At 45.2% G+C, this 144,179-nt stretch overlaps 1 protein-coding gene and 1 non-coding gene across 4 annotated transcripts; one reads left to right on the top strand and one right to left on the bottom strand.

Annotated features, from left to right (window-relative positions):
• Window positions 1-60,440: 60,440 nt before the first annotated feature.
• On the bottom strand, window positions 60,441-141,009 carry Tgfb2 (transforming growth factor beta 2). 3 transcript variants are annotated; one of them, XM_038349126.2, is made up of 8 exons: window positions 139,492-141,009; window positions 126,292-126,375; window positions 90,615-90,778; window positions 69,716-69,848; window positions 69,495-69,605; window positions 67,479-67,656; window positions 66,497-66,650; window positions 60,441-63,187 (listed from the first exon to the last, which is right to left on the bottom strand). In XM_038349126.2, exons 1-8 carry the CDS (start codon window positions 139,835-139,837, stop codon window positions 63,029-63,031), a joined length of 1,329 nt encoding a protein of 442 aa, XP_038205054.1. In that variant the 5' UTR covers window positions 139,838-141,009; the 3' UTR covers window positions 60,441-63,028. The 3 variants fall into 3 exon arrangements, with proteins under 3 accessions (XP_038205054.1, XP_038205056.1, XP_038205055.1); XM_038349128.2 differs by having other exon boundaries at window positions 67,479-67,541; XM_038349127.2 differs by lacking the exon at window positions 126,292-126,375.
• On the top strand, window positions 114,044-114,178 carry LOC119799591. The gene has a single exon (XR_005282874.1). It is a non-coding gene; the product is annotated as a small nucleolar RNA SNORA70 (small nucleolar RNA).
• Window positions 141,010-144,179: the final 3,170 nt, after the last annotated feature.

Here is a 144,179-nt window from a genome sequence, read left to right as displayed (position 1 = left end):
CCTTTGGCAGCTACATGGCATTTCTCTGACTCTGCCTTCTTTCTTCCTGCATTCAGTTTAGTTTTCCCACCTACCTCTATTCTGCCACGCCATAAACCAAAGCAGCTTCTCTATTAACCAATGGTAATAAAAGCATATTCACAGCATATAGAGGGGAATCCCACAACATATAAGTAATAATTTCTTTCTAGCTGGTTGTATATTCTAGGGTTTACCCCTCTAATTTGTTAGCGTGGTTATTATTAACTGTCATTAACTTTAAATTTTTCTTAAAATTTGTATAATGCCATATCTTTGCTGGTATAGGCCAGATGAATAGAATTTTAGCATTACATCATTTTATAATCTAGACACTTCACAAGCTTCCTATTAAATATGATGGATTAGAGAAGGTGTTTGTCTCCATTTGTTCATCTATAATTATGTGGGGACATCAGGATCTCCCATCTCATTGAGGTTGCTAACTACTATGAGACAGTATGTAGGAAGTGATTTGGACACTGTTTTATCTAGTAAGCTTTCAGCACTGACAGCGGGGATACTGTTAACTGCCGTGTCTCCATCTATGCCTAGTCTTCTTCACTCACCCTGTCTGTCTGTCCCTGAAGCAGTAACTCTATCTCCAGGCAGCCTAGGTTTACTGTTTCAGAGCAGCTTCCTCTGCAGCTACCAGGTGAAACATCATCTCTTTTCTCCCTTTTCTGCAAGTACCACTTTTCACATTGAGGCTTTAAGCGCATGTGGCCCATAGATTTGTGACACTAATGCAGGTGGTTATCAGCAAAGACTATGGGATTCTGCCTCTCTATACACCTCCTAGTCCCTAGAGTACCCAGCAGTTGGAATGGAGAGGACAGAAGCCGAGTCTAAGGACCATAATGATTTCTAGCTCCTAGGGCTGCTTTGGCTCACCCTGGGTCTGAATGTCTCTGAGTAGCCTCTTGAGTTCCCCTGCCTGGCAAAAAAGTGAACCAGAGACTAGCAGGCACATTGCCTTCCCACCTGAGTCGTGATGCCGTACTACACTGGTAAAGCCATCTCCAGTTAGTCACTCAGTTGCCCTGGCAGTCACTTTACAGTCCCCTTTCTGGTCTCCCAATTTTCATCTTCAAATTTCCTTTACAGTTTGTATCACATTTAGACCACTGATGAATTGCATTTCAGAATTACATATTTATTTGTGACCTCCTCTAGTTGGTAGGCAGTGGGCTAGATGTTGGGAATTCTCACTTAAGACACTACCCTAATTTTAAAATGTTCACAGGACTATTGAGAAGAAATACAAGTCAGTAAACAATTAGAGTGTGGTGTAGGGTAATGGGCTGTGGTGACTGTGTGAGGAGGTTGTGGGGGGCACCTGAGAGGTTAAGTGACATAGCCAGGGTCACAGAGTTTCTAAGAGTGGGGAAAGGAGTCTTGACTGGCTTCCAAGACAGTGAAGTTTATGTAGTTAGAAAATAAGATATATTCCAGTTTCTTTGGCTGTGTACTTTATAGTATTATTATCTATATTATTTATTAACGGTGTGGGAAGTCCTTCAGTCTATGTGTTGTTTTTATTGGTTAATGAAAAAAGAAGCTCTCTGGGCCTGTGATAGAGCACAGTAGAGCTAGGTGGGAAAACTGAACTGAATGCTGGGAGAAAGAAGGTGGAGTCAGTGGGATGCCATGTAGCTGCAGGAGAAGACAGGCATGGGAAACTTGTCGGTAGGCCACAATCTAGTGCTGACCCACAGATAAATAGAGATGGATTTATTGAAGATGTAAGAGTTAGCTAGAAATAAGCATAAGCTAATTGGCTAAGAAGTGTTGTAATTAATATAGTTTCTGGGTGATTATTTTGGGTCTGAGTGGCCAGGGAACAAACGAACATGTCTCTGCCAAGAGAATGGTACCCACAGTCTGGGGGGTGGGCATAGATCCACATAAGACCTAAAAAAGCTTTTTTGTTATTGTTGTTTTTTAAAAGAGGGCTTCTAGACCCATAGAAACGGGAGTCAATTGGAGCTTGTTGGGAGCCACATTTTTAAATAGGCTCTGTTTGCTGATGACAGGCAGAGGCATGGCCCCTTTAAGAGGTTTCCTGACTCAACCTTAATGGCAAAAACTGAGTAGCTTCTTTAAGGGAAGGCTTCCTGTTTCATGCTAGAAGCATGAACTCTGGCTCTTTCAGGAGGTACTGTATTTAAGTGGGGTTTGTGAGCAGAGTGCCACAACTTGCTTAATGGCAACATAGACCAGCTGTGTGCCTGGACATGGGACTGTGAGCATGGCTCGCAGAGCTGGCACTGAATAGACCTCTGCCATTTTTGACTGGGCAGAGCCAAAAGGCAAAGCAGCCTTAGTCCTAGCCACACTGCTTAGCATTTGAAGGAGCACTGCTGGACAGAAAAGGATTACAGATACACAGTAGGACAGATTCAGACATAAAAGACCCCTAAATGAGGCATAGTGTGTTCAAAAAATGTATGTAGGCTTGGGAGAAAGAAAAAGAATATAGACAGTTAAAAAAGTAAATGCTTTTAAAAAATAAAACAAAGTCTTTAATAAAGAGACAGAGTACAGACAGTCATAGATCAAAGGAGTTAACAAAATAAACCATGTAAAGATGGAAAATACACAGAGGATCTGGATTATGTATATTATTATGTTTTCTTTTATTTTTTTTACCGTGAATGAGCTAAGTGCAGAGAGAGATTCCATTGTATAGGCTGCTAAACTAAACCAACATATATACTTTAAAGATATCTTGACTTCAAAATTTGGGTCTAATGATATGTTGCTTTTTGCCAGATAAAGCAGAACATGTCAGATGGGGGACAGTGAATAAGGGAATCCCACATTAGTTCTGAATAGGGTATGCTAAGGTTTTCTTTACTAAAAGGAAAACTCACAAATCACAATGAGGAGACAGGAATGGAACCCAATATCTGGGTGTGGCAAGTGGGAAGAGGCCAAGAGATTGGTCCCACTGGCCTTTTGGTACTCAAAGTTATGCCCCACCTGGTCCAGCCTCTCAAAGACCATTGGCTGAAGGAGGTTCCCCATCACATTAATAATGTTATTTGTCCCTTCCAGACACACCCATAGGCTAATAAGATGCAAGTAAATCCTCCCCAATTTAAGTTCTTTCTTTTCAAGTACAACAAGTTGGCAATCAAGATTAGCCATCACATACACAGAGATATATTGTATACATTGTCATTCTAACATATATACATATTCATATATACAAAAGTCATCATGCATACATAAACATGTTGTCATATACACATACAACATATACTCACATATGCACATGTATGCTTACACATACTCAGATAGGTACCACTGTATATAACACAGTTACACACACATACACATATAATCAGCTATGCACATGACAGAGCTTGGGCTAGTCATACAGAGAAATTTCCCATGTTCTTGCTGATGTGAGAGAGTACCTTGCTTCCTCCAACACCATATTTTCAGGGCTCATGCTCTTCTTTTCCCCCAACTCCTCAAAACAGTCCTTGGAGATAGCCATGACTTTTACTATACAATGTATTTAAGCTTCTGCAAATATCAGGGGCTCCAAATGGTTTTTCAGCACACTGGGTGATATTTCTGTGCAGAGGTCTTTAAATGACAAACCTGAAGACCTGTCGATGAGTGTAGTGATGGGAGCAGCAGGCTGCTTCCCGCCCCCCAGCTAGCTTTACCTGAAATAATTACACGGAAACTGTATTCTTTTAAACACTGCCTGGCCCATTAGTTTCAGCCTCTTATTGGCTAATTCTCACATCTTGCTTTAACCCATATTTAGTAATCTATGTAGCACCATGTGGGGTGGCTTACCAGGAGAGATCTTAACCTACATCTGTCTCGGAGAGGAGAGGCATGGCATCTGACCGAGGCGTCTGACTCACTGCCTTCTTCCCAGCATTCTGTTCTGTTTACTCTGCCTACCTCATTTTCTGTCCTATCAAAGGGCCAAGGCAGTTTATTAACCAATGAAAGTAACACATAGACAGATGACCCTCCTCCATCAGATGAGCCTCCTGAAAACATTTTTTATCCAGGACAGTTGTTCATCTAATTCAGAGGTTCTTAGCATGTGGGTCACAACTCCTTAGAAAGCCTCCATCTTCAAAAATATTATTATGATTCATAACAGTAGCCAAATTATAGTTACAGAGTAGGAATGAAAATAATGTTATGTTTGGGGGTCACCATAGCATGAGGACTGGAACTAAAGGGTGGCGGTGTTAAGGAAAGTTTAGAACCACTGCTCTAACGGGTCTTTGATAGGAATCAAAAAGATGTAGGCAAAAGAGAGGCTTTTATTTCAAGATTTTTTTAAAAAGATAAACCAATGTGAAGGACAGGCCCCATGCCCAGCACGAGACAGCCAACACTAGACAAGCTCAACTGCATTTTGGAAGGTTCCTTATCTCATAAAACTTTGGGCATACTTTTGGGGTCTTGATATTATGTTTTGCTTTTGTTTGCTTGTTTTGCTTTTCCTTACAGGTCTCTTGTTTATTTATGATGGTTTCTGGAGTTGTGTTGTTTGTTATGAAATTCCTGTGTGTGTGAACATGTGTGTCTCTGCTTCCACATGTGTGTGAACATGTGTGTCTCTGCTTCTACACATGTGTGAACATGTACATATCTTCTCCTATGTGTGTGAACATGTGTGTCTCTGCTTCTACATGTGTGTGAACATGTGTGTCTCTATTTCTACATGTGTGTGAACGTGTGTGTCTCTGCTTCTACACATGTGTGAACATGTGTGTCTGATGGAGGAGAGTTATCTGTCTATGTTTCTTTCATTGGTTAATTAATAAAGAAAACTGCCTTGGCCCTTTAAGAACAGAAAATTAGGTAGGTGGAGTAGACAGAACAGAATTGTGGGAACAAGGAAGTAGAGTTAGGGAGACACTTCAGGCATTCGCCATAGTGAGTCTCCATGATTCTCCTCTCTGAGATGGACGCAGGTTAAGATCTCTCCTGGTAAGCCACACCTCGTGGTGCTACGCAGATTACTAAATATGGGTTAAAGGAAGATGTGAGAATTAACCAATAAGAGGCTGAAACTATGGGCCAGGCAATATTTAAATGAACACAGTTTCCGTGTAATTATTTCGGGTGTAAAGCTAGCCAGCGGCCGGGTGGCGGGAACAGCCCGCCGCTTCATTCTACATGTGTCCCTGCTTCTAAATGTGTTTCCAGGGCTTTTTCCTTCATAGTTTTCCTTCTAGAAACTAGTTCACTTCATCCTATTCCTATTCTGTCTGTTTTTATTTGATGTTTTATTATTTTATTATTTTTAGATGCCTATTTATATTCTAATGGGAGAGAGTGTATATATATATATATATATATATACCACTTCGGTGGGTGGGGAATTGGGGAAGATCTGGGAGGACTTGGGGAGGGGAAACTCTAATAAGAATATATTGTATGAAAATCTATTTTCAATTTTTAAAAATTTGAAAAAAGAAAAGATTGGATAAAAGATAAAATAAACATCCTATTTTGTGGGCTTCTCCACCAAGTAGCTCTGACTCCCTCTTTTGTTACACCTCATATCTCATACAGCTGGCAAATGATCCCTTACCATCCCCTGCTTGAAGTGGGCCAGCTAAATGCTGAACACTGTGCTCTGTACCCTTCTTCACATTCTAGCTGTTCCCACTTTTTTTTTTCTTTCCCACGGCCAACACAAGGAAAATGAACTTTGGGTCAGGTAGTGTAAGCAACAGACCACAAGATGACTGCCAAATATGTAACCATCCAGTCCACTCCACAGGAAAAACTTCATTAATGTTAACGTCGAATGCAGAATGCTTGTTGGGATGTCCAGATGTCGGAAAGCGCCGTATCCTGAGTAGCTGAGATCGCTCAGTTCTTTCCCATCGTCCTTCCTGATTTTGACTGCAAGTCAAGTTTTGGGGAAATTCTTTCCCATTACTGTCTACTGATCACATCATGAAAGCATTTAAAAATCCGACTGGTTTCCTATACGAAGAAAGGGAAGGCACAACCACAAAGATTTGTATAAATGTCACCGTTTGTTATTGGAAGCTGTGCTCGGCCGGTTGGAGGATTACTGCAGCAAGTCCACTTCCTCCACAGACCATGCACACCCAGACACGCCCACACACTCACACCCTCTTAGGTCTTTAGAAATAAAAATGATTTTCCACCTTTCTCTTTCTTTCTTTCTTTCTTTCTTTCTTTCTTTCTTTCTTTCTTTCTTTCTTTCTTTCTTTCTTTCTTTTTTTACTTCTGTCTGTGGGTTTATGTTCTTGAGTGTTTTCTAGTCCAGAGAAGCACAAAGACAGGAGAACTATCCTCTCCATAGAAGGCTGAAAGGGAAGGCCAGAGTCAGGATGCACCCCACCCCCAGCCAGCCCCCAAATGCAGCAAGTTTAAGCTCCTGTCCCAAACTGTAGCTCACTGAAAAGAAAGAAAAGAGTGAGGCCAAATGCTTAGCTTTAACTCTTTCCTGCCACGAGCTGGCCCAGATGCCCAGGGTTGCATTTTTATGGACTTAGGTCATAAATGGGACACAGCTCACTCTTTAGTCTCTTGTCACTAAAGAGAAGGAATGTGGTGTCCTCACATGGAAAGAATGCCGTGCCCTAAACATTTATTTCTGGCCATGTCTTTCCCAGCCTTGAGATCAAAACTTGAACTAACAGATAAGCCTAGGTCCTGGGCCCTTGCACTAATCCACTCCTTCCCACCCGTGACGGCATGGTGCTTGCCCAGCTAGGCCTTCCTCATGCTTTGCCCCAGCTGGAGCCGGAGCAATCTTTAATTTCTGTCTAGGTACAAAGCCTCCAGGTTTTCTCACACCTACTCATTTCTCTGATACGATTGGGCTTCCTTTACCATCACTCTTTGCTTTGCCTGGGTGTCTAGTAAGACAATTCTGCTGATTAAGTATCTAGCATTCCCACAACACTGCCTCTCAGCCATGGTTGTTTCTGTATAAGGAGTGTGTGTGTATGTGTGTGTGTGTGTGTGTGTGTGTGTTGGCAGATCGCATCAGAGTAGGTGGATCCTGTGCATTTTCTATGCTAGTAGATGCTAAATTAGCATCCTTGGGCAGCATCTCTGTCGGAATTGACCTTTCCCCATGAGATCTGAGCACAAAGGACGGTCACCACATCAAAGCCAACAATTTCTTATCCAATACGCAAATCCTCTGGTGCCTGCAGAGTTCATTCTGTATCGAGGGGACAATAATTTTTATATACAAATAAGAATCTAGATTGGCAGTTTCTCTACATTCTGTTGAGGCACACTGACCTCTTTATCTGCTCAGGCCTGCCACTGGTCCCAGGGTCACACAACAAGAATGCAGTGTATGTATTCAAAACCAGATTTTCCCAAACTTAGAAAACAAAAACACACTGGAATGCTTAATGATAGAAAAGAAAATGTGCCAACATCAAGGGCTGGTGATTCAAAGAAAGGGTTAATACATTCATTTTTAGCCATACGTTAACTGCCCCCAAACTATTTATACAGATGTTGCTTTGTGTCTGTTGGGAAAAGGCAGGTACAGGGCTAGCCTGTATAAAAACACTCTCCAGTTACATATCTTAATGAATGTATGACTTAGGGAAGTTATCAAGCTTTTTAAAACTCCAGTTTCTGAGAAGTGTGGCCCAATGGTGGTACCTTCTTCCTACACCAGAGACTTCGATGAGAACTAAATGAGTTTTAGAAAGACAAAAATCACATGTCTGTCATTTATCAGTTCAAGCTTTTAGAGATACATAGAATCAGATCTGAGCAGATGACAGGAAAACAGAGCCAAGCTGTCTAGAGGAAAGAAGGGAATTAATGGCTGGGAGAGGAAAAAGACAGAGGAGGGAATTGAGGCATGGCGGGATAGGCTCAAAAGGCATCATATATGTTCATGACACTGGCTTTCCACAGTCTTATTTAAAAATCTTTTTTAAAAAAGGGAAAAGCTTGCGGCAAAAATCAATCAATAAATAAATAAATTTTCTTGTTTGAATGAACTATTCATACATAAACCTTAGCTCCATAGCTAGCACAATGGAAAATGTTTACAGATAATTACTTTAATTGATACTACACAGCAAATTCAAGTATAAGGAATCAATGAACTTGCTACATCATTCATTTATGGGATTTTTGAGAATCATTTTGAAAAGGAAAAATTGTCATGCAAAGTAATAAATTATAAGTCTATGAATTTGGGGGTGGGGGCAAAATATATTTGTACCATACCAAGTTTTCGTAAGTTGTATGAGCTATTTACACACATGTGTATATATTCATACACAGAGACATGTAGGTATTGTGTGAGTACAGGCATCTCTGCCTTCTCTCTTGGATCGAATGTCAGTGTTCCACAGATCAGAGGACCTTGTAAAGATACACACCAACATTTTCTCCTTCTTTTAACATCACGAGGGGTGGGGGCAGGGGAGGGGAGAGCACTAATTACCAGCAGATCTGCAAACTGCAATGCTTGGGAGACTAGGATGCTGTACCATATATTTTGTCATTAGTCCCTCTCTGCCTCAGCCTCCAGCTGCCTTCAAGGAGATGTGGCCTCCCAGGGTTACAGAGAGATGCGTGGAATTCAGCTGCCTGAAGGTTCTGGGTATAAGTCATCCCTGATGTTGGCTGAAACTGACTCACCCTGCCTAGCACTTCTTCCTAACTGAGTATCAGTCCTTCAAAGGACTGGATGAGGTCATCTCCTCTCCACTTCCTTCTCTTTTAAAATAGAGAGGCAGGGATCCTTTTCAAGCTCCAGGATCCTGCAATGGTTTTTAAACACAGTTTGTTTCATCTCGTTCTACCCTAACCGAAGCATATCAAATTGTTTTCTAAGTCCCCCACCCAAAAAGGAGGTAGAGGTATGTAAAAGGCAAAAGGGAAAATTATAGAAAATTTGAATATTCTTTTAAAATGCCTTTCCAGCCCTAATTACAACTTGGCTGGTTTGAGTTTCCCTCACCTCTCATTCTCTTTTCAAGATGATTGGCGGTCACTATGAGATAGAGGATATTTCTGAGAATCATTCTGCTACCCTTTCAGGGTCTGGAGGCAGGGTTTTACTCTGTATCCCAGTCTAGCCTTGGACTTGTGTTCTTCCTGCTTTTTCCAACTCCCTGGTACTGGGATTCCAGGAGTGTGTCACCCTGCCTGTCTTTGTTTTTTAAGTATTCTTTTATTTTCTATTTCTTGTTAATGTTTCTATGTGTATATGTGCATGTCAATGTATGGGAATGTGGGTACCTCTGCCATGACACACGTGTGAAGTCAGAAGACCACCTTACATGTTGGTTCTTGCCTTCCACCTTTCTGAGACAGGATCTACTGTTCACTGCAGGATATGCCAGACTAGCTAGCCTGTGAGCTTCTGGGGACGCCCCTGTCTGTCTCCATCTTCCTTTCCTCTCCACAGTAGCTCTGAGATCCCAGGTGTATGCCTTGTCCAGCCTTCCATGGGATCAGAGGTCAGCGGTCAGGTCCTCACCCTTGCACTGCATTTGATTTATCCAGTGAACCATCTCCCCAGCCATGTTTTTAAGTATTCTTAAAAGCCTTGATATAGAAATTTTCACATAAGAAGCAACTTCAGTAGATACATCATCTCTTCAGGTTGGTTCTGCAGGTCATGTCTCAGCACTGGGCATTTTGCTCTGTTTGTGCCCCTTTTGCTTTTCTGCAGGAAATGAGGTAGATGAAGAGGGTGAACTTTAGGTGTAAGCAGAGGCTGCTTGTTTGTTTCCAGCCTCCCAGACCCGAAATAATCACACAGAAACTATATTAATTACAACACTGTTTGGCCAATTGCTTAAGTGTATTTCTAGATAGCGCTTATATCTTAAATTAACCCATTCCTATTATTTCTTATTTTACCATGAGACTCGTGGTTTACCAATAAGGTTCTGGCTGGTGGCCAGCTTCTTTCTCTTTTGGCAGCTACATGGTGTCTCCTTGACTCTGCCTACTCTCTCTCTCTCTCTTTCTCTCTCTCTCTCTATATATATATATATGTGTATATATATATATATATATATATATATATATATATATATATATATATATATATATCTTTTCCAGCCTGGCTATATACTGTTAAGCCATTGGCCAAAAGCAGTTTCTTCAATAACCAATGGCAATAAACCATATTCACAGCATACAGAGGGGAATTCCACATTTTAGGGAAGATTTGTTCCTTATCCTCCCCCATCCAAGATCCACTGGCACTTCAGGAGAGAGTACAAGAAGGGAACAGGAAGCTCAATGTCATAGTGTGCACCTGGAAATCCAGAATTTAGGAGGCAGAAGTTGGAGGATTTCAACGTTTGAGGCCACAATAGGCTACATGGCAAGGACAAAGCCAGTTAGTGATATATTTTTTAAAAAAATCAAGAGAAGGGTGAAGAAGAGGAAGAAGACAGAAGGGAGAGGAAGAGAGGAGAGGAAGAGGAGAGGGAAGGGAAGGGAAGACCAGAAAGGCTGCTCTCTCAACCGCACAATGAGCAAAGTTAATAACATCTAAATAATCAAGGCTCTAGCCTCAGCCTTAAATCCCATCTAGAGCACTTCCTGCTTTTCCTGATTGCCTTCCACTTTGGCTGAATTTCTGATCATACTCACCCATTGACTGATCTGGCTAGTGTGAGTTAAAATAAAAATAATTCAACGCAAATATAAATTTGTTCATCCTTTGCCCAGGATGAATTGCCTTCATTCACTCCATTGAAGAGGCTACAACAGCCTTCTTGAGTTTTGCTTCCCAAGGACAATGGCTCCACAGACTGTAGCAGCTAAAAGCACCCACATCTTGTCATGTCGCCCTCAGAAGCAGTCATCTTCTGGTTTGTTTAAGGGTGGGAAAGGGGCAGAGAAATCAGGAATCTGCTGGGCGTCATTCTAATCAGGGGTCTGAAGTTGGCAGCCAGCACAGACCACTCCCTGTTTCCTGGAGTCTTTTTCTCAGAGTGCAGGACAGGAGGGCAAGGACGGGGAGGGGAGCAGGTGCCTGGCTTCCCAACCCACCGTTCCAGAAGCTCCTCTGTTGTGCTGTATCAGAATGCTGGTAGACTGCAAGTGAGCCCCTGACATTGTACTGGATGAGCTTGGATATGAACCAATGAGTTCTTGACGCCTGCAGCCTGGCTGAGGGCGGCAGCTCTGAGACATTCAGGCACATAAGCTGTGCAGGTTAGTGCACATCTCTGTTGAGAAGTATCTTTCTTTCCTTTAGTCGCCCCCCTCAATTGGAGTCATGCCTCCAAAGGGATGGTGTCATAGAGCAGGGATGTGTAAGTGGGAACTGGTTTACATCAATCAGCTGTGGAACAGACCCCCACTGAATCCTCTAAGGTTACAGGTCACCATGAAATGACTCCGATGTGAGGGAATGGAGAAACTCACAATAAATCTCCTTCCTCTGAAATGAGAGGGAAGGGGCTTGCTCCAGTGTGGAAAAGGATGGAGGGGCATTTTCACAGCGTCTCCCTTCTCTCCTGTCAATGGTGGATTCTGCCAGCAAGGCAGTGGGAGGACTGTCCCTTCCTAAGGCTTACAGGAAGCAGTAGGAGGCCATAGAAACAAGGGGGATGAGCAGCTGGTGTGACAACCAGTGACCCAGCTTAGTTTGGCCCAGTCTCGGGAGGCATGTTATCTAACTTCTTTGGGTCCCACTTTCCTGCAGGACAAGATGGGAAGGTGAGAAAAGTGTCCCCAGGTCTGAGAGAATTGTAGGGTTCCGTGACTCAGGACACGTGGTTGTGAGCATTGGTGTCCTTCGGCAATGTAGCAGCGCCTTCAGAGGAACAGAGGTGGCCAGGCCCTGTAACCTCTGGGGACACAGAGAATGCAATAATACAAGCAGAAATGGGCATGACATAAAGTAAACTAACAGTTTTTAACATGACTGGCGATGTTTCAATAAGATGGTAGCTTAAGAGGGAGAAATGGGAATAACACATACACAAAAGTGAAACTACGTTACACACATCATCAATCATTGTGTGTTGAAGGGAATGACAAAGCACGGATGAGGGACAATGGTGACAAGGTCACTAATACCCCACCCCAGCCTTACAGCCCATGTGACTAGAAGGAGGCTATAAACCAATAGCAAACCTTTCTTCTGTTACTATGGTAACTATGGTAACCTTTCCCTGTTACTACATGGTAAGACACCATGACCAAAAGCAACTCAGAAAAGAGAGGGTATACTTAGGCTTGAAATTCCAGAAGAAAGAGTCCATCTGTGTAATAGGAAGATACAGAAACAGACAGGGAAGGCATGGTGGGAGAAGCAGGAAGCTGACTGACCTCATTTGCATCAGCACTAGGAAAGCAGAGGAAGAGAACAGGAAGTGGGGTAATGAATACTCCCACTGTGCTTCACTGATGTTCTTCCTTCAGCACTGCTCCACCTCCTAAAGGTTCCTTAACTTTCCCTAACAGCACCACCCACTGGGGACCACGGGTTCAAATTCCTGAGCCTATGGGGACTTTCTTCATTCAAACCGCCACACCTAGAAAAGGGGGCAGTCAACATGAAACTCCCACACATTCCATCTGTTGTCAGTCACCACCCTGCTAGGGTACCAGGATGTCTGAGAGTCACAATTTCTCCGTTGCTCAGTATCTTCTGCTCACTGGACTAGAAGGGATTCAGAGTGGGAAGAGATCTCTGAATGTCACAGGGGTCACCTGCCTTGCTCTCTGTCACAGGGGTCGCCTGCCTTGCTCTCTGTCACAGGGGTCGCCTGCCTTGCTCTCTGTCACAGGGGTCGCCTGCCTTGCTCTGTGTCACAGGGGTCACCTGCCTTGCTCTCTGTCACAGGGGTCGCCTGCCTTGCTCTCTGTCCCACCACTGCACCCGTCACTGGATGCATCTGCACACTGTGCAGGCATATAGTCATTTTCATTCTTTTTGTCTCCATCCATTCTTTCACGGTTCGTTCTTACAAACTCTGGACACTGGGGGAGGCACCCACTCTGCTCCAGCAAAAGACACAAGCCTTAAACCGATACCTCAGTGCACAGAGATGAGCAATAAAATGATGGTACCACGGAGGAGAACAGAGGAGCCAGATGAGGAGAAGCTCCAGCTCGGTGCTGGTTGGTAGTATTATGGCCCGTTCTGGATGTTTCTGTGAAGCCAAGACGACTGAACTGGTATCTAAACGATGCATCAGGACAAACGTGGCAAAGATGAGGGAAAGCCATCCAGACGTATGGGACACTGGGGAGTCCAGAGTGACTGCGATGGGTTAGCGCAAGAAACGCTAGAGATGTTAACAGAAGCTGGACCACTAAGCTGCCGACTGCTCAGCAGATACGCTGTGCTGGACGCGTTTCTGTCAGTCAAGTGTAGCCAGCTCAAACTCACCTCAGCCAAACAAACTACGGTCTGCGAGCATTGGAGGTTTTTACATTATTTTAAAAATGGTTAAGAAAGCCCCTTCTGCTGGGGGTCTCAGACATGGAGAACGGTGAAAGTTCTCTGGAGGCCATCCCAGAAGAGGAAGGGCTTGACCCAGACACTTAGAGCAGACTGGGCCTATCTAACACAGGTTCCAAATGAAAAGATCCAAACCAGCAAGGACATTCTTAGGCAGCATTCCAGGTGCCTTGACACCATCCGCCTGATGTGCAAAGTCACACTGAGATTGAAATTCAGATAAAACTCTCACAGATGCCCGCCCACACAGAAGGCCAGAATGAATGACTGCACCTGAGGTTTTCGGTGCATTCCTTCAGATCAGAACAGATGACATGCTAGTCATTTGCTCCCTGAGTGTGTTCCAAAAGGATACTTAAGCAAAGGCACAGGCGGCCTCTTCCATCTGGCACAGAGGGTGACTGTATCGGTTCATACCAGTGGCTCAAGATTTAGCAGAAGGAACCAGGAAAGGAGGGCAATAAACTTGATCGCTTCTTACATACATTCCAGATAAACTGCTCACACATTCCTGACACTTACATTACCTAAAGTCAAGTTTTCCCAATACAATTAACCTCCCACCATGCAATTCTATAAATGGTTGAGTTTCTGAACAGTTTTGGTTACTTAAATCCTTATTAATTCACGCTACTGCTGTTTCATGGTCAAGACATGGACGGGCTCTGTGGGAGCCTTGTCAGTTTGGTTGCTCACCTTCCTGGACCTGGGGGGAGTTGGGAGGACCTTGGACTCAACATAGTGTAGAGAACCCTGATGGCTGTTTGGCCTCAAGAGGGAGGGAGTGGGGGTGTGGGTGGAGGGGAGGGGAGGGAAGGGGGAAAAGGAGGGGAGGAGATGGCAATTTTTAATAAAAAATAAATAAACTGGAAAAAAAGAAAACTGAAACACACACACAGAGAGAGGGGGGGGGAGAGGGAGAGAGGAGGTGACTTAGCCAGAGCCTCATTTGGATTTGAACCTGAGGTATCTGACTGCAGAGTACTCTCCTACCCTTACATTGTTCTGCCTTCTAAGGTATACAATAACCCAGGAGTCACTGACCTATCTTCTGGGAGGTATCAATCTTCATAGGGTGGGCACCATCTCTGTGTGAGTTCCCCCCTCTGGGTCACTGCAATACAAAAGTTGACACAAACAAGGAGAAGAGGCAGCAGTAGGACTTGACCTGACCCACCCCGATCTCAGCTGTCAATTGCATCTAAAAGGACGCTCGCTTGCCCCAGAATTATCATGAAAAGCAGCTTGTTGACTGGTCTATTTTAGTTTCTATTCATATACATTAATTGATCAATTCAGTAAGTACGGATTGAGCCCTTATTCCATTCCTGGCACTTTCATTAGGCATGCGAGACTGCTGTCAGGAAACCAGGTCCTTTCTAGTGTCCTTGAAGCCAGTCTAATGAAAGAGACAGATGGAAAGTGTTAGAGGTAGACTTGGTGTCTCAGGACAATCAGGTAGTGACACGTGTTATGTGAATAAAAGAAAAAAAGAAAAGAAAAGAGAACAGGACATCCCTAGGTATGGTGGAGGAGAAGGTTTAATGTAGATTAGGGAGACAACAGAGGCATCTGGAAAGGTCTAGACTGAACTAGGCCATGAGGGGAGGAGAGGAGATGGGGAAGAGATGAACAGAAGGGGGCAGAGGAAAAGAGAAAGGAAAGTACAAAGGGGGCAAGTGGACCAAGGAAGGAGCTGAGAACCAGTGGCCAAGAGGCTACATAGTCCAAAAGACTTAGGATATATAGGGAAGAGAAGCAGGGGAAGGAAAGGAGAAGCCTAGACCCTGTCGGGGTGGGGACAAGGTGACAAGTTCTGAGAGGAGCCACAAGTACTGGGTGAGGCTTGTCCTAGGGGGTTTTGGAGCTTGTGTGTGTGTGTGTGTGTGTGTGTGTGTGTGTGTGTGTGTGTGTGTGTGATGATGATGATATAGGGACAGGGAAATCTCTTAGGAAACTACTTTCTGCTGAAATCGGGGTGCCACTGTCAGGGTCCAAGAAGGTGGGAATGATAGTCAAAGAATGGGAAGGGATACACACTAGGCAAAGGAACCCCAAGGTTGTATCTTTATGTACAAAATGAACTAATTAACAAGACAGCTGTAGTCTTGGAAAGAGCTGGTTTGCTTGTAGTCTTGCTGTAGTCTTGGGGAAAGAGCTGGTTTGCTTGTCTCTGTTAACATAACTCACAGTTAGCCATCAATACCATCAGAGATCTGAGAATGATAAATTACAACAGGAAGTATAATTCAAATGGCCTTGCATCCATGAAAATGACAGAGACAGTACCCTAGGCTCCCATGTGTAGTATGAAGCGGCAGGGCTGCGTCCCGCCACCCGGCCGGCCGGCTAGCTTTACAACCGAAATAATTACACGGAAACTGTATTCTTTTAAAACACTGCCTGGCCCATTATCTGTAGCCTCTTATTGGTTAATTCTCACATCTTCCTTTAACCCATATTTAGTAATCTGGGTAGCACCACGAGGTGTGGCTTACCAGGAGAGATCTTAACCTGTGTCCATCTCGGAGAGGAGCAGCATGGAGACTCCCTATGGAGACTGCCTGAAGCGTCTCCCCAACTCTACTTCCTTGTTCCCACAATTCTGTTCTGTCTACTCCACCTACCTAATTTTCTGTCTCTTAAAGGGCCAAGGCAGTTTTCTTTATTAATTAACCAATAAAAAAAACATAGACAGATAACTCTCCTCCATCACCCATGGTCTCCACGACTGTGTTAGGGGTCAGAGGTCATATAGGCCTTCCGCTCTCAGATAAGACAGTATTAGATTTTCAGCTCTTGCACAGGACAGCAACTGCCTTTGGCTGCCAGACCCAGAAAGCCTGGGAGAGTTTCCTGTGGAGAAGGAACCTGGGAAAGCTGACCTGATGTGGCAAGGCAGAGCAGGGCCATCAACCCAACAGTGTGTCCACGTTGTGGGCAGGGCCCTGGTGGCAGGCAAGGCGTAGGGTAGTTCTTTCTTCCCAGTGGCTGGCGTTACTGTAATTCAGATGGAGTTGTCTGTGTCCCATAGTCTTTGGCGACCTTAGGCTCACCACCAGGATCTGGCACTTCTGCCTATCATGAGAAGCTTTTTATTAAACATTTTAAATGCCATATTCAACAGATCTCTGAAGAGTTTGAGGACTATCATCTATTCAGAATGCCTGACTTTTAAATAAGCTTGACTTGTTTTTGTTACTAGCTTTAGGTTTAACCTTGGAGAGACATACAGGAGGCTCAATAAAGCTCATGCCTGTAAATGAATTACATTTGTGCTTAGCATGACTGTGAGCCTCGTTCTGAGAGAGTTAATGAATTTGGTCCTGTATGAGGTGGCTCAGCATTAACTTGAATATTTAAGCATCTTTAACAGTTTACTATGGTAGTAGCTTTTATAGAACTTTACAGCTTTATCCCCATTAAGTTTGAGCCTGAAAATTATGAGTTGAGGATTTAACTGAAGATCTTTTGGTATCAAAATAAAAATTTAAACCATAAATACAGTCCCTAGGGAGACTGGGAACTTTTCCAATCTTCTTTATAGTGCACCATTACAGAATATCAGTTTCTTGTAAATATCTGTGTTTTTCAATAGTTGTAGGTGACCCTATGAAATATCATTTGATCCCATACAGGTCTCAGCCCACAAGTTGAGAACCACTGGTCTTAAGATATATTTGTTTTGTTTGGTTGTTGTTGGTGGTGGTGGTATGGAGAGCAGAGAATTCATAGAGATAAAATGTTTTCTTAAGAGTGAAAAGTAGAGAGGCCTTAGACATAAGAGAACTTTGGAAGTGTAGAGCAGAGAAAGCTGAACTTTGAAAGATTTGGGGTCATTTGTTTGGCTGAGGTTGTTACCATATGAGGGAGTCTGAAAAGCCAGTGTGTCACCCTCAACCAATGGTTGAGCTGCACTCAGGCCAAGCCATTTGCGGCAGGACAATGAGGCTATAAGAACACCTCTGAGTCCAGGCAAAAGAAGTCTGTGAAATGACTTCTGCCAGAGGGAGCTGAGAGACAGAGAAGCTCGGGAAAGCCGAAAGCAGCTGCAGGACTTTCAGGAGGGAGATGATAGGGAGAAGGGGAGCAGGAAAGCAAAGAATAGGCGCTCCACCTGGAAGAATTTCAATATTGTGGGGGCCCAGAAGGATTTGAGGAAATGGCAGGAATTAGCAGGCGCCTCCTGACAGGAGGAGAGAATAGACCCAGGAAGGCACAAGGAGACCTAGAGTAGGTAGTTCTGAGAAAAGCTTGCAGGCCTGGAAGGACTTCATGGAGTTTCCAGGAGGGAGCTGCAAGAGGCAGAGGAGAAAGTAAGTGTCATGGTAAATAGAGAGTTACCCATGAATTGGGGGCTCCAGAGGGCACAGTATATGCTCAGGCAGGCGTAGCAGGCTGCAGAAGCTAGAGAGGCACCTACAGAGCAGATGAAGAGAGACCAAGAGTTAGAAAGGCGCTGAAGAGGCAGACTCTAGAACTTGGAGTCAAATCTGATGGGTAGCAGAAGCCAGAAGAAACAAATGATCTGTACATACCTTAGGAAAGTCAAATCAGCAGCTTGATTCAGAGAGGCTAAGTCCCTTGGAAGGGAACTCTTGATGCCAATCTTGTGGTTTCCGTACTAGATGACAGAGGGAAAGAAATGAGGTCATGACACTCTTAGGTATGGTGGAGGAGAAGGTTTATTGTAGATATGAGAGAGAAAACAGCCAGAAACATCTGGAAGGGTCCAGACCAAATGGGGTCATGGTGGGGGGCAGCATGAGAAGAAGAGAAGATGGGCAAAGGAAGAGAAGAGAGAGATGGTCAAGAGAACCAAGAGAGGAGCCACGAACCAAGAGACTGCACAGCCAAAATAGCTGAGGTTGTGTAGGAAAGGGAAGGTGGAGGGAAGGGAAGCAGAAACACAGCCCCTGAGAGGGAGAGAGGTTTAGGGTAGGGGACAGGGTGAGAAGCCCTGGGAGGAACCACAGGCACTGAATGAGATTTGTCCTGGGTTTCTTTGAGACACCTAACACTGTGAAGAAGAGCAAAGCAGGACAGACAAGTGGTCAGAGGCTTGTGGAGCAGGCACGATGATGACAAGGTCACCTAGAGTGTGTGCATGTGGTAGGAAGACAGAGTGTGAATGCCTCCAGCAATGAGGTGGACTCAGGCAGCACTGAGCTGGGGAAGGAAGTGCTTCATCATGGTGAAACCAGCTGCAACGGATGCTGCCCACCTTCCCAGGGAATGCCCAGCCAAACTGGCAATGAGGGCATTCTCATTGGCAGTCCCAAGGGTATTTTCAGAAGGAGAAAATAGGACTGGAGAGTTAACAGCAAGGGAAGAACATGGGAAAGCAAGGCAATGAGTGTGAGGAAAATAAGAACAAACAAAACCTGTTAAGGAATTTTCTATAATGGAATAGGACACATGGAGAGAAAGGATACTGTATCTTTCAGGGATGGCTTTATTTTTTGGTTTGTTTTTGTTTTCGTTTTCTGAATAGAAAGGCATAAAACCACAGTCAAGTAGAAGAGGGAGAACTGACAACATGAAACAAGGAACAGTCTTATGTTTGAAGGTGATGCTCATTTGTATGGGACCAGCTAATATAATTAAGGTAGGAGACATAATGCTGATCTTCACCTGCGTAAGGCGTGTCAGTTCTGCAGACAACAGACCAACGAGTGCACCATGGGAGCGACTCGGCTGCCGACACATGCCAAGACCAACACAGCAGTTGTATGTGGTCAGTGGTCACTCTGAATACTTTGTGCAATTCCAGAGAAGGGCTTTGATTGTCATCCCGGGTCAGAATTCTTTACTAAATACTCAAGTTTAAATTTCCCCAAAATCTTTGATTTTTCTACCAAAGTCATCTCAAAGAATGATATTTAAAGAGGCTTGGAAGTTGCTCAGTTGGTAAAATATTCAACACATAAGGAGGAAGACAAGTTAAAGGTCCAGAATTCACATAAAAAGGGGACTATACTCTCAGCTCTAGGGAGGAGAAAGGCAGGTCAATAGAGCTTACAGCCCAGGCAATCTAGCTGAATCCGTGAGCCATAGACCAATGAGAAACCCTGTCTCAAAACACAAGGTGCAAAGCAACACCCAAGGTTGATCTCTGGCCTCCATATGCATATAAATATACACACACAAAATAAAATAAATAATATAAAAATCATACAGAGTATGGGCTACAAATTTTCTGGTAGGTAGATAGTTTTAGCTAGAACAGAAATCTCTTAAAGTCTACCTACATTTTGGATATTATTTCAAATTGCTTCCTGTGTGCATATTTAGTCCTCCCTAACCACTCAATATAGAATGACATCTTATATCCAAAGCATCGTGGTTATGGGTTTGCTTAACTGATCTGAGAGTAAGGCAGGCACAGAGCAAATCAGCTTCTGCCCACATAAGAACTGACTGGGAGCCCTGAATATGCCTGAATATGCTGGATTCCTGTGGGCTCATGACATGAAACCTACTAGAGAGATGATCACCACTCAGCTCACTCCCAAGATGCACACTTGCCTCAGGAAAAAAGGCCAGAGTCAGTTCCAAATGCCCAGTCGGGGAACAAAATTACAAACAAAGTGGACGGAATCCTCAAACTCTTTAAGATCACTAGAACATCAATGTCAACTTAATGAAAATATTTTTTTCATTCATCATGTTCTCATCTTGCTTTCCGAAACAGAGTGCACAGATTTAGGGTAAAAGAAGAGAAATGGCTGAATGTATTGGTAGCAGTTTTCTGACTTGCTTAAAATTCGTTTTGTTGCTGCAGCCTAGCAAATGACACTAATATGAATATTATATGAATAAATAAGAGAATTAATTAATTAATTAATGAAGAGCAGACACATGGCAAAGAGGCATGGGGAGATCATGTCTGTCTCACATGTGCTCTCCTGTGCTCTGTCTCTCCCACAGTGTAATTCATTCATCATCCCCTTGGTTTGTTTTGTTTTGCTTTGTTTTTAATATCTAAGTAATACAAGTCCAATTGCTCAAGCCAGGCTTAGTTTACTGTGCCTAATGATACCTCAAATGTTTATAATTCAATATCAGAAGTGTGTGTGTGTTAATATCTGCATTTTGTTTTGTTGTTTGTGCCCCTGGACCTTTGTCCTTAGCCTCTGTTCTCCCATCAGACTATTGACTTATCCAGCACACATGCAGAAATAGGTACTAGAGAGGTTACTCTTTCCGGAGATGGCAAGTGGAAACAGGGACTCAACACCTCTGAGCTCGCTGAAGAAGCTGGGATGTGATGAAGCACAGGGCAGTGTGAAATCAGCTCCCTTATCTGTAACCCTTCTGGGATATGCCTGATGGTCATCTTCAAAGCATCCAGTTTGAGTCAGCATCTGAATCATTCACCTATTTCTTTAGTTTTTTTGTTTGTTTGGTTGGTTGGTTGCTTGTTTTGGTTTGGTTTGATTTTTTGAGACTGGGTTTCTTTGGATACCTTTGGAGCGTGTCCTGGTACTCGATCTCTAGACTAGGCTAGCCTCAAACTCACAGAGATCTGCCTGCCTCTGCCCCCGAGTGCTGGAGTCAAAGGTGTGTGCCACCACGGTCCAGCCTTCTTTAGTCTTCTATGCTTACCTGCCCATGGGAGTGTCACTAGCACAAAACCCTCATCAGGACAGGACCCAGGAATCCTTCATTTCCTCTGGCTTTTCCCCATAGGTGATGATAACTCCACACCATCTTGGAGGTGTTTCTTTTCTTGCTGATGGTAGCGGTGACTCAAGAAACTCATGGCCTTGACATTGGGGGTGGCGCACACACCTGTAATCCCATCACACAGGAAGCAGAGGCTAAAGGGTCCCAAGTTCAAAGCCAGATCAGGCAACATAGTGAGATGCTGTAGAAAAAAAAGTGGGGCTGGGGGAGAGGAGAGAAGGAAGGAGAAGAAAAACAACCGCAGCACCATGGCCTCTTTAAGATTTTGTTTCCTTGAATGTTGAATAAGATCCCTGGGGTTGATAGTGGTAAGATGGAGTCATTCCCTGGCAAGGAAATGGTTTTTCACAACTAGAAGGACACTCCAGCCCTTCACGGGTAGAACAAGGAAACTATTAGAGATGAAATCTGAAGACTGAAGTGCCCTGGAGAATTCAGGACCTACCTTCAGATGCAAACTTCAACTTTAATGCTTGCCAGCAGCAGTGAGCGCTCCCGGAAAGATTCACAAGTAAACGAAAAGCAAAGGGCACCAGCTGGGCACTGCTTCAACTTTTCTCCAACTAGGTGCAAGGGAGGATGGAAATCTGGCCAGAACAGTTTAGTTTTGTGTTTTAATATATACTCTTACTTTTAATAATAAAAGATCAAATAAGGGTATGTCCTGGGACAATAAAGGCAGTATATCAAAGAGATTCGGGACATGCTGTCCACCCCACCCCCTGTGTTAGTAGTAATATTTGGGGACCACCAACCAATCCCTCATGACTCTTGTTTCTTTACCTTGTGTCAGAGATGCTGCAAACAGTATAAATGTTCACTAAATTTACACGGGCTGCTCATTACATCTTCACAAACAAGATTTCACAACTGCGGGCCCACATAAGTGCTCTCTGGGACACTTAATACACACCAGAGAACCTGTAGTGCTCAGTGGATTAGCCAAGACACAGTAAATTCTTTCTTTTTGTTTTCATTAATCAGAGTCTTTCTGTACAACACTCCCTGGCCTTGAAATTGTGGCAATCCTCTCAGCTCAGCCTACATAATCCTGAGATTAAATGTATTTAAAACTTTGAATAGTTTCAATTTATGGTATTTTTATTGGGATGGAAACCCATCAGAAATTGAATATTATCCATACCAACTTCATAAGACTCTTTAAGGACAAAGTAGCTGATTCACTCTCGAATTTGATAAAAATGCTTTCCAAGTAGCAGGGAAGAGGCTTTGGTAAAGGCTCATTGGTATTATTATTATTATTATTATTATTATTATTATTATTATTATTGCTTTATTCTTTTTTATTAAATTATATAATTTTACAAATTTTCACCTCCTCCCATTTCCCTTCCCCTCCCCTTTTCCCCCCTCCCCCTCTCTCTCCAGTCCAAGGAGCAGTCAGGGTTCCCTGCCCTGTGGGAAGTCCAAGTTCCTTCCCCATCCATCCAGGTCTAGGAAAGCGAGGATTCAAACAGACTAGGTTCCCACAAAGCCAGTACATACAGTAGAATCAAAACCCAGTGCCATTGTCCTTGTCTTCTCAGTCAGCCCTCCTTGTCAGCCACGTTCAGAGAGTCCGGTTTGATCACATGCTCCATCAGTCCCAGTCCAGTTGGCCTTGGTGAGCTCCCATTAGATCAGTCCCATTGTCTCGGTGAATAGACGCACCCCCTCATGGTCCTGACTTCCTTGCTCATGTTCTCCCTCCTTCTGCTCCTCATTTGGACCTTGGGAGCTCAGTCCAGTGCTCCAATGTGGGTCTCTGTCTCTATCTCCATCCAATGCCAGATGAATAGATGAATATGGTATGTACTCACTCATTAGTAGATTCTATCCATAGAATTGAGCCTATATTATTGCTTTTTATGCAATATTTTTATGCATTAAAACAGAGATTTAATGAAAATGGAGGTTAATGAATTCTCTTTGACTTATCAGGGACGGAAGAAGAGACAGAGGGAGAGAAGAGGGAAGGAGGGAAGAAAAAGAATAAAGAGGGAGAGAGAAAAAAGAATAGAGAGGAGAGAACAGAGAGCATGTCAACATCCAAGCAAATGGACCAATAGAACTGCTCCCCCTCGTGCCCACCAAATAAAAACAACCAGAGTTCCTGTCATACACATAACCATGGCTGCTTCCATGGCATTGGGGCTTTTGAAATAGAGTTTCATTCTATAGCTCAAGCTGACCTTAAACTCATGATCTTCCTGCCTTGGCCTCAGGAGAGCTGGGATTGAAGGTCCATGCCATCACACCCAGTTCTTGGCTGCTCTAGTCGCTCTTGGCTGCACTTTAACTCTCTCGTCCTCCTAAAAGGTGGTGCTTGAGCAACTGCTCACCAATCAACCCATCACCATGAATGACCATGTGGATGTTACTTGGGCGACTGCTCACTGACCAACCCATCACCATTAGTGATCACATGAATGTGGCTTGAGCGGCTTCTCACCGACCAACCCATCGCCTTGAGTGGTCACCTGTACCTATTACTGCCTCCGTTTGTCCTTCAGCCCAGGAAGTAGTATGCAGGAGTCATAAAACTGGTGCTTCAGAGAATTTCCCAAGATGCCAAAAGGAAGCAGCATTCTTCCTCTGGGGACTACTTGCATGACAATGTGCACTCAAGAGTTAAAATAAAAGCTTGGTTTGTTGTAAACTAAAGTGACCAAAATGAAATACTGCCTTTTGTGCTGTGACTTTTCATAAACTACTCTTAGTTATCCATTCTTACAAAAGAGGCATTCCTGTCATTAGTGTTGGTGAGTTTTACAGCCTTCCTCCAATCTGTTTGATTAACCTCCATTTACCTAAAGGGGAAGCCGGTACATTTTATATCCATTTTAACTCTTCATTCCCTTATTCTATCCTTCCTCCTTATCTCTTGCCTAATAATAAATACCGCATAGACATAAAGGGTTATCAAGTGATAAAATAAATCCATTGATGTGTTTAAATGAGATCCACATATCTGCATATAAACCCACACAGACAAATATTTAGATGAATTATACAGCTCTATGTTTAAATTTTGATTCCTTGAATCAACAGATAAACATTTATAGAGATAAAAAATCCTATTATTAATCCTATTATCATTACAGTAGGACAAGGCAGTGTAAGAGCCAGGAAGGGATTATAAGGGGCCTCCCACTTATCTTCCTAATCGTTTCTCCAGAACATCCCCTTTGGAGCAAAACCAAAATGTCCAAGCTTTCCTTGGGAGCCATGGATTTCTCTGGGTACATTTATTTTGGAGTTATTCTGGAGGCAAAAGCATCGGAGACACATGTCTATCTGGTTGCTATTAGTGTTTTGGAAACTCCAAATGAAATGCTTCAGGCTAGCAACTAGAGGTGTTGATCAAACAATAGTTTCCCAGCCAACATCCAAACTGGGTGTACCCAAATGACTTTGCACTTAAGCAGTGGAATTTGGAATATGTGGGTAAAGCTTGACTAATTATAGTGTTGACCACAGTAAAACCATGAAGCATCCTGGCTTTTTATGCAGAGAAACACATATAGAAATGCTTATTTAAGTGCACAGTGCTCCTGAGACAGCCATTCCACATGCAATTACCAACTTCATATTCCAAAGAAACTCTGGACCAATAAGTACACTAAATCACTAGGGTTCGTGGTAGCCTGGCATAGCTTCTCACACTGCTTTATACAAATGAAGAGCATATTCTAGGCATGAAGATATAGGGGAAGCATCCAGATATGAATTACTGAAATAATTACCAGAAGATTCTGCTGCACACATCCAAGGTCTGTTGACATGGTCAAATATCTGCCCATCAGCCCGAGTAAGCTATTACATAACAGCTAAGCTATAATAAAATCCTGATTCCAAATCAAATAAGTCTCCCAGACTTCTAAAATGAGTCACCAACAGCTCTATAAACATACAAAGTACTTGACAAGGAAGTCTCTGATAATTTTTTAGTAATTATGTCTGCAAATTGTTCCTTGCTGACATCACCAGCAGCAATGGTTTCCCATAAGGTTTGCTTCCCTCTTCACATCTGCTCGTTAATCACAGAGGCTTTGACTATTTCTATCATTATTAGGTCATTTACAAGGTCTATGTGATTATCCAGGACTCTCCTTCGTGGAGTTCTTAATTAGTGGAATCAGGGTGATCAAAGCTAGGATAATTAGGGGCTTATCGTTCCTTGCGGTCCCTGTTGGGTGCACACTCACAGAATCATCATACCTGGATCCTAAAAGCACATTACTCACACACACACACACACACACACACACACACACACACACACACGAGACACTTTGCAAACATCTTCAAATAAAGGCAATGGAGAGAGAGTGGGGCACAGTTGAGGGGTCACTGAGTTGACGAATCTTGTGTTTAAAGACATTCCCAAGCATTGGCATCATCCTTATTTGTGTTGGACGTGAGATTTCACGTTCTGCTGACGTGATCCATAAACCAGCTCTGAGCCAAACACAAGTGTCAGCTGCTGGGTCCTGCCCTCCATGCTGTCTGGTGATAAGTACAGGAGAGCCAGGAGAATGGTGAAGAGCGAGCAGGTCTGCTGATCAGAAGAAGAAAGGAGCCGACGCGGACAGGGCTCTCAAGTTCATCCCAGGAAAGAGGTGGCCCAACAGGAAAAGTTAGTCAAAGGCCTAGGAAAGTGGTTGACAAAGGGACTACTTGGCTCAAACTATGCCATTACAATGGACATGACCCAGAATCAACCAAGCCCTTGATCTCTCTGTAACTGTACTCATCTAGTGATAAACATTGGCTCCATGGAACCCTGAGAAAGTGTAATATTTAAAGTCATTCAGAATGTGTCTAGAGTCTGGATTTCTCCCGGAATGACCTGAGGAGCTGGCGGGCCAGAAGCTTTGCCACTGGAATGCAGGTGGCTGAATAAGCAGAGGACTTCCCACTGAAAACAAAATGTCTGTCGGCACAGCGTTGCAGTCTTCAGCAGAAGACTTAGAGTACACACACGGTGAAAGGAAGGTGTGTTTCGCGGGAAAAGGGAGTTCTGGAGATACTGTCCGAATGACTGCGGAAGAAACGCTTTGTACCAATCGAGCATCTAAGCAAGCAATGGGCTGACTCAAAGGCCATGCTGTGCAGTGAGAGGCAGCCAAGCAGAGCCTGCACGCTAAGTGATCCACTTCACTCATCCAAGCGTTTGTGAGACTCAATGGTGGAGTGTCTGCCAAGCCCAGGGTACTGAGGATGCAAAGATGAACAGAATTGAGCCCCTTGTACCGAGGAGTTCATAAAACAATGGATAAAGTACACCTCAAAGTGGAAATTCAGAATCTAATGCAACGATCATATCACCCAGCTGTGGACAGACATCAGACCTACCCTCGAAAGGAGCTGGGGCAAAGGCTTCTCCCACTGGGGCCATTCAGTTGCCTTTCTGGGCTTCTGAAGGAACAGAGCTTCAGATGCATTGACTGTATTCCTAGAAAAGAGGAGGAGGCCTGCTTCTTTAACTTAAAAACAAGCAATGGAAAAATGGGTAGGAAACAAAAGAAAGAGTGATTTTGTTAAAGAAAGTGAGTCAGTAAGGGGGGAGAAGGTAAAGGAAAAGCAAAGTGACCCTCAGAAATGACACTTTCTATAGGAGACAGGGTGTTTTCTCTCTGCTTTCTCAGGAAGTAAGAATTTTGGCATTATGCTATCACAAGAGCCTCTAGCCAGAGGCCTTCTGAAAATTATATTGGCAACTGTGAAATATCTCTGTCTCTCTGTCTCTCTGTCTATCTCTCTCTCCCTTCCTCCCTCTCTCTCTGTCTCTCTCTCTCTTTTTCTCTCTCTCTCACACACACACATACACACACACATACACACACACATACACACACATACATACACACACATATACACACATACACACACACATACACGCTGGACTCTGTTTCGATAAGCTAATTTTTTAAACTAAATAGCTAAGCTATTTAATCCATTCCAGAAGATTTGTGAAGTGACTTCGGCTGCTTTGCACAGAATCCACACTGACAGACAGGATCAGTATCGAACTAGGAGGAAGGTATGCGCCTCCTCGTACCCCAAAGCCCCTTTGGGATGAGGAAATCAAGTGATGAGAAGCAGGAACCCCCGTCAGTTATGCTGAGGAGCTATAAGGGGTATGCAAGGTGACAGAAACCTGAGAAGGGAACATGTGGCCCTGAACCAAGTCCGCTCTGGGCTCACCGAATTCAGCGAGAAATGCTAAGCTTGCTTCCTGTTCTGACAGTTGAGAACTTGACTGGACAGGACGGCTGACAAGGTGAGTCACGATGCCCTGTGGAGCAGGCGAGGAAATGTGAGCTACAGTGACCCACTCGGTGGGTGACGGTGACCTACATGGGATGACTCTGGAGGATCCAGACTCTTAAAGGGCTGTCCAAGCAAGCCGAGACACTAGACTGCCCCACATTAGATTCGTTAGATTCCCCAGAACGAAATGGAATATTGGTGCTATGCTAATCTCATACACGGTAACAGCAAGCTACTAGGGAGAATTTTATTCCAAAGGGGATTTTGTCCCTTAAGACATGGCCCAACTAGTTGGGTGAAACACCATCGCTCAAAATAGACTATTCTGGAAATAATTTTTTAAATACAGTGAAAGTAAAGCATAGAGAAATATTTCAAGAAAAGAATTCTTAAAAAGGCAAAACTACGAGGTAGGCTATGAGGGAAGGGGAAGAAGATTGAGGAATGGCATCAGATGGGAAGGCTGGAGATGATATTGGGGTGTGGATATGCTAATCATGATATCTCTGTGTGGCAATGTCACAGCAAACCACATTAACTTGTACAATCAATATGGCTGGATAACAATTTCTGATTTTTATAAAGTAAAAGGATGCCAATAGCCATTATCACAGAGACCCACAACTGCTCAGTATGCAGAGAATAAGACTGTGCAATCCATCCTTACAAATGTGACAACTTCTCGCACTCCTTCCTCCCACGGTAGACAAATGTAGCAGCTTCTCCTTGGAACCTCTTTACGCCCAGGCTGCTGTTGGAAGGTGACATCTATTCCAGGGGAGGGTCTTCCCCTCTCCACTCGTCCTTTTTGGAATACCCTTATAGTTCTGCCCTGAGGCAAGACTTGTATCTGAATCCAGTCCCAATGGAGTCGATGGCCAAAACTAACCATCACAGAGGTTGGGTAAAAGCAAAGAGGCATAAATTGTGATTTTGGTGCAATACAACGAAGAGCTTCTGGTCTCTATAGCTATCGAAACATGTTGGTTCTCTGGTGGCTCAGAGGATCTCGGAATGAGTATATTTTTAAGCTTATATAAAACTATGCTGGTCAACCCAAGAGCCACTACCACTGTGTAGTAAGCAAGTGCATGGAGTGTGTTTATTTCAAATTTCAACTCTTCTTTTTCTCTCTGTTCATTTTTCATGTGTCTGTATATGTGGAATGCCTGTGTGTGTGCATGTGGGTAGACACATGTATATGTGGAATGCCTGTGTGTGCGTGCACTTGTATGTACATGGCTGTGCATGCAGAGGCCCAAGACTAATGCTAGGAATTCATCCCTCTTCCACCTTATTCACTGAAGCCATGTCTCTCAACCAAACACAGAGCTTGACAGCATAGCTCATCTCCTGAACCAGCAGGCTTTGGGATTCCTTGTCTGTACCTTCTGAGACTAGAGGCACAGTTAGGGATGTCACATTCACCTGGCATTTCTGTGGGTTATGGCAATGGGAGCTCCCCCAACCTTGCACATATACAGCAGATGCTTTAACTACTGAGCTCTCTCCCCAACCCTTGTTTTATTTTCTCAGTGTGGCCACTAGAAGTTTTGGTCACATTTCCGGCTCACATCCTCTCCCTGGTGGTCAGCAGCAACACCTGGTAACAGGCTGACAATCACTGGCTGTCTATGGCTGCTCAGCTGTTGGCTGAAGGCTGAACTTCACCTCCTCAGACTCCAATCTTCCTACTGTAGCAAAAACAATTTCCAAGTGGAACTCCAAAATAATGTCTTCATTGTTAGATCTAAATGCCTGTTTAGGGCCCCACCACTGTTGTTTGAAAAGGTCTGCCTAGGTTAAGACCATTTATGGAAGGAGCTGAATGGCAGTGATTCATCTCACAAGCGTTTCTGGCATTTTCTGACAATACCATCGTGTCCGTCCACACTGGCTAACATGGATTCTTTGTTTTGGTTTGGATTGGAATGTTTGTTTGTTTTGATTTATTTGAGCTCAGGCTGGCCTCAAACTCAAAATGTAGCTGAAGATAACCTCGAACTCTTGATTTTCTGTCTCCTCCTCTAGCGTTCTAGGATTGCAGGCATGTGCTGCCTTACCCAGTTTAATATAGAATCTTAACTCATCATGTTCCTCAGAAATAGGTACTTAATAATGGTGCTCAAGAATATTTTAAATGAGGGGATAGTTCTTCAGCACCAACATCACAAATGAATGCCCTAATTCTTATTTCTTACAGCATTATAGCTATAGATATATGCAGATAAATATATACGGATACAGAGTGTGTGTTTAGAGTTTCAGTAAGAAAAAACAAGCTTTAAAGTTTCAAACAAGAGCAAACCAACTCAACTCTGTATGCTAAGAAAAACCAAGGGGGTTAAACACAATCCGTGTTCATAAAATCTTGACAATGAATGATCAAATCATCTCTTTGAACCCCATGACCACAATCACCCTGAGGTTAGTACACCGGTCATTACCTGTGAAATGAGATCTTTGTAGGAAAAGAAAATTCTTGGGGAGCAGGTATATGCAGCCTGTATCCATGGGCTGCCACACAGTGCATTTTTTTTCAGAGAGGAATGGCTCTGTAGGCAATCCCTACAGAAGAGAAACCACTTAGCACTGCATAGTATAACCCTCTCTTCCTCCCTCCGGAAGCCATGTACCATTCAAAGGGGGTGTACACCGGTAGCCAAGTTTGCAGTCTCTAATCTTAGGATACGATAACTGGTTAAGCACCCTAAAATCATCCCTGACTCCAGCCCCAAACTCTCCCCTGTCCCTTACTATCTAGAAATCTTACATCACCTGAAGAGTTTAGTCATGGGGAAACGGAGTGCCGAGGGGTTGAAGGTGGCAATCAGGGCTGAAAATAAAGCTTGGGCTGGAAATGGACTGCACTGCAGTGATGTTGGTGACTAAGGAGCTAGGAACTGTGATGAAATTCCAGAGTTCCAACATTCTGCTGAGACCATCTATGTCCTGACTGGAGCTGCTGCTTTGACAGCTTGTGGCTTGATAGGATGCTGGTGATGGGCCTGAAGAGGCAAAGGATACAAGTAATTAAGACCAGTCAGGAAGGATGATGTAAGGGCATCTCCATTTCAGACGGGGAAGAACATAGCACGGCTCTGCCTCGTGGATCACGAATTAAAAATAGCTGCCATCTGCTGGTGCCAGGTACTTTTCATGATTCCCTCAGTGAGTGCTCACGGCCAATTTTACAAGGCCGTGCTAGATTGTTCTGCCTTCATGCCTGGGGAACCCAAGGCCACATGTGGTTTCCTCACTTGTCAGGGGTTGGTGTTGCTGAGGTTGGAACTCGGTCCCACTTTGATCTGGTTCCAAAGCCTCATCTCTTTCCTGCTGTGTGGTGCTGACTTCAAGGACACTGCTTCTCCCAGGAAGCGCTGCTACCGTCTCAGGTGAGGAGGCCAATAAGGATGGCCTCCAAGGGGAAAGTAGGTGCTTCCCACAGAGCACAGGTGGGAGGAGGTGGGGGGGGGCTGGGAAGGGTGAGTGGCCAGGACAAGACTCCATGTGCTTCCAGAGCACAAAGTGGCCCTGGTGATAAGGGACCTCACTTTAAAGAATTCTGTGGGAGTCACAGCTGTGTGCCCACTCAGTATCGCAACTAAGGAAAAAGTCACCTAAAGTCAGACCCGAGAACTTTTAGCAGTAAAAATTCAGTAACTGCCCACTCTCTGATCCCTGCAAGACTTGGACTCTTAACTGCCATTTTACTTCAGTGGAGCTTGCTGTGACGTAATATCCCTATGAAGTCGCTGTCTTTGTTTTCTGATCTCAGTTCAGTCCCAAATCCAGGCTCATTTAGAGGGCAAGAAAAGCAATGAATACATGCACACAGTTACTAAACCTGAGCATCTTATCCCAATGATGTTGGGGGGAGGAAAGAATAACAGGAACCAAGAAAAGAGCTTGCGGTAGCAATTCTCTGTCAGAGATGATCAGGGAATGTGCTGGAAAAGTGGGCTAACCTCAATTTGCCTGTGAAGGGGAAAGAAAGTAAAGACTGATTCTCTCAGAAGGATGCTGGGAAGAAAATGTGGCATGGCTCTGGAAGCCAAAGAAAAGCAAGAGCTAAGCTGAGGGAACATTCGGGGCATTGGCCGTCAGCTCCACACCATCCCAGGGCCACCCACAGACATCAGCCTCAGCTGGGATGGAAAGGAAAGGGACAAAGGAAGAGATACACTGTTGGGTTGCAACCAAATGTGAACAAGAATTGGCCATGCAAAAAAGTGGCATTCCATGTCCATGAGAGGATGGAATGTTACCTTGGAAAATGGCTACAGACTGTTCAAAAGGAAAAGGGCCATGGCCATTCTGTGGAATGGTTTTATATGTATAGCTTTATATGAGTGTGTGTGTGTGTGTGTGTGTGTGTGTGTGTGTGTGCGTGCATGTAGTTATATGCACTATTATGGGAAAAACACAGGGGGCAAAGAGGGAAGGTGGGAACAGGCTCGATGAAAAGAAAATTTGATTTCCTAATTTTGAAGAGTTTATGCTGGTCTAACTTTTACTCCCTAGTTTATTGGCAATTGCCAAACAGTTAAAGTTGCAATAAACATAAGACTGTTCTGTGTGGTTAAAGAAGGGGTAAGGAAATGCTCTGATGGTCAGTTTGGATCTTCAGCCAAACCTTATAAAGATTCATCAGGAGAGCTGGGACACACACATCTGGGTGTGTCCGTGAGGGGGTTTCCAGAGACTGATAGGTGGCTCAGAGAACCGAGTGGATGAGACCTCCTTTGAGAGGATTCCATCCAATAAGCTAGCAGCCCAGCTGATTCGAGACAGTAGAGAAAGGAAGCAAGCCCTAGCCTCCATTTCTTCCCCTTGGGTGTGGTCTTCTGCTGCTGGTTCAGGGGGACATCAGACCTCAGGGTTTCTTACCTTGAACATGGACTTGCAGCAGTGGATTGCAAGAACCTTTGAGGCCTTCACCCTCAGGCTGGGTCTACACCACTGGCTTCTCAATATGTGCTTTCAAAGCTTCTTGTTCTGAGTTTCCTAGCTGACTCCCCAACTCCCCAACCTACAGAAGATCATTGTGGAGTCAAAGGTACTCCAAGCTATTAAGTTCCTCTTGCAACCATATACATTCCTTTCCCTGAGTAGTCCCAAGGCAAGAAGGAATTATCCCTTTTCTCAAATCCATCACAGTCTGTCCAATAACAAATCACAGAGCCTGGAAGAGAACTATTTTTATAAGAATAGGCAATTAACCCCAAAGGTAGGGATTGCTTAGTGAGCCTGTGTAGGACCGTGCAATTATCACCTTCTACTGAGTTAAACTCCATGCCTGTTCTTGCCAAAAAGAAGGCAAAAATCTAACAAATCAGGCAGGTGTTAATAAGAAAGAGAAAATGATTCCACATTTAAGATCGTGTAATGGTAATGGTTTTATTACAAGAATATCAATCGACGTTGTTATAACTGTTTATTAATAGCGGCAGTGTGGAACCCAGGTCCACAGTGGCCGAGGTCAGTCTTAAAGGGATGACTCATGCCCGGGACCGACCTACATAAATAGCATGTGCTAAGATTACCATCTGGTAGAACAATCTACATCACAAGACTCCACGTTTCCTCTTACCCAGGGTAAGTACATTTCAAGCATGAGGGAAAACTTTATCAGGTTTCTCCAAGTCCCTCTACTTCGAGGCTAAAGCGGCTTACACAGGGAGGAGGGGAAGGGAAATTCTGAGACATGGGTCACTCTCTCATTCCCCCCAGATTGCCTCTCCACATGAGAAGCGAAAAACCACCTTCGCTATCACACCTATTGCACCATCAAATTTGCCTAATGGCTCTTTAACAAAGCTCTTGGGGCAAGAAAACAGGAATTTGAGATAAAATTAAATTAAAAATGAATGTATTCATTTGAAAGACTTTGTCCTATCCCTGCTTCCTACTTCCCCTCTCTTTCTCTTCTTTTCTTTTTTTCCATTTTTCATGTCTTCATGAAATGTGTGTCATGAAGTCTACACAAGGTACACCCTGAGCATGACTCTGTTTTGCACAGCCACTAAAGACATGACATCTGACATAACTCTAATAGAAAACTGTTAGATTCAGAGTTTTATCCCTGTCCTAAGTAGAACCTGCACTAAATCCTATCACAGGCAGAAAAGGGCCTATTACTCCCACATCTGCCTGCAGGAAGCAGCCTGGTGCACCATGGCAACTCCATTTCTCTGTTGAGGGGAGGGAGTTGGGTTCCAGGTCCACCCATCATCCAGTCCTCCAAAGGGTTTTTCTGCGCTCTGGATAAACAAGCATTTTTACACTTGGTCCAGAGTCCTTTCTGATGTTTAATTTTCTTCAGATTTTTACAAATTTGGAATTTTGCAATTCAGATTTTTAAAAATTATTTTGGACTATAAAATTTGTTTTGTTATTTGGCCACATAGCAGATATTACCAACTATTTCTTTCTATTTATAAGAGCCTTGTGCTATACACGTTTAACGTGGGAACCAAAGAAATGTTCCTGTAACAGGCAGAGCAATCTACTTGTAGTAACTTTGCTAATTAACAATGACTGTGCTTTCTATTAGAAATGCAAAGCCCTCAAAGCAACACCTCAAGCAGGGACCTAGGGTTTGTCTGTGAAAATTCAGATATGTTAAGCAAAGGAAAGGACACGACTTGGGAGTTTATGTATAAGAGGAAAGAGAAGACAGGGGTATGGCATAGGGTAGAGTTGCTTAGCATTCATAAGAACCTGAGTTGGATTCTTGGCACCAATTTTTATTAAAATAGGCTAAAAATGGTAAGGAAGAGGAATAAAAATAAAACCAGTGAGGAAGAGAAGGAAGAGGAAAAGAGAAGGAGGCTACAGCCCAGGCTTAGACATATTGGCCTACAACCCATTTAAAGCTGAAGTTAGGGCTCAGATGGAGAAAACCACTCTGTGTGGTGTGTATTTAACATTGTATGGTTATAGGAGCTAAGCGACCTGTTGCTGCATCTGAGGTCAAACCTGAAGACAGAATGGCAGGCTGTCACCTCCAGTGTCACGTGCTCTCTTCAGAGGAGCCACTATGCTTTACCATGGTGGTGCACTTAAACTTGTCCAGATGGCATTGTCTACTTCATGTGAATGAAATTATTATCATGGCCACTTCTGTGGAAACTAAGACCTCTAAACCAACAAAGTAGAGACAGGAAGCAGATTTCTGTAGTTTGTTGCTTATTACTAAATTTGGTATAAGAGAAACTAATTGCATACATATCTCTTTCTTCGTGTGTGTGTGTGTGTGTGTGTGTGTGTGCGCGCGCACTTACCTATGTAGGATCCTGTGGAGGCCACAGATTGATGTTGAGGGTTTCTGTGCTGTTCTCCACCTTATTTTCCTGAGGTCTTTTCCAGAACCTGGAGCTCATCGGTTGGCTAGAATGGCAGGCCAGCAAGTCCCAGGAATCCTCCTGACTCTGCCTTCTAGCATAGGGACTATAGGTATGAGCTGCCACCCCCAGCCTTCACCACAGATGCTATGGTTCTGAACTCAAATTCTCTTGCTTACATAGCACCTTACCCTTCTGTCATCTTCCTGGTCACCTCATTTGTACCTCTTGAATTCTAGAATAGGAAATCCCACCAGTTGGAAAAGAGACTACACATAAGTTGGTGACTTAAAGTGTGTTACTTTTGTCTTCCGAGTTGTTTACATCTAGCTGACACTGGAACTAAATCTTCAAAGGCCATCTCACTGAACTATAAGGACAACTGCTTCAGAGAGATGAGGAAGCCAGAAAGACCAGTGAATTCCATGCGCACCAGCCCCTGTTGCACTTAATTTTCTGTACAATGGCTGGCTTTGTAACAAGTGGAGAGACTATAGCGTTCTGCAGGTCCTGAGATGCCAGCGATAGCAGAAGCACTACAGGAAGTTAGGGGAAACCCGCAGCTAGAATTGATGTCCATTCCAATGATTGCAAAGTGTTGATGCCATCCCTCAGAATGGAGCAAAGTAACTCTAGTGCAATCAGCCTGTCACCAAGGGACCATTCAGTAGAACATGGGGAGTGGAGCCATGCTTGGAGTTTAAGGTTACTCAGTATTGTGGGCAGCCTGTGTCCTTAGTATAGATAAACTCAAGCTAGCCTTGATGGGTGGGGATGAATATAACCGAGCTCATTTATGGCATTTGCCTCTACTTTTGTGTCCACTGTATCCATGTGCACTAGAGAACAGGTTACGCTGGAGTGAGAAACTGACTGAAGTCCCTGTTACAAACTGTCCTATATGCCCCGATCCTAGATCCTCTTTCCTAAGGTGGCTCAACTGGCGCACATTCAGAGAGGACCGTTCAAAAATCCCTTCTCCAGACTTAATCATCATTACTTTTCCAATATGGGTCCTTTTAAATCCTGACCATCTAGACAACCTGTTCACTGCAGCTTAAGAAAGACCACACCCGCTCACTCTAAGCCAAGAGCACGATCGGGTACACTACTTGGAGTTTCAGCCATTGGTAAATATTTACCCTTGAATGGGACATTAGTGTTTTGCCTGTTGCGTTTGCGGAAATGCTATCATAACATGAAGACCTATGCACAAACTATGACCAGTGGATTCCTTTCAGAACCAAGAGATAAATCTCCCCACCCCCTGAAATAAGGCCATGTATTTATGTCAAGAGGGAAGAGGCTATGAAGCAGGATGAAAGACTAGGAACGCCAGCGTGTTTACATACCCCACACGCAACTCCGTTTTGCCTGCAGGAATCTACCACTACCCAATCTCACATACATGACTTTCATCTTATCACCGCGTACCTCTGTCCATGGACAACATTAGGAACCAAATGCAGGCCTCTTTCTCCTGTAACTGGAACTATGGTGTCACAATGAAGTGAGAGCTCAGAGCAAGCAGAATCCACTGAATTCCCGTAGAGGGAAACAGCAAGTGACCGTCATTCACACCAGGCCTACGGGCACATGGTATTGTCCAACAGCCTTGATCTCAAGAATAGTGTGGGTTTGATGAAGAACTGTGACCTGAGCAACTCCGGAGAAAATGACAGTGCAGGGGATACCTGATATACGCCTCTGGAGACAATAACCCGTGACTGGTAAAAAGCTCTCCCAAATTACATATAATTTACGTTGTGTGTAATTTAAGTAAATAGGTGCTTCCCAATTTCTTTTCTGTTCATGGTGCATTCATATCGTAAAAACAAAGATCATCCTCTTTGTTGGCCCTTTGTTTTCTCAAGATTTAGAAAAAATATATGAAATAAATGATGATAACTACTCAAAGCTGTAGAACATTTATCCCACCATCAACCTGGAAAGATTCTGCATCATGTTTTGAGCAATGTTATAAGCCATAGGTGTACCTCATTGTAACTGCTCCTTGATTTAGGAGGAGTCAATTCTTGGATTTATAAAGAGAAAAATTTATAAAGAAAATAAAAGAAGAAAGCATATTTGTTCCATCAACTATAGGAAAATGGGTTGTACTGAAGGAAACAGTGTGGTGTAGCTTCAGAAAAGCCTTGTTTAGATGGGAGTGTCACCATGTCATCCATCATGGACTAAAAAAAACTTCTAAGGAGCCCTCCCTCCGAGTATCGGATTGACAGTGCTCTAATTTTTAAAAGTAGATTTAGTGTATAATCTCTCTCACCCTCTATTCAGTCTCTCTCTCTCTCTCTCTCTCTCTCTCTCTCTCTCTCTCTCTCTCTCTCTCTCTCTCTCTCTCTCTCTCTCTGTGTGTGTGTGTGTGTGTGTGTGTGTGTGTGTGTGTGTGCTCATGGGTATGCACACACATGGAGAACAGAGGTCAACATCAAGCGTCTCCCTCAGTCAATGTCCACCTTTTTCTTTGTGGGTCATGTATTCTTTGGACAAGGTCTCTCACTGAACATCCAGCTCACTGACTGCTAGAACTAGAAGCTGCTGGCCTGAGAACCACCCAGACCTTCCCAAGCCCTGGCATCACAGATGTGTGCCACTGCACGTGGCTTTCTACATCCGTGCCAGAGAGCCAAACTCAGGTCAGAGCTGCTTGTGCAGCAGCTTCCAGAACCTTCTTTCCAGTCTATCAGGTGACTTTCAGTCTCTGTATTCTCAATGGCCTACAAATTCTTACCATTATTGCCTGAGCTTCTAAAAACTTCTTGTTTTTCCCATAATAAACTGTATATAACAAATGTACTTAACAAATGACATAAACTGTACTTAACAAATGACCAATGGAAATGAAAGAATACAGCCACTTGCAAGGCAGCAGTAAAAGGAGGTGACAGTGACAAGGGCCACTGCAGAGCTGTCATTAACACCAACTACGGAGATAGTCCCAGCACATGGTAAGTGTGGCTTCGGGGTCTATTTCAAAATTCAGAAGTTCACCTAGCACAGCCAGTACTACTCCCTGGAGACACCTACCACCAGAGCTCTGAGGAGCCAGCCTACATGGCACGTTTCCCTTCAGCTGACTACAAAGTAGAGGAGCCCACTGATCAGTGAAGAATCAATTGTGTGTGTCACACGTGGAGCGATGACAGCAGGGGAAAGGGAGACAAGGAGCGACTGAGCAAGGGGAAGGCTCATTTCACAAGCAACTAGGCCGCCATGGCCCATGATCAGACTTGTAATTCTGTCGTCCACATTGTAGAGGATGCTTACAGTAGACATGGGTCAACATGCAAAACCCTCCATTCCCACGGCAAGCTGAGCTCGGAAGAGAAGCTCTGTGCAATTAAGGCTTGCTGGGATTTTTATTTTCTTTTCACATATGGCAATATTTATCTTCAAAGTTCTCCTCTCTGGCTCCCAGGCTTCCTTGTGAAGGGCTGGTCCTGTGTGGCCTCACTGTGACATGACTCGTGTGATTCGGTAGCTTATGTGTCCGGTGGTTGGGGGGAATTTATAAACCTCATGCTATGTCCTAAACTGTTTTCTTTTTTAGTAAGAAGCCACGCTTTCTCCAGTGGTCATGCCTGGGATTGGAATTAGGTGGAGCACTCGAGATATTTCTATCCTCACTTCCTCTGCTCAGCAATGACATTAAACAAAACAAATTCTTGCAGTTAAACAGAGATGGCAACAGGGCCTGGACAGACAAGCGGGGTGAGAAATTAAGACATGATTAGTCTTTGTTTCATGTAGGAGAGCTCGCTAACAAATGCTCACATCTGACTACTCTGAGCCGCAAGCATCATCTAATTAGTCCTGGCTGTGCTCTGGAAAACAGAATAAAATATGGAGTCTCTTAAAAAAAAAAAGGCCTCTTTGGCTAATTTTGGTCTGTCTCTGAACAGACATTAATAAATGGTCTCAGTTGTGACACTTTCCTTTAATGATGAAATGTCTACAGAGTTGCCAGACCTATTAAAGAACTAAACAAAACTCTAAAAGCAATTTATATCCTCATCTTTTCTTTTATTAAAAAGAAGTTCCTCATATGTTTTCTTGTCATTGCCGTTGTCTCCCAATAATAATATTTCTGATGGGTAAATGGAACTTTCAAAGTACCTGGGAGGAAATAAAAAGCCCTGATAAATCTAGAATCTTGGATGGGGCTTGAAGTTTTGAAGGTTGAGCAATGTGGGGGCTGGAGAGAGGGTTTAGCAGCTAAGAGCAAGTACTGCCCTTACAGACGACCTGAGTAGAATTCCCACACACGTGTCCACCTGTAACTTCGGTTCCAGGAAACCTGGCCCCCTGTTCTTGTTTTTGTGTGTGAACAAATGCACACAGAGAGCTGGAGAGAAAGGCCTGGGGAGAAATGGGACAATGATAAAAAATCAACATATTAGCTCCATCCAAGCAGTTCCCATTTAATATTATGTAAATCCCTCACCATTGCTAAACTTCATTCCCAAGGAAATTTTAAACAACTACCTATGACCCAACAACAACATTAGCAACAAAAGCTTTGATATTGGTCCAAATTTTGGCCTAAGACTCTACAGTCTTCACATGGGTCCCAACTAGTCACAGGCTCCACACTGTCACCAAGGCTCCAAACAAGTCTTCTAGTCCTTGCTCCAATCCATTTCTTTCTTAGGACATCAGGGTTTGTACACTAGTCAGCAAAGACTACTTCCTGCATGCCCAGTTCTCTTAACAGGGCCCACCCTTCTTTTGCTGCTTTTTAGTTTTAATATTCATGGGACCTAGCTGGAGATAAGCGTACGTCCCTAAAGGCTCATATGAGCCAATCCATCAGGGATTCCTATTGCCTTTGATTGTAAAGCCTTTGTCCCAAGGAGGGGAGGGTGGTTGTGTTGTCGTCTCCCAGTTTCTTCAGTCTCTCATCTGACTAATTCCATCTTAGCCCACAGCCTACAGCTTCACAAGCCAGCGCTTCCCCTGCTTATCTGAAAGTCTCCCGTCGCTCCAACAGCTCTGGGCTGCATCGTCTCTGATTACCTGGTCTCCAGTACCAGTCCATTTTTAAGACCTCCATCAATACGCTGGGTCACAGACCTTCCATTTCTCTACATTAAAGGTGGGACCCGAGGAGTATGTGTGGTCACTTCCTCATCTCTGCCTGACTCCTCCCATAGGATCCAGGTCTGGGAGTCCCAGAAGGAGCTCTAGTATTACCCGTTTAATCTGGGTCTTCTTCCTCTAGTGAATCCCTAGCAATAAAAAAGAGCAGGTCAACACCTCCATTTCTCCGTGTCTTTTATTCCATTTTCTCTGCTAAGTTGGAGGTCAATACTGAGCAAGCCAGCCACATGGCCCTCTCTTGCTGCAATTACCCATTTTGACCTGTTCTCCCCAGGATCTCCTATAGAGGTCTCCTTCCCCGTGTGCTAACTCCTACAGAGACAGACCACCGCATCACAGCGACCTCTGCAAACACCACACCCGTGCTGTTTAATTTTAGTTGTCCACCCCATTGTCCTCCCACACTCCCATACTTATCTTCTGCAGGCTATACCAACAGTTGCTAAAATCCCTTCTCTGGGGGAAACACACACACACACACAAAAAAACCATTTACTGCCCCCCCATTCTAAGGTCTCAACAACAAATAAATTCTATGAAAGTTCACTCTGGGAAGTCAGTGAATTTATTGGGCTTCCTTACTTACTAGAGTTGTGGATCCTTTCCCCCATAAGAAAGTCTTTACCTAGCAGAAATGATGACTTTTCCTCATAGCTGCATAAATGGAGGCGCCCCTTTCTTCCCCTTCCCTTGTCTCTATAATCCAGCCTCAACCAGAGACCATGACAGTCAACTGAGGTCTTTGGCCCTTCCTGCCAGCATGAGGTCGACATGCTAGTTCACAGTTTCCGAGCTCAGCTGGGACCACCTTTGGCAAGTGGACACAGCTGAACTCTGAAAGATGGTGGCCATTTAGCTCAAAGAACTGTCCTTTTTCAACACTCATAAACCAAAGTTTGACACTCAGAATTTGAAGTTGGGCACATGGATCTTATCAATAACCCCACATGTGGTCTGAATCTTGAGGTGACACGAAGTAAGCTCATGGGAATTTAAGGGTGTAACCCAAAACATTGTCCAATGCCCTGAATCTCACTGCTCTGGTCCAAGCCACTGCTCTCCAAGCACTGTTGGAACTGTTTCCATCTGCCCAGCTGAGCAGCTGAGTCACTCATGTGAACGCTGTCCGCTGGCATAGAACTCCAACACGTAGATGGGAAATGTCTCCACGAGCATGTCATCCGAGTCACAACAGGATGCGATGAAGTTCCCAACCTCTTGCAGGGAACGACGCTCCAGAGGCACCTTTAGTGTCCAGCGCAGGCCCTTTCAACCCTTAAGACTGAGCCTCAGCCGTCGTTCTGACATTCTTTTCTCTCTGTGCTGCAAGACTTGCTTTAGAGAGATCTGGAATACTGTCAATAAACATCAGATGAAAGACATGCTGTTCCCTCCCAGTATATGCCTGCTGGATGTCTGTCTCTTAGAGAAGCCTTCTTACCTTCCTCTCTAAATAAGTTAGGGAAGCTTGGCCATTACCCTAGTGTGCCATCATCCAGCTTCAGTGAATGATTTCATTGACTGGAATGCACCGAGTGTGTGCTAAGGCATAGCATGAGGTTGGATACAATTAAAGACACAATAATGAAGGGCAAATACCGAAGGCTCAGAGAAGGAGTCACATACACAAATTCAAAAAAGCAATCCCCGACAGTGTGTGATTTAATTACAAATACATAGAGGAGTTAAAGCAGGGTGTAAACAGAATAGGTCATAGAAAGTTTAATAGAAGCTGTGACATTTAGAAAAAAAAAAACCCACGTGTGTTCCACCTTGGTAAAGGCAGGATTTCTCTTCTAGGCATTATGGACGGGACTGTCACTGTAATCTTAAGAACCGTGAGATGTCTCGTATCACCTCACCACCAAGTTAGAAAAGCAAAAATCGTTCCATAAAGAACAACTGGGTGACGATGATAATCACCAGAGTGACTTTCTCAGTTCAGCTTGAGAGATGGGCCGTCTGTGCCCAGGAGAGAAGGCCAGACGGCCAAGCATGCATGCGGAGTGCATGCGCAAGGATGCGCAATGGAAGCAATGGGCAGGTAACAACCAGGAGCTGTGGGGGGGGGAGGGGGAATCTAGGAGAAGAGGCGGGCCTGGGGCCAGATGTAACACAATGCGTAATTAGATCTAGTTTTGCTCCTGGGCTGATGTCTTGAACGTAAAGTGCTCCCATCTTTAAAGTCGAGGGTTTACAAAAGTAGGTTGTTTGAAATTCTTCCAAATAAAGGGAGCAGATGGCTGCGTAGAACTAATTATCACAGGAGACCTGCAAATCTCTTTGCAGACATCCTAAGGTCCTATAGGAGTGAATATAATAACAGGTGTGGAACTGGAGTTCCTTCTTTACCATGGTAGATTTTGCCTATGAAAGCTAACCAGAGTGCCAGGAATATATTGCTAGATGGTATATTTCAAAACAGCAATGTTTTCACAGTTCATCATAAAATCTGTTCCCAGAAGGCCTTTTTTCCCAGCGTGGTTTCACATGGGTAAAATCCCAGTCAGTGCCACTCACGGTCTCTGGTTTCCGCTGAGTGCCCAGTGGAGCAGATCAGCTTAGAGGGAGAAACTGCTGCCTACAAACACTTTGTCACTCGGAGTGTGACTCTGGAGGTAGGGACAAGAAAGGGCACTTAGTGAGGGCTGACGCCATAGGGCCTCATCTGTATCCACAAAGGGACGACTCCAGCAGGCTCTGTGTCTCCCAGATTCCTTCTGTAACGGTTCTGAGAGGCCGCGGGCAACCCAGTGAGTCACGCAGAAATACATCCTTTAGAAACAAAGGAGGACGAAAGAACCCTACTTGACCTCCACAAGTTGTTCAGAAGTAAGCTGCTTCCTGCTTTTGCTTGTTTCCAAGTCTCCAGGCAGACAGGTACTGAGAGGAGACAGGAGATGTCAGTCAAGGTCATCCATTATAAGGGCATTGCAGGAGCTGGAAATGGGACTGTGGGCTGTGGGAGCCTGGCCAGTCTTCAATCTTGTTGAATTTGTTCCTTTTTTTTTTTTTTTCTTTTTGGATTGGCCTCCAGCCCCAGAGAAGCAGCCGGGCAGAAACAATACTGATTCAGAAAGTCTAGGAGCCAGATGCCCTGCTGGAAAGAGAGGGAGAAAGGGGGTTCTGGCTGTATTGGGTGGTTGGCAGGACACGACTCCGGCCTTCTAGCTTCACTTGTACAGGAAAAATAAAAAATAGCAGAATCTTCCCAAGTTTAAAAAAAGAAATGAAAAGGGGGAACTAAAATCAGAGTTTTAGCAGCTTTTGAAAGGAGTGTTCCTTTTCTTGTGATTTCCAGGGTGTTCTGGTAGCCTCCAATTTGACATGCCTCATCATGAGGTAAAACAGTCTTAAGAGATTTCTCCTTTCCTCTCTTGTGAGATAAGACCATTCTGATCCATGGATTGGGCAAAGATACTGATCAATGTTAAGGATTTTGATGCACGATGTCTTTGAAGTTATTAATCAATATGAGGGATGATTTTGCTTTTACTTTGCTTTCAAAGGCATTTGCTTTTTAAAACGACACACCAACAATGTGAAGCCCTTTCCTCGGGGCCCACGGTCGACTGCTCCAGGACTATTCTTAGGTTGATATATGAGGAATTCACTCACCACTCCCTGCAGGATTAAGGAGCACTGACCTTTGGAATGAGCGCGCTCTTTATGTGCACGTCAGAGTATTTTTAAGAATGGGAAAACCCAGATACAGATAAACAACAACCAGTTCCAATGGAGAGTTCATTTTAGACCTGAGATTTCAGAGTCTCTAAAACCACAGACACCCGAATGGCTCTCACCCCAATCACATGCCTTCCGGTCTCCTCTGTTGCCTCTCCACCCTTTTAGCATGTGCTCACACTCATTGACACACACACACACACACACACACAATCTTTGGATCATTTTGATATAGTCTAACTATGTAGTCAAGGATAGCCTTAAACTCACTGAAATCTTTTTTGGGGTGTGTGTGTGTGTGTGTGTGTGTGTGTGTGTGTGTATGTAAGGTGAGAGTGAAGATAACACACAAACATGTCCCTTTGGAGGCTTAAATTTGTATACAGTTCCTCCGGAGCTGTTTACTTTTATTTTTGAGACAGGGTCTCTCACTAAATCTAGAGTTCAAACTGATAGGCTGGCTAGCCAGTGAGCTCCCGGGATTTTCTTGCTTTTCCCTCCTGAGAGCTGGCATTCCACATGTGTGCCACTAATAGAAGAGGATGTCCACAGTATTGGACAAATAAACACACAAACAAAGCAAAAGGAACTGAGCAAGGCAATTCTTTCTGTAAAATGGGGGAGCCAGAACCCAAACTGAGCTAGCAACACCCTGAAGCCAAGATGACTCCCATCTTTGGTCTTCAACATAAGTGGCAACCACATCACATTGCATTGGTGGTAGGTCGACTTCACAATCCAATGTGATTTGCTAGTTAGAGGAAAGAGGAGTGTGTGGACACGCACATGTGTGGGGTGTGTTGGAGGGGCATTCAAGAAGCATGAGTCCTTGCCAGGCTAACTGCCTTTGATAAACAGCAACTATAACAGGAAAACAGAAGTGTTTCTCACTCCATTATGCCTGACTTGGAGCTGGGGATGAATCCAGGTCCTCACATTTTACCGACTAGTTCATTCTCAAGCCTGGATCCTCTTGCCTTGGCCTCCCGAGTACTCGGATTACAGGCATGCACTAACACACTTGGCTAATGTCTAGTTTTGATAAGAACTCAGCCCACAGGGAGGAGTCAAATTCTATGTTTTCTTCTGATGAAAGCCCCGTCTTCAGGAGACTTTCCCACAAACCTTCTGCAAACGTGGCCGACTGGCAGCAAGCTCTCCTATAAGCGCTCAAATCTGGCTATTTCTCCTAGCAAGTCTTGTGCTCTCAAGGACAGAATGGGAAAGTTTGACAGATGCTGTCCCTTCTGATGCTGTTATTGTTGTCCAGTCTCTGAAAACGTGTCAGACGGCCGAAGAATGGAGATTCCTTACATGATATGGCATATGCAATCTATAGTGGAGGAGAAAGTAAGAACCCTTGAGAGTTTCGCTTACTGGTACTGACCCAGAGCACTCTACAGAGGCATGTGTGTGTCTTCCCACGCCCTGAATCCATCTAAGTATGGAGTGCGGGCTAACAGGTCTCCCACATCACCCTACAAGAGAACATCTGCTGCCCCTACAGAGCTAATGGACTCTAAAGATAGCATGGACTCCAGCCCACTCTGGAAGGAGCCGTGCGCGGGCAGATGGCTCTGGCTCTCGGAAGAAGCTGGTTTCTCCTGCTGCATCTATTCTAGTCATATTGGCGTGGCTGTGCTGCAGAAACAGCATCCTACCATTAAAAAAATCCTGGTCAATTAATAAAAATATCTGGTATTTCTTTCAAACTAACCCAGTGGAAAAAAAGGGACTGTAAGCAGAGATACAGGCCAGTCATAGCTGAGTGGAGCAGGGAGCAGTTTCTGTACCTTTCTTTTTCCTTTGGTGGTATGTTTGAAATTTGCCATAATAATAAATTTCAAAACTCTTCATGGAGCTATTCATTTATTTTGAATCCCAATTCTAAAAGTGTTCTGTTTCAAAAAAGGAATATTTTCTTTCTTAAGATACTGCCTCTCTGTGTATTTACTTTAACAGACGAAGTAATGGATTTCATTACGGCATTTTTATGCATAAATGTCATTATACTCCGTCCTAATCCATCCCCTCCCCAACTGCTTTCCTTTAGCTCCCCCATATGTAGTTTCTGTTTTCATGTCTCATGCATTCCGCGACTCTCTCGTTTGAAAATACGTTGTCTAAGGCAGGCATGGTGACCTGCACCTGCAGTCCTCGCCCCTAGAGGGTGGAATGCGGTAAGCCTGAGTCTGAACTCTCAGAGCTATGCTGAGATACCCTGAGTACAACAGCAATTGACAAATGTGCAGTTTCCTAGTTAAATTCACAATTAAGTTTGGGGAACCTGAAGGAGAGCCTAAACAAGAAGAGACACAAATGTTAGCTTCACCAGGTACAGAGAGATCTTAGAGAACTTCTCTTAGTGCCCCTGGATTCAGCCATTTCATACGTAACCAGTGATAGTCACGCCCACTGTACCATACAGCTGTGGAAGCTAAGGAATCCAGTATGGAGACCAAGGGCCCTATACAGTAGGTGCTCAGCAACAAACCTGGGGCTCATTTCTCACACAAACACAAAAGAATCCCTAGAATACACAAGGTGAGTTCCAGGACACCCAGGTTTACACAGAGAAATTCTGTCTCAAAAAAGAAAACGAAACAAACAAAAATGTTGAATTATATAAAACAATCATATCTTATATCTCCTCCCCTACCAAAAGTAAAATAAAGAAAATCAAAACTGAATAGATATTCGCTTAGATATGTATCTGTGCTACATCTATTGAGAACCATTTGTAAGCATTTAATGGTGCTGGGTGCAATACAGACTAATAGATGATCATTGTTCTAGGGTTCTGTAATCTAGTGGTAGACATATAAGTTTGTGTCCCCTTGGGGAAGAGCTAAAATAGGAATAAGTGTGTAGAAGCCCTGGTGTTCTGGGAGGAAACTGTGAGTTCTGCTGGGAAGGGGTCAGTGAGTGGCTAATCAAACACTCAACTAGGGCATCCCACTGACAAGTAAGCCCTTCTCCATAGCCTTGCTGGGCTCTCAACCAGTCTTCTGCCTCCTTTGGCCATATCCTAGGTAACCGATGGGAAGCCACTGAAACATATCATTCACAGTGGAAGAAAACCAGAATAGCTTCTGGCTTGCCCATTCGTTTCAAGACAGTTCATCTGAACTGCTAATAAACAGAGAGAAAAGCTGTGGTGAGACACAGGGCAGCCTGGAGAGTTCAGCTGAGGGGCCCCGGGAGGCAGAAGGGTAGGGAAGCCCTGGCAAGCCTCCCTGGACATCAGGAGACTGTCTCTTGCAGTTTCTGCCTTCAGTCAGGGGACAAAGAAGGCTTGGAAACTGACAGAGAGAGCTAGCTGGCAGGAAAGCAAGGGTGCGGAGAAAGGCAAGACTCCAAGTCACTGGCCCCTCCTATTTTCTATTGGCACTATAAATACCATTCTAAAATGTTACGGTAACTTAAGGAGTCTCTTTTAGGAAGCATTTGGTAGTGAGTCACCAGATAGCTATGTGTGCACCCTGCTGTGACTCCGCAGAGCTCTGCCCCAGGCTCTCAGGACAGTTTGTTTTAGAACGCCCCCCCCCCCACCCCTCCTGTGACAAGGAAGAACGTTTACCTTTGGCCTACAAGGTCACCTTTGCTGTTGTGGCCGCACAACTTGCTCTTCCTTCCTTCTCGCTCTGGGAACTTCTAGGAGAGGAAGAGAAGGGTCATAAACCTGGATGACCTGAGCTGAATCCGCGTTTAGGAAGAGAAGGCTGAAACTAAAAGCAGTGACTGGAGAGTTTCTGGAGCAAGACCGTGCTGGCTGGTCTTGTGTGTCAACTTGACACAAGCTAGAGTCATCAGAGGGGAAGGAGCCTCAGTTGAGGAAAGGCCTCCCTAAGATCCAGCTGAAGGGCATTTTCTCCATCAGTGATCAATGGGGGTGGTGCTATCCCTGGGCTGATGGTTCTGGGTTCTATAAGAAAACAGGCTAAATAAGCCAGGGGAAGTAAGTTAGTAAGAAGCACCCCTCCATGGCCTCTGCATCAGCTCCTGCCTCCAGTTCCTGCTCTGTTTGAATTCCTGTCCTGGCTTCCTTCAGTGATGAACAGCAGTGTTGAAGTGTAAGCCAAATAAACCCTGTCCTCCCCAACTTGTTTTTTAGGTCATGGGATTTTGTCACATGAATAGAAACCCTAATGAAGACAAAGACCCCTTTTGGGTCACAAAAAGGAAACTGGGTCCTGGCCTCAGTGCAAGGAAGTTAGGAACCATTCATTCCCAAATATGCTCGGTGCTTTTTCATCTGGTATCACTCCTACATGTATGGCCAAGCCACCATGTTGGCCACATGCCCATGTCAGTTCTGCACACTTCTCCCCCACCCCCCGGAAGCCCTCCCCTTAAGGAGGTCCTCCAGTCAGTAGCTACCACCAAGGGTCTGTACTGCAGACACGTGTTAGCACCCGAATGACAGAGGAAGGACCTTTGAGTTATATTTAATCCTGCCAAGCCTGGTGCATTACTTACTGGTCTTAGGTTGCTACCTTTTAAATTAAAATGAGCTATTGTCTACCAGCAACACAGCCACTGCATGGACATTACACAGAAACGGTAATTTATAAGCATGGCTGCTCCACACGTTCGGTACATTTTTGTGCTGACTTAAACAGTGCATAAAGACACAGATCCAAGGGACCATTGCCTGCCTCTTTGTGTGTGCTTAGCTCCTCCTAAGACTTATGTGACTTAAGCCAATTGACTTGTGATTTTTCTTTGTTTTGCTTGAAACAGAGTCTCTCTATATACACGCGACTAGCCTGGAACATTCTATGTAATTCAAACTTACCTTGAATCTACATGGCTCTTAGTTTGCTTCTCAATTGTTGTGATAGATACCATGACACCGAACAACTTGGGGAGGAAAAGCCCCTTTCAGCACTCCCCTCTGGGTCACAGTTCATCCCTGAGGGAAGTCAGGGCAGGGAGCCCCAGAAGAGGTGGCTGACTTGCTTTATTTGCTTCCTTTGGTTTGCTCAACCTGTTTCTTATACAACCCGGGATGGTCTGCCCAGCGGTGGCACCACACACGGTGGGCTTGGCCCACGCACATCCATCACTAATACAGAAAATGCTCCACAGACTTGCCTGTGGACCAATATAATGGAAGCAATTATTTAATTGTGGTTCCCTCAGCTCAGATGACCTTAGATTGTCTCAGGTTGTCAAAAATTATAACAAGCGTAATCAGCTCAGAATTTTTTCCTTCCTCGCCAATATTTCTATGTAACTGTTTCTCTGTGTTAGGAGTAGCAAAGCAATGCTAGCTCAGCCATTAGCCCCCAGCCACACATGGTGGCAGGCATAAGCCCACATGAGTAGCGACGTGTAGAGCACACACCAGATCTTAAAGACCGGACTCTGAAAAGCAAACAGATGATTTCTCAATAATCAAGATTTGCATATAGCCTGTTTTAAAGCAATAATTATTTTTGATGTGCCATATCTAAAATTATTTTTTCTGTGCTTTTTAATAAGGACGTTGGAATGTTTGAAATAGACATGCGGCAAGCTTCCTGTATGATTTGAGGGCTGAATCTGTAGAGCTCATGCGTCTGTTGAAGCAGCTCAGCCAAAGTCAGGATATAGGTAGCCTCTTCTGCTTTGGGGGCTAGAACCTTCCTGGCTACATCCCAAGGAACGAGGACTCAAGGTCCCTGCGCTGTCTTTCCAAGTAGGCTACTGTTCATTGAGACTCTTTCCCATGGTATCCAGGAACTGTGCTCACTATTCTATAGATGCTTGGATGTAGTCTATTTTATAGACTATGGCTTTGGGGTTTTTTTTCTTTTCTTGTTTGATAGCTGGAGGAATCAAACCCAACCTTGCCCTTCTACATACAGAGGTTGTCTTACATCTCACATCCCAAGAATCGCTAACATGGTATCGGTGTTTGTTGGGCATGAAAGTGAATGAGTGTACAAGTGTGTACCCTATATAGGAGCACATACATGTAGAGGCCAGGGGTCAATGTTAGCTCTCTTCCCCAATCAATCACTCTCTACATTATTATTGTTGTTGTTTGGATATTTTGGGGTTTTTGTTTTTCTTTTTTTTTTTTTGAGACAACTCTCTCTGTGAACCTGAGTGGTATTGACTCGGGTATGAGCAAGCAAGCCTTGGGGATCCTCCTGTCTAGAATGACAGGCACACAATGCTTCACTTAGATTTCTTCACATGAGTGCTGGGGATCTGAACTCAGGTCTTCATGCTTGCGCACCGAGTGCTTTCCCAAGTGAGCCATTTCTTCAGTTCGGAATCGTTCATTTTCATAATTGTGTTACTCCCTGAAAGATGAGTCTGGAAAAGAATAGGTATAGTAAAATTGTGGGACAGGAAGTATAAAAGGGATTATGAATAGGTAAAACTAAAGCCTAACTTTTTAGTAGGAATATCTAGTTTGGAAATCATAATTATTCATGGGAGGGGCTGAGCTATGACTGCATTCCTCGACAATGGTTTTATCTTCCTTTCATTGGCTTTATTTTTCGTGCCTTCCCTCTCGTCAGGTAGGGCGATTGGCAGTGAAACAGAGTGACAGACAGAACCAGCCCTGATGACAGCAGAGGAGGAAGAAGAAGAGGATTCTTCTGGCCCAAGGAGACTCTGAATGCACTCAGGAGAGACTTTAAAATTCAACCCCAAAGAAGCCAAGATCATCTGCGGGCCACATCCCCCTAGTCTCATTAAAGAAAGTCTTCCACTGTGTCAGTAAAAAAAATATTCTATTTAGTAGTTGACTATAAGAGGAATGATTGTATGGTCTTTTGTACATGAGAGCACAGAGAACACACAGAGACACAGATGCTCTCCTCATAGACATTCTTCATCTCTTGTTCATGCTGCCCACACAAAATATTATTTGCTTTTAAATTTGAATATTATCTTTAAACAATAACAAACTTAAGTTCCCATCCCAGTCTTCCAAGTACCAGCTTTCCTGGCCATGATGTATGTTTTTTAACTGATTCTTTCTTCAGAATGGGTCCCTGTGCTCTGCAGGTGCAGCTTCAATGGGCCGTGACCATATTGCCCCACTGCTATCAATCACAAGGCAACCCAGAGCACCCGACAAACCACCACCTCCCACCCAGACTCGTGGGCTGGGGGTTAAGCAAAGGGAAGAGTGAAGACAGTGGAGGGTCCCAGCGAGACAAATCACCGTGAACCTCTAACCATGCCTCTGGTGGATTCCTTTCTCTGGTAAAGTTTTCCTTTGTGGGTTTCTTTGAGCACTTGACCCATAGCCCATGGAATGTGTCAGCTTTAATTGCCTGTGTGGATTGGCACAAGTCATGCCTCAAAATTGGAATGTTGTCACATATAATGTAGTTTTTCAGAGGGATAGATGTGGAAAATGTTTTACCCGTGCAATCCTTAGAAGCAATTGTGCTCTGCCATGGGAAGGACTGAGGACCTGGACACAACCTAATGAGTACATTCCTGAGGTACCCAGGTTTTATTGGCTTTCAGGATGCTGCTGCCTTACCCTATTCCTAGAAAAATGGGGACCCCCCTCCCCCCAACCCCACAGATATCATACAGTGGCAATTGCCTGCTGGAGTATTCTGACACTGTGGTAGCCTGGGCAGCTTTCCACGAGAAGGGGGTGACTGAGAGCTGAGGGTGGATGAGGGGTCTGAGGGCCTGGGATCCCTTCGTGTGAGACTCTTAATTGAAGAACAAGTCATGCAAGTGCTGCCTGAGGACCAGATAATAGCTGTTAAGACAGTCTCCTTGTGACAGAGTGCGGAATATATGAAATCTGTCTTTAGTGGGTGACTCACTACTAAGAATAATGCCATGAGGTTGGCATCTAAGAAAAAGAAAAGACACTGGCATTGGTGGGGCACCTTTTCTATGCCAGACATTGTGAACTTAATCTTGGCTTCTAGCAGTCAAATGCTCATTGTGTGTTCATCTAAGGTTTGTTTTCTGGGGGGATTGATTGTGGTCCCCTTAATCAATACAGGGCTCTTCGGACAGATCAATTCTTTGCTCCCTTTCTCTACCGCCGTCCTCATCAGACAGCTAGACACCAGCTAGACACCGGGAGAAGGACATGTTTGGAACAAACAGCAAGGTAGAGCAAAGATCATTTCATATGTCATAAATTCAGATAACTTTCTTCATTCTAAAGAAACAATCCTCATTCAAGGTATACAGTCAAACATCAACAAGCCATTACAAAAAATTCAAAATATTATTCAGGGACCTGAAGCTAATACAAGTTTCTGTTCAGTTTTGGAGGTAAAATTAGCCAAGTGTAAGTGGTTTCTACCATGAGATTAAGTTAACTGATCACAAGACCAGAACTTTCCATCGCAGGGAGGGACAATTAATAACTGCCCCCAGGGAAGGAAGGTCTCTCTTCAAGAGAAGACAGCATGAAAATTCCCATAGGAAGTGAAGGCCCACAGGAAACGTCTAGTTGAGATGATAAATCACAGATGGCCCTGTTTGTCAAACTTCCATTCCCGTCTCTTACAGGCGCCATCATGTGAAGAAACTGCTTTCAACCTAGGGTACATCTTTTTGGGAAAATAACGGTCTGTGAGCTTCTAAATATCTTGTGATTGATAGTTGACATTTTCCCAAGAGATCGGACCAGGCTCCCGCCATGCAATGGGATGGAGGCAAAGGATGTCCTTTTTAGATCAGCAAATTGCATCTGGAGAGCTAGGCAGACATACAAGAATCTCCTACTTAAAACTCGAAGCCAAGGAGCCAGTCCAACCATCCATCCCAAAGAACACTTATAAGTAAAGGCTGTCCCGTGAGATTCACTGGGCCACATGACAGCTTCCATGCCAAGATATTGTGTATGTTTTGTTGGCTATATTTTCAAATTATGTTTTGTTTTGGGGGATTACAAGGGCAGAGGGTGGACATGGAGATGATCGGGGTCAGGATGCACGATGTGAAATCTACAAAGAGTCAATAAAAAGTTAAAAAAATAAGCAAACAAAACAAAAAAGAACATAAAGCCAAGATTACTGGGATTCTTGAACAAATGAACATAAGCTTGCTACCATGAGGCATTATGGGTATCCATCATGAGGCATTTGTGGGTATCTGTCTTCAACTTGAGAGCTTTGAGAGTCTTTCAAAAATGAGTAGCTGTGGAAACCACCTCTCACTGAAATGGTCCCATTTTGTGAATGTGTTTTGTGGCACGGGACTGCATTGGATTTGACATATATATGTATATATACATATAATTTGGGAAAACAGAAAGAATTTTCAATAAAGATATATAAATGTATACATGTACATGCATATATGTACATACATATATGTATTTATATATCTTTATTGAAAATTCTTTCTGTTTTATTATAGCAACAGGACTAGGTTAGACCCAAGAAGCTGTCATTCCAAAGATATCCCCAGGACTACCAATTACCTTGAATTCTGGCCTGGGAACATTACCCTGTGGCAGACAGTGAGGGTTTTGTCCCTTCCATAGATTTAGATGTTTTTGGTAGATTGGTTAATGGTGTAGTCTAATTGACTCTGATGTTTACTTATTGAAAGTAGAACTATCTGGTCATTAGGAGGTTTGTAAAACCCATTTTTAAAAAAATACAGAATATTATTCCTTGAAAGCCTCCAGAAATAACTAGCCACTCTCCTCGGCATCTCTGGGTTACATTGACAGGGGTGAGTGGTATACCCTGCCGTCCTAGCCCATAGAACCTCAGAATATAAACAGCAACAGGGCTGGAGGGATGACTCAGTGGGTAGAGGCACCTGCCACCAAACCTGGCAACCCGAGTCCAACCCCAAGGACCCACATGGGTTTGATCGAGAAGAGAGCCAAGTGCTATAAGTTGCTCTTTGACCTCAACACACAGCAACTAAAATTGTAAAAACAGAACCACCCACCATAACCATGGCTTTTCATCATTATTCCTCTTTGCAGTTCTTGACCTTGGCTGCGCTAAGAAAGGCCATTTTCACCTCAAGTCCTTTGAGCTGTTCCTGGAAGGGGACAGCTGTGATGTAGGCCATGTAAAGCTCTCCCCATGTGTTTGTGCCACATCTACTGACTCCAGCTTTGATGTGATTATCCTCTTGGACATCAACTGAGGGATGCTGCCTGAAGTCACAAACCGTAGTTTCTTCACAGGCCTTGGGTTTCCTAGAGCACAGTGGTCAGTTCCTTGAATGCAAGAGAAGCAGGTGGAAACTATATTATCATCTTTCGTGGCTTAACCCTAGGAACCAAGGAGTGTTGCTTCCACTAATGTCTCAAGCCCATTGCATATGTAATGAACTGTTAATGTCATGGAAGATGAGCAAGTAGGGTAAGACAGTCACGGAGGCCAACTTTCAAATCATGGTCTATGGGCTTTCCTGCAACTTCAAAAATGTGTCTTCCCTGTCTTCTAGATGCTACAAACACCTGCACTTTCCTTCACGACCTTCTTTTTTTAAGCTATAGACCTTAGGACCAGAAGGTGTCACCTGTATCAGACACAGGAACAGAAGAGGTACAAGCGAAGTCAAATGGGTTCGTCACCCACGAGCGAGCAGTGTTTCTGACCCGGAGACGAGGAAGACATCTCCCCTCCCCGCTGCATGCCCAATCTGGTACGGGAAAAATGTGTTTGTCCTAAAAATCAAGTGAGGCTTCCCAAATGAGCATGGAAAGAAGGTTAGAGGCAATTGGGTGCTCTTAGCCAGCTAGCTTCTCCGTCGCTGTGGCCAAACACCCAAGAGAAAGGGGTTGAAGCGGGGAATCATCCTGACTCACAGGTTTAGAGGCATCTGGTACTGCAGGGAGGGGCGGGGCAGAGCAGAACTTTTCACACTTTATGGTGGTCAGGAAGGAGAGGGAGGGAGAGAGGGGAAAAGGAGGAATCCAATCACACTAATAATCAAAATTAACCGCCGCAGGAAACAAGGTCTCTCACATGGGGTAAGTGGGAGGGAGTCCTGACTTCCTCGACATTGGGATATACCCAGAAATTCTATTTTTTTGCATTGGAGGGATGTTTCCTGCTCATTGGTACAATCAGAGAAAGACACAGAAGGGCAACCTAAGAGTCAGAAAAACCAAAGCAGCTGCGAAGGACTTCACCCAATGCTTTTCTTTACTGAAAAAGCCTCTTGAGAAGTCAGTTCCAAGGTGATATCACAGCCCCACCTGTGCTTCTCCCCATTTTAACTAAGAGGTTTTAATATATTTAATTTGCTTATTTTTATGTGCATAGGTGTCTGTATGTATGTATGTATGTGCACCCCATGTTTGTAGTGCCCCCAGGGGCTGGAAGACGGTGTCAGAACCCAGGAACTGTAGTTACAGATGGCTGGGAGCCACTATGTAGGCACCGGGAGTCTGCCCCGGATCCCGTGGAAGAGCAGCCAGTGCTCTTAACCACTGAATCATTTCTCCAGCTCCAACAAACATAAGGGTGAGAACCTATGTTAAAGAAGCAAGTGTCCAGAGTCAGCAGCACAGAGCAGCCATGCTTACTACTCCGAGACTCCTAGGAAGGAGATGTGGCATCCCGGAGACCCAGGACAGCAGAGCAGAGGCAGGGCAGGGGTCACACACGGCATTTCCACAAGCAGTCCTTTTCCAGACCTCTCCTGAAAGCAGTGGTACAGCAGGGCCACTTCCTGGTTCTCCTGTTTGAATGTATGCCTTCTTGACCCATTTGTTGTTTGTCTTTCTAAACTCTGTCCTGGTTTTTGCTTGCTTGCTATTTGAGACAGGGTCTCACTGATCAGTTGAGACTGGCTTGGAACTCACTATGTGCACCAGTCTGGTCTTGAACCTATGGTGATCTAATCTGTATCACCTGACTGAGTGCTGAGGTTACAGGCATGTGGCACCATGTTCTACACAGGCACCATAGTCCTTGTTAAAGATGCTGGTCACATGGTAGATATTCAGTATCTCTCCTCCCTCTCTTGTCCACCTCCCTTCATCTCTTCTGTCCTTCCACCCATCCTGCCTTGCATTCTTTGTCTCATTAGTGTAGGTTCCCAAAGGGGAGTGAACAGTTAGTATCAATTTTTAAATCCTTGGATTATAATTATTTCTTATGCTGTACCCTTTAGGACATTAAACATATGCACATATATGTGTGTGTTGATATGTATACATATATGGACACATATAGTAGATTAATATATACTTATAATCATGCAATACATACATATATCCATAAGTGTGAGTATGTATCTTCATACTTCCTATAGTAATGAAGATATCTTCACTGCTTCAAATATTTATAGTAGGTTGTTATATCTACAAAAAGAAAGTAAATACCAAAGGTTGCTGGGCCTCCTGAAGGCTCCTCAAAGCTTTCCAATCAGCTTCTTTCTGTGTCCTCTCTGTAGGAATCTGAATGTAACCCAAGGTTCCTTGAAATACCAGACCATGAACAAGGGGAAGACACACACATGGCAGTGGGAAACTTGATCCAGCACTGCCATTTGGTTGAAAGTTCTGCTCAGCTTTCTGTACTGTTTAATTTTGTTTCAAATGAAGAAATACGTGTTCCACCCATACTTGAGATGGAGCCAGGCTGCATGACTTCACACTGCCTTTAGGACAGCCTTGGATTGCACAACTGCTTAGCTTGTTTGCTCCCAACATCCTGGTTTGGAGGAGCTGCTATATGATTCTAAATGGAGCACTGGGCCTATGGAGAGGGTCCCTGGCACCACGGCTGGCTGGATTTGGGGATGTTAAGCAAGAGGCACACATCCATGTTCTTCAGTTGAGCTGGCATCTGCAGCAGAGACAATCCTTCTCTGAGGGAGAAAGCCTGGAACATCATATTGGGCCTTTTTCTTTACCACTGGCTTTTTCTTGGTGTAATTATGTCTGCTGTCTTCGGGTGGACCATTTCTTTACTTGTGATCACACAACACAGAGTGTCCCTTGGTACATTCTGTTCCTTTTATTAGGTCTCTACCCAGTTACAGGAACACATTCAACTCTTCTCCAAACAGCCATTACTTGCTGAAATTTTTTTTTTTTTAAAAAAAGCATTTCAGGGAAATAAAGGCTCACTCGGGGAGAAGCCTAAAATCTTTTAAAAATAAGTTCACCAGAATACCTTTTTTTTTGCAGTCTCACATAAAGTTAGATAGGTAAGAGGTCGATGATAAATAGACAGATAGATATAATAGATAAATTTGATGGATGAGAAAGAGATGGTAGATAGATGATAGATAAATAATGATGATATATAAATGACAGAAGATATGACGATATATAGGGCATGATAATAATTATGTGATAGAGTTAAGTGATAGATGTTTACACAAATGATTGAAAATAACTGTACATAGATGATACAGGACAGATAAATGATAAATAGCTACCATGATATAATATTTATATTAATTACTCCAATTTCATAGTATCTAGTAAATACAGATTCAAAGGAGATGTTTCCTCTATTGCCCTTGACCTGGAATGTTAGTAAACTCAGGGTCTTACTTTCCTTCATCATAGGATGAGACTGTAGAGCCAAGGGAAGCAATAGAGAACAGAGAGGGAGTTTTGGAGATAAGGAAAGAAAATATGAAGTTGGAATTTTGCTAGAAGTCCAGTCACAATCTTTGATAGAATCAAAGGAACTAGTTGCTAAAGATGAGTTTTCCAGGACAGTCTTGCAGACTACATGTCCTGGCTTTTCGTGTCTGTGTGCACCTTGTAATTTCTAGCTTTAATTTGCAAGTGTGATATGTTAGTTTTGGGTTAAGTACCCCAGGGACAGGAAACCTGAGTCTGCCCTTTGACAGCTTAATAGATACGGCCATATTGCATATCTTCTTTCATGGGAAACTGACGTTGTCTCATGACTGGTGACTTAAGTAAGCACAGTAAGTATTCGGGTTTTTGTTTTTCCCCTGAGGAAGGTAGGAACCATTGCCACTGGAACATTAATGTAGCCTTTATGGGTAGAAGAATTTGGCTCACTAGTTCAATGGGCCCAGAAAAAGGCTGAGCTGCCCCATTCCATTGCTAGCAGACAATTACCAATTACACAGGGACTTGGACACTGAGGCTTAGGAAAGGCTCGCATTTTCCTTCTGACCTTTGTCACTGAGGACTTACTGTTAGGTTGACCCCTAAAGTGTGACTGACCAAAGCTGCCCTCCCACAAGGTAGGTCCTAACACTGTTCAATTACCCATCAATTACAAAAACAAAGGCTGATAATACAGTTTATGGGAGTAGCTTAGCCTTTGCTTCCAGACAGAGCTACTTTCAAATTCTACAGCAGTGCTAGGGGGAGTGAGTGGTACACATCTGTAAGCCCAACACTGGGGGGCTGAGCCAGCCTGGGACCCATTTCACAAACCAGAGAAGAGAAAAACAAAAACTTACACCAGAATTGTCTTATAGAATAGAACTCAACTCAAAATACATACATACATGTATGTAGTTTAGTAATTATATAAAATAATTCTAAAGAAAACCAGGTGAAATTAATTTTAACCAATGCTTTATTTAAATTCATTCATATCCAAGAATGCTTAGATATGCAAAAATGATGGAGGAGGGTCATCTGTCTATGTGTTACTTTTATTGGTTAATAAAGAAACTGCCTTGGCCCTTTAATAGGACAGAAAAATTAGGTAGGCAGGGAAGACAGAACAGAACTGTGGGAGAAAGAAAGCAGAGTCAGGCAGACGCCTCAGGCAGACGCCATAGCTCTCCTCCAAGATGGGCGCAGGTTAAGATCTTTCCCCGTAAGCCACCACCTCGTGATGCTACACAGATTACTAAATATGGGTTAAAGCAAGATGTGAGAATTAGCCAATAAGAGGCTGAAACTAATGGGCCAGGCAGTGTTTAAATGAATACAATTTGTGTGTTGTTATTTCGGTGTAAAGCTAGCCGTGCAGGAGCTGGACAGGAATGCAGCCCACTGCTCATTCTACAACAGAAAAAGGATAAAAATGATTATATTGAGACATTTTAAATTTTGCACATGCTCCTACCTAAGTCTTTAAAATTCTAGTGGGTATCTTATACCTGTAGCCCGTCTCAAGTCAGATTGGCTATTTTTAATTTCCCAGGACCCACTAAAAATAAAATAAATCTTTAAAAAATACATCTACATGAAAGGTTAAGTGTGAGAGCAAATCAGCTGAGAGCAGGCAGGGTCTGACGACACACTGCCATTACTATTGCCATGCGGTGACGTTCATTCATCTAGCCACTTTCCAGTAATTCTGGGTCTGTCGTGCCACCAAAAGGTTAGTCTACAGAACTAAGAAATACCTTCAGGGATGACTGATGGCTTGATCCATTTGAGAAATACGGGTCTGGAGAGTTTTACACATAGACCACCACGATGGAGATGTGTGGTCCCAACCTACAGTCTGGAAATAAAGAGGAGTTCATGACTGCATGGACCACCATGCCCCCAGTGCAGAGCAGGCATAAGACTACCAAAATGGATGCTCAGCCATGAGCCGGAACAGAGCTCAGGATTTCCCCTCCTGGCTGTTCCCAGCAAGGAGGCAGACTTGCAAATCAGGTGTTCTCCTCTTCACCAGAAGGTAAAGAAACAGCTGGAGGCTGGCTCAGCCATGCTACATTTAGCTAGTGTACAGGATGCCCTACTGCATTTAACTAGTGTACAAGATGCCCTGCATTCGGGCCCCAGCACTACCACTAGAAAGAAGAAATGAAGGAAGCGGGTGGTGGTACACACCTTTAATTCCAGCACTTGGGAGGGTTTCTGTGAGTTCAAGGGCAGTCTGCCTACAGAGCTAGTTCCGGGACAATTAGGGTTGTTACACAGAGAAACCCTGTCTCATAAAAATAAAAAAAAAAAAGAAGGAAAATAAAAAAGGAAGGAAAGGTACAGATAGTAATGGGAGTGAACGGGAAATTCCTATTCTTTGGGGGCTGCTAGGTGGGTTTTTATCATGGCCTGGCCTGTATACTACCCTTTCATTCTCGCTCACCAGTTAATTATGATTTGAACTGGGATGGGTGATGGATTTCGGCTAGCTCACTCTACACAGAACCCTGGACTCAGGTCAGAGAGGAGACCAAACAAGATGTGATGGCAGAAACAAGTGACAAGGTGGCAGAGAAGGGACCTATTCTCTAGTTGGCTTCCACGCTCAAACTGATGGCTTACGTCTGACATGTGGACCACACAGCAGGCACCAGCTAAGTTCTTGCCTTAGACAAACCGAGAAGAGCAGACCGAGTCTCCTTACTTCTATTTGTTAAAGAGGCTGGCAACTTAGTTGAGAAGTGGGGTCCCATAGGTAAAAACTGAGGAGATCTGAGGGAACAGCAGTGTGTGTGTGTGTGTGTGTGTGTCTGTGTGTGTGTGTGTGTGTGTCTGTGCACAGCGCTATGGGTAAAACTGGGACAGGCGTAACTGCTCCCAAGCAACGACCCCAAAGTGCACATGGCTTTTGTTATATCTGGCCGGCTCAGTAACTATCCAAGTTATGGGGCGACAGGGGATCCTGTCTAGACCAGTTCTTTTGGCCTTGGGATTGGCAGAACATAGAACCAGAAAGCCTAATCATGGCCCAAATATCTCTGCATATTTTTTTTTTCTGGTAGACAGTCAAGCTGGGTGGAAACTAAATCCCAAACAATCACCAAACAGTAATAAATGAGAGAATAAAAAGACAGTAAAGCCTTTCTTCGGCCCTTGATAGCTATGCTGGCTCTGAAGCTGTGGCGTGGTATTTCCGAAGTGAACAGCTGAGGGATAAAAGCGCAGAAGACAGCTTGAAGCACAGCTTTTCCTGTGGACCAGTCAGTCATCTCGTGATATCACATGTGCTTTCTGATCTCAAACATGATTCTTTGACAGGAAGAACACAGCAACATACAACTGAAATAATTTATTTACCACTAGGAGCACCACAAAAACCAGACATACATTGTGTTAAAATACAGCATAGTTGGTCATCAAAACACAGAACAGCTATTCTTATAGTCCATTCTTTAAAAACCATGCCAGCCGTAAAATTGTACTGTTGCTTAACACTTACAACCTGCTGCCCCTCCCATATGCTAATGCACCCCCCACCACCACCCTTCCCATGGCAATATTCACTAATGGGAAATAAAGACCTGTAGACCCCAGACTTTTTTAAAAAATGAGAGAAAAAGATTCAAGAAATCTTTAAAAAAGAAAAAAGCAGTCAGTGCATTCAAGGAGAGACAAACTCATACAGAATAAAAACATCATTTTATCTGAGAGGAAAATATCTGCAGAACTAAGGGGGATTTATATAGAAATAACAGAAAAGTGGAGGGGGAAGGAAAATGAGCACACACAGGCAGAGCTGGGCTTGCGCTGCACCCGACACATTGGCCGTTCACCAGTGCATGCTCTCTCTGTCTGTCTTCCGGCTTGGGAATCCCGTTCTTCATCTTAATGAATATGGAGGAAAGCTCCCCTCAAAAGTATGTCATATCAAAGAAATTCTCTTTGTATTCACACCTCACCGTGTTGCCCTTTGGGTAAGACCATAAATAATCCATGGTTTTGTGGACTGGTTTGTATTCTGAAGCTAAGTACGTAACGAGGATGTCCTGCAAAGCCCAGTGTCAGGTCCTGGCTCTGAAAGAGAGGACAACCTAGCTCCTCAAGCCACAGTCAACCTCAGCTGTAGCTCATTCTCACTCAGGTGAAAGGAAGAAGATTTTGGCAAGGGAGAATTTAGTTTGTGCCTTTCCAAACCTGAGCTGCAGTGAGGTTACTGAAATGACGAATGTGGTCTGGCCCTTCCCCCTTCGGAAAACTCAAAACGGGCACCTTCAGTGCTTCCCCTGAAACCAAAGCCTGAGTCCAGAAAGGGGTGCCTTCGTTTTTCTTTTTTAACACTAATAAGATCCCACAAATATATGAATTAAAGGAAGCTACAAAATTTTTTTCCTAGCCCAGTCACCGAGATTCTGAGTTCAGATTCTTAAACCCTCTCCAAAATGACATCTGTGCTCACACACCTCTGTCTTCCCAGGAGAAACTTCATCATCTGGTCTACTTAGTACTGACCCAGAAAAGATGGAGGGAAAATATAGAACTTAAACATATCTTTTTTTGGTTCTCTTTGTTTGTTTTTGGTTTATGTCTTTTGGAAAAGAAAAGGGGGAAAAATGGACCCAGGTATCTTATGTCATTAAATGGACAATACATAAAAGCCAAGCAGAAAAGATATTTAAAACAATGAATTTGTACTGCGAGCCAAAATCTAGGGGTTTTATTCGAAAGTACTGGCCAGCTAAAGGAAACAAACATACAATCTGAATGATCATAAAAAAAAGTTCAAATTTAAGTTCAATCTAAATCACAATCATTATTACAGAATATCAAAAATATGGTAAGGATCTACATATTACATATAAAGTAGTTAATGTTTTGATTTAATAGTTTGTAAAACAGATCTGCAGATGTGTTTTCAATTATGCTGGCTTCTAGACCCATCTATTTTAATAGTATCAGTGTGATTACATATACCAAGACAAAGGAAAAAAACCTGTATCGGAGCTCTACAGCCACTTCACGGTCCAAAGTCTGACAATACACGTCAAAACAGGTCAACATTTCACTGGCTTGCTTAAACTGGCAAAGAATCATTTACAATGAAAAGAGATTTAAAACAAAATCTTCCAGATTCCCAATGACTCCAAGTCTTTTTGTTAACAGGCCTTCTCAGTGTATGGCCACCCGTGAAGCTTCCATAGCAGTTGGCACACAGCATGTGTTCTGGGGGCGTCTATACTTTTGCAGACTTGCTCGGCCATAGAAGGACTCACGGGGGTCCCATCCCGGCATGACCTCCTGTGTTTCCAGCTGGTTTGAGTTCAAATTCTTTAAGCCGTCCATGAGTTTGTGGCAAAGCATTTGGTCTCCACTTTATACACCTGTTTTGTTTTCCAAGGGCAATGAAAGGTTCATTATATAGTAACACAATAAATAACCCACTGTTAGCTCAGAGGAAGGGACAAGGAAATGCCCAATGCAGAGCAAAACAGAGGAACCAGGAGAAGCTCGGGGTGAAGTGTGGGGTAGAAACAATACGTACAACTCCACTAAACGGATTTTCCTGTTTTGTTTTGTTTTTCTTTCACATAATTAATACTTACAAATTCTTCCAGTGTTTATTTTCTCTTTTTTTTTTTTTTTTAAAAAAAAGATGTTTTCTTTTTGTGTCTCTCACGAAGTAGGTGAAATGCAGACTAAAGCCTTCCATGGTTTTTTGTTGTTGCTGTAATCTCAGATGCCAGTTATAACAAACAGAACACAAGCTTGCAAAATGTTTGAACTAGTACCGCTTTTCCTCCGACTTTTCGTTTTGAAAACACTGATGAATCCAAACTCCCCCGCGTCACAGACGACATCATCGTCGCTGTGGTTGTCATGTGTCATTGTCACCGTGATGTTCGTGTCGTGGCTTTTCTGAGGATCTTAGCTGCACTTACAAGACTTGACGATCATGTTGGAAAGTTGTTCGATCTTGGGTGTGTTGCCAATATAGTAGAGGATGGTCAGTGGCTCCAGATCTTGGGACACACAGCAAGGGGAAGCAGAAGCTTCGGGGTTTATGGTATTGTACAAACTGAGGACCTGAGTGACACAAGACAGGGACACATACAAAAGCAAGTGATGAGTTTCATTTGTTTTTACATTTTGTACTTTGTGTGTGTGTGTGTGTGTGTGTGTGTGTGTGTGTGTGTGTGTGTGTGCAGCTGCAAGCAAGGGCCAGGGGTTGATGGTGGGTGTCCTCTTCAGTCTCTTCCACTTCATTATCTCTGTCTGTCTGTCTATTTGTCTGTTTGTCTGTCTCTATCTATCTATCTATCTATCTATCTATCTATCTATCTATCTATCTATCTTTCTTAGTCTGGGTCTCTCACTGAACCTACAGATTGTTGATTTGGCTTGGTTGCAGATTGTAGGTTGGCTTGGTCAGCAATCTCCAGGCATCCTCCTGTCTCTGTCCCTCTCAGCTCTGAGGTTATGAGTCCATCACCACATCCAGCTTTTATGTGGTCAATGGGGATATGAACTCAGGTCTCCATACTTACAGCATCTTACGCACTGAGTCATCTCCCTAGCTCAGGGCTGCTGATTAGGCCCTCTTAATTATTGTTTTTCTTACTCTAAATTATGGTCAGATTGACTTGTGTCCTTAGCAACGATAAATTTAGACTTTTCCCACAAGTTGCCTTGTGTTCTTTTTGCACATATTAAACAAATGATTCCATAAAAAGCCAGATTATACCAAATTGTTCAGTTAGCAGATTGTCTTAATTTTTCCCCCATAAATTTACTGGCTTTTGCTACACAAAGACCCCAGGCCTCCTTCTATTTGGTCTTCTTTCTGTATAGATTTGGAACACGGTTTCATGAATACCCACTTCACATTCCCACACATTTCAAGAGCTCCTCGTCCCTGGGGACTCGGTCTCTTTGTTTGTCCTGTACCTCTAGGAAGCCTTGTCTGACAGTGCGCGACTCATAGGCCAGGGGACAGAATGACAATAGAGGAAGAAAATATTCCACTGACATTCTTGTAAGAACTGTAATCTACTCTCAGGTATAAAAAGATCGCCTGTCTGCGGCAGGATATCTTCCTGTTAAATGTTTTCAGGGCCGATTAAATGCCACTTTCATTTTTACAAAATCCGTTTACTGACCATGTGTTGAAGGAAGCGGTGGGCTGTGTCCCGCCACCTGGCTAGCTTTACCCAAAATAATTACACGGAAACTGTATTCTTTTAAACACTGCCTGGCCCATTATCTGTAGCCTCTTATTGGTTAATTCTCACATCTTCCTTTAACCCATATTTAGTAATCCGTGTAGCACCACGAGGTGTGGCTTACCAGGAGAGATCTTAACCTGCGTCCATCTCGGAGAGGAGAAGCATGGTGACTCACTATGGCGACTCGCCATCAACCATGACTTATAATTACAGTGATGTGAAAATGGAGGAAAAAGAAGCATGGAAGTCTTGCGGATTCTGTGTTTTGTTTCACTCGGATAAAAAATCTTCCTTGGTAGCCCACACTATATAACAGACCAGGCTGCCCTTGAACTCACCACATAGCCGAGGTTGGTCTTAAACTCACAATCCTCCTCCCTCACTTGAGTTCTGGAATCACAGGCGTGCGCTACCCCACCCAACTAGCTAATCTCTGGTTCCAATCGTTCGTTTTCTTCTATTTTGCTTAAAGCAACACTACTAACTGACCCCCGTTAACATTCCTCATGTTGGATGGGGACGAGTAAATTCAAGAACTAAATACCAAGTCCCGCAATAGAAGAGAAAGAGCTGCACATAGAACTAAATACCAAGTCCCGCGATGGAAGAGAAAGAGCTGCACATAGAACTAAATACCAAGTCCCGCGATGGAAGAGAAAGAGCTGCACATAGCTCTGCAGTTTTATCCCAGCCCATCACGGGAGTGTGCGACTCTTACTGATGGAAGCGTGTAGGTTACCCAGTGATGACAGAGACATTTCCAAGGATGCCATTAATGTGTTAGTCAAACAAGTGACCTTTTCCTCGAGATTCCCTGGGATGTTTTCAGCTGAGGACAAGAGACCTGTTGAGCACAGCAACACTGGCTACTTTATTAGGCTACCCCTGGCTTCTTGGGGAACTGTCCAAACCACATATTTGTGACCATGACAGTTATTCTTCCTTCTCCTTGGAAAACAAGCCTGGCCTCAGCCTTCACACACTCCCTCTGTGTATCAGGGAGGAGAATTACGTTTCGACTTGGCAACCCCTGCCCGCGTTACAGCTACTGCTGCTACAGTCCAGATGAAGCAGGCTGGCCAGAGAGCGCAGACAAAGGGACAGGCATGAGCCAGCTTCCCTCACATGGCCAAGCACGTGGTCAGCCCTGAGTGCCAAGCCTACAGGGGCACTGGGAAGATGACTGGAGGAGGGGAAGCCATGTTTGTCCATTTCAGTTCCAGTCCAGGCAGGCATATACCAGCAAACAGATCTCATATTCCACTAATACATAATTTTTCATAAGCAGGAAAGAGCCATTTTTAATAACACAGATTGCCTAAAATAATTGATAACGTCCCAGCTCCCGAATTCAGCCAAATGCTGAATCTCTCTGGCAGCAGATTCGTTTTCCTACCCTGCAGTGAAGGCGATGTTTCTAATCCTCTTTAATAAGGAGATTTACAGAAGCATAAAGAGCAGGACAGAAGCCTCTACTTGCTGCCACATTTGAGGAATTAATCTCAGAAAGATGGAGCAATGGGGACCAGGTTATAAAACAAACAGGGCTGTAACCCAAGCTCTGGGCTGTCACTGGTTTCTCTTTCCTCTGGGGCAAGGCACCCACACATTCTAAAACTAACTTCTGTTTTTAGAAAAATTCTGTTTGAACAAGACCATGTCTGAAGTCCTTCCCATCTCTACAATCCTACACCATAAGCCACAAAGAGGAAGTCCATGGATGACTATATCAGAAGGTAGAAAAAGTTTATGCTCATCCTAGCGGGATGCATGGCATCCGTTCTTGGGTCTTCTTGCTGAGTTATCCTGCTGTCCTCATTGAAAAAACTTGATAACATATTTAGCTCTGTGTTCACTTTGGGTTCTAGTCATAAAGATTTAGAGAGACAGATGTGGTAGTGTGCACCTGTAATTTCAACACTTGTAGATAGGAGCAGGGTTGCCAAAAATTCAAGGCCAGCCTGATCTACATAGGGAGTTTCAGGACAGCTAAGGCTACACAATGAGATCCTGTATAAGAAAAAGCAACCACTAACAAATGAGGTTTTAGAGATAGTCATCTTAAATATATAGGTTATATTTCACAACACTATTGAGGTTGGCATTGTTACTATTATTATTATTGTGGACTGAGGCAAGAGTAGAAGAGACAAACAATTCAGATACTTACCTTGGTATGCTGAGTGTCCGAACTCCATAGATATGGGCATGCCCCAGCACAGAAGTTGGCATTGTACCCTTTGGGCTCATGGATCCATTTCCACCCAAGATCCCGCTTGAAATCAATGTAAAGAGGGCGAAGGCAGCAATTATCCTGCACATTTCTGTTAACAGAAGAAGCAGTGGGGATTTGGGAGTTGATTTCACATGCATCTCCCCCTGTGTCCGAAAAGTGACTCATTCCACTCACAGCAAACACCATGAGACTGGCCATGCCAGCGCTCTTGCCACTTCACACAGTGCCAACAGTGAGATGCCACAGTGAGTCCCTGAACTACTTTCCTGTATGTATTCTATACCCTGGCCTTCTTGTCTATGACCTGGAAAATCAACATTCATCTTCAGTGAACTAAGAGTAAACAAGAAGACAGTTGAAAGGGGCAGAGTCCTTCCTGCTGAACAGCTGCCATCCAGTTTCTACTGCTGTTGTGTGCACACAATGAATAAAATATAACATATTTTCAGAGAGCCCCCAGAGACATTCCCCTTTGAGGCTGTATCCTATGCTTTGCCACCTGTTGCTAGATCAAGGAATGAATCAGAGTTCAGGAACTATGGAGTCTTGTTGCCATAATCACTGGCTCTGTCAACCAAAATAGCCTCCTCCATCTGTGACCTATGAGGTGGTGAGCACCTTGTAAGAAGGATCCTGCCCCTGATCCAACACCAATTGACATGCCAGAATGCATGGGGTAAATGGGATAAGAGGGAGGAGTTGGAAGGACAAAGTGATGCATCATAATTATGTTTTAATAAAAAATAAAATAGTTTGAGAAAGCCTTGGGGAGAATGTCATTATGAGATACAAAATCTTTTCTGCCTATACCTGTCCTTGAGCAATGACTTCAATCCAGGTCAATATATGGAGGGGAAGCAAAGACAACGCAAGGGATAGCAGATACAAACATTCGTTTTTATTTTCAATTCTTTACCTAAAGCAATAGGCGGCATCCAGAGCACGCTTCTTCCGCCGGTTGGACTGTTGTGACTCCAGTCTGTAGGAGGGCAACAACATTAGCAGGAGATGTGGGGTCTTCCCACTGTTTTTTTTCCTAGTGGACTTTATAGTTTTCTGATCACCACTGGTATATGTGGAGGTGCCATCAATACCTTGAAAAAACGCATTTGGGTAATAAACATTTAGCTTTACCTTTATCAAATATAAGCAGCAATATTTATATAATATAGTTCCCCACGCCTATGCTCACGAACGACAGTGACGAACACCGCAGGTGCCTCGCCTGGCTATTATCATTCCCCACAGACACAGACAGGGCACAATGGGCCTCCCACAAGTGACAATGAACACATCTAAATGGGCCTCTTGTCCAAGGCAGTTCTGGGTTGAAGGCAGGGCTGTTACTGGGGAAAGTCACTACAGAAGAAGTCTTTGACCTATGGTCCAAGGGCAATCTAGGCAGTTTATTTTAATCCATCTTCAGTGTGGGCTGTGTTCAAGCCCTCAGCAACAGAACCCACAGCCATAGAGCACGCCTTGTCGCCTGCTGGTTCGCTCTTTTCCTGAGACCATGAACCCAGAAGGCTTTCCTAATGAGCAGAACCCGAGCTGCAGCGAAATGGCCGTGAACTAGGTTCAAGGAAACAGAAGTCACCCTTACCTAATGCTATTTTGGGAAGCTGTACAGAAAGAGCTTTTTCATCCATTTTATGGCATCCTCAACACTTTTCTGATTCCATCTGAGATTTAGAAACCTGAGCTCCCCAAAGCATGCACAAGAGACTGCCAGTTTAAGCATTTAATCTCCACTCAAGAGAATCGTGGCTAGGTTGGAGACCAAAATAAATCTCTGCACCTTCGGGGAGTGTTTTTCCATGTCCAAGGGCCACTGAGGATTTCTAAAAGTGGATTGAGGTCCCAGGTAAGGTTATGAGGGAAGGCTGGCAGATGCCACAACAGCGTGCAGCATGGACTTCCCTTTCACCTCCTCTCCCAGCAGTCCACTGTCTCTTAAGTCAAGTGACTTGAACCCTTGGCATCCTTATTTATTCTGTGTTGAGGAATTCAGCTCAAAGGTGAGCAGGGGAAAGGAGAGCCTCCTTCTGCGTTTCTTAGCGGCTACAGAAATCTAGTCGAGTTGCATATAGTGAGTGCAGGCTTGAAAAAGGTAGTGTGTCCCAACTCTGTAACTCTGGAAGGTGAGTTACAGAAACTGAGACGTGAGACCATTCTTTTCTTTGGTGAAATGTGTTTGTTGATGCTTGAAACTTTGCTTAGTGGGTTAGAAAAGGATTTCCTCAGCTTCCGTGATGCAATTTTTAATATTTCCCCCTTTTTTTCTCTTAAATATTGTTTTATTTTGAAGGGGTATAGGAGTGGAGGGTAGATACAAAGGGACAGGGAGATGAATGAAAGACACACAGAATAAATAAAAAGAAAGTTAAAAGTGTATTTCCTTGAATCCTTGTCATCTACTTCAATAATCTCAGCAGATAGGAAGCTGATTTGCTTAGGTGAGAAGTAAAGGAACAATTAACAGAGCAGTTGTTCACAGGGTTACAGAGCCGGCTTCATCACTAGGAGTGAAGCAGGGAAAGTCTGGAGTCTACTCCATTCTTTCAAACCTTTCCATTTAAAAGAAAATACCTTTATTTTACTTTTCAGTAATGTTTATTTGTGGGTGCACTCGAGTGCAGGTGCCCTTGGAGGCCAAGAGGGGCCGCCAGGTTCCCCTGAAGCAGGAGTTAGAAGCATTTGCAAGCTCCCTGGTGCAGGTTCTGGGAATTGAACTCAGATCCTTGGCAAGAGGAGGACCCGCTCTTAATCACCGAGCCCTCTCTTGGGGCGCACTTCCTTCTCCCTCCCACTGAGCAGATCATCGCCCAGACACATGAAAGTGCCCGCCCTTCACCAGCAATGCCATTTTCACATGCAAACTGACTTCAGCCCTCAGAAGAGATTTTCCCAGTAACGATAAAGCTTTAGTTACCTGCAAATCTCGCTTCGAGTTCTTCACTTTTATTCGGGATAATGTAATTATTAGATGGTACAAAGGTACAGCAGGGGCAGTGTAAACTGATCTTAAATCCCAGGTTCCTGTCTGGAAAACAGCAAGTTAAGGAAGTCATTTGAACATGTGTCTATGTCTGGAGTCAGCTTACAGGCTGTTGGGGCCACATCTAGGGAAACACAAAGGAGGGGCTTTGTAACCTTTATGGTGAAGCCACTCGTGCACGGCGTCGGTCACGTCGAAGGAGAGCCACTCGCCCTCTGCCCTCGTTTTCACAACCTTGCTGTCGATGTAGCGCTGGGTTGGAGACGTTAAGTCTTTGGATTTGAGGATCTGGAGAGGGGAAAGAGCAGGAGGAATCGCTCAGCTGGATGCTGGCAGCATGACCAAACCCAAACCAACCACGCTCTTCCAAGTCATATTGACACTAGCTCCAAGTCTGTATTCATGCAATGTCATCCCGGCAGTGTGGCTCCGTGCGTGAGAATGCGACACCGGGCCATTTGCTCAGAAAAGCTAGGTATAGCTAGGAAATCTGCTGTGTTCTGATAAAGATGACAGCCACCATAAAGGCCAGTGGCGAAAGAAAAGTTGTAGATGGAGCAGCGGGCTGTGTCCTGCCACCCGGCTAGCTTTACACCCGAAATAATTACACAGAAACTGTATTCATTTAAACACTGCTTGGCCCATTAGTTTCAGCCTCTTATTGGCTAATTCTCACATCTTGATTAACCTATATTTAGTAATCTGTATAGCACCACGAGGTGGTGGCTTACCAGGAGAGATCTTTTTTTTTGTTTGTTTCCAGTTTATTTATTTTTTATTAAAAATTGCCATCTCCTCCCCTCCTCCTCCCCCTTCCCTCCCCTCCCCTCCACCCATACCCCCACTCCCTCCCTCTCCAGGCCAAAGAGCCATCAGGGTTCTCTACACTATGTTGAGTCCAAGGTCCTCCCAACTCCCTCCAGGTCCAGGAAGGTGAGCAACCAAACTGACAAGGCTCACACAGAGCCCGTCCATGTCGTAGAGACCAAGCCCATCGCCATTGTCCTTGGCTCCTCGGTCAGCCTCCACCATCAGCCACTTTCAGAGAGTCCGATTTGGTCGCATGTTCCATCAGTCCCATTCCAAGTGGACTTAACCTGCGTCTGTCTTGGAGAGGAGAAGCATGGCGACTGACTATGGAGATTGCCTGAAGCGTCTGCCTGACTCTGCTTTCTTTCTCCCACAATTCTGTTCTGTCTACTCTGCCTACCTATGTTCTGACCTATCAGGCCAAGCAGTTTTCTTTATTAATTAACCAATGAAACAACAGATATACAGATGACCCTCCTCCATCAAAAAGTAACAGCCATTCTGATTTTACTTTGCTGATAGAAGCTCTGTAAGAATCCACCATAATTTTTTTCTTTTTTAATGTATGAAGCTTGTGGCTTTGTTGCTCTGTCTCCTTATTTCTTTAATTTGGGGATCTGGAAGATGAGGGCGCAGTTCAGAAAACCCACACCCTCCCTCGCAAGTCCTTAGATTATAAATAGAGGGAGAAAGGGCTTGCCCCCATTTCCTTAATCTGCTGGCCTTAAAATATGTGCCCTGCTTTTGAGGTAAACCTCTGGCTGGGATTTTGACTCTGAGCATGATTTGTGATTTATGATGAAATCCTGCATGCTAACATCAAGGAAGGACTCTGGGCAGGAGCAGTCTAGTGCACTGTGCCACTGAGAGTCTCTGGAAACAGATCCGCCTGGGCACCAGGACTTCAGGAAGCTAGTGAAGGAGCTGTGACAACAGGCCACTCTGGGGTTTCGTCAGGAAGTGCAACTCTGTGGTACAGACTTCTACAAGTCTGTTTTAAAATGATCAAGTTTTATGAACTAAACTGTGACCCTAAATCTCTCGGAGCTTTGGTGAATCCTATGTCCAGCTCGTTGCTTGCCTTTCAGCAGTACTTAGGGGCTCAAGCCATCCTGTTTTATACGGACCTTCCTGATTCTCAGTCTAATTTTTGAGGGTATTTCTTACATAGGGACTTGAACCCTCCAGATCATGGAGTCATGCCATCAACTGGACAACATTTCAGAGAGTAACTCTCCACTGGTTCAAGAGCTACTAAATGACTCTCTAGATATCTAGTAGACATATTTGTTCCCTGGTTACCTGCAAAACCAAAACACATTACTTTCTAACTAGTTGTTAATGCATCCTCCAACATGCGCGCGCGCGCGCGCACACACACACACACACGTCTTCACAGTTTGCTTGAGATAATGTGGCAACTAGTGCTTCCTGGGATAGTTGGGGTTAGAGGAGATTCACCCCTGGATTGACCAAGTACTATGGAGAAGGAAGAAGCAAGAGTTGGGGTTGTAGCTCAGTGGAAGAGTGCTTGCCTAGCACCACCAGGCCCTGATTAGATCTCGAGACTAGAGAAGGAAGGAAAGGAGGGGATAAGGGATGGGAGGAGGGAGGGAGAAAGGAAAAAAAGGAGAGGGGAGGGAAGGATGAAGAGGGGGGAAGGAGAAAGGAATAAAGAAAAGGAGGGAGGGAGGGGGAAAAGGATGGTACAAGAGGAAATATAAACTAAGTAATAAAGGAGAGGGGGAAGGAAAGAAGGACAAAGGGAGGGGAAAGGAGGAAGGATGAAAAAAGAAGGGGAAAAACTAGAAAAAAAGGAAGGGAAGGAAAGAAAAAAACAGATTCATTCATTTACATGCCCAGGAGTCCTCACAAACTTTAGGCAAATTGGTCCACAGGCCTGGCCCCGTGGACAAAACCTACTAATGGAGGAATGTAGGGGTGACCATGACCCTGTAACAGGCAAGAAGTGCTTTTTACTCGTTAAAGAAAACCAGTGAATATGACTTGAGGGCTGGGTACAATGGACCCTGGGCTTAACACACACTTTTGGTGACAATCCGAGTGGGACCATGGAGTCAAGATCTTTTCCATAGGGTAGAAAGAATTCAATAATCAAAGCAAAAGTCTTTGAAGAAGATTGTACTAAACCTTGACGCAGGCGGAATGCACACCTAGCCAGGGCTGACATGAAACATTAAAGACTGTGAGTCCTCTAGGGGTAAGACCTGTCTTGGGTGACTAAGACACAGCTTAGCCAACTGAGGATAAATGGCACAATGTGCCTGAGATGGGGTAAGAATGATAGAAACAATAGTGGAAGTGTGATTCCATCCACTTCCCTTCCAGACCAGTGGTTCAGAGCACGCCCTGAATTCGTCTGCCGGCTGTGAATTTTTCTCCTACTAGGGTTTTCTGTGAGGTAAGACATTGTCATGTGGTAACTTGAATATTTTCTATGCTCTTAGTAGCATATTCATCTTCATATAATTAATACTGAGGGATACCCAGCACAAAAACTCATTTTATAGCTTAAGTAATTATATCTAAATTACATATTATATAATCATTTGATACTATGATAGAACAATTTATATGATTATAAATTTTGCATGTAAAATTAAATGATTATCCAAATGTCTATGATATACATTTTACATGTACATGACTCAATCTCCACACATACACATGCATATACATAATATCCAATCTCACTAAAGACAAGACTATCATGACCACATTAATCAAATGGATAAAAAATACGTATGGGAAAACTGATAGAAAAAATTTTATTCTCATTACATTTCTGTACATGTGTGAGCATGTACAGAGGTATGTGTGCTGTGGTGGGTATGGTAGTCAGGGCACAGCTTACAGGAGTCAGTTCCCACTACCACTGTGTGGGTCTCAGGGATTGAACTCAGGTCAGCAGGCTTGGGGGCAGACATCTTTGCTGAGCCACCTAACCAGCCCATCGATGGTATTCTTTTCCTTAAGTAGGAGTAAATTTATATGATTCTGATTTCAAAAAACAGGCTAGCAAAGGACTCTGGCTTTTTCTGTTGTGAAGTCACTGAAGAGTTAGGGGTTGGGGATTCCTCAGCCACAGAGCATTGGGGGGCTCAGTCAATGGACAACTCACCTCTTCTGAAATCAGGAAAGGGCCTACTGGATTGCTTCTCATATAGATTGAAGAGTCATGAAAAGGCCACGTGTCAACAACACCATGAAAGACAGGAGGCCACGTCATTCTGAGACAGAGAAATGACCACTTCTCTTTCTGCTTCTGTGTCTAGAACCCTCCGGACGACGACTTCTTAAACTTACAGTCTTAACTCCACTCTCCTCCTGTCCTCGGCAGAGACAGGAAACAGCTGTTTCTCGTCACTGGGTGAACAGCCCTCCTGCTCCTGAGGACTGTAACTAAGTCTCCTCGCCATGCATGTTTTTCCTCTCTCTAAGCTAAATAAACGGAGTTCCTTTAGACCGTGTTTAGAGGGGCAGACTCCCAAACCTTTAATCATTTGAGTGGCTAACAAGGACGAATGATGCTTTTTAAAAGGATTCCTCCACAGGATTCAGGATTCCTCCTCAGAACCATCTACAAAAGATTCTAGCCACACCTCGCCATGGAATCTTCACTTCAAAGCTGTAGGTGCCTCTCCTCCATTCCCGCTTCTTCCCATTTATCAGCATGCTAAGTCAAGTCCAAGGGAAGATGACGGGGAGTCAGCCTGCTGCCTCTGCTTACTGGTCCCTTTGAGCCATCGCAATGGGTGCTGGGGAGGGAGTTCCAGCAGTAAAGAGCCTGTCCTGCAAACACGGGGATCTGAGTTGAGAACCCCAGTGCTCACGTGAAAAGTCGGGCATGGTGGCATGCATCTGTAACTACAGTTCAAGAGTAGACACAGGAGAAGTTCACTAGCTGAATGGATAAGCTCCAGGGTCACTGAGAGATCGATTAAAAGGCAGAAAGCAATAAAAGAGCACATCCAATATTGATCTCTGGTCACTACATATATGCACACACATGCATGTGAATGCGTGTACACACACGCACACACACACAGACACACACACACACACACACACACACACACACACACACAGAGAGAGAGAGAAAGAGAGAGAGAGAGAGAGAGAGAGAGGTCATACAAAAAGGACTAGACCAGTCAACTTCCCATTATATTTTAGCCTTTGCTATCCGAGTCTGTCTATAGTTGTCTATAAACCAGGGCATCAAATGGGATCAGCTGCTAGTTCCTTCTGGATCCAAAGCCATTTGTTGCTGTGTTTCTTTCTACAACTTATCACAGCAGAGGTAATTTGGTGGATGTCCCAGTTAGCTAAGGCTGCCCATCCAGTTCAGAGTCTATCTCAGCTGGTCAGAACCTGCAACATGCTGGGGCTCTTCTAGGATATTGCTTCCTAACCACTTCTGGCCTTGCCTGGTGAACTGCATGCTTAGCAAATGACCATTGTGCATGCTTCCCAACTGGCTGATGACACCCAAACTTAGTATTGCAATTATGCACGTTAATTAAATGGCTAGAAGCTGATGATGTACAAGACCAAAAGAAAAGGGAGTTAGTATGTCCATAAAAAAACCAAAGCCTTCCAGAAGGTCTTTAGAATGATGACTTGCTGTAAGGAAAAAGTGTGTTTTTGAAAACAGTGTGGCAGTTCCTCCAAAGAGGAAAGAGATCCAGAAAACCCTCTCCCACCTGTTACCCAAAAAGAACCCAGACACAAACAGATAATGTATAGACCAATTGTCTTTGTTACTCTTCTTTTGCTGTGAAGAGAAACCATGACCAGGGCAGCTTACAGAAGAACGCATTTAATTGGGAATTGGCTTACAGTTGCAGAGGGTTAGCGCATGTCCATCATGGTGCGTAGCATATTGCGGTAGCTGTAGCTGAGAGCTTACATCCTGATGCACAGGCAGGAGGCAGAGTGGGCGAGAAACCGGACCTGGCATGGACCTTTGAAACCTCAAAGCCCAGCCCCTGTGACACACCTTGTCCAACAAGACCACATCTACTAATCCTTCTTAAACATTCCACCAACTGGGAACCAAATCTACAAGCATATGAGCATGTAGTGAGGGGAGGGGGTCATCCACATTCACATCATCACACCAATGTCCACAGCAACATTGTACACAGAGCGAAGGGGTGGAGAAAGGCCAAATGCCCATCAATGATGCATGGATAAGGAAAACGTAATACATGTGCACAGTGGACTATTATGTGCAGCTAGGGAGAGAGAGGGAATTCTGACATCTGCTGCCACATGGGTGAATCTTGACATCAGACTCAGAGAAGGAAGCCAACACAAAACCAAAAGTATCTCACTCACATGAAAAGGTAGACTAGGAGAATTTTAAACAGATAGAAAGTAGGATAGTTGTTGCAGGGGTTGAGGGGATGGGTAATAAGTCATTATGGATAAAATGTCATTATTATAATGACACCCTTCCACTTCATAATAAACAGCCACAACATGCTAATGTTGCATGAGCTTACATTTCTTCATTTTAAGTTAAGATAATTTAAAGTTTCTCTCATTTTTATAATCCTGTCTGTGTGTATGTTTGTGTGTGAATACATGTGTGTGTGCTCACTCATGAGTGATACAGTAAACACACAGAGGTCAGAGGACAACCCTCACAAACCTGACTCTCCTTCCACCATGTGAGTCGTAGGGATCAAACCCAAGTCTTCAGGTTTGGCAGCAAGCACCTTTACACACTGAGCCATCTCACGGGCCCTATTTTTGATTTCCTTTAAAGAGCTGATCAACCAAAGTTCCTCACTGAATCCATATCGGGGTTCCTAAGAGCTCGAAGAGCTAAGCTTGGGCTTAGCTGCCACCCACAGTGCTGCCTTCCTTACATCGCTGATACGGACGAGTTATATACAACGTGTGCAAAACCCTCACATCTCACCTTTGGCAAGGCTTTAAGTTCCTCACTGAGTTACAAAACCCCTACACAAAAGGATTCATTCATCCCTCCACCCCTGGAGAGCAGCCAGCTGGGAGAGACTAGAGGTGAAAGTCACCCTGTTACTGAATAGTTTAGGGGCTTACAAAAAAGTAAAAGCATAGTTGAAGTTTGCAGCAGAGAAAAATCTTCACCGTAAAAGAACAGGACTGTAAATCAACCTGGGAATTTGGCCCTGTGCCAAAGGTGACATCTCTCCATGACATACCACAGCATCGCAAGAAGGTTGTGGGAATTGGACATTACTATCCACATCCGGACATTAATGACCCTGCCCGAGAACTGAGGGGTCGATTCAAGCAGTCTTCTAAGGGAAGGCAGGCTTTACAACAGGGCTATAGAGAAAACCTGCTCTGGCTTAACGGCTGCCAGCCCATCTTGCCGTGACAGTCATAATGTTTCCAGTGTTCCAAGTGTCATTAATGTCTAAGCGTGTTTAACTATGATTAGGGTCTCCAATATTATTACAGAATACCGAATTAAGTGTGCACTCTGTTGGCCGTGACCATGAACCTCTTGGATGTGCTTGACACCCAGCTATGCCTTTCTGAATCGTAAAGCTCGAGGCTGGAGAGGCACTTCAGAGACCAGCTGCTTAAGCCCGGCCAGCTCACTCCCATCTCTCCTTTTGTGCAGAGGCCTCTCTTTGTGACTTTACAAGAAAGGCCACCTGCCACCTCTAGACATTTCAAATTCTCCAGATTCTGCCTCATCTGAACATTTCCACCAAGCAGGCTCAGGAAATCACAGTCCCTCTGTCTTGTGGTTGCGCAGTCAAGGGAGCTCTACAAAGATTTCCAAGTTTGTTTTGAGTCCAACAAAACCCCTGTGCAATAGACAGCACGGCTCTGAATTTCTCCATCCTCTAGCTAAACGGGAAAGCCTGAAGGACTCTGTGCATTGGCAAAGCCTGGGAAGAGGAGCCTGGATGCGTAGGGAAGGTTTTCCGATATTGCATTTTGTTTGCTCTAGTAAAATGTGACGTTCTCTCTCTTCTCCCAAGACATGACAACCCTAGTAACAAGAGGCAGTTTCCTTCAACAGCTTCCTTCAGGTCAAGTTCAAGATGCTTCACTGTTAATGCCCCTCTGTCACCCCCAGTCCTGGGTATTGACCCAGCCTTGTGCTTGTTAGGTAAGTGTTCTACCACTGAGCTCTATCTCTGTCCCTCTTCTTATCTTTAAGTTTAGCACCGGGTCTCTAGGTTGCTTGTGCTGGCATTGAATTCCTTTTGGAGGCCAGGCTGACTTTGAACTTGCAGGCCTCCTCCCACTACCTCCCCTCTTGGGTAGCTGTAGTTTAGGTCTGTGATACCAGGCCAAGCTGCCTTTTCTATGTCTCTCTAGTGATTAGTACTTCAATCAAGTCCATATGTGATCTAGAGCACGGAAAGAACACAGAGCATGGTGAATGTGGTTTGGGGCATCTACATTTCTTGTTTGGGGCGCACTCTTAATGAAAATGACTTTATTTGGGCAGTAGCCACATTTATCATCCATTGAGTCAGTAATTTATATCTGTCTGTCTGTCTGTCTGTCTCTCTTTCTCTTTAGCCCCAGCCTCAGCGCTTCCAATTTCATAGGATGAGAACCTGAGAGCCTGTATTTATATCACATTCCTGCATGGGAGCGGGGAACACCCTGGATCTCACTGCTTTAATCTACTCTTATGGAATTTATATTTTGATCACAAATACAGATGTCTTCCTTTCAGCTTTGAACTTGATTATTCTATCCAGGTTTTTAGCTTGCTGGATTCTCTCCGAATGCTTTTTGCCACTAGATCAATCAGTCTATCTATTTGTCTGTCTACACACACACATACACACACACATACACACACACACACACACACACTCATATATCATACATCTTCCTTTTGGCATCGTACCTTCTACTGCTTACTCAATGTCTTTATCATGTTGGTGTCAACGCTAACCATTGTGACACCCAAACCAGAACTTGTTGCTAGATGCAGTTCCTTCCTTCCTGGCTGGGTGTCTCTGAAATCACACTTTATGGCACACTGTCTACAGTAAAGAGAGTGGGATTTCCACACCCGAGAGAGCCGCAAGGCCTGTTTAGTCTCGATTGCCTGGGTGAAAGCACCCCTTCCACCCCCACTCTGTAGCCCTGGAGGTTCTCCATGCACAGTGCCCTTGAGGATCCTCCGTGCTGGGATGGCTTCAGGGACTTTTGGAGTCAGGCACCACCAAGCTCTCACTCTCTACACCTGTGAGATTTCAAAACTTCACAATAAGTTTCAAAAACTTACATATTAGCTAAAATGTCACGAGCTGTAATTCTTCTGCTGCCTCCATGATTTCATGTGACCCTTTTGTCATGGACACTAGTCAGACGAATATTGAAGACCTGCCCTCTTCCATGCAGTCCCATCTTACCTAATCATCCCTGCAGTGAACGACTTGAAAACGAGATCATAGTTTCGGAATTGGTGCTTCAGTATGTCTGGGGGAGGTGGGAACAAACCCATGGCAACAGTGAGATCACACACCATGCTGTGGAGGGAACTCTGAAAGGTGTGACCACACTGTACAATCCTCCAGAGAAAGACTGCGCTTTCTGACACTTTATTATTGCCCTATGCAGCCTTCCCCTGGCACCTCACACAACACTGTCCTGTGTAGATTGCCATCACCAACAACCCTAGAAACATTTGTGATGTAGGTGGGTCTTCTATCTATCTGTTGTTTCATTGGTTAATTAATAAAGAAAAATGCTTAGCCTGATAGGTCATAACATAGGTAGGCAAAGAAGACAGAACAGAATGCTGGGAGGAAGAAGGCAGTGAGGCAGTCGCCATGATTCTTTGACCCTAGAAGGACGTAGGCTAGAATCTTTCCTGGTAAGCCACCACCTTGTGGTGCTACACAGATTATTAAAAATGGGTTAATCAAGATGTGAGAGTTAGCCAGTAAGAGGCTAGAGCTAATGGGCCAAGCAGTATTTAAATGACTGAATATAATTTGTGCGTTGTTATTTCCGGGGCAAAGCTAGCCGTGTGGGATCCGGGAGGGACGAAAAGCAGGCCTGCTCACCTCATCACTACACACTTGGTCAAGTGATAAGTAAGTTCGTGAACAACCAGTCTTTGAAAGTGGCAGATGAAAACTCCCTAGGGTTTTACATACAGTCACAGACCGACCACAGAGGCGACAATATCCCAGAGAACAGAATCGCTAGGGTCTGTGATAGGATACTGGATGAGGCCCTTTCTGCAGTGTTACCCATTACTGGGAGAATATGATCGGGGTGGGGAGCAGAAAACAGAATTGCCAAGTGATGGAAAGTGGAACTTTCTAGAGAAGCAGAACTAGGCAAAACGAGTTTTTCTTCTCCAGAGGCAGAAAAGCAGTTCTCTTCCTGGTCACACTGGGCCACTTTAGGGGTGACTGACAAACCTTCTGAGGTGGCTTAGCAGACCTGGTACATACTGCTACTGCTAACACCATGTTCTGTAATTGTCACGGCTCCTTTGTAATTGTACCCTTCCAAGAAGTCCTAAGTAATGGATGCCTGGCAAGGACATCTCTGGAGTCAGCAGAGTCAGCCTGCCACAGGCATCAGCTCTGCATGAAAGAAGAGAGTGAAGACAGACTCTCTCTGGAGCACAAATAACCTGGCCAGTGTTGCCATAGGAGTGCTTTCTCTTTAGAGTAGCTCAGCACTTGACAGACATCTATGGTCTGTATAATCAAGTGTACCTGCGATCAAGAAGGACACAGAGAATCTATTTTTACACTAATGTCACCAGATTTGTGTTCAGATCCCCCCAACACACTCCTCCTCTGTGAAGGAAACACCTTACAATTTTCATTGTTTCTCCTCCTTTCGTTCATTCTAAAGATGGGCCTTTGTGCTGTGACTGCACACACATAGGCATAAAGGAGCAAATTCACTTCTCCAGGTCTAAGGGGTGGAAGAGACCTCTGTCACTTGAAATCGCCAATGCTGCTGCTCGGGGGAACACGTGAGGCCATTGCAGACATCACACAGCTTAAAAGGGATTCTACCAGACTATCTCACACCAGTTCTGGAGAGAGAGATCGTGCAGCACATCACTGGATGGTTCAAGGCCACAGGTCCTTTGGTTGGCTGAACTTCCTCACTCCCTGAGGCTCTACCACACAGCCCAGTACCTTGTCAGAGAGGTGGATGAGTCTAAGATAGGCCCATGGACTCCCTGGGGCTATCTTCTGATTTTCTTTTCTGATTCTCTGATCTGACACTGACTAACACACCAGGTTTGGAGAACACATTTCTAACAACATCTTTCTATTTACTGGTGCCTACTTATGTGTGGTCCGGACTATAATTTATGCACATATTTACATTTAGCTAAGTGTTTTTCATTAGTGGTTGGGGCTATTTAGTCCTAAGCTTAAATAAGTCAAGAATCAGACTATATTTTGTCTTAAGCTTAGGGGTTAGCTTAATTGACTTCCTGTTGCAATGACAAATCCTGGAGACTGTGTACTTTGTAAAGCAAAGAGGTTTATCTGGTTCATAGTTTGGGGGGCGGAAAGTGAAAGCTTAGGCAGTCAAATCTGTTTGGGTTCTGCTGAGGGCATGTGAGTTACGTCACGGCATGGTGAGAGTATGTGCCAATGTGGCATGAATGACTGGAGAAAGGTCAACATAGGGTAGTCTTGCTTCACAGTGTACGAAAGCCACCCCAGAAGTGGCTGCTCCATGATTGGGGGTGTTGCAGATGAGAGAGAGAGAGAGACAGAGAGAGAGAGAGAGAGAGAGAGAGAGAGAGAGAGAGAGAGAGAGAGAGAGAGAGAGAGAGCGCATCCAGAGGGGTCTGGAAGAGTCCAGAGGAAAAAGAGAAACAGACTGGGTATGGCCAGAGCAAGGGAAGTGGGGAGAATAGCAAGAAATAACAAGAGAGAAAATATTTGGAAAGAAAATAGTAGAGAAATGTAGAAGAGTGGGGGGTTGTCCTTATAAATAAAAGAGGGGGCAGTCAGGAACAGCCTGGGGGATATCCTAGTGGAGGGGGAGGTGGAAGGGCCAGGAAGCTGGTGTGGGTGCTTTGGAAAGTATAATAAGTAAGGATGAGTGGGGACTGAGGAGGCCTGGAGGCCAGCATGGGCTTTGATATGGCAGTAGGTGCCAGAGGTAAGTGTCAATGGAGAGCCCCATGGGAAATGACTCCCTTTGTTAAATGGGACTCCATTTCTCACATTCCTGAGGAATGCTGGTTTTCATCTAACCACCAGAAATCCTTCTGTAGTCCAGCTTGAATTGAGCTTAAACTCAATTTTGGACCAAGTCAGTGGGCCTGCCCTTTGGGGGGGATGTTGGGGTACCCATTGGACCTGACACATAACAAGTCACTTTTGGGTAAAGAGTAATTCAGTCTCACTGGACCTAATCCCCACTACACCATGGAAATTAACCACTGTCAAGGATCTTCCTTCAAGGCACTAATTTCCCACTCTGCCTCATTTCTTCAGTGCCCCACTTGTCAACACCCTTCCACTGGAGATCATGTCTTAAGTGCATGGGCCATTAAGGGACAAACCATTCCTAAACCCAAGAGTATCAATTCCATTAACTTGTTAGAGAATCTTATTTTTTTAAGCCTACATTGTTATTATCTACTTTGCCAGTTGCTAAAGAAATAACAGAAAATGGGTAGGTAAGTCCATTTCTTTCTCCATAAATATTTGGAGAGAGATCTTTAAAACCAATGCAGGACATTTTCCAAAGCTAAAGAAGTGAGTAATGGTTCTTAAAGAGTCCTTTATGATGTCACACATTTATTTTAACAATGTTCTTGTTATGAAACTTTTCTTGCCTTCATTCAAAAGCACCTATGAAGTACTCATGCAGGCAAGCGTAGTGGGGCCAGGAAAAAAACACCTGAAGATGGAGGGACCACATGATCGAGTTCATTTGGTGATGAAAAGCATCAGAGAAAAAAGCACAGCTGAGAGGTGGCTCTGATGGGAAGTTGACCCTGAGGGGACAGACAGGGTAGGTCACCAGCAAGACATAGACAAAGACAAAGACCTAAGGTACCAAAGGGAGCCAGGCACATGGATAGTTCTAGAAGTACATTGCGGGTAGAGAGAAGAGTAGACACAAGCCTTGCCAGCGAGTGAGTGGAGAGTTGGTAAGAAAGTCTAGGGATCAGCAGATGAGAAGTTCAGAGCAGTCCAAGGCAGAAAGCAGCACAATTCAGACAAGCAGGGCCACAGAAGGAGGCTGGAGGGGCCCCACTTCTTATGTAATTGAAAACCAGGACCAGGACCATCTGCTTCATTGTCTGAACTCTCCACGAGAACTGTGGCAGTTGTCAAGGAAAGAAAGTAGCACCTTTCAACCATCCAGGTTCGCCCTTGAGGAGGCACCCTCCAAAGCTGTGATCTGAGCCTTCTTCTAGACCAGAAGTTCCTTCAACAAGACTACTTTTAACTTTCTCTAAATGCCAGAGTCACAGAGTAAAGGTGTGCTCTCCCTTGGGCTCGGGGAGGTTATAGAAAAGTTGAGATGCTAAACATTTGCAGCAAGATAAAAAGAACTTTACTGAAAATCAGTTCAGAAGGGGGCTGGAGAGAAAGGTCAGCGGCTAGGAACTCTTCCAGGGGACCCATGTACTGTTCACAGCATCCACATTGAGAGGCTTACAACCGTCTTTAACTCCAGCTCAGGAACTCTGATTCCTCATCAGGCCTTCACGGGCACAGGCACATGTGGTGGTATACACACATGTAGGCACCCACTCATACACACAGATTAAAAGATTAAAGATCAATCCGAAATAGAAAATCTCTTTGTCAGATGACGGGCCCGGAAGCAGTGGTGAGAGGCTAGGGATGAGGAAGACGACTGTTCTTCAAAAAGACAAGCAAGACACATCAATGGTCCCCAGACTTCTCATTGTCCTTAGAGATTTAGTCAAGCAAGTGCACAAGCAAAAAAATGACATTTGATGGCCTACCGCGTTACCCTACCCTGCTCTACTCATGACAGGAAACAGGTCAGACCAAGTCCAACCAGACAGCTTCACAGTGATTTTCTAATTGCACGCTAGTTGGAGAAGAAATACGGCCCCTGTCCCAGGGGGCAGTAAAACCCAGATAATGGCCCACTCTGCCTCAGATTTGCCATACCTGGAAGGCACATTACCTCAGAGACTCTTTCAAGAAAACCTTTCCTTCTAGTTCCCAATGTAGAGACTCAGGGAGAAGAGGTGTTTGTTGGACCCAAAAGCTAGTGTGAAGAAAGGCAGGAAGCAATAGCAAAGCCAGGCCTGACTGGTTGTGAAGCTCTTCTTCTCCTCTCTGGCTCATGAGCAGGCAGCGCCTGAAAAGTTCGTTAGGGAAGCCCTGAGGCAAACTCATGGGGGAGCAACCAGGAACCAGACTGTGCAGTAGGGACCACAGGGCTCAAGCTTCTGTTATCACACATGGGGACCGACTGTAAAGTAAAGACATTGTTCCACAAATGTTCAAGAGAATGCTGGGGAAAGTACAATGGTAATCGCTGGAGAGACGGAGCCTCAGCAAGGTTTCCATGCATGAGCCCTGGCCCTAGCAAATCTCTGACAAGAAAGGTGCTTGTATTTGTATTGTACCAACTTGTAATAGTTCTAGCCACAGGACTGCCTGGGGATCCCCAAAGAGCAAAGCTTGGCCTCCAGCACACGCAGTCCCGACACCACAGCCTTGTGCTTTCCGCTGAGGTGAAAGGCCGAGAGCATGTCCCCCCTAGCCAGTGGCCAACAAAGTCACTGAAGTTCACCAGGCTCCACTGTCCCTGCTTTTACAGGAGATGACATTACCTACCGTTTCCAGGGTTTTTATAAAGAGTGAATGGCTCTTTTTAGACACACGCATGCACGCGCGTGCGCACACACACTCTAGGAGAGCGCGCACTGACAGCATGGTGTGACGCGGTGAATGCTATATGTTTTAACAATAACTGCCAATACTGTGCTCTTATTCCTGGGTGATAGTATGAAAAAAGGAGTGATAGCGCTATTAATAGTAATAGTCACTATTACATGATCAGGGGTCAGGACTGGCTTTTTTTGACCCAGTCTGTGCGACTTTCTGAGCCCCATCTACTTATGAGGCTAGCTGACGCCGAGGAGCATCATGACTTAATGGAAATGACAACAACTCAATGTCCTTAGGAGGCAGGCATGCCATTTGATCACTCTGGAAACCCTGAGATACTGATGGCCTTGTGTGGAGAGTATTTTTTTTATACAGCATGGCTGTTTTGTTTGTTTATTTGTTTTGGAGGGGGGTTGAAATGGTTACTATGCTGTGTATGTCTCCAACGTGGCGCCAGAGGTGAGGTCAGTCTTAAGGGGATTGTGTGCTGTAAAATTCCATACAACAGGAGCACAGTATAACTTTTTTTTTTCAGTAGCATATTTTGCAAGTCTAATTTACCAGACAGTCAGGTTTTCTGGCTGACCTCTTTTTTATTTTATATCCCCTTGGGCAATATGAGAAATGAAAGCCGAGAGCGCTCTCTCTCTCTCTCTCTCTCTCTCTCTCTCTCTCTCTCTCTCTCTCTCTCTCTCGTACAAACACACACCTCTCTCTGTCTGCCTGTCTTACACACACACATACACACACACACGGGATGAGGAAGGGAGAAAGAGGCAGTTTTCATCAACTCCATTAGCACTGTCTCCCTACAGTAGCCAGGAGCCCCCTCTTTCACATCTTAAGAACCCAGGTCTCTCCAAATGCAGGTCTAGGCCATCCAACGTCTGACCTAGCTTTCAACCTAAAGCCTCAGAGTTGCACATTTCAGAATCTTGCATAGATATGTAGACCATCTGCTTAGACGGGGATGACTTCTCACTACTAAAATGACTCAATTATTTTGATCCATAAACATCAATTCTCCATTTCATCCTCAAATATAAAAGTTTAATACCGTCTACAGTTTGAAGCGAAAATTCAATGGATATAAATGGTTTATGGTTGCGCCACTGTTTCATGGCTTTGCCACTGCTTTCCTTCAGCAGTGAGAGTCCAGGCTGCGGAGAGCTGGGTCCTTTAGGAACTATGTTGAACAGAGAAGGAAAGAGGCCAGAGAAAGAGAGGGGGCAGCTTTGGTTTTTTCCTCTTGTCTAGGTTCTGATGGAGTACACCGGAGAGGGGCACTTTCATGGTACGTCCCTGGAGATGGCAAAGCTGTCTTTGTTCCCCAGAAACATAAATGGTGCCAGGGCCTTGGATGTCCATGATCTAGAACCTACACTCCTCTTAAACCCACTGTGTTTATTTTATTTTAACACATCCACCACCTGCTGGCTCACACAGGTCTGTCATTAGGCTACCTGGCAGCACCGCTGGCCACCTCACACTGGCTCCATGTGAGGAGGTGGCACTTTGGCCATTTCTCCTCTGCGCTCTATTTGATAGGAGTGCAGCATATCACCCCATAGTCTGGCTCCGGCTCCACTAGTCTGAAGCTAATGAGCTAATGCAAAACAAGCTGCTTCCCAAGTGAGACTGGGAAGTGCCTGGTTCCAAGCTCTAGGCTCTCACATTTCAGCCAGCAGGAGATCTCTGGGAAACCACCTGGGTCCAGAAGCAATTGCCCTTTTCCTTCCCAGGAAGAAGCAGAGTCTCCAAGAAGGGAATCATGGGTACTCCTTCTACAGAGGTCTTCAAGGGACTACACACAAGGGAAATGACTGGATCTACATGCAAATTTACAAGCAGGTGTACATTAGTGGGTGTATGAGCATGTGGACACACACACTCATACCCTCTCTGCACAGTGCCTTGAGGAACCCCAATATATTGTAATGCATCTTCTAGGAGTCAATTTCAGCTGACTCGGAGCCACCACAGAGTCTCTAGGGAACAGAATATCAGAAGACCCAGAGGTCAAAGGGCATCCAGAAACTTGCTCCCTGAATAACTGAATTTTTCAAATAGTTTAAGATTTCCCCATTTAAGCACAAAACAATTTTGTTGGTTTTTTTTTTTTCAAAATGATATTTCAATGAGTTTGGATATAAAAGTCATAAACCTATTACATGTGTTCAATTCTGTTCCTGTAAGTTAGTCTCATCGCTGCAACTCAAGGCCATTGTCATAAACATCAGGGGCTGTGCTAGGCTAGAAATTATATGACCAAAGGCTGCAAAGACACCACCGCCCTCTCCACCCCAGTGACAGCTAAAGTGGATGAAAACAACAAAAAACAGAGCTTCCCATAAAGGGTCCAGAAGCAGAAGTCAGAGGGCGGCCAGAAAGTCAAAGGGAAAAAACACGGGTGGGCTTCATACAGGGTAGGTTTTGAGTAAATGGTCCTCTGCAGGCCTTGATTTGCTGGCTGGCTGGGCTTTCGGGCCATCATTGTTACACAGGTAAAAATCTCAAATCCAAACAGTCATCATAGCTGCTGGGACATCGTCCATGTTCCTCCTTGTCTGATTCCATGTTTCTCACGTATGTTCTTAACCAGCTACTCAGAATCCAAATGAATAATGGCCAATGCCTCCTTCTGATGATGTGTCTAGCCATGGAGGGGTTTATCTTCTTATTGGGGTTCTGGGTCTCTTTGTTTTCTGGACCTTGGCAGTTTTGGAAGGCAAGAGTGTTACATAGTTGAGTTCCTGACAGGCTAAGGGTTGCTCCTGTTCCTTACTTCTTCTCTGGGATTCCCATGTGCAGTGACTCTAAGGTAACCGTACACGCCACTCACAGTCCTCCCAACAGGAAGCATCAACTCCCTTCTTGAGCTGTTCCTTTCTATTCAAGAGACATGGTCTATTTGCACTGTTCTTCACATCATGAGCAGCTGATGGTGTGGGAATCTCTGGGAAGGGACACTGCCATCAAGAACTTGCTAAGGTCTTCCACAAGACCAGCCTCACTGGACACGTCCCTTCGTAGAGGTGGGGTGGCCCCCGAGAGGAAAAGAAGCCCTCAGCAAGCCCGTTGGCAGAAGCCATTCTTAAAAAGCACAAGGCCTGGGGGCCAGAGAAGAGCTCAGCAGCTTCTACTGCAGGCAACAAGACCTTAAAGAGCACAACGTCAAGTGGCTGAACAGCATCAAAGAGAATGGTCCAGGACTCCACCCTCAGCACAGCAGAACATCAGAGTGATGTAATTGAAAAAAAAATTAAGGAAGAAAAGAGATGCTAGGAGTATAAACGTATTTGTTTCTTTGGGTCACATTGAAATGCATCTGATGCCTTTGGCGACCTGGCTGCTTTTTACAGGCTCCAGTATTTGCTGATCTCCCAACGCTCACTCTACTCTTTAGACCAGTTTGCCTTGGTTTTTTTTTTTTTTCCTCTTCTGGCTCTCCAGTTGTATTAGTTTGATTTCTTTTACTGTGATAAAGACCATGACCAAAAGGAACTTGGAGGAGGAAAGGGTTTATTTCATCTTACACTTCCAGGTCACACTCCATTGAGGGAAACCTAGGCAGGAACTCAAGAACCTGGAGACAGGAACTGAAGCGGAGGCCATAGAGAAACATTACTTACTGGCTTGCTTTCCATGACTTGCTCAGTCTGCTTCCTTATATCATCCAGGACTACATGATCAGGAGGTGATACCACCCACACCTATCACTAAGTAAGAAAACACCCCACAGGCTTCCCATAGGCCAATCTTACGGAGGCATTTTTCTCAGTTGTGGTCCCCTCTTCTCAGATAATTCCAACTTGTGTCAAGTTGACAAAATCAAAGCAAACAAACCAAATAACCCAGCCAGGGACACAAGGGAAAGAACAAATCTTTAGGATTTGCCATGAGTGGGATAGAAAAGACCAGGAGTCTTGAGAGTCAGAACCAGATTCCTGTCTCAAGCCAGCTGCTTCTACCCTTGTGAAGCTGACTTGTCACTTAATCTCTGTTGTAGAATATTAGTTAAAGATGTGTTACATTTGTTTATGCTGTAGAATATTTGTTTAATGATGCAAAGATGTGTTGCATTCTCTCATGTTGCATTTGTTTAACTCTATGACGCTGTGTGACTTTGCCTGTTTAAAACACCTGATTGGTCTACTAAAGAGCTGAGCAGCCAATAGCAAAGCAGGAGAAAGACTAGATGAGGCTGGCAGGCAGACAGAATAAATAGAAGGAGAAATATGGGAGGAGACCTAAGAGCAAAAGAAAGAGGAGGAGAGGAAGACTCCAGGGGCCAGCCACCCAGCTACACAGCAAGCTACAGAGAAAGAAGTAAAGAAAAGTATACAGAAATAGAGAAAGATAAAAGCCCAGAGGCAAAAGATCAATGGGATAATTTAAGTTAGAAAAGTTGTCTAGAAACAAGCCAAGCTAAAGCCAGGCATTCATAAGAAAGAATAAGCTTCCATGTGATTTATTTGAGATTTGGGTGGAGTAAAGAGTAAAAAAAACCCAACCAAGCCGGGCGGTGGTGGCGCACGCCTTTAATCCCAGCACTCGGGAGGCAGAGGCAGGCGGATCTCTGTGAGTTCGAGACCAGCCTGGTCTACAAGAGCTAGTTCCAGGACAGGCTCTAGAAACTACAGAGAAACCCTGTCTCGAAAAATCAAAAAAAAAAAAAAAAAAAAAAAAAAAAACCCAACCAACTATAAACCTGAAATTTAATTTAGCATCTTTCTCTCTAAGGTGGAGAAAGAAGGAGGTAGAAACAATACTAGAAAAGGCAAGGGTCACAGTCCAGAGGAGTCACATGACTCACCTCTGCTGGAGTGGCCCAGTACAGGTGGAAGCACAGACTCAGACATGCCCTGTTCCGATGCTGGGCTGGCTCAGCACTGTCTATGAGGCATGAGTGTGCTCTTGGAACACATGTGAAGACTCAAACACCCATTCTAACAAAAGGGTCCAGCCTCTCAAATAAGAAAATGCTCTGCCTGCCCACTCCACAGCTAGTTCCTGAGCCCTCCTTAAGAGCTGTTTATACATTCTCATGAACTCACAGACAGCAAGTAGCACGTCCAAGTACAGTAATTTCTCACTTTCATAATGAATATGAGGAAAAATCCTCATCTTGATTATCCAATTTTCCAAATAATTAAAACCCAGGAAGATGAGATCTTTGCATCCAGATATCAATTGCTTTCTTTCTTCAAGTAAACTCACCTGTGAACCACACTGCTACACCCTAAAAAGGGATCTGTTCTTAAACTCCTTCCGTCTCTCTGTTAGGTCTCTACTGTGCCTGGATGTCATCTTCTGGTTTTTCCTTACCAAAACACCTATCCTGGGTACATGCAATAAGCCCACCAAGCGTCTTTGCTTGTTGGGAGCTGACAGTTTAGCTTAGTGGGAGAGTACTTGCCCAACATACACAAGGCATTGAGCCTGATTCCCGATGAAATCAATACAAACTGAATTGAAATGCCTGTCCCTACAATGCTGCTACTCCAAACGACCCCTCACCTTGGTTTAATACACTTTAAGATGGTTTTGGAAGCCTGTGTGAGCACCAGCTCCTTGTGGGGAGTTCCCAGGCTCTGCCCTCTATACCTGCACATGCCGTTCACATGGCATGGTGACATTTAAGTATGAGTTTGCACATCTGCCTTCCCCACTAGATGCAAGGCTCGAGCGAACAGCTTCATAGTGCATTCAGATTACTGGGGACCTCCTTAAAATGGGCCGGGTCGGGAAGGAGCATCTGCATGTCTCATAGCTCCTAGGTCACTTGAGCCTTGGCCCCACACACAGCCTGGGTCACCGGATTCAGAGTAGGTGTCTGAAATCTCAGGGGCCCCGTTCCTTGTCTGTGTTTCAATCAGCTGCCCAGCTGCTCCACTGACAAGATGAGAGGGCAGACGTCGGGGAGGCTGGCAGAATGCAGAACAGCACATGCACACGTGGACTAGATGCCAGTACACTGGGGGATCAGCTTGTCAGAGGGAAAGCAAGCAGTGAGGCGAGAGACAAGACCTTATAGTGAATAGGAGATGGGAAAGAATGGCAGAGGCAGAGAGGAAGAAGGCGAGGAAAAGGTGAAAGAGATACAAAGGAGATGGGGGGGGGAAGCCCTGGTTAGCTGCTCTGTGGACTAAAGTCTCCCAAGATGGGTACTCTAGTCCTTACACCATTGAGGGAGGATACATAGTGTTGGCACTCCCTTGTATGTCTCTTCCTGGCAGAGCAATAAGGGACCAGCTGTTTTGTTAAGACTAATGACTGAGCAGGACTCATGTCACAGGTGTGCAGAAGACAATCCCAGCAGTAGACAGTATTTCAGCCACCATGCAACCCAAACAAAGGTTACCTGATACAGTTCGATCCGTTGTTCAGCCACTCTGGCTTTGGGGTTCTGCAAACGAAAGACCCTGAATTCTGCCTTCACCAGATTAGAAGCATTCTTCTCCATTGTCGAGACATCAAAGCGGACAATTCTGAAGTAGGGTCTGTAGAAAGTGGGCGGGATGGCATCTGTAAAATGTTAGGGCAACGGTTGAGAAAGATTAAACCCATCGTGCTCTCGAGAAAGACCACAGTGTGAGATAGTCCCAGGGAGCCATGTGGGAAATGTCTACGGAATTTCATTTCCAATGGCCAATTTAATACCATTAACAATTTAACCAGGAACAAAACGAAAATCAACATGTGTGTTTAGTTCCAGAGAAGCAGATTAAGAACGATTAACAAACCATTTCCAACCACGTCTGAAAGCAGGCAGTTAACCCTGTCTTTTGAAGGCTGACGGACCAGCGGAAAGCCCTAGATGGTTATGGACTGGAACAAGTTCGTGACAGTTGATGGCTGGGGAGAGCTGCCGGGCTTGCATACACTTTAATCAGATATGCCAAGAAAATCGCTCCTAAATAGCAAGCCTTCTGCCCGTGTGTTTTTTTTCCTTGAAAGTTTGGCTTCAAACACTCCACTCCTATTCAGCCTCATGGACTGAGTCGTTTCTTACTTTCAAAGCTTGAGTTTTCGCGCATATGACCAAGTTATGATAAGGCAATCTGAAAAGTAAAAATAGACCCACAAGCTACCCACACCTGGTCCAGCCCTCAAATTCTGGGGAGGGGAGAACATAATCAGCAGGTGGGTGGAAGGTGATCCTTGCTATGAAAGAAGAAGAAAGCATCAATTTTTTTATTTTGGAGCCTTGTGGAAGACAGCATTTGTGATTGGACACAGCAATTTCAAGATCATTGCATAGAACTCAGCTATTGTTGCTTTTGAATATGAAAGTGAGCCCCCCCCCTAAGACCCAGGCAGGTTGTCCTGCCTCTCTGATGTCACCTCCAACATTCATTGAGCACCAACACTGGGACAACAGGCCACTGGATTTGGGGTATGCTTCTGTAATCTTCCAGAATTTTCCTGTGAATTGACCTTCCCCATTCCACAGTATTCCCTCTAATCTAGAAGCACTACTTCATTTTGCCCTTTGTACGCTCACAAGGGCTTATTACAATGTAATCATCCACACATTTCTCTTTAAATATGCTGTTTCTGTATTGTGTTTGTTTATTTTGCTTTCCCCTGTGAAATTTTAAAAATCTGGAAGGTAGAGATTACCTGTAAGGAATCCCCCTCCCAAATGCTACATATTCAGGGCAGGGTTCTAAATGCAAGGAGTTCCCTAGAGATCTGTTCGCATAGTTGATCATCAATGGGGCCTTGAATGAGTCAGGTGCAGGGCTGTTGGCAACACTAACTTATTAAAGAAGTCTCCTAGCCGATCTTGAAGCAGATATAAATATGTCTCATGAATCTGTGACAATTATACTGGAGCCCGAGGGCCGCTGGAAACAAACCCAAGTTCCTCATCTTTAGGGGGTCTGCAGCTTTTGCCTCGTAGGTGCCTTTTCTTATCTCTCCCCATGTCCTTGAGACTGTGAATTCAGGCTTTGTAGCTGGCAAAGCAGAACTCTCAGAAACAAACAAACAAACAGCCCCACCAATCCAAAATAAGCAGACTTTGGAGAAATGAAGGCATTCACTGAGACACTGTGATGGCCCTCTGTGGAAGAGATGGTGGAAGCCTTCAGAGCAGCAGGAGAGTTTTGGGAGTCCTCTAGCACAGCAATTCTGTAAGGTAGCTGCTGAAACATCACCATCTTTTTCTTTGCTTGGAATATAACCATCCCAGCAATCATGATTCCTAGCCCTGTGCTAAGCAGCCCAGCTGAAAACAGTTCCGTTGCCCTGGCAGACCCTGCCAGGCAGAGCTCAGGCCAGGCTCCCTGGCTTTCCACACCATCTTGGCTAGAACCTTCCACAGGAGGTATGGCCACATTCATCTTTGCTTATCCTCTATGTTAGACAGCAGAGGCTTCAAACATCCTTTGAAAGCACATCCTGGAAGAGCAAGACCAATTTTGTGTGTTTCCTGCCATTAGCCAGTGTAAACATCTTCTCTTCTCCCCTCTTCCTGCCATGGAGCCCCTCCGGACCCATTCAACTTCCACAAAGCAGCCATCTTTCACACCCCTCTGCCACAATCCTCTCCTTCATCGAGTTTGTAAATAAGTGCTTTCCAGATTTATTTTTATTCTCTTTTGTGTTTATTAAACTTTGAACAATTTTTCCCCCTTTCTGGTCTTCTGCCCATATACATGCGCTTCCTTTTTATGGCTGCCTCAGCCCGTGAGGTCAATTTTGTTTCTACTTCTTCTAAGCAATCTCCAAATGATCCTGTCCCAGGCTTTTGAGCTCCGATGGAGCTTTGGCAAATATTTACAAGAGTCGCTTGATGGCTAAGTGCGGTCCCTTGACTGTGTTCCCTCCGTCCCAGGCAAAACAGTCCTTTCTGCTGGCTCGCAGAATCATTTAGACAGTCTATATTTCAACTGGCTGATAATTCCAACCTGCATTGAGGTTCCTGATTCGTAAATAAAAACAGTTTAATGTGCAAGGAGGAAGGCTAGCTGAGCACCCCCAACCAGCATCTCTTGTCAGGTCTTGGAACCAAGAGAAGCAACCAGGCCTGGAGGAGGAAGTGATCAAAGAACTCAATAAAAGCTGCTGACCCAGGAACCACCGCTTTTAAGGGAGCATCCCAGCTGTCCCTACTGCCATTTGCTTACTGGTCACAAGCCCCCTGACCTGGATGAGGGACTTGAGCAGTTTACCAAATGTCCTCTCATTTGGGGGAAATATTGTTGTAAATTGCTCCACCAACCAGAGCCAGAACAAGGCAAGCTCACGCCTTCAGCTCAGGGTGCCAGAGCAGCGAGGTAGAGGTTTAATGGCTCGAGCAGCCCAGATCCACCCACTTAGCTTTGGAGGAGGAATGAGCTGTTTCCTCTGCCTCCCCGCTCTGGGATGGGTTCTTGCTATGATCCTCTGGTAATCCCAGCCCCAGTTTCCATTCTCTCGCCAGGCCAGGTACTCTTGCTTGGCCGGCCCCAGTTTACCCACACTGACAGCCTGACCTACTCCCCCTTCTCCATTTCTGACCCACTTTCCCCACTCAGGCAAACTGATTTTCCTCCAACTGTTTGGCTTTCACACCAGCTGCTGCCTCTGTTGGTTTCCCATGTGCCTTGCACTCGGAGGAAACCGTATGCTTCGAAGAGTTCATGTGTCATGGATTGAGCAATCTCCCCCTCACCTTGCTCTGGCTATACATCTTTGCTAAACCAAATTTGGGGAATTGGAGAGCAAAATTAACTGTTCGATAATTTTGCAAAGTTATACAGAAAGCTAAATGTAGCATTTAATCACATACTACTTCATAAATACTACAGACTGACTTCAGTCTGTTCCAAATACTAATTTATTATGTATATTGTATTCTCTCTCTCTAAGCACCTTCTCAGGTGCTTTTATTTACAGTTATTCATTTCTTCCTAGCCCAGAGCTGACTTCTTGAGCTGGTGACCAGAGCATACACACAGGGTCCCTGTGCTTGGAAAGGTAACACACCCCAGCTGAATGCTCTACAGTGGCATCTTGAAATCCTTAACTTTTTAATTCATGTTTTGTGAGAAAAGTCCTACGTGACAATGGGGTTTGAGGCTTGGAACCTCAGCTCATGCACTGACATTCTCCCAGAATTCTCTGCCTCTGCCCTTCGCTCTCTGGTGGCTCCATCATCATTCAATGTCTTAGATCACCTAGTGACCACTACACCTCTACACCTAGAAGGGATTAGGTGCATAACCAAAGTCATTCCATGGTGGCAACTCTCACATCCCATGGTGCAATGAGAGGAACATTCAGCAGGAACAACCTCCAGCCTGCTCTAGGTACCAAGCCCAGGCCACTGAGGAATTTACCATATCTTGAGATAGAGTGACAGATTTATGGGATGAATATGCTAGCTTGGTAGGGCATCAGTGGCAGGTAGGTAATATTTCTTTCCTTCTTTCCTCCCTGTCTGTGTCCTTTCTTCTTTCCTGGTGCTTTCTTCCCAGTGACACTAGTGAGCTAACGCAGGGCCTCGTGCATGTTACACAATTGCTCCACAACTGAGCCATTTCCCCAGCTGTTCTAGAATTTCCTGCAGCCCCTCTTTTTTATGACTGTTTGTTCAAGAGACCCCATGGCTTTTCCTTTGAAAAAAAGACCCTCTGCCTTGCTTCCCTATCCCAACTACAGCCACACAAAACAAGAAGCTCTTGGGGCAGGAAAGACCTCAGTGGGGATCTCAGTTCTAATACCAAGTCAAGCAGAGCTTGGCTGAATGGGCAGCAAGGACATGGTCCGGCTTTTCTGATCTTGTCTCTTCATCTGTACAGCCAGGCAAAGAGATAGTGAATCATGCTGCTAGGATTATATGAGCAAGAGAAGGGAAGTTGGAGCCCTGGATGCTGCACAAATCTCTACCCAGGTTCCTTGCAAATATGCCAAGTGGCCATTGGGCCTTTGTAAATGTGCCTGGGAGGGAAGCTCTTGCTGCCTGACAGAAGTCATTAGAGGCAAAGAGAAGGAACAAAAAGAGCAGCATGCCCCAGGGCACTGGATAAAGGGCTCTGTGTCTTCTAATTCCTGTCCCCTTTTTGGGGAGGAGCTAGTCACCAGAGTCTTCACGGTTCCCACCATCTTCTACTTGCGGTACTGAAAGTCCTGGCCACTCCAAAGGGTGACGAGATGATTCTGTCTTCCCACCCTCACCCAAAATGCTCAAATGAGGTGTCCCCCTGCCAAAAAAAAAAAAAAAGGTCAGGTGTAACAGCACTTGCTAGTTCATAATCTCAGCATTTGGAGGCTGAGGAGGAAAGACTCATGGGTGAAGCCAGCTAGACTATACAAGTACTATTCTAATTCTAAGCTAGCCAGGGATACATAGGAAGACAAAACAAAACAAACAGCAATAACAACAACCACCACAAAAATCCCACAAAGAAACCAAGGTGAAGAAAGGTCTTACATAGGTATCCTGAAAAAGAACAAAGAAATAGAAACTGTAACAAATAACCCAGAATATCTAGAGTTTAGCCCTTAAGCCAGGTAAGACTTTAGTCATAGTTAAGTGAAGTGGTTCTCAGCCTGTGGATTGTGACCCCAGGGTTGAATGACCCTTTCACAGGGGTCATCTAAAACCATCGGAAAACACAGATATTTACATTATGATTCATAACAGTTGCAAAATTATGGTTATGAAGTAGTAACGAAAATAATTTATGGTTGGGGGGGGTCACCAGAACACAAGGAACTTTGTTAAACAGCCACAAGCATTAGAAAGGTTGAGAATCAGCGATCTGGTGTTTATTCCCTAATTCAGTTAGATACACCACAAAATTGACAAGGAAAAGACAAAGGACCTGTCAAACTCTTGGGTCAAGGATCTATAGGTGTTTGCTATATTTGTTAAAACATGGGTTCTCAAAGTGAGGTTCTGGGCCCACGGCATTGAGCTTGGGACCAAATGGCAGTCATTGAGGTGTGTGTGTGGGGGGGGGTCTGAGAAACTCTCCCCTTCCTGCTGATACAACCTACTGCCACACTGACTGATTCCTAGGTGGTTGAACCAGTGCTGTTAAACAAGAAGATCATTAAGAATCAGGAGAGGCTCTTGGTGTGGTGTTCTGGTGTTCAACAGTAGCAGTTACCTAAGGGGAACCCAAGCAGTCTTTGTCTTTTGGAAATTTCCAAGATAAGCAAGAAAGGTCAGTGGGTCAAAGTGAAGCAGAGATGGTGTGGGTTTCCAAGGGATTGCTAGTGGTCTGGGGAGGCTTTGTGTGTTCTCCTCCCTGAAGGAGCCATAAGCTGTCTGCACTTCAAATCTAAGATAACTCCCTCCTAAAGTCATAAGAGACTTCCAAATCGATGCAGGTTCCTTCTGACAGGAGTGGAGATGGAACTGCCATGGTAGGGAAGATTAGGAAAACATGGGAAGGGAAAGAAATCCCTCACCCTGGGATCTCGCTTGGGTTTCCTGTTGGCTGAGAGTTGAAAAACATGTGCACAACTGATAAAACTTAAACTGCCCACAAAGGCATCTCTAACGAAGATGTTAAAACCAGTCTCTTAGGCCAGAAGGTTTGTGGCCTCAAGCTTAACTGTCAAACATTCCCCTCTCATTAAATCTAAACAACACACCTCATAAAACCAGTTTACAGTTTCATCTGCCAAAGGAAATTCTTTAAGATAAGATAAATACATAAACCCAGCTCATATATTCTTAGTTAATGTTAAACCGTGTAATCTTTAAATTTTGTGAAAATTGCCACTCTTTGAGCGATGTGACTTAAAATTATACAATCATTGTAGTGACAGCAAAAAGTGAGTCTTTCAGGAAGCCAGTGTGCATATCTTGACCTTCCCTTAAGTCTCCCCCTCTAAATATCCGACCTTAAGTCTCCCCCCCTCCCCGCCCTCTGATATCCGTCCTGAAGTCTGAGGTGTGCACTATCTCTTGTCTTGTCTTAGTAGACTTGCTTACTTCACTACATTTTGACTCATCCTGAAAACCTTTCCTGCAGGGTAGGCGAGGGTCTGCTCTCTTGGAATGGAGATCTCTAAGTGGGAAACACCACATGGTCGGATCACAGTGATGGGCTACCACAATGCCATGAGTTCTCGGCGACTAAGGACAATGGTCAGTGTTCGCTGTTTCTTGGGTGATTCTTGTACCTTGTATTTTGAGAAGCACTAACATAAGGGACAGAAGGGGAGAAAAGGTCACAAATAAAAACAGATGCACAAAGGAACACCTAACTTTTAATAAGGCATTACACATATTTTAAAAATACAGAGGAAATAGGAGATTACAGCAATACAAGATCTCTAAAGGTCTTCAGACAAAAACAATAAAAGCCCCCTGTGAGTTGTTCACCATTAGTCTGGAGGAACTTTGAAGGCAATGATGCCTGGGTGTCTGAGCCTCCCAAAGTCTTGGGAACTGGATCAGGATGGACTTTCCTAGAGTCCTTGGGTGGCTTTAACACACAACCAGGGATGGAGGACTGCTGAGGGAAGCTGAGATGCTTATACTAGAGAAGAGAGGACTTAGGGGCTTCAAATCCCTCAGGGGTTTCAAACACTCCATGAGCTGGAAAGGACCTTTCTGTAGATCAAGGGAGTCACAGTTAGGCTCAATATATAAGACTACTGTTTGCTGTGTGAGTGTGTGTGTGTGTGTGTGTGTGCACATGTGTGTGTAGTATATACATGCATGTATGGATGTTTGTATATATCTGCACACACACACACACACACACACACACACACACACACATATATATATATATATATATATATATATATATATATATATATACACATACATACATACATGTGAATGCCAGAAGCTGACCTTGTGTGTTTTCCTCTGTAATTCACATTATACACTTAAACCTTACGCACTGAGGCAGAGTTTCTCACTGAACTCAGAACTTTTGGATTCAGCTAGTGCACCCAGCTTGGGCCAGGGTTCCCTGACTCTGCCAACCAGGTGATGAGATCACAAGTGTGCCTACTAAGCATTTACACGATTGCTGAGGACCTAGACTCAAGTCTTCACTTTTACATGACAAGTGCTTTTTTCCTCTGAGCCATGTTCCCAACCCCATTAATGTGTAAAGAATTCCATCTGTCTTCCAGGATATTAAGTTCCAGTGCTGCTGGAAGAATCCATGTCCTTGCAGACATCTGGTATACCAAATCTGGTGGCCCTTCACACCATTCTCATTTTAATGGCCTCTACACTGTTTTTGTCCTCTGAATCCCACTGTTAGAGACTGCTCACTCAACTGGAAGGTTTGATCAGTATCCTAGACCTACTGGCTGAATGGCAGGCAATTCTTCTCACTGTCACCTTGGAGAACTCACGCCGTAGACTACGCCGGTCCAATCACATTGAGTTTGACCAGCCTTCCCTTCCAGCTCCTCAATTCATGAACTAGCTAGGGATGAGTGAAGTGTGCCCATCTCACCACCCCCTCTAATAAAAAGAAGGGACTCATCATGCTGCATTCTCTGCAGAGAAGATCATCCCACTTCAGACGATAAAGGAGTGTGAAGAAAGTCAAAGAGTTTTTTGCTAACATCAAGCTGAGGTAGTTACTTTCAGTCAAAAGTACTTTTGATTCTCTACTCTCTGCCTTTGTGAGAAGAGACCCCCCAGAGTGGATGGCATGAACACCACCCGGTACCAACGCTGGCATTTGATGGGCTCATGCAAGGAGAGCACAAAGAAACTGGTCCCCCTTCACTAAAGGCCAGCCTGAGGAAGTATGATGCCAGGATCTACACCCTCACTCCCTAACAGACCACCCTCCCGCCCCCCACACACTGGTTGGAGGAGCTGAGGCTGAACACTGCAATTATCCCCAGGGAGAGGGGCATCGCTAACTCCAGTATTGCTCACTGGTTTTTGGACTTCCACCACGTGTGCCTACTGCCCAGACCCTAGCAGCTTCTACACACTACTCCACTGGAACCTTCCAATGAGCAGAAGAGAATTTTCGTTTCCTTTCCCATGACAGACTCCACCAGCCTGCAGCACAGCGGTGATTGGCAGGGACTTGTGACATGGTTAATGGGTATAATGGTCCCTCATCCCTGACATCCTGTGTGTGCGGGGAAGTAGTGTGGGGGTTTATTAGACAGCCCCCCAGAATGCAACAAGACAGTCAACCCAGCCAACGGTTGGAGAGCAATAAATCAGCTCCTATTTGTGTGTGCACGGGCGCAGCCAGCAAGAAACCAAGACAATTGTGTTTTGGGGTTTTCTGAAATTTGTCTTGGCACACTGGCTATAGATCCAGTTTCACCCCCACATCCCAACCCTGCTGACAGTCAAGTCACAGCAATTGAATGTAAAATGACTGAGAAATAAACAGCACATCGGCCGTGCTTTCTGATTTTCTCTCCGGCCATCCCACCTATTAAATGTAACAGGGCACCACAGCATCTGTAATTTACAGCAGAGTCTCCGAGAGGGGAATGGTGTCAGACTTGACACGCCGCTGGCAGTGGGGAGCCTAATTGTGCCAGCATCAGCTTGTGTGACTTGGCCTTCATCAAGCTGCTATTTGAGACCAGGCATACTGTCAGCAGGAGTGTTTGGGCCCCTTCTTACACAGTGGAAAAAAAAATGCAAAAGTAAAATAACAGTGATACTGGCCCATGTGTTTGGTTTTTCTTGCACTGTGACAGACACAGAGTTTCTACTTTCTATCCCAAAGTTTCCATTAGCCCTATAAACCCCACCTCTTTGGAGACACCCATGGCCCTTACAGTTCCAGGCTTCTCAGCCACCTCTGGCTGGCTGGGAGTTTCTAGGCTTCACGGTAAAAGCTCTGGGTACTAAAAAGCAGGCCAACAGTGTCTGCAAAAGGCTACTGGCTAACTTAGAATCAATCCGGAGAAGATAATCATGGAAAGAACATGGCTGCACTCACATTCGAACAGCTAGATGGTGGACGTTTCATATCCTCCCACCATAACCTTCCAGCGGCAGGCTGCCCTGGCTCTTGGGATAGGTTACTTCTTGTCTGTTTGCTTGTTTTTTTTGTTGTTGTTTTGTTTTGTTTTAAGATAGGATTTAGCTATGCGTCCCAGGCTGGCTATGAACTTGTGAGTTTGCTGCCTCAGTCTCCCAAGTGCTAAGACTGTATGCATAGGGCTACCATTGTTTAGCTGAGGACTGGGATTAAATGTTTGGAATCAGTTTTACATGGGACAATCTCATTCTTCACAATATGTAAATCTTTTTCCCTTCCTTCCTCAGTTCTTCCTTCATCCACATCTTCCTTTCTTCTTCCTTCCTTTCTTTCCCCCTCTTTTCTTTTCCCTCCATCCCTCCCTTCCCGCCTCTCTCTCCCTCTCTCTTCTGTTCCATTCTCTTTCTCTCCTCTCTTTCTTCCCTTTAAGCTACACTTTTGAAAGCTGAAGAGATGACTCAAGGGTGAAGAGCACTAGCTTTTGCTCTTGCATAGGATCTGAGTTTAATTGCCAGCACCCACGTGTGGCTCACAGTTGAGTGCAACTCTAGTTTCCAGGGATCTGATATCCTCTTCTTCCCTTCATGGGTACTGCATGAACATGGTACACACAAACAAACACACACACACACACACACACACACACACACCAGGCAAAACAACCATACATGGATAGATAGATAGATAGATAGATAGATAGATAGATAGATAGATAGATAGACAGATATAAATAGATATACAGACAGATAGATAAAACAGCTGTGCATTTTGCTCTTTGTTGTCTAGGAGACAACCCATACCAGTTACCATTTTGAACAACCAATGGCATCTAAAGAAGTTGAGACCTCACAATATCATTGTCTATATGAGTACCCCAGAGACTAGCAATGGCTCCAAACAAGTCCAAATAAGAACCATATTCCATTTTCCTTTCTCTTTACAGATCGAGAACCTGAGGGATTAAGATCGTTTTATGGGGCAATCTCCTGTTTCTGTGCTGCAAACAACACAGGTAAATAAAGACTGGCATTCTCTTGGCTAGTGCAGTGCACATTCTTGGAGCTCGTAGCCATCACCCGTCACTTCTGCCACACATCACAGGCAGAGCAGCTCCTTACTAGCCTAAAAATATTGCCCAGATCTTAAAAACAAACAAGGAAACAACACAAAAACACCTAACAGCCAGGGTCCTAGTTTATTTTCTATTGAGGTGATAACACCATGACCAAAAGCATCTTAAGGCAGACCAGGTTTCTGTCAGCGTCCAGCTCCCAGGTCACAGCCCATCATGAAGGGAAGTCAGGGCAGGAACTGAAAGTAGGGACTGAAGCGGAAACATGGAGGAGTGCTGCTTACTGGTTTGCTCCTCAGGCTCATGTTCAGCCACTTTTCCTATACTCCTCAGGACCACCTGCCCAAGGGGGCTGCTCCCTCCCACATAAATCGTTAATCAAGAAAAATGTCCCCAGACTTGCCTACAGGCCAGTCAGATGCTATCTTCTCAATGAAGTTCCCTCTTTCCTGGCGACCCTAGTTTAAATCAAGTTGACAAACCACGAAGCAGCACAGCCAGTGTGGGTTCTTCGTGTTTACTTTATCCTTCTTGCGTATGGCCTGTTTCTTTTCTTTTTTCTTTTTCTTTTTTTTGAAAGGCAGTTACTGAATTACCTTGAGATACTGTGCTGAGGCTCTGCTCTGCCTTAAAGCTAAAGTTAACAAGTGGCAGGGCACACCCTGCTAGAATTGCAAGCTATTTACCAACCCAACCAAGCGGCATGGGCTGTTATTAGGAACATCTTAAAGCCATCCCATGGCAGAGAACAAGGAATAGAGGATCCTGCTTACCCAAGTGATGGGAGGAAAGCAAGAACCGTGAAGCTGTGTCTCTGAGACCTTTGGCATCACGTGAGTGTGTGTGTGGAGGAACGTCCTATGTCCCGCAAGGGTGCTCAGTGTTAGTGGTGTCCAACCTCTATGACTGTCAAAGACAAGACCCTCAGAACTCAGGCTCAGCACAGCGCTGCCTCTGGAAGCTCCCACTGTACAAACGTTCTTCCCAGTCAGAGGCCAAGCCCAGGGCTCCGGGGAAGGCGCAGGTCTGACCCTGAAGACAAAGGCTTCTGATTCCCTCAGCCCTGTTTCAGAATTCTGAGGCCAGTTTCACGCTTTCCCCCTCATTGTGTCTTCTCTGCACAAGCAACCCCCGTGTCTTTTCACTGCTTCTCATGTTCACTTCTCCTGCTTGTTCCTTCTGCTTCCATCTTAAACTTACTCCCTTAGCCTGAACATAATTGGAGAGGCCCAGTAGAGGACGGTTACCTGCCCTGAACTTACACTGTTTCCCCCAGACACCCCTCTCTCATATTGTGGATACTTTTTTTTTTTTTTTTTTTTTTTGATACAGGGTCTCACTGAATAGTCCTGGCTAGTCTGGAACCTGCTATGTAGATCAGGCTGGCTTGGAATGCACCCATCTGTCAGCTTCACAAGGGTTGGAATTAAAGGTGTGGCCCGCACACCTGGCCAAGACACCATCCACCTACACTGACGCTCGAGGTGTCTACTGTATGCAGGATTCATCATTCATCACTATCTCACCCGGGGTTTAATTTGCTGAAGCTGATTTTGCAGTGGAATACACTCAGAGGAATTCGAAGGTGGACACAGTGGACCTGAGAATCAATCAGCTTGTTAAATGATGCTTCAGGGGCCTGGGATCAAGTCAGAACAACAGTCTTGTTTATTTTTCTACATAACCTAAATTCACAGATAAGGACCAAGGGTTAAAGAGGATACAGACCTCGATCTGCAGTAACTCCCTCCTTCTCCAGGCCGGGAGTGCTGTGGTGCCAGACTCCGGGCAGAGCCAAGTCTGAAACTACCCTATCACCTGTCACCATGACGGGGCTTCTGATTTACCAAGCAGCACACTTCAAAGTAGGTCAGCAGGCCAGCTGCACGCCTCCTCCAGAGAACAGCCAATAGGGCAGGGCCAAGGAAAGTTCTGGAACCCACTTTATCCCACTTTATACTCGACCTGTACTAACCAGCAGCAAGGCTAGCTTCCAGATGCACATCCTCCAGCAGCTGAATGACTAGTTTGGTGTTTTCTTCATACTAAATGGTAGCTCTCTGTGTGAACTGTAAAGATGAGGTGTCTGAACTGCCAGAAGGATCGTTAGTTCTCCACGGTCTATACTGGCATTTTAATAGATAGCCACCTGGTGCCTCACGGAAAATTCTACAGGCCTCCAGGATGGAGCACTCTTACGGCCTGTGGGTGTGTGCACAGGGTGTGTGCTCTTCCCTCATCCTGTTTGTCCTGGCAACACAGCTATGGGCAATTAAGATAGGGGAGCATATAGGAATTGCAAGAATCCGGATGAACTGTACCGTGAGGGAACTCTGGGGCACAGCCAGGGGTGCTGCGCTGGTTTCAGGAATCTGTTCATCTGGGCACCGAAGAACTTTCTGTGCTTCAAGGTCAGGCTGCCATTTATAAGAGAGGAAATGAGTATCTAAACTTAGAGTCTTCATTGAAGGAGCAGCCAATGGCAAAGTCCCTCAAATGTTCAATGATTTCATTACCGAACTAGGCGACAGCAAGTTCTCCAGCTGAGCTGCAATCTCATTACCTTGGTGTATAGAGGCTACAGAATGTCCAGGTTTTAATCTACTCCAAGGGATGCTGGGAAGGGAAACTGGGTGAAGACAACAACCAGAGAATACAAAGGGTTAATTCTACTATTCCCAATGTGTTTCAGACTTCAGCAATGTGGGACAGTGCTGTGATTGTAAGAATGGAAAGAGATTTCTTAAGAAATGAGTTTCCCAATTAATAAATGGGACCTCCTGTAACTGAAAAGCTTCTGTAAAGCAAAGGACATGGTCAACAAGACAAAATGGCAGCCTACAGAATGGAAAAAGATCTTCACCAACCCCACATCGGACAGAGATCTGATCTCCAGTATATACAAAGAACTCAAGAATTGGTCATCAAAAGAACAAATAACCCAATTAAAAAATGTGGTACAGACCTAAAGAGAGAACTCTCAACAGAGGAATCTAAAATGGCTGAAAGACACTTAAGGAAATGCTCAACATCCTTAGTCATCAGAGAAATGCAAATCAAAACAACTCTGAGATTCCATCTTACACCTGTAAAAATGGCCAAGATCAAAAACACTGATGACAATTTAGGCTGGAGAGGTTGTGGGCAAAAGGGAACACTTCTGCATTGCTGGTGGAAGTACAAGCTGGTACAGCCCCTTTTTGGATATCAGTGTGGCGATTTCTCAGAAAATTAGGAAACAATCTTCCTCAAGACCCAGTAATACCACTTTTGGGTATATATCCAAAGGATGCTCAATCGTACCACAAGGACATGTGTTCAACTATGTTCATAGTAGCTTTGTTTGTCATAGCCAGAACCTGGAAACATCTATTGAGGAAGCCAGCATCTAGAGAATTCCCAAATGGTTGATTGAAATGACTCCCTACACTTCTTACTGCTGACTCAATGCTGTTTTTTTTTTTATCCCCAAGATGGTGGTTTGAATGAGAATTGCCCTCATAGACTCCTATATTTGAAAGTTTAGTCACCAGGGAGTAGAACTCTTTGAGAGGCTTAGAAGGATTAAGAGGTGTGGCCTTGTTAGAGGAAGTGGTCACTAGGGGTAATGTCTCAACACATTTAAAATACTCAAAGAGACAATTTCATCATGTTTATCTGTGTACCCTGTGGCCCCCAACTACCTTTGAGGATGCAGGAGTGTTCTGTCACCTCCTTGCCACTCCCCTGCTGCCCCCACACTGTGCTCTCTCCGATACTCTAGCACACCCTATCATTTCCAATCTCCAGACATGCCAAGAGCTCCTGGCATGCCAACAGACCCGTCATGCTTCACCTAGAAAGCCTTTACACGGGAGAAGTTCTGTTGGCAGTAATAACACCTCGCCCTTTTATCATTTGGAATTTACCAAGGCTACTTACTCTCATGAGCACAGCCATTGGCTATTTGGATCTAACTAAAGGTTTGTAAAAATGTCCCCTCAGTTCATAGACACAGGAGGACACAGGTCTTCCTTGAGGGAACATGAATTCAGTGGCAAGTGGGAATTCCCACTGAGAAACTGCTGTCCTGCATGGAAATCCTGGGTCCTCTGGGCCATGAAACTTTTTAACATGACTATGTGTTAGAATGAAAACCAGTCTCTTCCCTGAGCTGCGGCAGACAGCCGTGAGTCGGGGCAGAAAACAACAATGTATCTAGATCATACCCTAACTGCACTCACGGCTAAGAACAACCGTAAGAATGACAAGAGGCAAGAAATATGAGCATAGTGAACACTCAATAAATGTAAAGCCATATTATCAATGTTATTCTGGGAGCAAAAGAGAAGAGTTATGCACACTCTGCGCTGAAGTTCACGTCTTTCCCATAAAATGACTATTGGGGATGTCACAAGTCTCAATATGGGAAACCTTGTGGACAGGAGCCACCCTTTTCCCTGACTCAAGGACCCATGGAAACAGCATGGCTCTTGGGGCCACCCCTGCACCACCACTGATAACTACTGTTGTCAGGAACCTGAGACATAGCTGACCCTAACTCAGTAGGACAAGTGTTAGGAAACCACCTGCTCTTGGGGGCTGCAAGAGTTGTTGGTGTTGTAGGTGACATGGCTCTGCCTGTGAAAATACCTGCTAGGCCTGATGACCTACTTGTCTGATCCCCCAGGGCCCACAAGGTAGGAAGGAGAAAAGTAGCTCTTCCATGTTGTCCTCTGCTTTCCACGTGTGTGTTGGGGCATGTGAGCACATGCATGTGCACGTGTGCACACATGCGCATGCACAGCAAATGTAAAAAGAGGTTTTGTTTGTTTTTATAAAAGACTGTTGACCAATTAGATCCCCAACAGCCAGGTGTACAAGGAAACTTGCAGCAAATGAAATTGCCATCAGTACTTCCCACCGCTAAACACAACGGACAAGGTGCTTTCTTGGGCAGAATCATCTTATTAGTAACCTTGGTCTCTTCTGTTTATCTCATCTACCTGCCAGAGCCTGGGTAGTGCAGACTGGACTGAACAATTTCTCCTCCCCACCCTTCTGTCGAATGAGGAACTGGGTTTACCAGTCAGCAAGCCACTGTGCAACTACATGAAGCTAAAACAGAAAATCAGCTGAAACCTCTGACCCAAGTCAGCCTGATTCCAAGCCCAGGGTCTTTCTGCTGTTCCCTGCCTCTATCTCATGAACGTTTGTTCTGTAGTTTTTCAAGGGATGAGAATGGGAAAAGAAAAATGAAAAAGCAACTCAAGCTTGGTACTGGGAAGAGCTTGCTAACAGAGTTAGGCACAGAAGGGACCAGAGCCACCCCAGGGAGCAAACAGAGTCTCAGTTAGGCACAGAAGGGACCAGAGCCACCCCAGGAAGCAGACAGAGTCTCCTGTGATGATGTCCAAGGAGAGAACGGGATGACAGGTCATCCTGGAATGTGGCACAGTAACCTGAGCTATTTCTAACTGCTTCAACAGTCAATTTCCCAAAGAGAAAAGACGGAAAGGAGCCGGGCAGCATCACAGTAGAACTGTGCTTATAAAAAGGGAATCTATGTTTTGAAAGAGATGACCTGGGACCCACATCGCTGTTCCTTCAGCAGGCCTTCTCTGGCCAGGACTTTGGTCATTTCCTACTCAGAGCTGTCTGCTGAAGCTCAGTGAAGGAGAAACTTGGGTCTTGGTCCTAACATGTGGATGTTAAACCCTTGTTAAGTCCTTCATGGAAAATCATCCAAGTCTCATAGCCAAGGGATCAAGGGCTCTGACCAAGGATGCTGCCACTGGCCTCTGCAGTCATCTGATTTGAAGAAGACTCAACCTTGGGCTTGTGAAGTAGGGGTCACTTCAAAGGGCTCTAGCCAGACCCAAAGAGATCCATCCTCCTGGAAAGAAGTAGTCTTGCTAATTTGTATTGAGTAAGAGTGTGCAGTGCAGATGGTCTTAGAAGCCATCTTTGGAGAGTGAGCATCTGATTGCATGTTCTGATCTGATCCTCTGGCCCCTAAATATCTTTTGAGCTTCATCTTCCAGTCTGCAGAGAAGGCAGAGGTTCAGAGACAGCCACCACAAAGTACCAGTGGGAGGACAAGAGAGTGAACACAGGTCTTGACCTCCTATTGGGAGTTCCCCTTCCATGCACCACATCTGCCTCAAACTCAGAAGGGCTTACTCAAGCTTCAGTGTGTAAACCCCGGTTCCTCCGTCACTGGTTCTATGGATGACAGCAGTATGGGGGTGCAGACTGCTCGCTGGAGATCTCTCCAGTACCTGCAGTCCGCCGTCAACATCCTAGTCTTGTGGATCCTCCCCACAGGTCATTCTCAAGTACATGCTCACAATAGTTCTTAATATAGTTGAGTTTCATCTTCTGCCCTTTTTTTGGTCAGAACCTATGGTATGTATGAACTGTCCTTAAAATTTAAACTTAGGTGAATCAAATGAGTGTTGAGTCAGTGCCTGGGAGGCCTGTCTCAGTAGGTCAAGGGCCAATCACAGTAGCTGAGTCTGACCTCATGACGTCAGTGCTACCTATAAGTTCCTACAGGGCAACCCTCTTTTTCGGTCCCATTTTTCAGGTGAGTAGACTAAGGCTTAGGAGGGGGTGGCAGTTCTGTTAGCCTGCACTGAGAAAGTCATGTGACAAACCAGAGGACACCATTTTATCAACTGCCAAAGGCCTGGAGCCGCCTTTTCCTCTGTCCTGCTACCTCACAGCCTCTGAGGTCACAGCCTTTGCCGGTACCCATTTTTCTTGCCCTCTCTCCTGTCCTGCACGGGTTTTCTTGGCTCCGAAGTCCTTGTTTCCTGGGCAGTCCCACCCTGCCTGAACTGAACACATTAGAGACCACACAACTAGGTGGAGAAGCCAGAGAGGAGCTGGCTTCCAGCACACCTTCAGGCTTTCATTTCAAGATAAGTGGCATTTGTTACCCAAAACTGTTTCTGTCTACAGAACAGAAAGGGGCTTGGTGGTTAAAACTCCTTGCTGTTCTTCCGAAAGACCCGGGTTCCAAGCACCCACATCTGGCAGATCATAACCACCTGTAATTCCAGCTCCACGGGATCCGACGCCCTCTTCTGGCCTCCATGGGCACTGTACTCAATTACACACAGCCACACATACATCCCAAATTAAACATCTAAAAATCTTTTAAAAAGAGAGCGAGAATAGAGTGCATTTAGCATGCTTGCATTTCTATTACTTTCAAATATCCCACAAACCTGCTAATGCTTTTCTACTATGCTGTTTTCGGTGTTCTGAATCTACTTCAATACACACGGTTACTTGGATTAATTACTTACTAAAGAAAAGACCCAGTAGTCCTATAAAGCAATGAATTATAAAAAGTATTTGCTAACAATAGGATACACACCCAATGCTTAAAGCATTCGAAACACTTTTGACATTCAATGTCATCCTCCCTCTGCCACCTCTCCGTCTTTCCCCGCGGCTAGGGATGGATCTCATCAGGGCTCTGTCTGTGCTGTGCAAGAGCTACCACGGAGCCACATCCCCAACCCTTCCTTTGATTCTCTGTAATGATCAAGATGTTCCGGAAGGGAATGAGTGAAATGCTTTATGTGGTTTAAATGACCTTAGAATAAACTTTCTGTGTGCCTCGTTTCTAGAGAACTGTTCAATTAACCACACAGTCCTTACAAATGGTAAACTCTGTGCGGCGGAAAGGAGTACAGGGCAGAGGGCAAGCAAAGCCTTGGTCTCTGCACAGTGACTCTGAGATTCAGAACAGGGTGCTTTCTGCCAGTGCACGTCCACACTCCACCTTCCCTGAAGGGGAACCCCAAAGGCCACGCCTCCTACTTCCAATACCTCCATGGAAAGTTCTTCAGAAGTCTCTGGCTGATTCTACTGAACCCTTTAACTCCATCATCCCTGACCATGGCCTGTGTCCCACACTTTGTGAGTCCCTTACACAATAGTTGTGGTTAGATCCTTTAATTAAAAAATAAAAAGAGACAAAACACCCCCCACACTCATGATTGATAAGTGGATTACATTCTCCTACAAGCAGTGTCAGCTCATGGGAATTCTTACCAAGATACCCAATCCCCCCCCCCCCCCCCCAACACACACACAGACACTCACACGCATTTCAGAAAGTTCTAGTGTATGCTGACCAGCAGAGATTTCAGAATCTGCCTGAATGTGGGCCCATTATTGCAGCAGGGTTGGGTTGGGCAGGCAACTCCTCGCTTTCACAGGCATCTGCTTACTAAGGTTGAGATGAGCAGGCAAAGAGAAACAGCATGCCCTATGCCACACCCTCCCAGGGGTTGCAAAGGGATGCTCCCAGAAGAGTAGCAAATACATGTGCACCCGAGGATGACCTTAGCCTTGGAACAGGAACAGGGAGCGATGGTTTTAAGAGCTCATCCTCTCAAACCAGACTCCTCTGCTCCAAGGGTGGCCAGCTCATTTCAAGCTAGTCACTCTGCCTCTCTACCTGAACATCTGCAACTCTGCAAAGTCATCCTTTGGGTTTGGCCTCCAGTGCTCTTGGGACACAGTCATACTGTGAGGCCGGCAGAGAAAAACCCCGACTTTACGAAAGAAGCCCAAGCCATGGTTGGAAAGAGTTGCCAAGGCAGGGGTGAGCCATGAGCACCTCTGTGAATACAGCCCTGCTGAGCCTAGATGTGTGTCTTGGAGCACAAGTCGTCCATGCTAGGGATGACTGCTCTTCCATGGACAACACTCACCAAAAAGCTTCACTTCACACCTTTGCCACTAGAATTTTCCACCTCTAGCTAAAAATATTGCTTTTGGGGTGAGATTCAATCAAAGCAGAATCTTTCAAGGCAAAAGGACCGGTAGCTGAATGGGGCTCCTGCAAAGGGGCCTAGGGGAGAGAGGCGCTTCTGTTTATATTTCCACCTCCTTGGAAGACAGCCCTGGCCCTGCAGGGGATGGAGGAGCTCACAGGGCCTTGTCCAACACCGAGGCTGTATTTTCACAAAAGCCCTTCAAAGTGAACTCAGGTTTATTTTGTGGATGAATAAGGATAATAATGGCAACCTGACCTTTGGGGGTCTCCTCAATCTTGACTCATCAGGTAAGGGATGAGAGTTAACAGGGACAAGGGGACAAGGGACAAGGCGTGTGTTCTTCTCTGCCACCTAGTGATTTCTTCAGTTTGAAAATAGTTCTTCACTGCTGTCGCCCCAAATGCCCCCTGCACATGTATGTAGCGGTTTACATGCATTCGGGCACATGAATGTATACACACATACATGTACACACACACACACACACACACACACCTACCTAAAAAGGTCTCATCTGGCAGCTCTTACAGACACAGTGGTCAATACAAACTTTTTTTCTTTTTTTGTGGGGGGCCTCGATCAGAAGGACTTGGGCCCCCAATACAAACTTTTAAAACTGTCTTAATCCCACAGTCCCTTAAGAAAAGAATCATTTTGTGTGTGTGCATTGTGTGTAAGTATGTGTGCATTGTGTGTGTGCATTGCATATAAGTGTGTGTGCATTGTGTATAAGTGTGTGCATGGTGTGTAAATGTGTGTGCATTGTGTGTGTGCATTGTATATAAGTGTGTGTACATGGTGTGTGTGTATGTGCATTGTGTGTAAGTGTGTGTGTGCGTTGTGTGTGTGCATTGTGTACAGGTGTGTTTGCATTGTGTATAAGTGTATGTGCATTAGTAAGAGTGTGCACATGCACATGTCCATGTGTGCAGCATAGTGTATCTGTAGGTAGGATGACAACATGCAAGCGTGGTTGTTGCTTTCCATCCCTGAGATGGAACGCAGGTGTGCAGGTGTGCAGGTGTGAGGCTTTGCAGCGAGTGCTTTTACCCACAGAGCTATATTCAGTTCCAACACTTGCTCTCCTGTCATAGAGTCAGGCTGGCCCAGATGCCCAGGATTTTCCTGTGAGCTTGTCATTGGTGTCAATGAAGACGTTGTATGTTAAGGTAAAGAGATTTATGGATTGAGATTCAGCACACACGATTCTGTCCCCAGCTCGACCACACAGCTGAGTGACCCTTAGCAAATAGCTTGCCCTTTTTCTCAGTTTCCAGAAATGTAAGACTTAAACAACACCTAACGCCTAGGGTAAATGGAAAGATTTGAGAAAGGAAAACAAAGGTCCGTCTGGCTCTGATTGACGCATTGGATATTAGTGTTGCTGGCCAATACCAACTGTGCTGCCGTACAACTGGGGACATCAGAACAGCACAGGGTTAACGGGGGTCACACATGACTGTGCTGCACTTTCTCCATGTTCTGCGGAGGATTTAGCAAAGTCTACCTTAGAGACAGCGAGGGTAAAACAGAATCATCAAAGCAAAATATCGAACACTGTGCCCGGCACATGGCAAGCACCCCAAGTGATTTGCCTCTGTTATTTCCTAGAACCCGAATTGTCGGTGAAGGGATGGTTTGCAGCAAATCTGTTTGCCTTCCCAGGTAATTCTTCCATTCAAACATCCCTCCCTCTGACCACGGAAGCCCCCGGGCCAGCAATCCAACCAGCCCCTCTCCTATTTAGCTCTGCTCTTCATCTCAGAAAAGAAAAAAACAATCTGTTAAATATTCCACTCACAAGGTAACAGGCCTGGAATGCTCGGCATCTCAGGCGGAGCTCAGCTGTGTCTTGGCACCACACACACACACACACACACACACACACACACACACACACACTGCAGCCTGGGGCCAAACTACATTTGGCCATTTTGTGCGATTCAAATAAAGATAATGAAAACCTTGCAGCTTAGAAGCATTTGCGCTGTTGAGCCCTTACTCCTTCAGCTTCAGGCCGCAGCTTACGCAGTGCACTTGGGTTTGAAACCTTAGGTCAAGTGGAGTCGATTTCTAGAGGGGAACCTCTTTTCTCAAATATTCAGACCTGGGCCATTGTCTTCTCAGGGTTATGCTCTGATCCATAAGTGATACTGAAGTGTTGGGTGACAGGACTGGTCATGGACTTGACCTTCCCCTTAATGGGAGTGAATGACGGTGGCATCTTTGGAGGATGGGTGTCATGGTTCTACCACTTAACCATCTGAAAAAGAGTAGTTTAGCCTCACTCTGCCATGGTTTCTTCAAAAGAGAAATAAGAAAATGGAAGTCTTCTGATCGCCAGTATCAAGCAAATCAAACACTCAAGTTACTGGCCACAGGAGGTACTCCATGAGTATTTTCGTTACTGCTGAGTAAATACCAAGTGTGGATAAAAGGAACACAGCAGGTTCTCAGCCAAAGCGAACGGGTTCCTCGAGTAAAAGGTTTCAGATGCAGAAGGATGTCACCAGGTGAAGTAAATGCACAGAAAGGAAGGTGTAGACGCTATTGTAGAGAGCCCATGAGCCTACAGCCTGCTCTTCCCCAGCTCAGATGTCAGATGTCAGGAGTACCTGGACACACACACACACACGCCACACTCCACACATACACACACACACACACACACACACACACACACACACTTGGAAGCAGAAGACCCTTCCTTAGATCTCCACTTGCCTTCTGGATATTAACCCCGGAAGCTTAAGGAGGGAGGGAGAGTGGGAGGGAGAGAGGGAGGAAAGAGGACCCATCTCACAAGGCTGCAGAACATACAACCCTTCTCTGCTTTTACAGTTCCAGGTTGCAGACAGCTGTCCCCTGTGGGTGGCAGGAGGTCACACTTCGATGACTCTGGGTGACAACTGGACTGCCAGTAGACATCCCTCTGGACTGGCTGGAAAGAGACTTCCCAGGAGGGTGGCAATGACACACACAACAAAGAAACGAATGAAGGTCTTTCCATGGCTCTCCTTGCTTGCCTTCCCTTCCCTTCTGCCTCACCCATTCCTCCCCAGGTAATCATAATTTATTCCCTAACAGGTAAGGAAACAATAACAGAACTAAATGCATTGCTAATGAATGGAAAGAGAGGAGGTGGTGGCCAGTGGGTGCCTTAACTCAGCACTTATTTTTAACGGTGACATGGGGAGGGCAGAGCAGCAACAGTTAGAGAAGAGATGCCTTTAACTCAGTGACACCTTCAGGGACAGCAGAAGACATCTTCCCACCCTGTTATCCCAAGATCTGAGTAGAGCTCTCCCCAGCCACAACCACTCAAGTCCTGGGCGGTTTTTGGCTTCCCAGGGATGCTAGGCAGAGAAGCAGGGGCAGAGAAAAGAGGAGGACCTTTGTTCTTTCCTTGAAGGGTAAGTGCCTCCCAGTGTGAAGTATTCTAGAACAAGAGCACAGGACTGAATGAATCACTGCGCTGACATGGGGGTGGGGGTGGGGGTGGGGAGGGATGTCCTTGTGGTTAACCACATTTTACTGGGGATTTTTATTGATTGCTGTTGTATTGAAAGAGACATGACTCAAAGGTACCATAACCACAGTCTTGCAAAGCACTGGGTTCTAGTGGAATTCAGAGACTGGGGAAGTCGCGAGCCACAGTGTGGGGTGGGAAAAGGTTTGCTGACGTCATAGATATGTGCTTCTCTCCTCTGCCTGCTGATGAACTAGCAGGCTTTTCCCTTTATTTCTCATTTCAGCTGTGGTGGATCTCAGATCTCTGAGCAGGCAGATCCTGGGCTCTTTCTGAACGTTAGGGGTGTTTTCTCTTATCAGCTGGATTTATCTGCCAGCCATCTTTCCTGTGTGCTGTGCCTACAAATCCACTTATTTAAAAAAAAATCTGCATTGTACACAATAGCTCTTTCACAAGTCTACCTCCACAAAAAGGATATGCTCTGCTGAGGGCAGGGGTAAAGAGACTGTGAGATCACAAAGAACACTGCAGTCACTTAAGCCAGTCAGGTTCCTTTCCTCACCGGTGCCCGGGGCGCAGTGGACACTAACAGCAGCCTCCTTGGGAATGTGCACAGCCTCTTGCCCTTAGGGATGGCTCTAAGGGGCCCTGAAGACATTTTTCCGGTGGATAGTGATGTCTCTGATCTCAGGGGCAGGCATGTAAGGTATGGAGGTACCTTAGGGAAGCCCCGGGCTTCACAGAATTCACCCTGGCCAGGTCATCCTGGCCATCCAGGGCACCAAGCTGCAGAATAAGGACATGCAATTGAGCCCCTCCCCACACCACCCCGCACAAAGCCAAGTTCAAGTTCCCTGGCTGCCAGAAGATCAACACCTCAAGGAAGTGAGGCTCCCGGCAACTGTGCCACAGATGAACAGAAGGCGCATAGTAACTAAGAAGAGGCTCATCCTGATGGCTCTGGGGGTCAAACATATCCCCAGTCAGACCGTGACCCTTGGACAAGTGGTGGGCCTTGCACCCCTTCGGGCTTCACCAAATCATATTCAGTGATAAATCCCACACCCCCAAAAGGTTAATAGCAGCACAGCAGCAGCGACTGCACAAGTGACCTGAAGCACAGCGTCTGAGAGGGGCCTTGCCCACTGTCTTGCCGACAGCAGCGGGGACACCTGTGCTTTAGCCCAGGAGGTGGGACCTTTGTACCTTTCTGCCTGAGGCCTGTGTTCCCCTTCTGAGCAAGTGGTCTTCCCATGACACAGCTCCTACAGGTGAAAAGGAACTGAATAAATGAGATCAAATCCCCCAGGTTGACACTCTCAGGGACAATCCAGACAGAACTTAAAATGAGGTTGAAGGAGCGAGAAGATTAATGTGCCATGTACTCGTGGGCAGGGAGGAGGTGGCTCTGGAAGTGAGTGCCATGGACCTGAGTTCAGTCCCTGGTGCTGAAGGGAAAAGCTGGGTGTGACTGAGCAGACCTGTAACCCCAGGGACACAGGGAAGCAGAGACGGGAGAGTAGGCTCCAGGTTCACTGAAAGATGCTATCTCAAGGGGAAAAGGTAGTGGGTGACAGAACAAAATACCCAGTGTTCTCCTCTAGCCTCTATACAGATCCTCAGAGCATATGCACGGAAATCATACAGCATGCTCGCGTGCGCGCGCATACACACACACACACACACACACACACACAATTTAAAAACATGGGCCATCTACTTTGAGAAAATCAGCTTTGACCATTTTTCTAAGAAGTTGGGAAATGGGAAGAGAGTCTCACTTGCTATCCTCTCAACTGGCACACTTTTATCCAGACATGGTCCTATTGCTGACTAGCTACCACACTATTGTATGGAAGCGTTCAAGAGCTCACTCTTCTGGCTTCACTGAAAGTCTAAAAACTCCATGCTTAGATGCTCTCCACCCACCATCCCAGGTCCCAGCAGCGGCCATGTCTGTTGGAACCTATGAATGTGACGGTCTTTAGATACCTCATATTTATTATAAATGGTATCTGCGACATTCTTCCCATCTCACAGGAACCTGGACCCTCTTCAGCTTTTCTATACTTTGAGACAGCATCGGCCATTCCTTTCGATGTATGTCAACTTGATGTTAAAGACATGGACCATACCGCCTACTTTTTCAATCGAATTCTCACAACAGAAAAGCAAGAAAGTTAAGAGCTTCAACAGTGACCAGGAAATGAATAAGAGAAGGGCAAGTTCTTTAGCCCTCATGAGGCATGAACCATTTTGCCTGTTAGATCATTTTCTTCTTTAAAAGTCACTGAAGAGTGAGGTTTTAAAAAACAATGAACAAACCAAATCCTCATCTTAGCGAAATGCAAAGTGGGGTTCTGAGAGCACAGTAGGCTTGCTGGGTTGTAGTCTAGTCTCCTCTACGCAAAGCCTGCATTTCTTGCTACTGGTTCCTAACTTGATTGTCACATGTGATATCAGAGTTGTCCATGGGTGGGTGAATCCCTTTCTTGGCTCATTGACAGGTCAGGAGTCAACAAACAAAATGTCAGCATCCTCAAAGTTGAAAGGGAAGGTCCACCTTCTGTTCCACAAAAAAAAAGAATCAGAGTCCCATTGCAGACACCCATCTGTCTAGACAGACGGCTAAACAGGGTCCCTCCAGGGTTAGACTTCAGTTCCCTCTGCTCAGCCTGTTGGATATTTAGCAATTAAAAAAAATCAGAAAGAAAGAGGGGGAAAAAACGTTTAAAGGCTGCAGTTCTGAGCCAACCCCTCCCCCACTACCCAGAGATTAGTTTAAAAGTCATTTCAATACAGGCTACATGTGGTAAAAGTCTCAAGCAGAAATCAGATTGAGACAAAGGGGGCCTAAAAATACTCATGAAGTCTGGCTACAGATACAAGAACACAGGCTCAAGCGTCCCTTTATAGCCCTTGTGACAGCAACTTGAACTCGCCGAGGGAGCAGGGTCTCACCCAGGTATTCCTGCAGCTGGGGATGAGAAGCCACCAAAGTCCAGCTTCCCACTTTTCATGTGGGCTGCAAAGATGCTTCTCTCTGTTCCTTCCATGCCCTGGGGATGCTGAACTTTCTCTAACTTATAATAAGAAAAATACCATGTATTTTTCCTCTTTGAAGAGTGCATGGGGATTTTGATTGAGATTACACTCAATCCATGAGCCATGTTTGGTGGGATGGATATTTGACAATATTAACCAGTTCATGAGCAGGGGAGGAAGCCTTTCCATCTTCAACCATCTTCTTTAAGTGCTTTCTTGGGAGTTTTAAAGTTTGCATTGTAGAGCTCCTTTGCCTCCTTAGTTAGGTTTCCTCGAGGATACTTTTTTTAAAGCTATTATGTACAGGAGTGTCCCCAGTTTCTTTCTCAGAGTGTTTATCATCGGCATATATAAAGTCTACTGATTTCTTACATGATAAGCTTGTATCCTGCCTTTTGCTGAAATTATTACTCTCATGCAATGTCAACCTGCATTTATGTTTATACCTATAGACAATTTTACTCTCAGCCTTAAACAGAGAATCATTTCTGTCCATTGGGCAGGATGCATACAGAGACTCAGGGTGGTACGAGGTGCTAAGAATAAATGATCAAGTGATGGCTGAGAGGTCAGCCCTAAACAAGACATTTTTACCATCCCCTCTAAGGCTCAGAGATGTGTCAGGAGAGGGGGTGGAATGAATGTAAGACCCTAAAGATAGGGAGAAGCTAAGAAATGTCTCCTGGGCAAGACACTGCCATTACAGCCATGCACTGGCCCGGTGGGTGGATCTACCGTAAAACAGGCTCACCATCAAGAATCAGGCATAGAGAGGGGAAAGGGGAAGGGGAGGCGGCATAATTCCCAGGGCTGAGCTATCTGCTGCAGATGAATTCAGAATGGGGAAGTCATGGCCTTCAGTTGTGTACCCACTGCCAACTCCACTGGGCTCTCTCGGATTGTTCCTATTCAATGGTCACAAGGATGATGGCCTTGGGTACACTAAATGAGCTATAAAACACAATCAAAAGCATGGATGTGGGAGAGGGACCTGCAGGGACGAGGGAGGAGCCTCGATAGGGATGGGAGGTAGGTTCTGGGGCAGAGAATTAGAATGCATTCTATCCATGTATAAAACTGCAAATATCAAAACTAGTAATAGAAAGGAAAATACTACAGGGAGCGGAAAGGAAGTCAGTATTCCTTTATCAAGGTGGAGAGAGACACAGGCTTGTGGTGATGAGATTTTTTTTAAGCCTATTAACACTGCTACACTTGGTGGACACAGCATTCTTCCAGGTAGGCAACTGGAAGCTGGCCAGCCTGCCATGTGTGGAGAGATGAAAGCATCATGTGACTAAAACCAGACCTCACTCTCCTTTCTCCAGAAGTCCTCAGCACGACACACAGTACCTTTTCTATTACGATGCAGATTTACAAAATCCAGTCCCAGTCTCATTTCACAGATATTTATTGGCTACCCAAATCTGCCACATTCTTCCCTTTGTGTGGGGATTGACAGGGGAGGTAGGGGCTACTATGGAAATTTTTGAGTCCTGCTGGTTGGTGGGTGCTGGTAGGACCCCAATCTTTTAGCAGGCATTAGAAAATCAGTGTGCTTTAAGCAAATAGTGATTGTTGAAATTCACCAGGCTGAGAACAAAATGAGTAGAAAAAACAAACAACACAATTGCGGAGACAAGTGGAAGGATTTTCTATTGTATGCCGCAATTATTAACCAGAGCAGGTAGGAAAATAACAAGGGCACACTCAGCCTGCATCTAATGCATAGAGAAAAAAATAGTTTTTGCTCTTCAAAGACCATGTATGAGACCCCACTTCACTTTGATGACAGTGTTTGAACCAGAACGAGAGAGAGAGAGAGAGAGAGAGAGAGAGAGGAGAGAGAGAGAGAGGAGAGAGAGAGAGAGAGAAGAAAAAAAATCCACATCTTTCTCTTTGTTGGAAAAGAATGATTTCCTTGTACACGAGGCACAGATGGCTCCTGGCCCCTGGGGTCCCTTTCTGTCATCTCTCTCCTACAGATAAAATCTCACTTAAATTTGAAGTTTATCCCTTCAGGGAGCAGCTAATAGGATGACTCTGGAGTCAGGGAGCCCACATTCATGCTCTGGCTCTGCTGTTTCTCATCTGTGCGACAGTGGGGGAACAACATGCGATGTCTGTAAGCCTCTCCTTCCTGTCCATAAGACAGAATAATGGTCCTCTAAGGGGCCAATACAGATATTAGCCCAGAGCCCAACTATTCAGCCACTAACCGTTGGCTGTATTGTTCATATTTTTGTTTGTTGTGTGTATTGGTGTGTGCATGGGTGTTGATGTTCATGTATCTATGGTGCACATGTATGTGTATGCATGCAGATACCAGAGGAAATCCAGGAAATTCCGCATATGCTGTCCACACTTTTCATCTGACACAATCTCTCATTGGCCTGGAACTTACCTAGTAGGCTGCGTTGGTTACAGTGAGTCTAGGGGTCTGCTTCCCTCCCACCCCTGTCTCCAGAGCTAGGATTCCAAGCACATACCACAGGCCTGGCTTTTTAATGTAGATTCTGGAGATCAAACTCAAGTCCTCTTGCAAGCCCCCTGCAGCCAGTGCTCTCTCTCCTGCCCTTATATCATTAGTAAAGACAGAGTCCATTCTTCCCGTCCATCAACACTCCCGCACTCCCACCCTAGATGCCTTTCTCCATGCAAATATTCCCCCAAGATAAAACACGGACAGTCAGGCAGAACCGCGTAGTTTTATCAGAAGCAGTAGGCATTCATCCGAAACAGAAGTTCCCAGACCACCTGGGCAGCCTTTTAAAAGCTAAAGATGCCGGGCCCTCCACAGACAATGGGCTCAGGACTTATCCAGGTCAGCACAGACAACGTAGGTTTGCCAGTTGACGTGGATGCACCGCGGAGGCTAGAACTCCCTAACTAGCACTGCCCTACCGGGATGAGTGATTTTTACACGTAGAGCTCAGTCACCGCATACCTGCAGGTCAGCCATGCTAGTGATTTACCTTGTTCCGTTTCTGAAAAACAAATTTCCCTCTTCCGAACAACACTACTAGGGTTAATAATCCTTGAAGTCACCATAGTTTCCCCGAATAGGGACAATGGATGAAGAAAGTAGCAGGCTTGGGAAAACAAGCAACATGGACTAGAAAAAAAGACCCCTGCTGCCTGTGTGAGCACACAGAGTCAGCTCCGCTTTGCAGCAGAGGTACAATCCAACTGAATATTAGAAAAATATGCTCTGACCACTTAGGGTTCAGAAGAATCCAAAACCAATTTAGACTCCGGTTGGTGGACAGAGTTCACATTCAGCAAAACAAGCCCAGCAGTTGCATCATGCACACAACAGGGCGATTCAGAAATACAGATGTCCAGCCATGTGCACAACAATGCCTTCGTTTGTTCCCTCCCCTTCCCACCACTGACCCTGGGAGCAGGCTGGAAGAGCTCAGCATCTGTTGCTGCTAAGAATAGGCTGTGCCGATGATTATCTATGAACTGGGGAGCCGTATCCTACCTTGCAGGTTCAGGGGTCCTCGCAGCACAGAGCTGTCACTGCCACAGGGGCCACACAGCAGAGGCTCCTGCCAGCCAGGGCTACTTTCCAGTCTGTTCACTGGGTACAAAGGGACGAGTCTGCCTCTAAGATCTGTACCCAAAGTGTCACTATCAGGAGACCAAAGTTCTAGACTCTAGAATCAAGAGAGATGCCATGATAGGAAGGCTGAAGTCAGCATGGAGTTCACATGAGACATACAAGGAGCAGGAGATCTGGCTCCCTCTTGTAAACTGCTAGGCACCTAAGGACTCTGAGCTTCCAAGACAATTAGCCAGATTCCTTGCTGAAGACAAACAACCTCTACAGACACCTCCAGGAATGTTAGGGCCAGGAGGGCAATCTAGGACCCCACGGCAAGGGAGGTAAGCCTGTTTTAGCATTTGCTGACAAACACACACTTCACACACCACATCAAGACATGCCTCAGAACCCTGGTACTTCCAGCCATGCCTCTGCTACCAGAAAAACTTGTCCCAATTGGAGGAACAAGTCATATTAAAAAAAAAAAAAAAAAGAAGAAGAAGAAGGGAAGAGACAGGTATGTCTAAACTCCTAACATTAACCCACTCAGCAGCATCCAGTCAGTCTCCACTGACAAGCTCTTCAGAATTGCAGACTAAGCCACAGTGTGAACTTAGTCCATATCCACAATATAAAAGTCTTCCACACTGGTGGAAACGGTCTCTCTTTCCCAACTCCTCCACCAAGCCCTTAACAGACAGCATCATTTGTTGAAATGCTGGCTGTCCTCTTCTGTAGGCCAGTTCTACTGCATCCTCATCTTCTCCTGGTGCCCTCTTCTGACCCTTCTAAAATCAGGCATGGCCACGTGACTTGTGGGATGCGGGGGGGGGGGGGGGGGGGGGGGGGGGGGGGGGAAGAGGGACTGTCACCACGCTTAAGTTAGGGTTACTGATTGGAGATCTCCCAGAGCACAATATAGTCAGCTCAGAAGGCGTATTATGACAATATGAGTAAGAGAGCCATCTTTGTTGCTGGCCATTGTGATTGGCAGCAAGGCTTTTGAGGCTGACCTTGAGCTTACAGAACAATACTACATTTCCCAGAGTCCCAACTACCACAGCACACCATTACTTCCATGTGTCTACAATCAATAGGCTAAATGTATCTTCTCAATGAACCAACATTAAAAAAAATAAGCACTTCATATAACTCTACAATTCTATTCTCCAGCATCAAGTCTTTAAAAAAAGCTCCCTTGTGGACACCTCAAATTTTCAAAGACCTTCCTGGCTGCTTCACAACTCAAGATGGCAGTCGCGCCGCGCACGCCCACCTGAAAGGATAAGTCTGCTTCCAGAACCCACACAACACTCCCTGCTGCTGCCAGGCGGCCAACTACAGCCTCAAAGGTCATTGTATTGATTGTCTTCTATTGCCAGAATTAAGATCTCTAAAGGCAAGGGTTTGCTTCTCTGGTATCCACTTGGTGCCAAGAGCAGACACTCAGTAAGGACTGTTGAATAAATTAATATCTCATAAGGAAGTTTTTCAAGAGTGCTTCAAGCATTAGACATTTATTTTAGGATCCTATTTATACCTGTTCATACCTGTCATGGATGTAGAGATCTTTGCGTTAAATTAACCCTCTCAGCTCTTCTCACACCTCAGCAGTGATGTAAGTCATGCGAGGAGAGCTGGGCAGTTCTCAAAATAGTATGATGACCAGAAATAGAAGTAAAAACTGTACTGAAATTTTCCTACTATAGGATAAAAGTCAGAGTAATGGGCAGTTCAGAAATCACACCGGACTTCTGGGAGACATAGTATTGCACACGTCAAATCATTACTGTCCTTTCCTTGAGCTTGGTCAGATTCCCACCTGCTTTAAGAAAAATGCCATTTGGCAAGTGAAAACCTCAGTGCCGGAAGCAGCTTGGCTGGGTTCGGACAGTGGAGTTTACATTCCGGGGTTGGCTAGATCCTAAGCCTGTGGAATGTGTCAGGGTGGGACTCAAGCCGTAATGAGGATGTCAGTGCTTTAACCAAACACTACCCTCGGGACTTATACATTAACTTCCGCCATAACTCCAGTTCCAAGACTCAAGACCATCTTCTGAGGGCACCACATGCACACTGTGCACATGCATGCATGCAGGCAAAAACCTCATACATGTAACATAAAAACGAGCCTCTTTCAGAGCCCACAGTTGCCTAGTTGAAGGCAACTGAGTGAAGGGATTACCCCCTTTGTCTGATGCCAAGATGCTACTCACCCATGTGCCCAATTCACTTCCCTGAACTCTCAAGGAAGGCCCTTCCCTGTGGTGGACAGGAAGCCGGGCTTTGCTTGGTACTACCATTAAGAGGTCTACCTCAAAGTTTGGAAAAGGGGAGGCACACAGTGAGAACTCTGACTGGCCTGTGCACTCAGCGGCCCTCCCTGGCGGCACCAGCTGATCAAACAGAGGCTCTGCTGGGTCTGAAGTCTTCCCCATGGGCGTCTGTGAGTAAACAGACCAGACCGGCAGCAGCATCGCTGGCATGCACTGGCTCTCACAGCTGCAAACGCCAGTGACTCAGGGACCTCAGGAGTACCAGTGGTCTGTTTAGAGCATGCACCCTCCCAGCCGCCCCCACCCTGCGCTTTTGACTCCACCGGTCTGGGACAGGCCCAAGGAAGCTGCTTTGTAGGATGTCCTGGCTATATAAACACAGGCCGTGCTTGGAATGCCACCTTGAAATTTCTGCTTTTTAAGATTTATTAATTTGATTTATGTGTTTGAGTGTTTTGCTCACATGTATGTTTCTGCCCTATACCGTGCCCAGTACCGTGGAGGCCAGAAGAGGCACCAGATCTCCTGGAACTGGAGTCACTAGAGTTGCGAGCTGCAAGGTGGTCCCTGCGAACCAAACTGGGACCTCTGAAAGAGCAGAAAGGACTCTTAATCCTGAGCCACCGCTCCAGGCACCATCTTTAAACCTTAATGGAGCCACTAGAAAGCCTTGTACTAAGTCCTTACATAATGAGTTCATCTTTGTGACTGTTCATCTAGGCATCCATAGAGAGACTATCTGCTGTCTCTCCTGCTTATCCAGGTCTGAAACTCCAGCTCCTCTCTCCCTCCTTTCCTCCTCCCCCACCCCCGCCTCCTTCTTTTAGATGACTCTAGCCCAGGCTAGCCTCAAACTCGTTATTCTCCTGCTTCCATCTCCCCAGTGCCAGGATGATTGACATGGACCCTTCATACCCAGCCACCTCTCTGATCAGGCGCATCCAGCCTTTTGATATTGCAAAAAGATGTTGTCATCTTCAAAGTTCATGCTTGGGAAACACACAATTGGGTCTTTAAAAATTACAAAAAAAAAAAAACTCATAAAATTTTAAGTGAGTTTGTGTTGCGCCACACACACAGCCGCCCTCGGCCACGCGCAGTCTGAGCGCTGGGCAGATCTCTGGGAGGCCAGCTGTCGGCTTAGGCAGGTTAACCGCACCTTTACGTATTATTTGGGATGAAGAACTTAACAGGAGAAGATGGCTCTTCCAGATCACAGCCTATGACAGCATGGAAAGAACACAGAGTGCCTGAGGGAGCTTCAGGGAGCGGTCACCAGTGTCAGACACCTGCACGTCACCAGCATTCACAATACGTGGTAAAGAGAAGAAGAGGCGCCTCACCCCGCTGCTCTCTGCTCCTCCAGTGTCTCCTTGGAATGGAGGGATAATTCAAACAGTGACTGGGACGGCTCTTGAGCTGCTGGACACAGGCTGACTTTACTCAATGAGTGTTCGAATCACAGGCATGGAGAGAAATTCACCCAGATTCTGGACGCTTGCACCTGGCTGACACTTACTATTCACTTATGCTTTTACTCAGTTACTATTTCTAAGACAAACACAAACAAGAAAAAAGCAGAGGCCCAGTACACAGAAATCTGCCCATCCCACCCACCCCCTTCTCTCTCTCTCTCTCTCTCTCTCTCTCTCTCTCTCTCTCTCTCTCTCTCTCTCTCTGAGTCTGAGTCTCATGACCAGCTCTTTTGAGACAGGTCTCTCATTGGTCTGGAGTCACCAGTTAGGCAGAATGGGCTGGCCAGTGAGGCCCAAGGATCCTCCTGTCTCCAACTCCCTAAGTTACAACTGTGTGCCATCATGGCTGGCACTGTCCCATGGGTTCTGGGGATTAAACACAGGTCCCCCTGAGTATGAGACAAGCACTTTATTGACTGAACCATTTCCTGGCACCCTGTTAAGGGGTCTTTCCTGGAAGACCTCAGAGGGGTCTGCCACAAGGGGTGGTAAAGCCCCCAGTATATAAGAACCTAGCAAAGTCTGAGCCCTCATCCCCTTCTTCACCCTCAGAGATATTCAGATCAATTCCAGGTTCCCCAGGGAGTGCTAGAGTTTCGCGTGTCTTATTCACTAAAGGAAGAGGAGAGCTCTCGGCAATCACTAACTGAGAAAAACCTCAACAAAACAGGGGAATCAAAGAGTAAAACTACCAGATACCAGGAAAGGGCTCAGCCTGCTTACTGGGCAGAAGGGGAAGAAGAAATTCACCTAAGGTAGTAGGTAAAAGAGTAACAAAATGAATGGGCCTGGGTTCTGGAAGGAGAGGAAAAGCAGGAAGAAGTGAGTTTGGAGCCTGTGGGTAGGTGGAGCAAAGCCAGGTCACACCTGAATTCCAGTGTCAGCTCTGCTACCAGCCAGTTCTGGGACAAGGACAAGAAACTCACTTCTCGAAACCACAATTTCCTGAAGAAAGAAAAGAAGAGAGAGAGAGAGAGAGAGAGAGAGAGAGAGAGGAGAGAGAGAGAGAGAGGAGAGAGGAGGAGAGAGAGAGAGAGAGAGAGAGAGCCTGGCCTTCTGTCACTAACTCAGTCTGAAGGATGGCGGGGCGGCCTGGTAGCAGGGAGGTGGGGGGGATTTGACAAAGCTCTGCCTTTACTCATTTGTTTCCATTTTCCCTTCCAAAACACTGGCCAGCAAACGGCAAGAAAGAACACATTTAACTCTTTGGTTTAAAGAGGAATAAAACAAAAATCCAGAACTTAGAAACCAAATGTAACCTGTCTAACACAAGAGCTGCCCCAGCAGAGATCGAACATTTTACTGTTTTTACTCCCATTGTTCCCTCCAGCCACTGTGAGGCCTACAATACCAAAATTAAATGATCAACGTATACTCTTCACAGAACTGGGGCTATTGTTTTGCCTTCTGCTCAAAAACAAAAAACAAAAAACAAAAAACAAAAAACAAAACAAAAAAAAAACCCAGTTTTGGCCACTCTAAGTCACAGTAGTTCCCAAGAAGTGAGGTCGGGCATCGCAATCACAAATTGCAACATGGGATATCCAAAGAATCAGGCTTCAGCCAGGGACGTAAAACCATCCGTCTGTTCCTATGTAGGACCTCCATGTACGCGTCAAGAGTCCTCACCAACTTGGTCTGTTTCTTTCTTCCTGTGTATGGCTCAGAGTCACTGAATTTCTTGAGTGTTGGCTTGCTCAAATCTTATTTCTGCGGACTCACTGCCCAGGACACATAGGCGTTCAATCACTACAAATGGAACCAGCTGATGTTCCAAATCAGAAGGTAGTGGACATCAGCTATTCTATGACCCTCATTCTAACACAAGGAGCTGAGGGGCTCACACTTGGTCTCCAGGTTCAGCTAGTTGATGGTCTAGCCTATGACAATTCATTTTCTCATGCAACGCAGACATGTCCGCAATGACGGGAGAGATGATGGCCTCAACAGGGCTCTCACAGGAACCTCCCTCTGTCACTTTAAAGGAGGCAAGGATCTCCTTTCAGTGTGGTTCATTACAAGAGGCATTAATTCAACAGCTCCAGTGTATCAAAAATAGGAATGCAGACAGAAACAAACTTTGCAAAAGGGAGTTCCCATTAATACTCATGCCTTACTCTAGGGCCCCCCAGATAAATGGCCTCTGTGGGAATCAATGGCTCAGTACTTTAAATCCCTCTGTGATCTCTAACACACATAGCTCACACCTGGTAGTCATTCTTGCACGTGGGGCAGCATGTCACTTCCAGGCTAGTCATCAGCTCTCAGGAAACCAACTAGAAAATCCCAGGCACTTTTGGGACTGCTCACCTACAAGCTGTTTATCAAAATCCTGGCTCGCCTCTGACCAGTTCCCCGCTGGAGACAGACACAAAAGACTCGGTATCGCCACGCCAAAGGAGGAAGAAAGTGGATGAGTATACTCACCAAGGTACCCACAGAGCACCTGGGACTGTCTGGCGCAAAAGCTGCCCACTGAGCCAGAGGGTGTTGTAACAACTGGGCAGACAGCTAGGGGTTTTAAAAAGCAGGTATTAGCTATTTTACTGAAGACATGCCCAGCCCAGATCTACACTAAGATTCCAAGTAGGAAAGGGACTTGCTGGCTAGTCTTTCCATCCCCCACCACCCCACCCCTCAAGATAGCAGACATCTGATAACCAGGGCAGGACAATAAACCCTCAAAACTCTTGGCTCCCACCCTGATTTCTAGTCCCTGATCTCCAGTTATGCTGTACCCAGCAGTCCGCATTGCTCAAAGCAACTGTCCTTTTGACGTGCTCTAGTAAAAAAAACAACAACTTACAATTTATACTGAACTGGGGAAAAGTAATACCTTGAATTATACTAAAGATGAATAAGAGAGGTCTTGACCTCTTGGACAAAAGAGTCTATTGTTAAGAACAAAGCTTGAATTTTTGTTTGGTTGGCCTAGGTTTTGCTGTTCTTAAAAACCACCTGTCCTCATTTTCCACCCGCATATGAAAACCCTTTCACATTTGGGTCAGAAATCCAAAGGCCTGTTGGTTTAGAGCTATGGGCCTGCAATTTCAAAAGTTAGCACATTGTGAAAGAAATTAAACATGTCTTCCTTGGAGCTGGGCTATTTGGACACCCCCAGGCTTTTATATTTAACGGATAGCAACCAGATTCAAAGGTTGCTGCCTTATTCTCCGAGAAAGAAAATACACTGAAAAATAAAAACAAAAAAAAATCACACATGTACGTATGTATATCAAGGGGAGGAGAAAACATTGCTTGTTCAAAGCAACAGCTTTCTTCTCTCCAACAGGATTTTTTGCATGAGAAGATGGGGATTAAAATCCATTGATTTTCCACGAACTTACCCATATTTTTGTATGTACAAGACAAACATGTTAGCCCTCACCTCCCAAAAAAGATGGCAGATTTAAAAGCCTAGCAAATACAAAGCATTTGAGTGACACATGCCTTCCAGTTATCTGGTTTGCTGGTGACAGAAGCTGTGTTTACATCCAGGTCAGGCAAGAACACAGGCTCTCCAGCGCTTCATATTGGTTTAGAATCTGTGTGCCTTCCGTTTGTGTGCTTGTATGGGTGTATCTTCTACAGGTAACTGAGGCCCTTCAGAATGGACTGGAACCTTCTTTTATTAAGACAAAGGCTTCCTGGACTCCTCCACACACGTCACTTTAGACAGGGACAGCCCTTCCTATGTTCTATATAATTGACCATCTCCAAAGTCCACTCCACTAGCAAGACCCCAGTGACACACGCTCATACACGTGTGGATCGGATTTTCAAGCCAGAATATTCTTTGGTTCTGAAATGGGGCCCTGCATGGCCAGTGTGTCAGGGAAGGTGAAGGTTAGTGACGGCCCTGTCGCTGCACATGCTGCTACCATATGGTGCCTCGAGCCGACATCTGTGCCCATATGTTCCCCCCAGGAAGCAACTGCGCTGTTTACTTTTAGAGTTTCTCCACAGTCTGATAGGGAGAGGGGATCCCTCACCCTGAGGATAAACTGTTTGTCACAAGATTAGCAAGTTTTCTCTTTCATATCTGACCTTTAGAGAGCCGTGCTGAAAGTTATCCTAAATAAAAATCTCAAGGAATATAATCAGAGACAGGCAGAGATGCAGAGGGAGCTGCTGGCTCAGCAGCACGTGTTCCTCTGTGTGATGGCCCTATGCATTTCTTGGGGGGGAACCTAAGGCTTTTCCCTGGGAAACAGCACCTTCTTCAGGCCAGTACAAGCTCTGATACAGCAGAGATACCAGCCATTCTGCTCATTGAATTCAGATGGCTGACCCTGCCCACAGTCATCCAGACGTCAGGGACACAGGTGAGAATGGAGGGAGGGAAGGAAGTGCTGCCCTTGAACCCTTAAGTATGCACCTTTGCTTTGCCTCTGCTCTACTAGGACGCTGAAATATCAATATCCTTCCTTTTTCCTTTTCTTTCTGTCCTGTTCTGTTGCCTTTGCCTGTTGTTTGGTTTTTAAGCAGGGCCACAGGAAAGGGATCTCTGGTGGGAGCTGACACCACAGAGAGTCAGATCACAAACTGTGTGGGGCCATGACAGGGACAGCAGGGAAAGAAGTCCTCCCTGCTTAAGCAACCAACAGTCAACTTACACACGACCGTGTAAGCGGTGACGCGTACGCACACGCACATGCTTCTGTTTTCAGGTGACTGAAGCTCTGGTTATCTGTGACACTTTGTGAGATAAGAAACAAGGAAAACCCAGACACATTCAGAGATGAAACTGTTCAGAGGATATGGATGCTCATAAACTGGGAAAGAGGATTGCGAGTTACACAGACTGTCAGATGGAGGCAGAGTGTTTCGCGCGGACACTTTACAAGGAAACTAAAGACTATGATGTAAATGGTGAGAGTCCTGGGTGCTGTTTTAGCCCAAGACAGAAAGCAAGGACAATGAATCCACAATTTACAATTGATACTTTTTCTTTATTCTAGCTGGTTGCTTTATCTTGAGGGACCCTGGGGTTTAGCAAAAGGCCTTTCTTGGTTCTAAGTGGCAAAGAGTCGGACTGGTAGTTTTTAAATTTGACTACGCCCAAGAGTCCCCTCTGATGCTAATTATGAATGCAAATTACGAAGCTTTTGTCATACCCCTCCTGGTTATCACCCACAGCTGTCAAAGGAGTCCCAGAAACCCTTATCTGGGCAAAGAGGCCAAGGGCATCTAGTTTAGAAACCATCCAGGAATACTGTGTGCAATCTGTTGAGTGTAATTAATGGCATCTAAAACTCTCATTCAGGGCCGAAGGGATGGCTTGGTAGTTAAGAGCACTGGCTACTCTTGCAGAGGATCCGACCTATGTAATGGCTCAAAACTGTCTGTAACTTCAGTTGCAGGGAATCCTATATGCTCCTCTGGCCTCCAAGGGCACTGCATACACATGGTACACACATGTACATGCAGGCATGCTCATACACATAAAATAAATATATCTTTTTCAAAGTCTCAATAAACTTCATGTCAAATTAGCTCCTGAAAAAAAAGTCCTCCCACACTCTCCTCATAGACACCCACTGTATCTCTCTTTCAATAAGAATAACTACACAACTGGGCGCTACCATTTCCTCATAATACTAAACTACTGTGACTTTCAACTGCTCTTAGAATGTTCTACAGACTAGGGGCTTCACTCAAGGCCGTCTTTCCGTGCCGTGAACACTTGTGAGAGCAGAGCTGGCTCCACACACACTGTTTCATTACTGTGGGATTCTTCTAGACTATGGCCCCCTCCAAGACAGACTGTGTCCACGACTGTAGCCCACAGAAACAGAGAGCACAGGTTTCCAAGGAAGAAAAGTGACAGTTCAGGGCACAGCTCCCTTAGGCCCGCCTAGTGACTTCAGCTAACACATTTAACAACCTGACGAAGAGGTAGAAGAGCTGACTCTGCTCAGATCAGCAAGGTTTGCTGTGGTTGTTTGTTTTGTTTTCATGCTTCAGGGTGTCTCAGATATAAACAAGATGGTGAAAGAAAGAAACAACTAACCCAGGGGGTTCACAGACATCTCTAAATGTGGTACCCGCTCTCTCAGTGCCGGGGACGCAGGCTATAACTCAGCTTTTGTGCTGCCCCACCACTCTGGGACCAGGCAGGAGTTTGGTAGCATCCTCTGTCCCTATTCTCAACTTCCAGAGCTTCAAATGCCAAGGGATGAACTTGGATGTGGAAAGAGAGACTAACAGAGAGACATCCCAGGGGGTAGTTTCTTTAATAAATCCTCTTCCTCTACAGAGAAATAGCCTTTATCTGGGACCGCTCTTTATTCTGGCCTAGGGTCAGAGTACACCATAGACACTTTTCAGGATTTTCTGAGCTAGCTGCTCAATTACAGAACTCCGTTATAAATCAAGTAGGAACAGTTTCAGTACAATCATGAAGATGTCAAAGCAGAAGTGAAAATGAGGTTGAACTGGAGGATGAACTATGAATGGCCCCCTAAAAAAAGAATTTCCCAAAATGGAGAAATGGCAAAGTCCTACCACATCTGGTGTAGACAGAATAATTGGTGATAAACTTGGTCTAAGAAGCACTGACATTACCAACAACGAAGCCAGTCCAAAGCTTAAAGATTAAACTGCATTTCCCAGAATATTCTCACTGACACTTTGGCAATAAGAAATACATCCCTGTGCTGTTAAAAACCCACCAAGGAAAACCACCTGACTGTTCTGACGTTGCTGTTTTCAGGTGGAAGGATGGCAGAGCTCTCCAGTCCTGTGGTCATGTCAGCTCGTATCTTGGAGCCAAACGGAGCATTCTTGTTCACAATAATGAAGGAATGAGGGTTCCTACGGCAGCCTGAGGTTATGAATGGATGGTGATCTGTGAACTAGCTTGTTGAGACATTTGTGGTGTTTGTCAGTGTGCTGTGGGCAAGATAGGAAAAGCCACGTGAACAGAGCCAGGATCCAAGTTGTGGCATTTTTTCTTTTTTCTTTCATGAGACTGGAAAGATCCTGCAGAATTTCCTGAAAGTAACATCACCAGAGAGCAGTTCTCACATAGTTACTCCATGACTGTGCCTTCAGATATGTGGAGTCTCCTCTTCAGGAAGAACCTGACTCCTAATTACCAGGGTGGAAAGAGCCAGGAAGGCCTGAGGCAACAGAGGAGACACTCTCCCTGGGAACGGAGATGCACAGAGCCCGGAGCCCGCTAGAGTGAAGGAAAACAGCTGCCTGCCGAGGGTTGGAAACGCATTCAAACTATTTTCAGACGGCTTGGGCTTCACAACATCCACGAGTATTTTCCATCTGCCTTCGGTTTCTCAAGTCATTGTGGCTAAAGAAAAATCTAAGCCAAACATTTCTAACTTATCAGGCCTAACGAATCCAAGTGCTATTTGAGAGGACGAAGGGATGGTAACAGTCCACGGGACAGGGTTTGCTCAGCTCTATGAAACTCTCTCCTCTTTCTAAAAGACCTAAACTCAAACTCAGTCAGTTTCCTCTTGAATAGCAGTTTTCTGGCACCAGTGAGCAGTGCTCCTAGGTTGTCTTAAGAAATCCAGGGTACAGATCCACAGAGGAACATCATACAGTACACTATTAGCCAAGACCAGAGGGCTCGGCGTAGGTGCAGGACTGGTGTGGGTCCTTCTCCTCCTCACATCATCTGGGCGGACTTCTGAGAAGTCCCTTCTGGCCCTCTCAGCCAGCTTCCTCTTTGAGAGACTTTCACTCTCTAAGCTCCTTCACTGGCTGTAGTCATACCTGACCATTCAGGGCTAGGCCAGAGGTGGTCTCTGGTCAAAGTGCATCTACCCTGCTTGCCCATGACTGTCTGACCTGGCTCATCACTCTCTCCAGATGGCTGGCTTCCTGCTTCTCACTGGGGGAGTTGGGACAGGCCGCTGTGAGGAGGTGAGACCTGGCCCTAAGGTGAAGCAGTTGTGGAAGCTGTCCTAATCTCACTTGCTACACCCACACTTCACAACTCTAGGAACAGCTTACACACTGAGAAACTGAGGCCCAGGCTTCAGAAGAAGTGTGCCAAGTAGCAGCAAAGCCAGACTTTGACGTTAATGTCTCAGCCCTGAAAGCCTATACCAGGAAGGCCACATTGTAAGTCAAGATAGGACCCCATTTTTACTGCCCTGCTTCCCTTTCTTCTCGCTGCAATCTCCTTCCAACTATTCTCTTGCTTCTACTTACTAGATCTGGCTAGCTCTAAAACTCAGACTCATTTTGCCTTCCCAAATCAATTAATTCCCTGAAAGCATCATAAAGTGTTTGGGAGGGGTTGCAGTACAGGTCCAAACCAAGGACTTGATAAATCATAACTTTACTATCAACCAAGTGCACAGATAAAAGTTGAACATGTTGAAGGAAAAAAAAAAACCCTCCAATTTTGAGCAATCTTCAGAGATATATTCTTTTCTAATTCTCCACAGGGCAGAGTCATCCTCAAATGGACTGACCAGTGATGTCAGGTCAAGAAAAGCCATACTAAGGTACTCATGGTGGCACATGACTATAATTCCTAGCACTCAGAGGCTGAAGCAGTAATATAAAGAGTTCAAGGTAGCCTGGATTGCATATTCCAAGGTCTGGTCTGCATGTTAAGACCCTATATTTACCAAACAAACAAGAAAAGTAATGGTATTAGGGCTGTTATTATCATCAGGGAGCAAACCCTTTATGTATAGAACATATTACTGATACACTAATATCTGGATCCTCAGATGTCAGAATGGAAATGCTAGGGTCAACTTCAGTGGGCGACTTATGAAGATGAAATGAGGCCCGTGCAAATATTTAAAGCCAGGGCTGGCACACAGAAGTGCCCGGTAAAGGTTCAGTTTCTTCTTGTCCACGTCAGTATAATTCTCTAAAAATGCAGAACCAGGAAAGGAACTTGTGCTGCCTCCATACAGAGACACTGAGTCCTTTAGTCCCTGATGTTTAAGGGGAACAGGTTTACCTCTAGGTTTCCTGGCGCAGGTCATTTTGGACGTTGGTCTCACTCAGGAGATAATGCTCACTCACTGAACATTTACCAAGCAAAGACAACGTGCTGGGTTCTGTAAGAACAGAGAGGATTCAGGGCATCTCGGATCCAACTAAGCAAAACAGTGACAGGAAGCAGAAATAAACAGCAGGGCCAAGATCTTGGGATGCAGAAGGGGCCAATTACATGTATTCAGAAAAACCAAAGATGGTCTCTTACAGAGGAGCCATCTTCATAAGTCTACAAGAATCTTCAGAAATAGTTAAAGACAGTTCACCCAGTAGAAAGAACATAAACAGGTCCCGGGGACATGAAAATGTCTGGATAAAGGGCAAAAGGAAAAGGTTGACAGAATCTAGTGTTCAGGCAGAGATTTGGTCAGGGGACGGGATGAACAGGAAGAAAGGAGAGCTGACCTCTGGTCTAGAATGCTAAGAGCTTAAAAGAGCTGAGGCCTAAAGGCCGCCTGAGAAACAGCCACAGTGAACAAGGGAACTGGATCCACTGGGTGAAACTTCTACAGAATGATGTGGGTATGTATGCCAAGACATCCCAAGACAGCAGAAGTGGTCCCCAGGGAGTCACATCTGAATACCATTGAGACCCATGCTAACCAGTCAAGCACTAGAATGAACTGGAGCCGTCTTCCCCTTCTAGGGGTAGGTAACATGGTGGTACGTTTTAAAGTCAATGAATAATGACCAGCACGCAAAGGCCTACTAAATGCAGAAGCTGCCCAGGGCCCCTTCACACCCTAACCTCTGCAATCTGCTGAATGAAGCAGGTGGCTCAGTGGGGAAATTTGAGGTCTGCCAAATCTCACAAACACAGCAGGGTACTAGGTAGGGAAGTGCACAGCAATGGTCTGACCACCTTGAAGGGTAAGGGGCAATATGGATTGGGGGCCAGGGGTCAAGGAGGGCTCGATGTGGAGTCTGGGTCATCCAGCCAACACAGGAGGCACGGTGAGACAACAGAGTCAAACACCCACTTCTGGCTATCAGAGGTTTAAAAGAAACAACCACCCACCCGAGGCAGCTCTAGAGTTTCTCCTAAACAAAGGGCAGAGGTAAACCTTTTGGTCTAAACAAGCCCGTCCCAGAATCCCTAACATGTTATTAAATGTAAAATAAAATACCCAGAGAACAATGAATTCCCGGGCTAAATACTATCTCTGTTTAAAATACATTAAAGAGCAGAACACAGGCACACCAGATGCTTTTAAAAATGACAACAGAAACATCTGTTTATCTCAGCCAAAGCCACATTTCGTCAGGCTGCCGGGAAACTGCGAAGTGGGTTCCTTGCTGAGGCTGAAGGACAGACCGGAAACGCGAGGAGACCGCGGAACGGGCTGCTCCCGGTAGGCACCTGCTTGCTGCCCACCTCACCCGTGGGAACTTGTGAAGGACATGGCAGGAGCAAGGGGGAACGACCTGGGCCAGAAACCTATCATTGCACCCTTCTCCCAGGCGCCTCCACCCTGCCTTCCCGAACCTTCTAAAACTGCAGCCTGGAGTGTGTTGTAATCTCTGGGCAAAGGCCCCGGAGTCACTGACCTCCTTGATTCTAACCCAGATTTGATGTGGGTTCAGCAGTGAGTCACTAGCCCCTTTTTCACATCTCCATTTCCTCTAGGAAAAACCATTTGTCATTCTTTCATATCTTCACAAGGAAGGTGCCTGAGGAGGTTACATCAGCATCTTTCCAAGATGAAAACTTTCAAAACCTGCGTCTCCTCACCTTGACCACGGGGGGCGCTGTGAAGACCTAGAGGTGTGGTTAAGTGGACCACACTTGCTCTTCAATCTTGGGGAACCCCCCAGTCTTTAAAACATGGAGGTCTACTCAGGAGAGGCAACAGCCTCATGGGGCAGCAAAACCACCTACCTGTTTCAGCTATTAACTACGTTTTAATTTGAGGCTTCTCTCACCTATTCCGATCTTGAAGGAGGGGAATGCAGAGGAACTCAAGTGTAACCACAGCCAGGCATTAGAAGGAGTGTTGGCCACAATGCAGTAAAAAGGGGGACTTAAAGTCTGCTCTGCTGTGCATTAATGACATTATGGAAGCCAAGAGGTCCAAGCCAGTCTTTATTCTCCAACCCCCTCTGACACATAATTCATATACAAACACACACAGAGAATCTTTCAGGAGAGACGATAAGAACCCATTTCAAAGCAAAGCTACTGCTAATATTCCCCTTCGTTGGGCAGTTGGCCCAATAGACCAGCAATCTGTACACTGAAAGACAGACTCATAAATCGAATACTAAGTCACGTTCCTCAAAACCATCACGTCATTGGTAGTCATTCTACATCCCACAATTTCGCCTGGAAAATTACTGGGCTACCAGAAAAGGAGAATTGTTTAGTATTAAATGTTTAGCCTTCCTGTGAAAGAATTACAAAGGAAATCTAACTGTCATTTTTCCAGGCTATAGACTTACACCCACCTAATTCTAAGAGATATAAGCCAACATGGCTACCGACTTCCTTGGCTTGCCCAGGTTACAGATTCCACTCTTCATTAACAGACACTGAAAAATCCAAGATAATTCCTCTATTTTTTTTTTTTTTTATGTGCTGACTGGCATATGACTGATGTTGACTGGCTTTCCTAGTAAATGAGAGACCAACCCTGTTGCTGAAGGTCAATGAATGGGAAACTTGATTGTCTCTAATATAGGAGCTTCAATATTATAGTCATGCAGTATATGCCATACAAAATAGCCTAATGCATATTCTATTCTGATTATTCTTTATTTGATGATTTTATTTTAATATCATTTGATTGTAGAGATATTCTATTGTTGTTATTGCTTTTAAAACAGTACCCAAGCTAACCACCAGGGAGTTGTGGCTTCCCAGCATGGGAAGCTGGATAATTCTCTGGTATATGATAAGGCTGCCCTCTTCATTATGATAGGATGGAGACCAGCAGCAGCACCCCACCTCCAGAGGAAGAAAGCTATTTTCAGACGTTGCCACAGCAGAAGTGTGTGGAAAGGGCAGGACCAAAGCTGCCACAGTTAGACCCATAACGTGGGCCTGCTTTCTTGAGAAGAAAGTAGAGAGGAGAAGCCAAGCAAGTGGTGAACTCCTGTAATTCCAGCTCTGGGGACCATGAGGCCAGAGAGTCATGAGTTTGAAGATATCCTAGACTATATGACAAGTTTAAGGCCAGCTTGAGCTATATCATGAGACCCATATTAACAAAACAGGGCTTGGGATATAGCTCAGGAATTGCTTCCTTGCCATAGGAAAGCCTTAAACTTAAAACAAACCAACCAACCAACAAATAAAAATTAGACAAAAAAAAAAGAAAGAAAGAAAGAAAGAAAGAAAGAAAGAAAGGATTTCCTCTTTCCCCACCATGTCTCCAAGGGGTTTAATATCAATTTTGATTCTTCTTAGACATAATAGAGTCACTCTTTCAGAATTTCTAAAGCCTTGCACAGCATCTTTTGAATAGCTGCACCTTGAACTTCAAAGGGAATAGTCAAAGTGTTTGACATCCACTAACTACTGCTGGGCAAGCTATCAGTAAACTCCAACACAGCTCCACTTTGAGTCTTAAACTAACAGAATGTGAAAAGATCAATATGAAGAAATGCAAAACTAATCAGATCCCTTCTTTAAATGTTGACATAGTATTATTTATACCCCATAAATACATTCTTGGCTAAAATTCATACTAGAAGCTTGGCATCTGGCCAGTTCTATTAATATCTACTTTATTTATACAGCACACTTGGCCAAGGATAATATTTAAGACAAAGTATGCCTGAGGGCATATACAATATCTCTTATATTTTCACTTTTAAATCTCCAAGTTGCTAAAAATATTGAGTTTGAACTTTATAAAATGTCCCACTAAGGGCTATCAACCATCTGTAGTGATATATAGTCACCAAGTATAATTAGGGCATATTTGTAATACTTGAGTTGAAGTCACTCCCTGAACACTAATAAGATGGTGGGGGAAAGGAACAGAAAGAAGCAGCAGTGATCTTTCCCATGCCTTCCTCTGTGCACTTGTGGCCCTCTTCAGACTCGCTGCAAGGCACAGCAGGCACAAGCCCTCCTTTCGGGCACCACAGCCACAGCCCAGTCCCAAGCCAGGCAGAAAGTGCTGAGGAGGGAGAGGGGAAGCTGGCACAAGAGCCGCTCTGCTGTGGCTATACTTTCAGTTTTCTTTTCTTTAAAAATGCAACGGAATGATTTTCTTTCTTTCCTTTTCTTTCTTTCTTTCCTTCCTTCCTTCCTTCCTTCCTTCCTTTCTTTCTTTCTTTCTTTCTTTCCTTTTTGGAAGCTCTCACTATATCCCAAGACTTTTTAGCCCTGGAAAGTCGGTTAACCTACTTTCTATAAAATTATCCGCAGTGCCTGCACAGTTGTGTTGAATCTACTATTAATATGACATCCCACTTCTAAGTATCTACATTGAACACAGGTTTCTTAAATCTCTATTTTTTTCTGTGAAAATATGATAGCACATGTGTGTATATATATAGTGTGTGCGTGTGTGTGTGTGTGCATGCAAGTATGCAGTTTTTAGGTTTTCATTTATTCGGAGGTTCAGGGATGGGATAAAGATGAGAATCTACACATTAATCTTAGATGATGCTCTCGAATCTTCCTGATAAACCAGGAATGTTTCTAATTTGCCCATGACCGTGGTCCTGCGTTGTCCTGTCTTGGCTCACCTTCATTCATCAGACTTAAGTGCTTGCTTGGCAAGTCCTTCCACACCTATGCAATACGGTCTTGGCAAACATCCTGGCAGCTAATCTGAGTGTTTGCATGTAAACACCGAAGGAGGAGCTATTCGGCCCCCACATAACATACTTGACTATCAGCCCAAATATCGGTAGAATCAGCACACACATGCAGGAGAAAGCTAACTGACTCACCCTTCCGCACAGCCTCAATGGTTCTAGACTAATTACAATGAACTCTCTTCCCTAGCCTGGCTATGGCTCCACCCCAAATAAAAGCCTTACTTCCCAAGGGGGAAAAACAGGGCGGAGTGTAAGTGTCACCACTGGAGTGGGTTAGGGCCATAATTATGATAATAAAATCATCCTGCTGGGCAGGGTTCCCTAGGTCGGTTACGCCATGAAAGAACAAGAAACGCTCCAGGATAAGAAAAGTGACCAGAGAGAGTGTGGTAGACACATGGGTAGACACTCTGAGGACACCAAGTACAAGACAAGGCAAGTTGAAGAGCCATGGCTCGTCAAACTAAAAATAAATATTAGAAGAGAAAAGCAGCACCCTGCAATTCGAACTTCTGGGATAAGATTACCAAGATGGCTGCTTTATCTATTTAGGCAAGACACCGAGGCTTCAGAGAGGCAGCCAGCAAGGATATAGGGCATGAAAAGGGGAGGAGAGAAAGGGCTGGCCAATGAAAAGTTTATGACGGGACTTGGAACACGGGGATGGTGAAGTTTTAATTTTTTTTTTTAGGGTTTCTTCCTGGTGTTTAACCCTCTCAGGTAACCACTCAATGCTGTCGCTGCTGAGATCGCAATCTTCCCCCCTCCCTGTTTTAAAGAACTCTGAAATAAAAACCACATTAACGGTACTTCTTCCCTTCCCCCCAAAGAGTTCCACAATAAATCATTGCTACTGTATGCCAGCTGTTTGGAGGATACTGATCGCAGGGAAACAGGATAAAAAAATATTTTTTTTTTTTTAAAATCAGCTGTCTTTCCTAGATTCGATTTCAGAATGCAAAAGAGTCCCCCCTGCTTAAGAAAGTGCTGGAGCAGACGAGTTCAGGTTGAAAAAGATACCGGAGAAGCCCCTAAGAAAAACGACCTGCTCTCAGCCTAGCGAGGGCTAGCTAGAAAAACAGAACGGGAAGTGAAAGCTACTTCAGGCCAGTTAGAACCGTATTTTTTATCCTTTCTGCTCTCCACGTGAGGTCAGAAGGGGACTTGGCTACACGGTTTTGCGAGGGGAGGGGGTGTGAAAACACCTACAGACAGCAACAGAAGATCGAGGATTTAAGGGGTTTTCGGTGACCCCCCCAACACTCCGCGCGCGTTTGGTGTTGGTGATGCTGACATTCTTAGGGCAGTGAAAAACAATAGCAAAGACTTGGGGAACCCCCAAATATGTCAGTATGGAAAGGGGGTGCCTTTGGGAAAGCTAGTTTGGAGGCCCTTTTGTTTAACTCTTTGTGCACCGGTTGGAGGACATCCCCACCCCCACCCCAGGCCAACCCAGCAAAGAAAACAAGTCTATCACGATACCCCCACCAGCCTAAAGCCATGGGGGGTGGAGAGGGAAAGTGCTTTACTTTTGACAGAAGGGAGCTGACTCCCTAGTTTGTGGACCAGAGACTAGGGGGAAATCCAAACGCCTTTTAAAAAAGGATTGGGGCGTTTGGGGGAAAGGGATTATAGAGAGAAAAAATAAAATAAAACGTTAAGGTGAAGTTGCAAACCTGAGGATCTCTATCCCACAACAGGAAAGGAGGTGGAAGGAGCGAAGGACAGAATGGAAAGGGGACAATTGGGACCTTGGGACCTGGAAAGGAAAGGGCGAACGCCTGGGGCTGCTGTGGGTCTGTGGAAATCCGGGCCAACCTTAGACTCGGGGATGGAAAAGGCGAAAAGCATGGCAACTGTACTTACTTTCGGAGGGGAAGTGGGAAGGCATGTCGATTTTATAAACCTCCTTGGCGTAGTACTCCTCATCGCTCCGCTCGCGCTCGCAGGCGGCTGCCCTCCGGCTTGCCTTTTCCTGCAGTAAGTCCCTGGTACTGTTGTATATGGAAATCACCTCCGGGGGGACCTCGTCCGGCTCAGGATAGTCTTCCGGGGGGCTGGTGAGCTTCAGCTTGCTCAGAATCTGCCCGCGGATGGCCTCGATCCTCTTGCGCATAAACTGGTCCATGTCGAGGGTGCTGCAGGTAGACAGGCTGAGCGCTACCGGGACCAGATGCAGGAGCAAAAAGGTTCTCAGCACACAGTAGTGCATGTTTTTAAAAGGTGGAAACGTTGCTGCTGTTGTTGTTTAAAGTAAGAAAAAATATAAAAAGAAACCAATAATTCTCAGAGCGGATCAGGTAACGTTTTGTGTTTTGTTTTGTTTTGTTTTTTAATGCGAAACTTTTGCAAAGCAATCAAAAGTCAATGCCCAATAGAAAAACGTATCTGGCTGGAATTCCTTTTTAAAAAGAAAATGCAGCGCGTTCCCAACGTGGAGATGATATTAATATGCGATGCTCAGGGGGGGGGGGGGCTTTAAGGAGTAAGAAAGGTTTGTTTTTTCCCCTGGAAGGGAGGGGGTGAGTGGCTCTGAAGTAGAAATAAACTTAAAAGGAAGAAATGGAGTTCAGTGTGTCAGGCTCGGGTGCGGAGTGGCGGATCTGAACTCGGATTCTTAGGCCAAAAGGGAAGAGTCGAGAAGGTCCGGGGGCTGGCAGGAAGCGCGCAGGGCCGCGGGGAGCGCAGAGAGGCGGCCGGGGCTGCTCCGGGCTCTAACTGAGATGTTCAAAGACCGAGCGGCTCGGCCCTGCCTTCCACACGTGTGTGGATGAGTGTGCGTGTGGATGTGCGCGCGCGTGCGTGTGCGCGCGCCGAGGGCGAGCCTGGCGAGCCGCGGGGAGGCAGATGCGCCCCGGCGCGGCTCTCTCGGGGACTCGGTGGGGGTACTGTCCGCCCCGGAGATCCGCCGAGGCCGGAGCAGGCAGCGACGATCCTGCTCCTGTGGCCGCGCTGTGGCCTACACCCGGCTGGGTCGCTCCACGTTGCAGCCGCCGCTGATGCCTGCAAAGGGGGTTAGCCTCCAGCTCCGTCCTGCAGATCCTCCTCTTGCTCCAGGCGGCCACGGGGCGACAAAGATCGGTCACCTCCTTCACCCACTGTGGAACAACACCGCCTCCTGGGCGCCTTAGCTGCGGGGCGCCTCGGGGACTTGCACCCTTTCCCCAGCCTCTCCTGGCTCCCTGCAAGCTTGCACTTTCTCGGTTAGGGTAAGACCTTACTTGCGACCCTAAAATAGACCTCTGCTGATACCTATTCCTCTCTGCAGCCGGGTTGCTCCAGAAGGGCGGCTCCTTAAACCCTAATGCTTCTGCTTCTTATCCCTGCCGCCTGCCCTAAGGCTCAGAGCTCCCAGCTTGTACTCTCACTCTCTCGCTCTGGCTCTCCGGCGCAGCCTCGGCAGCTCCGCTCCCAGCAAACCTGCTGCCAGCAGATAACATCACGATCCTGCCCTGAGCAGAGATTTATAAGTGCTCCCCAAACCACGTGTTTGCCTTCAACAAAGTGACGCGCTAGGATTACAGTCAGAAGTCCTCTGTTACTAAGACCACGAGCACTCGACAGTTGAGGGGGTGTGGAAAAGTGGACGGCCCGTGGAGGAGGGCGACTGGCAAGGGAGATCTGCAGCAGTCACCGCGGATCACTGAGGACTGTCTGTGGAGGGGCAGGCAGCTAAGCACCTCGTTTCTCCACGGTGGGGCTCATTCATTCGCAGCCTCCCTGATTTTTATAAGTCTGTTTACATTCTAGACTTGTTTGTTTGTGAACTAGCAGAAGGCAGATGCACCTATTCCACCCAAAGCATGCTGTTTCACTGCTCTGAATAAGGGGATCATCGCTTTCTTTCCTGAACTCACTTCTTGTATGGCTTTCTCCTTTCTTCCTAGACGGGTATTATCTACAGTCTTCATTCTGCCCACAGCACATACCTGGGAAACCTGGATTTTCAGTGTTTGATGTCTACTGTTACATAGTGCTCCGAGCCTGACATTTTCTACACCAACCTGTCCAAACTAGACAGAGACCGGAATCGTTCTTGCCACTGTTCCTTCTTTTCACCTTTAGTCAAAGTCAACATTTCAATTTTAGCAATGACTCTGTGGCCACACTGACTAGACAGATAATTTAAACTGGAAACTGTTGATCATTGCCCCAAAGTCAAGATCTCTGTATCATTTCCTGGTTCAGTCATTTCCTAGTTCAAAACAACCCAAGCCTTTAGGGGTGTATGCAGGAGATGTGTGTGGGAGGGGCTGCATTATTAATAGAGGGAACTGGATAAATAGTAATGATAGCTGGCATACATTACATACAGCAATGAAGTATATTATTTATATTCCTCAGACAAGGAGACAGAGGCCATAGGAAGTGACATCTGTTATGGCAGAGAACAGGAAGTGGTGGGCTGGACATTGCAGGGAAGGCCCGTTGCCAGGTTGCCTGAGTTCTCTCTCACTGGGCAATTCAAAGAAACACCAGTCCCAGAACATCTGAGATTCTGATGGGATTCTGAGGTCCAGTCAGTGTGTGTGATGCAGAATAGTCAACTGCTCTCTTAAAGAACCAAGATTCCCACTGTCACCGTCTATGTTCTAAGAATCCTGGGGAAAAGTTCCTCTATTATCACCTGCCCACCCAACTTGAACACAAAATTCCTCTACTTCACTGACCCTGTTAACACCCTGGAATGAATGAATGGTTCCAATATGCACCTAAATGATTCTGAAAACTATATAAAAACCACCATCATTGGCAGGCTTCTTTCTTCAAGGTCAGCTTCAGATGGAAACAGTTTGTCGGGGTTAGACAGCCATCTATGACCCTCTAAACTGAAGCTGGCCCGATCAAGAGCTTCTGTGTGGCTGATGGTTTCATCAGCGGGAGTCATCCTGTGAAGACAAGAGTGCGAGCCTGGGCTACAGAGGTAGCCAGGGCCAATGTCATTTTGGAATGCAGTGGTTTGGGGGCGTGGGAGCTAGAGCTACCTAGGGTCAAAGGCACTTTGGAATGCAGTGGTTTGTTGGGGGTGCTGCCAAGATAATCTGCTGAGCACCTAGGTAGGGCCTTCCCTGAAGCCAGAGAGCATCTCACCTCATGCTGACACCGACCAGGGGAGCAGTGTTAACATGTATGTACCTATTCACGGAGACATGAACCCTAGGCAGAGCAGCAGCAAGTGCCTGTGTTAACATGTATGTACCTATTCACGGAGACATGAACCCTAGGCAGAGCAGCAGCAAGTGCCTGTGTTAACATGTATGTACCTATTCACGGAGACATGAACCCTAGGCAGAGCAGCAGCAAGTGCCTGTGTTAACATGTATGTACCTATTCACGGAGACATGAACCCTAGGCAGAGCAGCAGCAAGTGCCTGTGTTAACATGTATGTACCTATTCACGGAGACATGAACCCTCCACCATCAATACTCACACTCTTGTCCATGGCAGTTGGCTGAGCACTTACAGCTCTATATCCCGTAGGCCTGAGACAGGACCTCTTCCTAACAGGCTCCTTAAGTTTCCCCAAAGCCCAGGAGGTGACAGACACCTTCTAGGCTGAACAAGCATAGTGACCCAAGTCAACAGCAGAAAAGGAACCCTTTCTGCCTCACGGCAGAACAGTTCTCAAGAGCTGTGCTGGTCACCACAAATGAATGCCATCTTAGCAGCTCTAAGGCCTCTGTATCCCCTCAGACAGAAAACAAAGCCACATCTATTAAGGCTGGTGTGTACTCAGGGCTCCAAGGGCTGTCTGGTAAGATCACATTGTGTATAGCATCGCGACTCCCTCAGTGCTCAGAAGGACCACAAGTTCCTGTCACCGTGGTTTGTGAACTGGAATTACTCAGATGCTCTGCCCATTTCAGGGCCTGTGGGAATGGGATACATGCACAAGACTATAAGGGGGAGTCATTATACGAGGCTTAGAGAGTGTTAACAACGAAGATGGAGCCTGGTGTCTGCTCATTAGACTAGCTGCCCTATCTTAGCCTGTGTCCAGGGCAGCCAGGGGTCACTGTCAGGCACATCTATGGTCTCCATTCTTCATCAGGAAGAGCCAAAGAATGGGTCAGGGAAGGAGCCGTATGAATCTGCTTCATGGACATGCACACACCTTGTTTTATGGCATTTTGCCCCTCTGTAATTGTAGACTGAACAGCTAAAATCACACTTTTGATGGAATACAAACTTGGTTTCAGAGTTCAGTTAGGCATTCGACATTAAAGGTTTGGCTTCTAGGCAGAGAGGTTGAGGGGTGAGGAAGCAGCTGTTTTAAGCTGCAGCCCTGACTACTCACTAATGGGTCTGTTATTCACGTCAGTGATGAGGAGTGCCTACAAAACAAAGCTGCTCGTGCCTGTCCTGGAGTAGGTCTCTCATGCCATAGCAACGGTCCGACCTGGGGGCTCTTCTCACCAAAACAAGAGGAAAAAATTATCCTGAAAGCTTTCCCAATGCCTTCTAGCATTAGAAAACAAAAGCAGGCAGTGGGGGGAATATATGAAGTTGCAAAACATTTTTTTAAAAATTATCAAACTGTGACAATAAGTGT

Source organism: Arvicola amphibius, chromosome 12 (assembly GCF_903992535.2).
Source record: "Arvicola amphibius chromosome 12, mArvAmp1.2, whole genome shotgun sequence".
Lineage (NCBI taxonomy): Eukaryota > Metazoa > Chordata > Mammalia > Rodentia > Cricetidae > Arvicola > Arvicola amphibius.
This window is presented reverse-complemented; position numbering and strand designations above follow the sequence as displayed.

Bases quoted from the DNA above. Each gene is read 5' to 3' on its own strand.
- Tgfb2 (XM_038349126.2), bottom strand. From the start codon at position 139,837: ATGCACTACTGTGTGCTGAGAACCTTTTTGCTCCTGCATCTGGTCCCG. The intron at 67,657-69,494 runs GTAACTAAAGCT...CGTTTTTTCAAG, and splicing joins ACTCGAAGCGAGATTTGCAG to GTATTGATGGCACCTCCACA. The intron at 63,188-66,496 runs GTAAGTATCTGA...TGTGTCACTCAG, and splicing joins CGGACACTCAGCATACCAAG to GTCCTCAGTTTGTACAATAC.